This window comes from Salvelinus alpinus, chromosome 28, assembly GCF_045679555.1.
Source record: "Salvelinus alpinus chromosome 28, SLU_Salpinus.1, whole genome shotgun sequence".
NCBI classification, from domain to species: Eukaryota; Metazoa; Chordata; class Actinopteri; order Salmoniformes; family Salmonidae; genus Salvelinus; species Salvelinus alpinus.
The window spans coordinates 34,788,333-34,932,511 of record NC_092113.1 but is presented as its reverse complement, the minus strand read 5'-3'; the positions used below and the strand labels follow the sequence as shown (position 1 = coordinate 34,932,511).

Genomic DNA, 144,179 nt, shown 5'->3' with positions numbered 1-144,179 from the left:
TAGGGTGGCCGCGGCCACGCGGTGTGGAGCGTTTGTATGGTCTGTGCAGAGAGGAGAGAACAGGGATAGACAGACACATAGTTGACAGGCTACAGAAGAGACTACGCTAATGCAAAGGAGATTGGAGTGGCAAGTGGACTACGCGTCTCGAATGTTCAGAAAGTTAAGCTTACGTAGCAAGAATCTTATTGACTAAAATGATTAAGATGATACAGTACTGCTGAAGTAGGCTAGCTGGCAGTGGCTGCGTTGTTGACTTTGTAGGCTAGCTGGCAGTGGCTGCGTTGTTGACACTACACTAATCAAGTCGTTCCGTTGAGTGTAATAGTTTCTACAGTGCTGCTATTCGGGGGCTAGCTGGCTAGCTAGCAGTGTTGATTACGTTACGTTGCGTTAAAAGAACGACAATAGCTGGCTAGCTAACCTAGAAAATCGCTCTAGACTACACAATTATCTTTGATACAAAGACGGCTATGTAGCTAGCTATGTAGCTAGCTACGATCAAACAAATCAAACCGTTGTACTGTAATGAAATGAAATGAAAATGTGATACTACCTGTGGAGCGAAGCGGAATGCGACCGGGTTGTTGAGTGCGGAAGTTCTATTCGGTAGACGTTGGCTAGCTGTTGGCTAGCTAGCAGTGTCTCCTACGTTAAGGACGACAAATAGCTGGCTAGCTAACCTCTGTAAATTAAGATAATCACTCTAAAACGACACACTCTAAACTACACAATTATCTTGGATACGAAGACAGCAAAGACAACTATGTAGCTAGCTAACACTACACTAATCAAGTCGTTCAGTTGAGTGTAATAGTTGCTACAGTGCTGTCTAAATGCCATCACATTTAGACAGCATGTGGTTACAGTCCTATGCCATCACATTTAGACAGCATGTGGTTACAGTCCTATGCCATCACATTTAGACAGCATGTGGTTACAGTCCTATGCCATCACATTTAGACGGCATGTGGTTACAGTCCTATGCCATCAGTTAGACAGCATGTGGTTACAGTCCTATGCCATCAGTTAGACAGCATGTGGTTACAGTCCTATGCCATCACATTTAGACAGCATGTGGTTACAGTCCTATGCCATCAGTTAGACAGCATGTGGTTACAGTCCTATGCCATCAGTTAGACAGCATGTGGTTACAGTCCTATGCCATCACATTTAGACAGCATGTGGTTACAGTCCTATGCCATCAGTTAGACAGCATGTGGTTACAGTCCTATGCCATCACAGTTAGACAGCATGTGGTTACAGTCCTATGCCATCACAGTTAGACAGCATGTGGTTACAGTCCTATGCCATCACATTTAGACAGCATGTGGTTACAGTCCTATGCCATCACATTTAGACAGCATGTGGTTACAGTCCTATGCCATCACATTTAGACAGCATGTGGTTACAGTCCTATGCCATCACATTTAGACAGCATGTGGTTACAGTCCTATGCCATCACATTTAGACGGCATGTGGTTACAGTCCTATGCCATCACAGTTAGACAGCATGTGGTTACAGTCCTATGCCATCACATTTAGACAGCATGTGGTTACAGTCCTATGCCATCACAGTTAGACAGCATGTGGTTACAGTCCTATGAACACACCCCTGCTCTCTGTCAGTTCCCTAGAGATGCTGTTCTAATGCTGTGTTCATAACATCTTGTAAATCCGTAAATACAAGCATACGACCGGGAAAAAATCACTTGAATGCCCCTCTAACCTGTGGAAAATACGTCTATCATGCCTGAACTCAGATTTCTCCCACATGCTGAACTCTGACGTCACATACAGTACTAAGGAAATGACCTCGAACAGCTTTTTCGGCAATAAACAACAACAAAACATTATAAAAATGGATCTATTAATATGGTTTTTGAACACTATAATTTGTTTACGAGCATGATAGCTGTACTTTTAGTTTATGTTTGTCGCTAGAGGTCGACCGATTAATCGGAATGGCCGATTAATTAGGGCCGGTTTCAAGTTTTCATAACAATCGGAAATCGGTAATTTTGGACGCCGAATTTTGCCGATTTTATTATTATAATTTTTTTTTACACCTTTATTTAACTAGGCAAGTCAGTTAAGAACAAATTCTTATTTTCAATGACGGCCTAGGAACGGTGGGTTAACTGCCTTGTTCAGGAGCAGAACGGCAGATGTTTACCTTGTCCGCTCAGGGATTCAATCTTGCAACCTTACGGTTAACTAGTCCAACGCTCTAGCCACCTGCCTCACGAGGAGCCCACCTGTTACGCGAATGCAGTAAGAAGCCAAGGTAAGTTGCTAGCTAGCATTAAACTTATCTTATAAAAAACAATCAATCAATCATAATCACTAGTTATAACTACACATGGTTGATGATATTACTAGTTTATCTAGCGTGTCCTGCGTTGCATATAATCGATGCAGTGCGCATTCGCGAAAGAGGACTGTCGTTGCTCCAACGTGTACCTAACCATAAACATCAATGCCTTTCTTAAAATCAATACACAGAAGTATATATTTTTAAACCTGCATATTTAGCTAAAAGAAATCCAGGTTAGCAGGCAATATTAACCAGGTGAAATTGTGTCACTTCTCTTGCGTGAATTTTACGTAATTATAGCATAACATTGAAGGTTGTGCAATGCAACAGGAATATTTAGACTTATGGATGCCACCCGTTAGATAAAATACGGAACGGTTCCGTATTTCACTGAAAGAATAAACGTTTTGTTTTCGAGATGATAGTTTCTGGATTCGACCATATTAATGACCTAAGGCTCGTATTTCTGTGTGTTATTATGTTATAATTAAGTCTATGATTTGATAGAGCAGTCTGACTGAGCGATGGTAGGCAGCAGCACGCTCGTAAGCATTCATTCAAACAGCACTTTCGTGCGTTTTGCCCACAGCTCTTCGCAATGCTTCAAGCATTGCGATGTTTATGACTTCAAGCCTATCAACTCCCGAGATTAGGCTGGTGTAACCGATGTGAAATGGCTAGCTAGTTAGCGGGGTGCGCTCTAATAGCGTTTCAAAGGTCACTCGCTCTGAGACTTGGAGTAGTTGTTCCCTTTGCTCTGCATGGGTAACGCTGCTTCGAGGGTGGCTGTTGTCGATGTGTTCCTGGTTCGAGCCCAGGTAGCGGCGAGGAGAGGGATGGAAGCTGAACTGTTACACTGGCAATACTAAAGTGCCTATAAGAACATCCAAAAGTCAAAGGTATATGAAATACAAACCGTATAGAGAGAAATAGTCCTATAATTCCTATAATAACTACAACCTAAAACTTCTTACCTGGGAATATTGAAGACTCATGTTAAAAGGAACCACCAGCTTTCATATGTTCTCATGTTCTGAGCAAGGAACTTAAACGTTAGCTTTCTTACATGGCACATATTGCACTTTTACTTTCTTCTCCAACACTTTGTTTTTGCATTATTTACACCAAATTGAACATGTTTCATTATTTGAGGCTAAATTTATTTTATTGATTTTTATATTAAGTTAAAATAAGTGTTCATTCAGTATTGTTGTAATTGTCATTATTACAAATAAAAAGAAAGAAATGGCCGATTAATCGGTATCGGCTTTTTGGCCCTCCAATAATCGGTATCGGTATCGGCGTTGAAAAATCATAATCGGTCGACCTCTAGTTGACGCAGCTTGATTGCCGTTTCGCCAATAGGCGTTTTCAACGAGTTCAAAGCATGTGAACGCACATTCCCATTTTACAAGTAGTATTTTGTGTTTCCCACTTTGTTATGAACGCAGCATTAACCTCCTGTCATTAACCCCCATGCTCCAGACCACCTGAAGAAAATAATTTAATATCAGGTATGTGTTTCCTTCTTCCAACCAGAGCACCTGGGGACTCGGCTGGATGAGTATGTGAAACAGCTGAATATAGTGAAGGTGGTGAGACAGCAGGAGAGGAAGGGCCTGATCACAGCCAGGCTCCTGGGGGCCAGGGGGGCACTGGGACAAACACTCACCTTCCTGGACGCACACTGTGAGTAGTGATGGTTGGATGAATGAATGAATGCTGGGGGGCCCATTGAGAGAGACTCACCTTCCTGGACGCACACTGTGAGTAGTGATGGTTGGATGAATGAATGAATGCTGGGGGGCCCATTGAGAGAGACTCACCTTCCTGGACGCACACTGTGAGTAGTGATGGTTGGATGAATGAATGAATGCTGGGGGGCCCATTGAGAGAGACTCACCTTCCTGGACGCACACTATGATTAGTGATGGATGAATGAATGAATGAATGCTGGGAGGCCCAGGGACAGACACTCTCCTTCCTGGATGCACACTGTGACTAGCTACTGTATATGCAAGAGTTGGCATGGTTTCAAATCGAGCCACGACCTCCTCATCCTACCTAGGTAGAGGGGGTAAAATGGAAGGATAGATGGAGGGGTTAAAATGGAAGGATAGGTGGAGGGGGTAAAATGGAAGGATAGGTGGAGGGGGTAAAATGGAAGGATAGATGTAGGGGGTAAAATGGAAGGATGGGTGGAAGGGGTAAAATGGAAGGATAAGTGGAGGGGGTAAAATGGAAGGATAGATGTAGGGGGTAAAATGGAAGGATAGGTGGAGGGGGTAAAATGGTACCCATTAGATCAATCCATTTACGACCATTGTACTAGATCTAGGTATTTGTTTAAATGTTTAGTACAGATAAACTACCTATAATCTAATAACTGAGTTTATAAACTACTTTTAAACCCTATATAAATCATGTTATGTATATATTATTGTAAAGTGTTAAAGGTATGTGGTAGATTTTCTAATGTGTTAATGTTTGTACCAAGAAGTTGCCCCGCTGTCTGCCTGTGATATTTATATTGAGTTCTTTAAAGCAGTGTTTCCCAGTCCTGGTCCTGGGAACTCAAAGGGGTGCACATTATAGTTGTTGACCTCGCAACTAATACACCTGATTGAGATCATCAAATTGATGCCTGATGACTTGATTAGTGTCATGAAGTGTGTTAGCACTAGGGCAAAACCAGAAATGTTGGGAAAAAGACCCAATGCAGAAGTTTTTATATCAAATAATTTGGGTAACAATGAATTACCTTACTGTAAAAGATTTCCATTAAAATAGGCAAAAATAGCTTTTTAGCAAAAACGTGGTCTGAGTGGAAGGGGGAAAAACTAGCTGTTATTGGCTGAGAGGTTTGGTAGTCTTTTTATTGGCAGAGAGGTTTGGTAGTCTTTTTATTATTGGTCTATTAACCAATTTACTGCAAAGTGATGTCACTATGGAAAGTTGAACCTCCCGACCACACAAACCTTCTGATTTAAAAGTTCCTGTGTAGATGAGTATTTTCAACCAGAAACTATCAGGAAAGAACACTGATTTAAAAAAAATAGTGGTTAGTGGCCTTAGGTCACGACTAGTCGGTTTGTCTCAGTTAGATGTCCGTTGTAGATTGGGGTTCTCTTAGTAGTCAACAGTTGAAACCTGTTCTTCAGGTTACCCTGCTAGAACCTAGATGTGCGACACCATTCCACACACATATACTTAGAGAGATGTAAAGTGGAGTGATGAAGGGCTATAAATTCAGATACAAGGTGATAAAGGCATTGCATGGATATATATACAGTATATATATATACACTGTGGCCAGTTCATTAGGTAGTACCAGGTCAGACCCCCTAGCCTGAATACTTCGGTGCATGAAACATTGCTCAATTGGTATCAAGGGACCTAACGTGTGCCAGGAAAACATTCCCCACACCAGTACACCACTGCCACCAGGCTGTACCGTTGACACCAGGCAGGATTGGGGAATGAACTCATGCTGATTACACCAAATCCTGACTCTGCCATCAGCATGACGCAACAGGAACCGGGATTCTTTGGACCAGGCAAACTTTTTCCACTCCTCAATTGTCCAGTGTTGGTGATTGCGTGCCCACTGGAGCTGCTGCTTCTTGTTTTTGGTAGCAGTGGAACCCAGTGTGGTCGTCTGCTGCAATAGCCCATCCATGACAAGGAACAACAAGTTGTGCATTCCGGGATGCCGTTCTGCACACCACTGTTTGTGGCCTGCTTGTTAGCTTGCACGATTCTTGGTATTCTCCTTTGACATCTCATCAACGAGCTGTTTTCGCCCACAGGACTGCCGCTGACTGCATGTTTTGTTTGTCGCACCAGTCTTGGAGACGCAGCCCGTGATTGGAGAGCAGAAGACAAGGGACACATTGGAGGATAGAATAGGTATTGTTTTGCCCTGCGTGAAAAGCCCAGGAGGCCGGCTGTTTCTGAGATACTGGAACCGGCGAGCCTGGCACTGACGATCATACAGTACCATGCTCAAAGTTGCTTAGGTCACTTGTTGTGCCCATTCTAAAGTTCAATCGAATAGTAACTGAATGGCCCGACGCCTGTCTGGCTGCTATATATAGCAAGTCGTGGTCACGTGACTCACTGTCTGTAGGAGCGAAACATTTTTGTAAACGTGTACATAATAAAGTGGCCACTGAATTTATGAAACGTATACAAATACATACACAAATACTGTGAATTATCAGGGTCATCCTGTAAAGGGGTCTGAGGCCAGAGGGGTATCCTACGAAGCAGGTTTGAGAAGTTAGCAAGGTAACTTGTAGCCTAGCGGTTAGCCTAGCGGTTAGAGCTTTTTGCCAGTAACCGAAAGGTGGCTAATTTGAATCACCGAGCCGACAAGGTGAAAAATCTGTCTGTGCCCTTGAGCAAGGCACTTAATCCTAATTTCTCTGGATAAGAGCATCTGCTAAATGACTAACATGTATAAATGTAAAAAATTGGTCAACTTGGGATAACTGGTCATACGAAAGTGGCTCAGCTTTTAGCCAGGTAACTTTCTATGGCAACGAATCCTTCACAACTAACCTGCTCCGGGGCAGGCTAACTCACGGCTAAACTTCCCTGAATTAAATTAATGAGCCTGTAACGCCCTGACCATAGAGAGCTGTTTATTCTCTATGTTGGTTAGGTCGGGGTGTGATTTAAGGGTGGGTTATCTAGGGGAATTGGTATGTCTATGTTGGCCTGGTGTGGTTTCCAATCAGAGGCAGCTGTTTATCGTTGTCTCTGATTGGGGATCATATTTAGGTAGCCATTTCCCTATTGTACTTTGTGGGATCTTGTCTAGGTATAGTTGCCTGTGAGCACTACTCTGAGCTTCACGTTTCGTTTGTTCGTTTTATTGTTTTTTTGTTCTTTAAGTTTCTCTTCCAAATAAAGAGGATGGAAACATACCACGCTGCATCTTGGTCCACTCCTTATAACGATCATGACAGAGCCATGTATTGAGGACCAATGAAATCAGATTCCCTCCCTCTTGCAAAGATTGCATCATCATCCCCTTCATTTGAGGAAGACTGCAGATTTAAAATATTTTATAAATGACATGTTTTTTGTTGTTGTTGTGATAAAACATTTTAATATATCACAATACACATTTAGTAATGACCGGATGTATTTTAAACTTCACACAATGTAACACTTTTGTATGACTTAATAAAAAATGATTGACGAGAGTGGGGGAGAAAAGGTGGTTTTACATTGAAAAGCACACCAAAGACTGCATTAACCATATGTAAATTAACCATATGTAATCAAATAAAGAGGGCACTTCTAAAAGCCTGTTTCACACCAAGGCCTGCTGAGTTTGCCCGAAAACTGTCATTTCATTTTGATTTCGGCACAAATGAAAATGTAGCACTGACTCGCCCAATGGATTGATGCTTCAGCGTTGTCTCAATGACGAGTTCTGCATTAGACTAACCATGTACAACATGCACATGCAACGTTACACAACATTCAAATAGAAAAGTAGTGTGTCAAGAGTGTATATGATGTTCTGTCATGTAGAATTGGAAATGGAGTCAGCTTCATTCATAACATCTCTATCTGCAATGTTCCACAGCGTTTGTCAGCTGAACCTCCTTTTTGTACTTTGTTTGTTGTAAAAAAAATAAAAAAAATAAAAAAATCTAGTTACTGAACACTACCCTCCTCTCACCCTCCTCTCCCCTCCTCTCACCCTCCTCTCACCTCCTCTGACCCTCCTCTCACCCTCATCTCCCCTTTCTCACCCTCCTCTCACCCTCCCCTCCCCTCCTCTCACCCTCCTCTCACCCTCCTCTCACCTCCTCTCACCCTCCTCTCCCCTCCCAGGTGAGTGTTTCCATGGCTGGCTGGAGCCCCTGCTTGCTCGTATCGTAGAGGAGCCCACGGCCGTGGTCAGCCCAGAGATCACCACCATCAACCTGAATAACTTTGCCTTCAAAAAGCCTGTAGCCACCGCTAAGGCCCAGAACAGAGGGAACTTTGACTGGAGCCTCACCTTCGGCTGGGAGGGCATCCCCGAGCAGGAGAGGAACAGACGCAAAGACGAGACCTACCCCGTCAAGTAAGGGCTAGGGACCCACCAAACATAATTTACATCATTTATTTAATTGACCCTTTATTTAACCACCTGCATAGTGATGTTAATGAAAAGCTCACAATTCAGCATGTATAGTAACTTCAATATTACAGTAACATATTACACAACATTATCTCATGCTTTCAAACAGCGTTAATAAAGTGGAATATATCAAATATTTAGTCTAAAACAGCCATGTACATGGAGTGTACAAAACATTATGAACACCTGCTCTTTCCATGACATAGAATGACCAAGTGAAGCCAGATGAAAGCTATGGTCACTTGTTAAATCCACTTCAATCGGTGTAGGTGAAAGGGAGAAGATGGGTTAAATCAATATTTTTAAGCCTAGAGACAATTGAGACATGGATTGTGTATTTGTGCCATTCAGACGGTGAATGGGCAAGACAAAAGATATAAGTTCCTTTTGAACTGGGTATTGTAGTTGGTGAGAGGCACACTGGGGGGGGGGGGGGGGGGACTGCAATGCTGCTGAGTTTGTATCAAGAATGGTCCAGCACCCAAAAGACATCCAGCAAACTTGACACAACTGTGGGAAGCATTGGAGTCAACATGGGCAGGCATCCCTGTGGAATGCTTTCAACACCTTGTAGAGTCCATGCCCTGATGAATTGAGGCTGTTCTGAGGGCAAAAGAGGGGGGGTGCAACTCAATATTAGGAAGGCGTTCTTAATGTTTTGTACACTCGGTGTAATACAATATTATCTCATGCTTTTGCATTGCATTGACACCATTTGTCACCTCTACGGGTCTGTTCCTTCAGAACTCCAACGTTTGCCGGTGGGCTCTTCTCCATCTCCAAGAAGTATTTTGAACACATTGGGACGTACGATGACAAGATGGAGATCTGGGGGGGTGAGAATGTGGAGATGTCCTTTAGGGTTAGTTTCCCCTCTGCCCTTTCCTCTAACAGCGTTAATGAAGTGGAATTTATCAAGAACTTCAGCAAGTCTAAAACACTGCGATATATATATATAGAGAGTTTAGTCATTATGCTTTCTTAACGACATTCTGTTTCTGTTTATTATTACCTCAATTTAATTGGTTGAATGGTGTCATGTGACCTCAATGTTGTATATGGCTCTGGTCTGAAATAATCTCCCTTGTTTCTACAAATCTCCCACCTTAATTGCACATGTTGGAGTGATTGAAATGACATGTACTGTAATGTGTAAATGGTGTGAGCATGTGTATCTGCAATGGGAAATTCCAGGTGAAGGAAAAATGACATCAGTCATAGGTAGTCAATCAATGTGGTTTATTACAAGTTGCAACCGGGAGACACCACCCAGCACAGAAGCAAAGGAAATGTCTAACTGGCCTCTTGGAGACAGGCACTTAATATCCTAATCAGACATACAGCACCAAATGTTCTGTAAACACCAGCCCCAGAGGCTTCTGGGAAGTCAAAACAGAAAGACAGTGGCTGCATTCCAAACACTTAACAGACATACCCTCTCCCCTTAGCCCTCAAATTAAGTGGACACTTCTGATGATGTATCCTGACGTCTGACGAGTATATACTTGCATGGCGAGGGAGGAAGGAATGAATTTTAAATGGACCGCCCTTGCCCAGAAATTCGTCCCTCGTTCGTCCTGCGACAATTGTGTTTTCAGCTACTGGTAGCATGTGGGTGCTTTATATGCGCTACAGTCAATTATGATTGCATGTCTACTTATATTAACTATATAATTATTGATATATGCCTACTGTATGATAGCTAGCAAATTAATTAGATAACTAACGTTAGCCTGCCTAGTTACTTCTGAAGAAGGAAAATGTTTTATTTCTACAAGTTCCAAAAGCTAACCAAACAAAAACATAATTACTTTTACGAGATGTGTTTGTGCATTAGTAGCCCAATTTCTAACTTATTTACATTTGTTTTTACTTACACTTGTATGTTGACTCCATATTGACATTGAAGTTTTAAGTTTTGGCTGACTTTTCTTAGCGGATGTATAGTTATGGGGTGTTTCAGGCCCTGAAGTGAACATAATTGTACACTCGCAAACTCCATTAAAAACAAGGGCTGAGGGGCTTACTTTGCTCCCTTGCTTGGCTAATCATTTGGACCGACAACAAATATGGCCGCGGGGATTCCCCCAAGGGCATAAGGCGAGGGTAAGTGGGCGAGGGTGTGTCTTTTTATGAATTTGAAACGCAGCCAGTGACCTTGTCAGCTGCTACAGGATCAGTGTCGTCATCAATACAATTAGCAAATAATCGGTGTGTCCTTGGTCATTGTACCTCCAGTGACAAGGCAGGTCACTAAGTTATTCAGCTAACTGTTATCAACTTTCTGACACCACTCCCCTCCCGCAGGTGTGGCAGTGTGGGGGCCAGCTGGAGATCATTCCGTGTTCTGTGGTTGGTCACGTGTTCCGTACCAAGTCCCCCCACACCTTCCCTAAAGGCACTGAGGTCATCACACGGAACCAGGTACGATTAGCCGAGGTCTGGATGGACGACTACAAACGCATCTACTACCGACGCAACAGCAACGCTGCCAAGATGGCCAAAGAGGTATGTGCTCAGTCAACTGCAAGAGTCCTACACTGTACTGCTAGATGTAGTTAAGTACATGGCATGTTTTCAATTACTCCCAAGTTTCATAATACTATTAGATAATCTTGTTTTGACAGATTTGGTCATCTCACATTCGCTCGACACAAAAGGAAGCTCTTAATCAAGGCTCACTGTAAGCCAACACACTACTGTGCATAATGTGTGTCTGCACATACCGGAATCTGTTTATAAGATATTAATATGCAAATTGCATCTGGAGCAGGCTGAAATACAAGTTCTTATGAGTGGCTATATATGATATATGGGGTTAAAGTTAACTATCAGTGCACAGGATTGAAGTTTTTCTCACTCATTTCCACTCCTCTGTCTGTTACAGAATGGGTTTGGTGACATCTCAGAGCATGTGAATCTTTGTTTTACAGAAAGGGTTTGGTGACATCTCAGAGCATGTGCATCTTTGTTTTACAGAAAGGGTTTGGTGACATCTCAGAGCATGTGAATCTTTGTTTTACAGAAAGGGTTTGGTGACATCTCAGAGCATGTGAATGTTTGTTTTACAGAAAGGGTTTGGTGACATCTCAGAGCATGTGAATCTTTGTTTTACAGAAAGGGTTTGGTGACATCTCAGAGCATGTGCATCTTTGTTTTACAGAAAGGGTTTGGTGACATCTCAGAGCATGTGCATCTTTGTTTTACAGAAAGGGTTTGGTGACATCTCAGAGCGTGTGAATCTTTGTTTTACAGAAAGGGTTTGGTGACATCTCAGAGCGTGTGAATCTGAGGGAGAGCCTGCATTGTAAGAACTTCACCTGGTATTTGAATAATATCTACCCCGAGATGTTCGTACCAGACCTCACCCCAACCAAGTTTGGAGCGGTAAGTCTCGTTCCCAAATCCCTTCAGGTGTACACAAACACACTCACTCACAGTAGTCGTTTTCCGTTGTGCCTTAGGGACAGCAGTGCATGTTTATTTGCTGTGTTGATATCGTGTGTGTGTGCAGATTAAGAACTCTGGCACTCAGAGCTGTCTGGATGTAGGAGAAAACAACCAAGGAGGAAAGCCACTGATCATGTACACCTGCCACAACATGGGGGGCAATCAGGTACTGTACTGTGGTTGTGTGGTAGATGCTGACTCAGTATTGACTCTCATTGAATTGGATGATGTCTCTTTTGGAACAAGTAGGCTTAATGTATTCAAGGCTTAATGTACCCTTATCATAAAGACTTTATACATTCTCTGTAAGCCTTCAGATGGTTTAAAAAGGACCCAGTGTTATAAGGAAAGTTCCTCAGTCTTTGTATCTCTTCTCTGTCACCCCAGTACTTTGAGTATACATCCCATAAGGAGCTGCGTCACAACATAGGGAAGCAGCTGTGTCTGCAGGCCAACCCCCAGCCAGACCAGGTTAAGATAGAGCTCTGTACACTGAAGGGTCACGGGACCAGCGTGGCGCCACAACAGGAGTGGGTCTTTACAGAGGTAAGGAAAATGACGTGGACAAGCATGCATACACGCACACTCACACACAGTGCCTTCAAAGTATTATACTTTTCTACTAAAAGGGCATTATCATCATTTTCACATTCACAGTACTATTCCAATCTCATAGTGTGAAAATATATACACAGTGCCTTCAGAAAGTATTCACACCCCTTGACTTTTTCTGCATTTTGTTGTTACAGCCTGAATTTTACATTTGAGATTTTGTCACTGGCCTACACACAACACCTCATAACATTATTCAACCACAAGATTTGGTTTTTCCAAGATTTAAAAATAATAATAATTTAAACAGACATTGGATGTCCCTTTGAGCATGGTGAAGTTATTAATGACACTTTGGATGGTGTATCAATACACCCAGTCACTACAAAGTTACAGGCGTCCTTCCTAACTCAGTTGTCAGAGAGGAAGGAAACCACTCAGGGATTTCACCATGAAGCCAATAGTGACTTTAAAACAGTTACAGAGTTTAATGACTGTGATATGAGAACTGAGGATGGATCATAACATTGTAGTTACTCAACAATACTAACCTTGAAAAGGAAGCCTGTACAGAAATAAAATTTTACAAAACACGCATCTTATTTGCAGCAAGGCACTAAAGTAATGTATACACACACACACACACACACACACACACACACACACACACACACACACACACACACACACACACACACACACACACACACACACACACACACACACACACACACACACACACACACACACAGAGTGCCTTCAGAAACTATTCATACGGCTTGACTTATTCCACATTTTGTTGTGTTACAGCTTGAATTCTCACCCATCCACACACAAATCTCCATAATGATAAAGTAAAACATGTTTTTAGAAATGTTAGCAAATGTATTGAAAAGGAAATGCAGAAATTTAATATACGTAAGTACTCATACCCGAGTCAATACTTTGTAGAAGCACCTTTGGCAGTGATTACAGCTGTGAGTCTTTCTAAGTAAATCTCTAAGAGCTTTCCACAACTGGATTGTTCAATATTTGCCCAATATTCTTTTCAAAATTCTTCACGCTCTGTCAAATCGGTTGTTGATCATCGCTGGACAACCATGTTCAGGTATTACCATAGATTTTCAGGACAGTACCAGTCAAAAGTTTGGATAATAGAATAAAAGTGAAGACATCAAAACTATGAAATAACATATGGAATCATGTAAACTCAGCAAAAGAAGAAACGTTCTCTCACTGTCAACTGCGTTTATCTTCAGCAAACTTAACATGTGTAAATATTTGTATGAACATAACAAGATTCAACAACTGAAACATAAACTGAACAAGTTCCACAGACATGTGACTAACAGAAATGGAATAATGTGTCCCTGAACAAAGGGGCGGTCAAAATCAAAAGTAACAGTCAGTATCTGGTGTGGCCACCAGCTGCATTAAGTACTGCAGGGCATCTCCTCCTCATAGACTGCACCAGATTTGCCAGTTCTTGCTGTGAGATGTTACCCCACTTTTCCACCAAGGCACCTGCAAGTTCCCGGACATTTCTGGGGGGAATGGCCCTAGCCCTCACCCTCCGATCCAACAGGTCCCAGACGTGCTCAATAGGATTGAGATCCGGGCTCTTTGCTGGCCATGGCAGAACACTGACATTCCCATCTTGCAGGAAATCACACACAGAACGAGCAGTGTGCCTGGTGGCATTGTCATGCTGGAGGGTCATGTCAGGATGAGCCTGCAGGAAGGGTACCACATGAGGGAGGAGGATGTCTTCCCTGTAACGCACAACTTTGAGATTGCCTTCAATAACAACAAGCTCAGTCCGATGATGCTGTGACACACTGCCCCAAACCATGATGGACCCTCCACCTCCAAATCAATCCCGCTCCAGAGTACAGGCCTCGGTGTAACGCTCATTCCTCAATCTGACCATCACCCCTGGTGAGACAAAACCGTGACTCGTCAGTGAAGAGCACTTTTTGCCAGTCCTGTCTGGTCCAACGATGGTGGGTTTGTGCCCATAGGTGACGTTGTTGCCAGTGATGTCTGGTGAGGACCTACCTTACAACAGGCTTACAAGCCCTCAGTGCTGTCTCTCTCAGCCAATTGTGGACAGTCTGAGCACTGATGGAAGGATTGTGCGTTCCTGGTGTAACTCAGGCAGTTGTTGTTGCCATCCTGTACCTGTCCCGCAGGTGTGATGTTCGGATGTACCGATCCTGTGCAGGTGTTGTTACACGTGGTTTGCCACTGCGAGGACGATCAGCTGTCCACCCTGTAGCGCTGTCTTAGGCGTCTCACAGTACAGACATTGCAATTTATTGCTCTGGCCACATCTGCAGTCCTCCTGCCTCCTTGCAGCATGCCTAAGGCACGTTCACGCAGATGAGCAGGGACCCTGGGCATCTTTCTTTTGGTGTTTTTCAGAGTCAGTAGAAAGGTCTCTTTCGTGTCCTAAGTTTTCATAACTGTGACCTTAATTGCCTACTTGTAAGCTTAATTGTAAGCTGTTAGTGTCCTAACGACCATTCCACAGGTGCATTCATTAATTGTTTATGTTTCATTGAACATGCATGGGAAACAGTGTTTAAACCCTTTAAATCAAATCAAATCAAATCAAATTTTATTAGTCACATACACATGGTTAGCAGATGTTAATGCGAGTGTAGCGAAATGCTTGTGCTTCTAGTTCCGACAATGCAGTAATAACCAACAAGTAATCTAACCTAACAATTCCACAACTACTACCTTATACACACACACAAGTGTAAAGGGATAAAGAATATGTACATAAAGATATATGAATGAGTGGTGGTACAGAACGGCATGGCAAGATGCAGTAGATGGTATAGAGTACGGTATATACATATGAGATGAGTACTGTAGGGTATGTAAACATAAAGTGGCATAGTTTAAAGTGGCTAGTGGTACATGTATTACATAAAGATGGCAAGATGCAGTAGATGATATAGAGTACAGTATATACATATGAGATGGGTAATGTAGGGTATGTAAACATTATATTAAGTGGCATTGTTTAAAGTGGCTAGTGGTACATTTTTACATAATTTCCATCAATTCCCATTTTTAAAGTGGCTGGAGTTGAGTCAGTATGTTGGCAGCGGCCGCTAAATGTTAGTGGTGGCTGTTTAACAGTCTGATGGCCTTGAGATAGAAGCTGTTTTTCAGTCTCTCGGTCCCTGCTTTGATGCACCTGTACTGACCTCGCCTTCTGGATGATAGCGGGGTGAACAGGCAGTGGCTTGGGTGGTTGTTGTCCTTGATGATCTTTATGGCCTTCCTGTGACATCGGGTGGTGTAGGTGTCCTGGAGGGCAGGTAGTTTGCCCCCGGTGGTGCGTTCTGCAGACCTCACTACCCTCTGGAGAGCCTTACGGTTGTGGGCGGAGCAGTTGCCGTACCAGGCGGTGATACAGCCCGACAGGATGCTCTCGATTGTGCATCTGTAGAAGTTTGTGAGTGCTTTTGGTGACAAGCCGAATTTCTTCAGCCTCCTGAGGTTGAAGAGGCGCTGCTGCGCCTTCTTCACAACGCTGTCTGTGTGGGTGGACCAATTCAGTTTGTCCGTGATGTGTACACCGAGGAACTTAAAACTTTCCACCTTCTCCACTACTGACCCGTCGATGTGGATAGGGGGGTGCTCCCTCTGCTGTTTCCTGAAGTCCACAATCATCTCCTTTGTTTTGTTGACGTTGAGTGTGAGGTTATTTTCCTGACACCACACTCCGAGGGCCCTCACCTCCTCCCTGTAGGCCGTCTCGTCGTTGTTGGTAATCAAGCCTACCACTGTAGTGTCGTCCGCAAACTTGATGATTGAGTTGGAGGCGTGCATGGCCACGCAGTCGTGGGTGAACAGGGAGTACAGGAGAGGGCTCAGAACGCACCCTTGTGGGGCCCCAGTGTTGAGGATCAGCGGGGTGGAGATGTTGTTACCTACCCTCACCACCTGGGGGCGGCCCGTCAGGAAGTCCAGGACCCAGTTGCACAGGGCGGGGTCGAGACCCAGGGTCTCAAGCTTGATGACGAGTTTGGAGGGTACTATGGTGTTAAATGCTGAGCTGTAATCGATGAACAGCATTCTCACATGGGTATTCCTCTTGTCCAGATGGGTTAGGGCAGTGTGCAGTGTGGTTGCGATTGCGTCGTCTGTGGACCTATTGGGTCGGTAAGCAAATTGGAGTGGGTCTAGGGTGTCCGGTAGGGTGGAGGTGATATGGTCCTTGACTAGTCTCTCAAAGCACTTCATGATGACGGAAGTGAGTGCTACGGGGCGGTAGTCGTTTAGCTCAGTTACCTTAGCTTTCTTGGGAACAGGAACAATGGTGGCCCTCTTGAAGCATGTGGGAACAGCAGACTGGGATAAGGATTGATTGAATATGTCCGTAAACACACCAGCCAGCTGGTCTGCGCATGCTCTGAGGACGCGGCTGGGAATGCCGTCTGGGCCTGCAGCCTTGCGAGGGTTAACACGTTTAAATGTTTTACTCACCTCGGCTGCAGTGAAGGAGAGCCCGCAGGTTTTGGTAGGGGGCCGTGTCAGTGGCACTGTATTGTCCTCAAAGCGGGCAAAAAAGTTGTTTAGCCTGTCTGGGAGCAAGACATCCTGGTCCGCGACGGGGCTGGTTTTCTTTTTGTAATCCGTGATTGACTGTAGACCCTGCCACATTCCTCTTGTGTCTGAGCTGTTGAATTGCGACTCGATTTTGTCTCTGTACTGGGACTTAGCCTGTTTGATTGCCTTGCGGAGAGAATAGCTACACTGTTTGTATTCGGTCATGCTTCCGGTCACCTTGCCCTGGTTAAAAGCAGTGGTTCGCGCTTTCAGTTTCACGCGAATGCTGCCGTCAATCCACGGTTTCTGGTTTGGGAATGTTTTAATCGTTGCTGTGGGTACGACATCGTCAATGCACTTCCTAATGAACTCGCTCACCGAATCAGCATATTCGTCAATATTGTTGTTGGACGCAATGCGGAACATATTCCAATCCGCGTGATCGAAGCAGTCTTGAAGCGTGGATTCAGATTGGTCGGACCAGCGTTGAACAGACCTGAGCGCGGGAGCTTGTTGTTTTAGTTTCTGTTTGTAGGCTGGAATCAACAAAATGGAGTCGTGGTCAGCTTTTCCGAAAGGGGGGCGGGGGAGGGCCTTATATGCGTCGCGGAAATTAGTATAACAATGATCTAGGGTTTTTCCAGCCCTGGTAGCACAATCGATATGCTGATAGAATTTAGGGAGTTTTGTTTTTAGATTAGCCTTGTTAAAATCCCCAGCTACGATGAATGCAGCCTCAGGGTGTGTGGTTTCCAGTTTACAAAGAGTCAGATAAAGTTCGTTCAGGGCCATCGATGTGTCTGCTTGGGGGGGAATATATACGGCTGTGATTATGATTGAAGAGAATTCCCTTGGTAGATAATGCGGTCGACATTTGATTGTGAGGAGTTCTAGATCAGGTGAACAGAATGACTTGAGTTCCTGTGTGTTGTTATGATGATCACACCATGTCTCGTTAATCATAAGGCATACCCCCCCGCCCCTCTTCTTACCAGAAAGATGTTTGTTTCTGTCGGCGCGATGCATGAAGAAACCAGCTGGCTGCACCGACTCCGTTAGCGTCTCTTGAGTTAGCCATGTTTCCGTGAAGCAGAGCACGTTGCAATCCCTGATGTCTCTCTGGAATGCTACCCGTGCTCGGATTTCATCAACCTTATTGTCAAGAGACTGGACATTGGCGAGTAGTATGCTAGGGAGTGGAGCGCGATGTGCCCGTCTCCGAAGCCTGACCACGAGACCGCCTCGTTTGCCCCTTTTACGGCGTCGCACAGGGTCGCCGGCTGGGATCAGATCCATTGTATTGGGTGGAAGGCAAAACACTGGATCCGTTTCGGGAAAGTCATATTCCTGGTAGGAACGATGATGAGTTGACGTTAATCGTATATTCAGTAGTTCCTCCCGACTGTATGTAATGAAACCTAAGATTACCTGGGGTACCGATGTAAGAAATAACACATAAAAAAACAAAATACTGCATATTTTCCAAGGAACTCGAAGCGAGGCGGCCATCTCTTTTCGGCGCCGGAAGCTTTACAATGAAGATCTGTGAAGTTATTTTGATTTTACGAATTATCTTTGAAAGACAGGGTTCTGAAAAAGTGACGTTTCTTTTTTTGCTGAGTTTAGTAACCCAAAAAAGTGTTAAACAAATAAAAATGTTTTATATTTGAGATTCTTCAAAGTAGCCACCCTTTGCCTTGATGACAGCTTTGCACACTTTTGGCATTCTCTCAACCACCTTCACCTGGAATGCTTTTCCAACAGTCTTCCCACATATGCTGAGCACTTGTTGGCTGCTTGTCCTTCACTATGCGGTCCAACTCATCCCAAACTATCTCAATTGGGTTGAGGTCAGGTGATTGTGGAGGCCAGGTCATCTGATGCAGCACTCCATCACTCTCCTTCTTGGTAAAATAGCCCTTACACTGCCTGGAGGTGTGTTGGGTCATTGTCTTGTTGAAAAACAAATGATAGTCCCACTAGGCGCAAATCAGATGGGATGGCGTATCGCTGCAGAAAGCTGTGGTAGCCATAAAGGTTAGGTTTACCTTGAATTCTAAATAAATAACCGACAGTGTCACAGCAAAGCACCCCCACACCATCACACCAACTCCATGCTTCACGGTGTGAACCACACCTGTGGAGATCATCCGTTCACCTACTCTGCGTCTCACAAAGACATGGCGGTTGGAACCAAAACTCTGGGTCTTCCTTTCCTGTGGCAGTCCTCATGAGAGACAGTTTCATCATAGCGCTTGTTGGTTTTTGTGACTGCACTTGAAGAAACTTTCAAAGTTCTTGAAAAATTCCATATTGACTGACTTTCATGTCTTAAAGTAATGATGGACTGTCGTTTCTCTTTGCTTATTCGAGCTGTTCTTGACATAATATGGACTTGGTCTTTTACCAAATAGGGCTATCTTCTGTATACCACCCCTACCTTGTCACAACACAACTGATTGGCTCAAACGTATTAAGAATGATCTCCTGTTAATTGAAATGCATTCCAGGTGACAACCTCAAGAAGCTGGTTGAGAGAATGCCAAGAGTGTGAAAAGCTGTCATCACGGCAAAGGGTGGCTACTTTGAAGAATCTAAAATATATTTTTATTTGTTTATCACTTTTTTTTGGTTACTACATGATTCCATATGTTACTTAATAGTTTTGATGTCTTCACTATTATTCTACAATGTAGAAAATAGTCAAAGTAAAGTAGAACCCTAAAATGAGTAGGTGTGTCCAAACTTTTGACTGGTTCTGTATCTGCCCATAGCTGCAGTACATGGTCTGACTCTGTAGTGTTAACCCTCTGCCCTCTCCAGGAGAATCTCCTCCAGAACCCAGCCAGTGGAAAATGCTTACTCCTGATAGGGAGCCAGATAGTGATGTACTACTGCAACACTGCTGATCTCAACCAGCACTGGACATTCAGTTGACCTCCCTGAACTTTAACCCCTGACCTTAACCATAATTAAAGCTTGTACTGGACCTTGACCCCTATACCAGCCCATCCACCCATAGACTCAGGGTCAAGAAGGAAGGGCCAGTGCCAGCTGAGGACAACAGGACAGGAACATATGCCACTGAGAACACAACATTGCTGACTTGAGAGGAATGAACTGGTAGAACATAGAGTACTGCCTACCTATGTGAATGAGCTCAGGATTTAACCTCTGACTGTTTGAACTATATTTATGATGGAGCCTCAGGAATGAAGGTTGAAGGGGGTCTGGTTCCTTCTCGTGGTGGGGGGGAACTGAACACTGCAGCCTGGGTTGTGTTCAGTAGGGGGAAATATTTTGAAGCAGAGTGAAACTGGGATCTCCACTCCTACCTGAACTTGTCCAATGAGAACACAGATTGACATTTTTGTTGCAAAACCTTTTGCTACGGTATACCCTACTAAACATGACCCTGAACTGGCAGGCAGCGATATGCTCTACCCAGCTAATATGGTAGGAAGATGTCCATCACTGACCACTAGGATCTTAACACCGAAGTTCCTTTTCTTTATACTCCAGATTTTAAATAATTGTTTTGTTTGTCTAATCTACACTATGTTTGTCAGGATATTAATGTAGACATTGTGAATGTTGTTGCTGTGACAATGCAAATATCTGCCAAAGGGAGAGGTGTAAAAAAAAAAAAAAAGTTTTATTTTATTTGTCATAGTAAACTGACATACTGTATGTTCCTTACAGGATATACCAGAGGTAAAGGGATATTCAAAATCATGACAAATATTCCTATTAACATATGAAGGATTGGAATGGAAATTGAATGAGTACTTTTGGGGGGTTTTAATTTAGGTTAATTCTTGATTTATTAACATGCCTTTAATAAGACTTGTGATATCAACTTTACCCATCTTTTGGCCACATTAGATGAATAAAAACAAGAAGATTGTGTATTACAGCCAGCATTTGATAACATGTCTTTCCAGCAGCGTCTACCAATGTGATACTTGGTTGGTTTCTACCAGACTGTCTCTAGCTCGTTGTGTTTTTTGTTCCTGGTTATGTACTACTTTACATATGGCACGAACTGAAAGTACTGTGTGTTCAAAATACAATACTATTAGGCAAATTATCTGGCAAGGGAACTAAGGGATGCTGAATATCATACTCTTGTGTGTGTCTGTTCCTATGTGACTTTCATACTTTTTGATTCCAGACCAACTTTTATTACGCTGGAGATATGGGCCCTGTTCTTATCAGAACCCACAAGCTGATAATACGAGACTTTTCTTTTTGTCCCAAATGGTACACCGTTCCCTATAGTGCACTACTTTTGACGAGGGCCCGTAGGGATCTGGTCAAAAGTTGTGCACTATGTAGGGAGTAGTGTGGTATTTGGAACTTATGAATTCCTACAATAATAAACCTTGTTCCGGGTGAGCTGTTGAATAGGCTAGTTAATGATAAATATATCTTTCTCTCACAATTTGCATTGCACAATATTGTTTATGCAAGGAGTGGTTTCGGACTCTTAAGGTTGTTCCTTCAATGAATTATAACTTATACAAGTTCTAAGTTAATGACCACTATGAACGTGTGTTAGACGGACTAATCTTAAGAAAGACATGTCATTTATTTGTATTTGGAAATGAAAGTTGAGTGTAGTCTAGCCTCGGCTTCAGGCTTCACAAACGAGGTGAAAGACTGTGGCTGAGGGTTGTCAAACCAGGGCCCGGTTTACCGATAGCGATGGATATTAGGCTTACGAGTGTTTTTAACGATGCATCTTTCCTACAACAGCCAAAGATGTGACATGCGTTTCCCAAAACACCACGTAGAGAGAAGGGTCACTAAGTGCGTTGTTGACGCTGGTGTTGATACTGATTGGATCGTAGGGGGTGCTGCTCTCGGGTCAGCTTTCGCCATTCAATTCTTACCTTTGAATGATATTGAAGTCAATTTCATGTTCATTTAATTGCTTTATTTTGCAATTTGTCTACAACCAAATGTTTTGCCTCAATATACACAGTTTGCAAAACATTAAAAACACCTAATTGAGTTGGCTCCCGTGTGCCCTCTAAACCGCCTCAACTCGTTGGGGGCATGGACTCTAAAAGGTGTCGAAAGCGTTCCACAGGGATACTGGCCCATGTTGACTCCCATGCTTCCCACAGTTGTTGAGTTGGCTGGATGTCCTTTGGGTGGTGAATCATTCCTGATACACATGGGAAACTGTTAAACCTGGAAAAACCCAGTAGCTTTGCAGTTCTTGACACAAACCGGTGCGCCTGGCACCTACTACCATACCCGTTCAAAGGCACTTAAATATTTTGTCTTGCCCATTTACCCTTAGAATGGCACACACACACAATCCTTGTCTCAATGCTTAAAAATCCTTCTTTAATCTGTCTTCTCCCCTTCATCTCTACACTGATTTGAAGTGGATTGAACAAGTGACATCATTAAGGGATCATAGCTTCCACCTGGTCAGTCTGTCATGGAAAGATTAGGTATCTATGTTGCGTATACTCAATATTTCATGTGTAGCCTAATGTGTGCAATGTTTAGCCAAATCTTGATTTAGTGCATTATTGTAGGGTGAGCATTAGAATAAAACGCCTCTTTTTGCAGCCATGGGTGATATCTTTCTAGGAGCTGATCCGTCGTCAGTATTGTGGCATAATTCTAATGTTAAGGTCAGATTAGAATGGAGAAAGCTGATCCGAGAGCAGTGATGCCTTTGGATCCTATCAGTATTGACATCTGCCTTGACAACGATGCACTTAGCGAACATTCTCTCTCCGTGGTGTTTTGGGAAACGCATGTTACATCTTCGGGCCTTTTGTAAGAAAGCTGCATCGTTAAAACACTCGTAAGCCTAAATCCGATCGCTATGGGTAAATCAGGCCCTGGTCTGTTGGAATGTGGAGAGGCAGCTAATGTGGGGCGTTGTCTTTCATGCCTTGCCCATGTCACATACCTTGTATCTACCCTTTTATTTTTGCACTGACAATGCACACTCACAGGGCTCTATACACACTCACAGGGCTCTACACACTCATAGGGCTCTACACACTCACAGGGCTCTACACACTCACAGGGCTCTATACACACTCACAGGGCTCTACACACTCATAGGGCTTTACACACTCACAGGGCTCTACACACTCACAGGGCTCTACACACTCATAGGACTCTACACACTCACAGGACTCTACACACTCACAGGACTCTACACACTCACAGGACTCTACACACTCACAGGACTCTACACACTCACAGGGCTCTACACATTCACAGGGCTCTACACACTCAGAGGGCTCTACACACTCAGAGGGCTCTACACACTCACAGGGCTATACACACTCACAGGGCTCTACACATTCACAGGACTCTACACACTCAGAGGGCTCTACACACTCACAGGGCTCTACACACTCACAGGACTCTACACATTCACAGGGCTCTACACACTCACAGGGCTCTACACACTCAGAGGGCTATACACACTCACAGGGCTCTACACACTCACTCACATTGACACTCCAACTCACACTCACTTTATTTGTTCACACTCGTATACAATCATCATACTCTGTTTATCATATATCCTGATGCCTAATCACCGTACCCCTATCCATATCACATTGAGACATTCTTCCTTTGCAACAATAGGTGGCAGCATTGCCTTGGTGAATATTTCTGCTATGCAACGATGACAGTTACAATTTGAACCTACCTCACACACACACACTCCACTGTTCTGTTACTGACTGAGCCAGGAGATAGCTGGACCTAGACCCTTTGTGAGTGAATGAGACAACACGACACAGAGAGTAAGATCACACACAAAGACTGACTCCAACATCTTCCTGTCGCTATTGTTGTATGTCTCTTGCTGTCTTTCAGCAGCAGAGAGGGAACTAAGCTTGACATACAGTACAGAGACAACACACCAGATGGAGAAGAGTGGTGTTCCTGAGTGTCTCACCCACTCTGAGATATTGGGTCAGCTGAGAAGTGAGCTGTCCCATTCATCTGACTTACATATCTTCATCATACTGGGAGCCTCAGTGAGTACTCTAGTAGTTACCCTGTTTGTGCTCTTCCTTTCATGTTTGGCATGACATTGAGTGACAAGGAGTTGGTATGATAGCATAAACAGACTGGCACTCAGGCTAAGTAGTAGTTGTCCCTCTATGCATGGGTTTATTTGATGGTAACAGTGAACCTTTTCCCTGTGGTATGTTCTGTTCAGTTCTGTTCTACAAGGGCAGAGACATGGGCTACATAGAGTACAGTCCAATGTTCATACTAGATTACCACGTGTCAGACTTTATGCTACCAGAATACTGCTTCAATGCTGGAAGTGTTCTAGTGTGAATGTTGGAACACAGCCAATTGCCATAGTTCCACAGTATTTAAAAGGAAGTTACTGACTTGTTGCACTGCTTCCACTGTGGGATAAGAGTGGGTTCCTTTTGAGATTTGCTTTAAGATCAACCACAGGACCTAACGACTCAGTAGTTATGCTACTGATTAGGCTGCTGTGTGAGTTGTTACGAAAACGTGGAGTCTTGCTTGTTAAAATTACCCAGCTAGTATATGACTCTCTATATCTAGAGTTCCATCTGGTTTGAAGTCCAAACATGGGGTCAACTAAGTAAGTGTGTGTGTGTGTGTGTGTGTGTGTGTGTGTGTGTGTGTGTGTGTGTGTGTGTGTGTGTGTGTGTGTGTGTGTGTGTGTGTGTGTGTGTGTGTGTGTGTGTGTGTGTGTGTGTGTGTGTGACTGGGGGAAGAGAGGAGAGGGGTCACACGCTGACTGAAATGTGCTGCATCTGGCTTTTCTTTATCTAGCGCTGAAAGAGAGAGATGAGTTTAGGACTTAAAATGTTTGTTCACTTCCGTGAGTTAACCATCTGTCTATCACAAATAACTACCCCCCTTCGCTACATTTGAGTGTGTTAAAAAGTTACTTTTCAGAATGGCTGTGCTGCAATGTTTGTCTTCCTGTTATGCAGTGTTGTGTTTAAATATGTATGCTACTCACACCATGCCCCACGTTGACTGGGTCAATTAAAAGTTTTGCTGCGAAGGCAGCAGCTACTCTTCCTGGGGTCTGGCAAAATGAAGGCAGTTATACCATTTTTTTTTTTTTACATTACAAAACATTCATAACAGATTTCACAACACACTAAGTGTGTGCCCTCGGGCCCCTACTCCACTACCACATATCTACAACACAAAATCCATGTGTGAGTGCATAGTACGTATGTTATCGTGTGTGTGTATAGTGCATAGGTTATCGTGTGTGTATGCATGTGTCTGTGCCTATGTTTGTGTTGCTTAACAGTCCCTGCTGATCCATATGGTGTGTTTTATTTTTTATTTTTTAATCTGTTTTTTTATATCTGATTCTATTGCTTGCATCAGTTACCTGATGTGGAATAGAGTTCCATGTAGTCATGGCTCTATGTGGTACTGTGCGCTTTGCATAGTCTGTTCTGGACTTGGGGACAGTAGATCGGTACTGTGAAGGTTGGACGTTGAACTGCCCTGTACTGTACCATGTGTTCATAGAAACAGGAAACAAATATAAACAAGAGTAATCAACCATAAAGTTCTAGGCACATTTTAGTCTCTCAAATACTTTATTTAACTTTGTATCTATCCATTCAGGGAGATCTTGCCAATAAGAAGATCTATCCTACTCTATGGTGAGTGAGTTTCCTGTTTTCTGTTGCTGGATCATGTGTCTGTCTATCTCCACAGTCCCTGAATCATCAGAATGACTGTCCGTAAATGCTGTTCAAGGTTCAGTGTTGTCATCTCAAGTTTCTACTAGTTATGCTAGGAGTTTAGGGGGGGGGGGGGTCTGCTCCTTGACCAGTGTTCTAGGTCATCATGTCTCCAGGGAGCTGACTGAGTGTCCTGTCTTTGTCTCTGTCCCTTTTTATACTGCATCTCATTGTTCAGTCCTCCTCTTATAGGTGGCTGTTCAGAGATGAGCTTCTCCCAGAAGAGACCCACTTTGTGGGCTTCGCTCGCTCCGAGCTGACCATGGAGGACATCAGGACAGCATGTCTGCCACATATGAAGGTAAGGAGTCTTAGTGTAGGCTGAGTGCAGGCAACTTGGTTCTGCTAACTTTTTTTGATCAAAGTCATTTAGCTTTTGGTAGCTTCACCTTTGAAAGTCCATCTGAATCTGCCTTGACTGGATTCCCTCTATTGTGACAGTGGTTTGTCAGTGAGGTTATTGGGGGATGTACATAGGGTGACCACATTTAAAATCGAGCACACAGCCATGCAATCTCCGCTGACCAACATTGTCAGTAGAATGACCCTACTGAAGAGTTCAGTGACTTTCAACGGGGCACCTTTCCAACAAGTCAGTTCATCAAATTTCAGACTTGCTAGAGCTACCCCGGGCATCTGTATGTGCTGTTATTGTGAAGTGGAAACATCTAGGAGCAACAGCGGCTCAGCTGAGAACTGGTAGGTCACACAAGCTGACAAACATGGACTGCCAAGTGCTGAAGCACGAAGAGCGTAAAAATCACTTTTCCTTGGTTGCTACACTTACTACCGAGTTCCAAACTGCCTTTGGAAGCAACATCAGCACGATAACTGTTTGTGGGAGCTTCATGAAATGGGTTTCCAAGCAGCTGCACACAAGCCTGAGATCACCATGTGCAATGTCAAGCGTCGGCTGGAGTGGTGTAAAGCTTGCCGCCATTGGACTCTGGAGCAGTGGAAACGGGTTCTCTGGAGTGATGAATCACGCTTCACCATCTGGCAGTACGACAGACTAATCTGGGTTTGGCGGATTCCAGGAGAATGCTACCTGCCCGAATGCTTAGTGCCAACTGTAAAGTTTGGTGTAGGAGGAATAATGGCCTGGGGCTGTATTTCATGGTTTGGGCAAGGCCCCTTTGTTCCAGTGAAGGGAAATCTTAACGCTACAGCATACAATGACATTCTAGACAATACTGTGCTTCGAACTTTGTGGTAACATTTTGGAGAAGGCCTTTTCTTGTTTCAGCATGACATGCCCCCTGTGCACTAAGCGAGGTCCATACAGAAACGGTTTGTTGAGATTGGTGGACTTGACTGGCCTACACAGAGCCCTGACCTCAACCCCATCAAACACCTTTGGGATGAATTGGAACACCGACTGCGAGCCAGGCCTAATCGCCCAACATCAGTGCCCAACCTCGCTGAATGGAAGCAAGTCCCTGCAGCAATGTTCCAACATCTAGTGGAAAGCTTTCCCAGAAGAGTGGAGGCTGTTATGGCAGCAAAGGGCGGACCAACTCCATATTAATGCCGATGATTTTGGAATGAGATGTTTGACGAACAGGTGTCCACATACTTTTGGTCATGTAGTGTATACATGCATTCTGAAGAGAGACTCACCATATCTTTTCCACACACAATGACGGGTAGGTCGTCATTGTAAAAAAGAATTTGTTCTTAACTGACTTGCCTAGTTAAATAAAGGTTAAATAAAAAAAATTATACTCAAGACACTATCTTAACACATTTCAATGCTTTTCACTGACTGCTGCAACTCCATCAGCTAGACCTATTACCAGGTGCACTACCCAAATGGGCTTAGGCCTACACACTTCTGATTGAAAACAATCCATAGCTATTTATTTTTTTTAAAGAAAGAAAAAGCTAATGGTCCTCTGTGGCTATGTAAAGTATTTTGAATTATTTGATTTAGACAGGAGTAATTATATATAATTTTGGCAAAACATCAATTTACTTTAGGGCAATAGAGCATCCTAACAGTGAACTGTGCACCCCACAACTTTCCTTCCTAATACGCGAGGAAACCAGAGATCTGTATATAATGAGATGCTCATGACTCCGCCCTAACAATGGGAGTCTTTGTCCCAAAGGCAGGAAGGCAGGCGACAAGCTTAGGTCTGCATATTATTCCCATAGAATCGTATTGGGCTTATTCTGGGCAGATTTTGGCGAGAGTGTGCCCTCTCGCTTCGCGTCTTTCTCTCTGCTGAAACTATATCACTGGAGAAAGCATCCGGCTGAGCGAAACGGCGCCCCTCTATATGTAACCCCTGTTTCTGATGCTGTCTGGACAGAAATAGTATGACATTACATAGTCTTTTGGTCCAGACAACATCAGATACATGGTCTACACCTATTGAGACAGAGGGGGCGCTGTTTCACTGTCCAGACACATGGTCTACACCTGAGACAGAGGGGCACTGTTTTTCTGCAAGAGACAGATTGGAATGTCTGACTGAAATCAAAAAAATTTTCCTAAATTAGTGGTGCTTGAATTTGTTGATAAAATGCAGGACATGATTGTTTCTTTGTGGGAAGGGTGACACAGGGGCAAAATGCAATCCAGGACATGTGGTTGACCTAGATGTACATGTTTATACTCATTACAATTAGAAGACTGTGGATAGGTATTCTGTTGTAATCATTCATGTGTGTACATGTGTGTTTTCTCAGGTAGGTGATGGGGAGAGTGAGCGCCTCGCTGCGTTCTTCAGTAGGAACTCTTACCTGAGCGGCAGGTATGATGAGGAGGACTCCTTCTCTGAGCTGAATGCCCACCTGAGCTCCCTGACCACCAGCAAGGGGGCTGACCATGCTAACTGTGTCTTCTACCTGGCACTGCCCCCCAGCGTCTACCATCATGTTAGCAAGAACATCAGAGCCCACTGCATGTGCCGCAAGTCAGTGTCTCAAACACACTTGTCAGATCACTCAAGCATATGCATGCATGAACACACATACATTTTGTTTTTCTATCATTTTACTATTTTCCCTAAACCTTAACCGAACCCCAATCCCATAACCCTAACACCTAACTGTAATTCTAACCCTAAACCTAACCCCTAAGCCTAAAATCAGAGGTGCCACTTTGCTTTTAGAAGTGGGGGGGACATAACCTGACGAGGGGTCTGGTTTAGCCATCGAATGCGAATTTCCTGCATTTTTATCAAATCCAATATGTCACCTCTATTTAGAACAAAAAGTAAGCAAAAATACCCACAGTCATCAAGCTAGGTAAGAGATTATTATTAAATATGTTTAAGTGTTTAATAAGACTGAACTAGATCAAAGGTAATTCAATAATAAATATTGTGTTGCTCAGGGCAGTTCTTTCCAAGGAAATATACTTCCTAAATAGGCCTATGATTAGGCTATAGTTTACTACATTGCCTACAAAGGCCTAAATATTGATCACCCATGTTTCTGTCTGAAAATCCTTCCACTCCCAAACGTAGGCTATAAAAATGGTGCAAGAGAAAGTACAAGTCTCTCCAACTTGGCTCTCTTCAATCTACATCCAGCATATTGGCTGATATAGCCCAGTAATACACATAGTCTAACATAAGGGCCATGTCAGAATCTCTGGTAATTTAACCTATTTCTAAAGTTATTTTTGCACATTTGATATTGCCTATAGTGCTCAACATTTCTGGGACCATGGCTGGCAAGTGAGCTGCGTCACATACGCCTAAAAAAACTTTGCGGAACTGTGGTTGGGTTTGGGACCAGTTCTTGTGGGAGTCAGACAGCAAGCCAGCAGGTGCGGTATGAAAAGGTGCAGGCAGGAGTGGGATGAAGAAATCGGTCCTGTACAGACCTCTACTGTGCACAATGACAGTGACGCCTGTAATGTTAGTGCTGTTTATTACTGTGTCAGTGTGAAAAGTATGGAATTAGCTGGAGAAACTGACAAATCAATAACATTACATTGCATTACTGGCTAATAAAAACTCACATTGCACTGAAAAAACATCACAATATCAATCTTCAATCGTTTGGCCGATGGTTTCATCGTTTGATTCAGGTCTAGTGTGATTGAGGCAAAAATAATAGCTATCGTTGGCCAACTTTTGGCCAGCTGTCTTGCCAACTGTACATCAACTGGCGAAAGCTACCAAAGTTAATTTACTTCTGTTGAAATGGGACAAAACAAAGGCTACTAAAGGTGTCCATACAAACAACTGCTGTCAGATAGTGATATGAGGTGGCTATTAGTACTATCTGACAGATAACTAGAGACTAGAGCTGAACTGACTGTGGTAGCTCCTCACTAGCGTAGCTTATTCATTCACCTCAGTCGAGAGGGGATAAAACATTAGCTAAAGTTAACATGTCAGTTACAATACTAGCTCAGCACTGCGAATAAATACTCGCCCCCCTCGGTTAAGTTAAACAGCAGTTACCTTGCCAACTACATCAGTCTACTAAAGAGTAGCCTGTTTCTGTTCTGCTTTCTTTTACAACTCGGTGAAAGAACACAACATGTACACACTGAACTATGCTCAACTCTCCCGTGCTGTTCCAGCCAGCCTTCCAGAACCTTTGCCTTCACACAGGAGTACAATTTCAGAATGCCCCCCAGTCCCCAGTGAAAGTTGCGCCCCTGCCTAAAATAGCCTTCTTCCTTGTGGGGAATGGCGTAATGTTCCCACTAGTCTGAATTTCTGGTCCCCGCAAGGATAGAAAACCCATAAACACACATGCACAAACACACTCACACATCCCTGTACCACACTGTAAAGTGCTCTCTTGGTCTCTGTCTCTGTGTGTTAGAGGTTGGAGCAGGGTGATAGTGGAGAAGCCATTTGGTCGTGACTTGCAGAGTTCTCAGGAGCTGTCGTCCCACTTCTCCTCCCTGTTCAGAGAAGACCAGATCTACCGCATAGACCACTACCTGGGCAAGGAGATGGTGCAGAACCTCATGGTCCTCAGGTACAGAGATGGTGTTAGAACCTCATGGTCCTCAGGTACAGAGATGGTGTTAGAACCTCATAGTCCTCAGGTACAGAGATGGTGTTAGAACCTCATGGTCCTCAGGTACAGAGATGGTGTTAGAACCTCATAGTTTTCAGGTACAGAGATGGTATTAGAACCTCATGGTCCTCAGGTACAGAGATGGTATTAGAACCTCATCGTCCTCAGGTACAGAGATGGTGTTAACCTCATCGTCCTCAGGTACAGAGATGGTGTTAGAACCTCATAGTCCTCAGGTACAGAGATGGTGTTAGAACCTCATGGTCCTCAGGTACAGAGATGGTATTAGAACCTCATCGTCCTCAGGTACAGAGATGGTGTTAGAACCTCATGGTCCTCAGGTACAGAGATGGTATTAGAACCTCATGGTCCTCAGGTACAGAGATGGTATTAGAACCTCATCGTCCTCAGGTACAGAGATGGTATTAGAACCTCATCGTCCGCAGGTACAGAGATGGTATTAGAACCTCATCGTCCTCAGGTACAGAGATGGTATTAGAACCTCATCGTCCTCAGGTACAGAGATGGTGTTAACCTCATCATCCTCAGGTACAGAGATGGTATTAGAACCTCATCGTCCTCAGGTACAGAGATGGTGTTAGAACCTTATCGTCCTCAGGTACAGAGATGGTATTAGAACCTCGTCGTCCTCAGGTACAAAGATGGTGTTAGAACCTCATAGTCCTCAGGTACAGAGATGGTGTTAGAACCTCATGGTCCTCAGGTACAGAGATGGTGTTAGAACCTCATAGTTTTCAGGTACAGAGATGGTATTAGAACCTCATGGTCCTCAGGTACAGAGATGGTATTAGAACCTCATCGTCCTCAGGTACAGAGATGGTGTTAACCTCATCGTCCTCAGGTACAGAGATGGTGTTAGAACCTCATAGTCCTCAGGTACAGAGATGGTGTTAGAACCTCATGGTCCTCAGGTACAGAGATGGTATTAGAACCTCATCGTCCTCAGGTACAGAGATGGTGTTAGAACCTCATGGTCCTCAGGTACAGAGATGGTATTAGAACCTCATCGTCCTCAGGTACAGAGATGGTGTTAACCTCATCGTCCTCAGGTACAGAGATGGTGTTAGAACCTCATAGTCCTCAGGTACAGAGATGGTGTTAGAACCTCATGGTCCTCAGGTACAAAGATGGTATTAGAACCTCATCGTCCTCAGGTACAGAGATGGTGTTAGAACCTCATGGTCCTCAGGTACAGAGATGGTATTAGAACCTCATCGTCCTCAGGTACAGAGATGGTATTAGAACCTCATCGTCCGCAGGTACAGAGATGGTATTAGAACCTCATCGTCCTCAGGTACAGAGATGGTATTAGAACCTCATCGTCCTCAGGTACAGAGATGGTGTTAACCTCATCGTCCTCAGGTACAGAGATGGTATTAGAACCTCATCGTCCTCAGGTACAGAGATGGTGTTAGAACCTTATCGTCCTCAGGTACAGAGATGGTATTAGAACCTCGTCGTCCTCAGGTACAGAGATGGTGTTAGAACCTCATAGTCCTCAGGTACAGAGATGGTGTTAGAACCTCATGGTCCTCAGGTACAGAGATGGTGTTAGAACCTCATAGTTTTCAGGTACAGAGATGGTATTAGAACCTCATGGTCCTCAGGTACAGAGATGGTATTAGAACCTCATGGTCCTCAGGTACAGAGATGGTGTTAACCTCATCGTCCTCAGGTACAGAGATGGTGTTAGAACCTCATAGTCCTCAGGTACAGAGATGGTGTTAGAACCTCATGGTCCTCAGGTACAGAGATGGTATTAGAACCTCATCGTCCTCAGGTACAGAGATGGTGTTAGAACCTCATGGTCCTCAGGTACAGAGATGGTATTAGAACCTCATCGTCCTCAGGTACAGAGATGGTATTAGAACCTCATCGTCCGCAGGTACAGAGATGGTATTAGAACCTCATCGTCCTCAGGTACAGAGATGGTATTAGAACCTCATCGTCCTCAGGTACAGAGATGGTATTAGAACCTCATCGTCCTCAGGTACAGAGATGGTGTTAACCTCATCGTCCTCAGGTACAGAGATGGTATTAGAACCTCATCGTCCTCAGGTACAGAGATGGTGTTAGAACCTTATCGTCCTCAGGTACAGAGATGGTATTAGAACCTCGTCGTCCTCAGGTACAGAGATAGTGTTAACCTCATCGTCCTCAGGTACAGAGATGGTGTTAACCTCATGGTCCTCAGGTACAGAGATGGTATTAGAACCTCATCGTCCTCAGGTACAGAGATGGTATTAGAACCTCATCGTCCTCAGGTACAGAGATGGTATTAGAACCTCATGGTCCTCAGGTACAGAGATGGTGTTAGAACCTCATGGTCCTCAGGTACAGAGATGGTGTTAACCTCATCGTCCTCAGGTACAGAGATGGTGTTAACCTCATCGTCCTCAGGTACAGCTTGAGTCCTGATCCCAGGAGACAGTACATTTACAGATTTGAAATCTTCCTTGTTCATGAAGTACTGTACAGTGTTCATCACAATGAAGCAGATGCTTTTGTCCAAAGCGATTGACAATGAAGTGTGTTCATACAGGTTTGGTATGTGTGTGTGATCCCTGTGGGAACTGAAAGAACCTTGGCGTGCTATGTTTTTACCAACACAGAAACTGTTTACCATTGTGTTTTGATCCTGTCCTCTGTCTGTCCATCAGGTTTGGGAACCGTATCTTTGGTCCTATCTGGAACAGGAACAGCGTGGCCTGTGTGGTTCTAACCTTTAAAGAACCATTCGGTACACAGGGACGTGGAGGATACTTTGATGACTTTGGCATCATCCGGTGAGGAGGAGCGGCATTTGCAACAGCCTGTCATGCCATGCCAAAGTATAAATCACTGGAAAACTTTGATCAACTGTTTTCAGATTTTCATGTGGTTCTCTTATTCTATGGCAATGTAGTGGAATATAGCTTTTTCTATTATTTATCTTTCTTGTTGCATTGTGGGAAGGGCCCATAAGTAAGAATTGTATTCTAAGTCTACACCTGTTATTTGCAAAGCATGTGACAAATAATTGACTTGTTCAGTTCCATGGGTTTGTGATATTTCCTGCTTTAGTGATGTCATGCAGAACCACCTCCTCCAGATGCTCTCTCTGGTTGCCATGGAGAAGCCTGCCTCCACCAGCCCTGATGATGTGAGAGATGAGAAGGTAGCATCACCAACCAGTGTTCCACTATGATCAGTATTCCACTTAGGGTCAGGAGTTTTCCCATGGACATGCTGACCAGGACAAACTCTGGGAACACTTTTTACACAGGTGACATAAAGCTATATGACCATTCCCTCTGTCTTCTAAACGTGTGTGTGTGAACACTAGGTGAAGGTGTTGAAGTGCATCGCCCCAGTGCCTCGGTCTGATGTGGTGCTGGGTCAGTACATAGGGGACCCTGAGGGGAAAGGCCATGCCAGACTGGGTTACCTAGACGACCCCACCGTGCCCAACGGCTCCCGGACGCCTACCTTCGCCACCTCTGTGCTCTACGTACAGAATGAGAGATGGGATGGTGAGGACCGACAGCCATCTTGGATTCTAGCAAACTCTTTTCCTATTTTCCTCCTATGTCCCTTATCTAGACATGTTGACAGATTTCGACATATCTTCCAGACTCATCCGCTCATATTGTCAGCCTCATACTCTGCATTCCTCACAATCCTGAACTCTCCCTCTCTTATCTAGTTATTCTGTTACTAGACATCCCAACTCCTCTTGTTTGACTCCACCTGCACAGGAACGTCGATCATAACTCCCAAACACACTCTCTTTCTCTCCTCCCTTCATCTACTCTCACTCTATTCTTTGTCGCTCTCCCATCCACCCACCCATCCCTCTCTCCCCTCATCCACCCACCCATCCCTCTCTCCCCTCATCCACCCACCCATCCCTCTCTCCCCTCATCCATCCGCCCATCCCTCTCTCCCCTCATCCATCCGCCCATCCCTCTCTCCCCTCATCCATCCGCCCATCCCTCTCTCCCCTCATCCACCCGCCCATCCCTCTCTCCCCTCATCCACCCACCCATCCCTCTCTCCCCTCATCCACCCACCCATCCCTCTCTCCCCTCATCCACCCACCCATCCCTCTCTCCCCTCATCCACCCACCCATCCCTCTCTCCCCTCATCCACCCGCCCATCCCTCTCTCCCCTCATCCACCCACCCATCCCTCTCTCCCCTCATCCACCCGCCCATCCCTCTCTCCCCTCATCCACCCGCCCATCCCTCTCTCCCCTCATCCACCCGCCCATCCCTCTCTCCCCTCATCCACCCACCCATCCCTCTCTCCCCTCATCCACCCACCCATCCCTCTCTCCCCTCATCCACCCGCCCATCCCTCTCTCCCCTCATCCACCCGCCCATCCCTCTCTCCCCTCATCCACCCGCCCATCCCTCTCTCCCCTCATCCACCCGCCCATCCCTCTCTCCCCTCATCCACCCGCCCATCCCTCTCTCCCCTCATCCACCCACCCATCCCTCTCTCCCCTCATCCACCCACCCATCCCTCTCTCCCCTCATCCACCCGCCCATCCCTCTCTCCCCTCATCCACCCTCCCATCCCTCTCTCCCCTCATCCACCCGCCCATCCCTCTCTCCCCTCATCCACCCACCCATCCCTCTCTCCCCTCATCCACCCGCCCATCCCTCTCTCCCCTCATCCACCCACCCATCCCTCTCTCCCCTCATCCACCCGCCCATCCCTCTCTCCCCTCATCCACCCACCCATCCCTCTCTCCCCTCATCCACCCGCCCATCCCTCTCTCCCCTCATCCACCCGCCCATCCCTCTCTCCCCTCATCCACCCACCCATCCCTCTCTCCCCTCATCCACCCACCCATCCCTCTCTCCCCTCATCCACCCGCCCATCCCTCTCTCCCCTCATCCATCCATCCACCCACCCATCCCTCTCTCCCCTCATCCACCCACCCATCCCTCTCTCCCCTCATCCACCCACCCATCCCTCTCTCCCCTCATCCACCCACCCATCCCTCTCTCCCCTCATCCACCCACCCATCCCTCTCTCCCCTCATCCCCTCATCCACCCATCCCTCTCTCCCCTCATCCATCCATCCACCCACCCATCCCTCTCTCCCCTCATCCACCCACCCATCCCTCTCTCCCCTCATCCACCCACCCATCCCTCTCTCCCCTCATCCACCCGCCCATCCCTCTCTCCCCTCATCCACCCACCCATCCCTCTCTCCCCTCATCCACCCGCCCATCCCTCTCTCCCCTCATCCACCCGCCCATCCCTCTCTCCCCTCATCCACCCACCCATCCCTCTCTCCCCTCATCCACCCGCCCATCCCTCTCTCCCCTCATCCACCCGCCCATCCCTCTCTCCCCTCATCCACCCGCCCATCCCTCTCTCCCCTCATCCACCCACCCATCCCTCTCTCCCCTCATCCACCCGCCCATCCCTCTCTCCCCTCATCCACCCACCCATCCCTCTCTCCCCTCATCCACCCACCCATCCCTCTCTCCCCTCATCCACCCACCCATCCCTCTCTCCCCTCATCCACCCACCCATCCCTCTCTCCCCTCATCCACCCGCCCATCCCTCTCTCCCCTCATCCACCCGCCCATCCCTCTCTCCCCTCATCCACCCACCCATCCCTCTCTCCCCTCATCCATCCATCCACCCGCCCATCCCTCTCTCCCCTCATCCACCCGCCCATCCCTCTCTCCCCTCATCCACCCGCCCATCCCTCTCTCCCCTCATCCACCCGCCCATCCCTCTCTCCCCTCATCCATCCATCCACCCACCCATCCCTCTCTCCCCTCATCCACCCACCCATCCCTCTCTCCCCTCATCCACCCGCCCATCCCTCTCTCCCCTCATCCACCCGCCCATCCCTCTCTCCCCTCATCCACCCACCCATCCCTCTCTCCCCTCATCCACCCACCCATCCCTCTCTCCCCTCATCCACCCGCCCATCCCTCTCTCCCCTCATCCACCCGCCCATCCCTCTCTCCCCTCATCCACCCGCCCATCCCTCTCTCCCCTCATCCACCCACCCATCCCTCTCTCCCCTCATCCACCCACCCATCCCTCTCTCCCCTCATCCACCCGCCCATCCCTCTCTCCCCTCATCCACCCGCCCATCCCTCTCTCCCCTCATCCACCCACCCATCCCTCTCTCCCCTCATCCACCCACCCATCCCTCTCTCCCCTCATCCACCCACCCATCCCTCTCTCCCCTCATCCACCCACCCATCCCTCTCTCCCCTCATCCACCCACCCATCCCTCTCTCCCCTCATCCACCCACCCATCCCTCTCTCCCCTCATCCACCCGCCCATCCCTCTCTCCCCTCATCCACCCGCCCATCCCTCTCTCCCACCCGCCCATCCCTCTCTCCCCTCATCCACCCGCCCATCCCTCTCTCCCCTCATCCACCCGCCCATCCCTCTCTCCCCTCATCCACCCACCCATCCCTCTCTCCCCTCATCCATCCATCCACCCGCCCATCCCTCTCTCCCCTCATCCACCCGCCCATCCCTCTCTCCCCTCATCCACCCACCCATCCCTCTCTCCCCTCATCCACCCGCCCATCCCTCTCTCCCCTCATCCACCCGCCCATCCCTCTCTCCCCTCATCCACCCGCCCATCCCTCTCTCCCCTCATCCACCCACCCATCCCTCTCTCCCCTCATCCACCCGCCCATCCCTCTCTCCCCTCATCCACCCACCCATCCCTCTCTCCCCTCATCCACCCACCCATCCCTCTCTCCCCTCATCCACCCGCCCATCCCTCTCTCCCCTCATCCACCCACCCATCCCTCTCTCCCCTCATCCACCCGCCCATCCCTCTCTCCCCTCATCCACCCACCCATCCCTCTCTCCCCTCATCCACCCACCCATCCCTCTCTCCCCTCATCCACCCGCCCATCCCTCACCCCCTAGGTGTTCCGTTCGTCCTGCGTTGTGGTAAGGCACTCAACGAGCGTAAGGCGGAAGTGCGTCTCCAGTTCACGGATGTTCCAGGGGACATCTTTAATGAGCAGTGCCAGAGGAATGAGCTGGTGGTGAGGGTACAGCCTGATGAGGCCATCTACCTCAAGATGATGACCAAGAAGCCTGGAGCCTACTTCAGCCCTGAGGAGACTGAACTGGACCTTACCTACAGGAGCAGATACAAGGTAAGATACATATATATATATATATATATATATATGTATGTATGTATGTATGTATGTATGTATGTATGTATGTATGTATGTGTGTACACTACCGTTCAAAAGTTTGGGGTCACTTAGAAATGTCCTTGTTTTTGAAAGAAAAGCACTTTTTTTTGTCCATTAAAATAACATCAAATTGATCAGAAATACAGTTAGACATTGTTAATGTTGTAAATGACTATTGTAGCTGGAAACGGCTGATTTTTAATGGACTATCTACATAGGCGTACAGAGACCCATTATCAGCAACCATCACTCCTGTGTTCCAATGTCACGTTGTGTTAGCTAATCAAAGTTTATCATTTTAAAAGGCTAATTGATCATTAGAAAACCCTTTTGCAATTATGTTAGCACAGCTGAAAACTGTTGTTCTGATTAAAGAAGCAATAAAACTGGCCTTCTTTAGACTAGTTGAATATCTGGAGCATCAGCATTTGTGGGTTTGATTACAGGCTCAAAACGTGTGTGTGTGTGTGTGTGTGTGTGTGTGTGTGTGTGTGTGTGTGTGTAGAATAGATAACTCGTCTCGTGTTCTCTCGACAGGACGTGAAGCTCCCTGATGCATATGAACGTCTGATTCTGGATGTGTTCTGTGGGAATCCGATGCACTTTGTCCGCAGGTCTGTCTCTGACTGCCACTATCTCACCCGCTTAAATTTATACATTTCAAATGTAATTTTCATATCAGCAGTTGTCACAAAGTGCTTATGCAGGAACCCAGCCTAAAACCCCAAGCAGTGCAGATGTAGAAGCATGTTGGCTAGGCAGGAACCTAGGAAGAAACCTAGAGAGGAACCAGGCTCCGAGGGGTGGCGATGTGCCCACTGACATGTCTGTCTCTTACCCTGTCTCAGTCACCACACTATCTCTGACCCGAGAAACCCTATGTAATCTACACTGATAATCTCTCATGTATGGAAGGAACATTTCTATTAGACCTGATTTATGTGACAATATATAAGGGATAAAGTCCCAGTTCATTTTTCCAAGGTAAATGTACACAACGGAGGCGTTCACACCACAGTTGCCAAAGAAAACAATACTAAAGCACACATTTTAATGACCATTCTAGAATGCCCTTCTAGCCAATCAGAAACAAATCTTCACCAACGCTGTGGTTTAAATCATATCATTGCTCCTGTTTCCTGGTCCTTTTCCTCTCCCAGTGATGAGCTGCGAGAAGCCTGGAGGATCTTCACTCCCCTCCTCCATCACATAGAGGGAGAGAAAACACCTCCTATCCCTTACACCTATGGAAGGTAAGTAATACTACTAATCCTACCTTACTTTCATCACATCGCATGTCCATCTAACCCTCCTCCACCCTCTCTCTGTCCCTGTTCCTCCTCCACCCTCTATCTGTCCCTGTTCCTCCTCCACCCTCTACCTGTCCCTGTTCCTCCTCCACCACTCTATCTGTCCCTGTTCCTCCTCCACCCTCTATCTGTCCCTGTTGTTCCTCCACCCTCTACCTGTCCCTGTTCCTCCTCCACCACTCTATCTGTCCCTGTTCCTCCTCCACCCTCTATCTGTCCCTGTTCCTCCTCCACCCTCTATCTGTCCCTGTTGTTCCTCCACCCTCTACCTGTTCCTCCTCTACCCTCTATCTGTCCCTGTTGTTCCTCCACCCTCTATCTGTCCCTGTTCCTCCTCCACCCTCTATCTGTCCCTGTTCCTCCTCCACCCTCTATCTGTCCCTGTTCCTCCTCCACCCTCTATCTGTCCCTGTTCCTCCTCCACCCTCTGTCCCTGTTCCTCCTCCACCCTCTCTCTGTCCTTGTTCCTCCTCCACCCTCTCTCTGTCCCTGTTCCTCCTCCACCCTCTATCTGTCCCTGGTCCTGCTCCACCCTCTATCTGTTCCTCCTCCACCCTCTATCTGTTCCTCCTCCACCCTCTATCTGTCCCTGTTCCTCCTCCACCCACTCTGTCCCTGTTCCTCCTCCACCCTCTCCCTGTCCCTGTTCCTCCTCCACCCTCTATCTGTCACTGTTCCTCCTCCACCCTCTATCTGTCCCTGTTCCTCCTCCACCCTCTCTCTGTCCCTGTTCCTCCTCCACCCTCTATCTGTCCCTGTTCCTCCTCCACCCTCTACCTGTTCCTCCTCCACCCTCTCTCTGTCCCTGTTCCTCCTCCACCCTCTCTCTGTCCCTGTTCCTCCTCCACCCTCTACCTGTTCCTCCTCCACCCTCTCTCTGTCCCTGTTCCTCCTCCACCCTCTCTCTGTCTCTGTTCCTCCTCCACCCTCTCTCTGTCCCTGTTCCTCCTCCACCCTCTACCTGTTCCTCCTCCACCCTCTCTCTGTCCCTGTTCCTCCTCCACCCTCTACCTGTTCCTCCTCCACCCTCTCTCTGTCCCTGTTCCTCCTCCACCCTCTCTCTGTCCCTGTTCCTCCTCCACCCTCTACCTGTTCCTCCTCCACCCTCTATCTGTCCCTGTTGTTCCTCCACCCTCTATCTGTCCCTGTTCCTCCTCCACCCTCTATCTGTCCCTGTTGTTCCTCCACCCTCTATCTGTCCCTGTTCCTCAGTCGTGGACCAAATGAAGCGGATGAGCTCGTGAGGAGGGTGGGATTCCGCTACGAGGGAACATACAAGTGGGTCAACCCCCACACTGCATGACACAAGAAACACACACCAATTACACTGTGTGAAAGTTCCCTTGTGTTTGCTACTCTCGACTCTTTTGAGGTGCTTATTTAACTCATACTGCATGAAAGAAACGTTATATTCTGCATTTCTCACAATCCTGATATTCCCTCGTCTCTCCTATTTGAGTTGGCATGGTATCATACTGTACTGTATGTGCCGTAGCCAACTTGTCATTTGGGCACATGTTTGGCATGACAATGAAGGAACACAGTGGAGTTGGTTAAAACACAAACCGATCTGAACCACCAGGCGACAAATCAGTATTATGAACAACACGCCTGAACCTGATTAATGCACGGTTTGATTACAGCATCACTATCCAGATTGATTGTGACAAAATAAATCATGATCATTTATTGACTTCACTCTTTGATTGTTTGATTGACGATGTAAATTCCTGTGAGACTGTCATCTAGAAGGCATTGAGCACCCTGAAGGGAGGAGGTAAGGTAAGAAGCTCTTTACTATCTTCTTAAATCTAAGCTCGTGAAAATCACTGACTTACAAAATAAATTATCCTATTGGGATAATCAACTAAAAACCTCCAAAATATTATAAACTTTCTCAACCTGACTAATTATATTTCCATCCACATCAGCACATTCCTGTGTATCGCCTGGTCTGGTCTGGTCTGGGCCTAATTTAAGTTGCTCCGCTAGACTGGCTGTTGACTGATGTTTCCTGTTTCTTTCCCTCCAGGTATATGGCCCAGTTCTGAGCCTGCTGTCACTCCATAGCCCACAGACTGTTACTGCTGGGAGGAAGCAGAATGAATGAAAGACCAAAAATGTGTCATTATATACATTGGGTGCACTCGTTTTACATCGCCTGGTTCCCCAGGTGGGTGAAAATGTCACTAGGACAAATGGAATCGTCTAAAATGTACAACGGGTGACGCAAAACAAATGTGCCCAATGACAATAGCTGATTCATAAAATTCCACTGTATGCAATGTATGCTTGGATCAACTCTGTCACTGGGGTTTTGAGAAGAGTTTGAGAATGGTCTCAATGTTCAAGAACAACAGGTTTGTCCTACTCTTCTATACTCACGAGATAAAAGTGTGTCTCTTGCTCTCTGGGAGTAAACGTCAGTTCTGTCATAAACAATAAATGATATGTAAGCTCAAAATTCTGCATAATAATAAGGTGTCTGTTTATTATGTGCAACATTTTCATAAATGCAAATCAGTAGCTGAAATAAACATACACATTTATAGGTGAAAATACCATAAGCTAGTGGCATCAAGTCATATCAAGCTGTATCATTGTTTGTAGAAAATATGATATATTGGGTGTAAAACAAAACATTAAGAACACCTTCCTAATATTGAGTTGCGCACCCCCCCCCCCCCCCCCTTTTCCCTCAGAACAGCCTCAATTGGTCAGGGCATGGACTCTTCAAGGTGGCTAAAGTGTTCCACAGGGATGCTGGCCCATGTTGACTCCAATGCTTCCCACAGTTGTGTGAAGTTGGCTGGATGTCCTTTGGGTGGTGGACCATTCTTTATACACTCGGGAAACTGCGTGAAAAACTCAGCAGCGTTGCCGTTCTTGACACAAACTAGGACCTACTACCATACCCTGTTCAAAGGCACTTACATCTTTTGTCTTGCCCATTCACCCTCTGAATGGCACACACACAATCCATGTCTCATTTGTCTCAAGGCTTAAAAGTCCTTCTTTAACCTAACCTTCACCTACACTGATTTTAAGTGGATTTAACAAGTGACATCAATAAGGGATCATATCTTTCACCTGGATTCACCTGTCATGAAAAGTGCAGGTGTTCTTAATGTTTTGAACACTCAGTGTACATTCCTTGAATTACCTCAAACCTGCATCTAAAGACTTGTCAAAATATTCAGGAATGATTTGGTTAAGAGAGAAAGCAGATGAAGTGAAATGGAAGGCTCTTTTGGGTATTGTTACGTTCAGTCACACCTACTTCCAAAGTCAGACATCATTCATGACCATTGTCCCACTAACTTGTATGATGACCCTACTGTTAGTTACAGTAGCCATTAAATCAGGTATGTAAAATGTAAGGCTCTGTTGGTTATTCTGTTGATAGTCACAGGTCAGAAAAATAAGTATTTCCACAGACATCCCACTAACTGATACGTTGTCATTGAGCCGACATGAGGTTCGTACAGTAATACAGCCTTCTTCAGTTGTGATACATCTCAGTATCACAGTAAGGCTCCGTTCACTCTATAAAAAAACTACACCAGAGAGAGAGCCATTTCATTGGTCCTAGCTGGCAGAATTATTGATTAGAATCATGTTTTCTTTTCTGGCATTATTTTTCTCTGGAAGTAGTGTGAACGGACCCTACCACGGCCTCCCTCAGTCAGTAGTGTGAACGGACCCTACCACGGCCTCCCTCAGTCAGTAGTGTGAACGGGACCCTACCACGGCCACCCTCAGTCAGTAGTGAGAACCCACGGCCTCCCTCAGTCAGTAGTGTGAACGGACCCTACCACGGCCTCCCTCAGTCAGTAGTGTGAACGGACCCTACCACAGCCACCCTCAGTCAGTAGTGTGAACGGACCCTACCACGGCCTCCCTCAGTCAGTAGTGTGAACGGACCCTACCACGGCCACCCTCAGTCAGTAGTGTGAACGGACCCTACCACGGCCACCCTCAGTCAGTAGTGTGAACGGACCCTACCACGGCCACCCTCAGTCAGTAGTGTGAACGGACCCTACCACGGCCACCCTCAGTCAGTAGTGTGAACGGACCCTACCACGGCCTCCCTCAGTCAGTAGTGTGAACGGACCCTAACACAGTTCACTTCCTGGTGGGCGTGGCTGATCCGTCCTCCATGCCCCGGGCATACAAACGCACCAGCTGACCATGAACCCTGGGAGGGAGGGAGGGAGGGAGGGAGGGAGGGAGGGAGGGAGGGAAGAATGGAGTGAGGGACAGGACAACAAGGCAGATGAGGACAGAGTAGGAAAATGCAGCATTGACACATCATACTATCATGCTAAGTTTAAGTCTATTTCTCCTTTCCAGTACAATTTCAGCAAATGATGGTGAATGCGTAACTAGGCTAGAGCAGTACAGCTTGGCTCAGCTCAGTAGTATGAAAAGATTACTAGAGGCTTCAGGTTGGGCCTGAAGCAGAGCACTAAATGTACACTGAAACTCTGTCAGGAAAGTATTGATTTCCATCATGTGATAAGATGTCTCTTACCTGCAGAGGATCTCAGTGTGAGGAAGTATTTCTCCGTCACAGTTCCACACAGACACTGAAGGAGGCTTACTGCAGCACAGGCCACACAAGTCTTTCTTCCTGTCATTCGCCATCCCTCGCTCCTCTCCTCTTTCTACCAGGTGATGTTGGGAACCGCTCTGGCTTGTTCTCTCCCCCTCTTCCGCCATCCCTCCACCATTTACTGTCTCCCTCTCTTCATCCTCAGCCCCCTTTTCTCCGGGTGGGAGAGAGAAACGTACTGCCTTCACACGGTGGACATCCACGAAGGGCAGGTCAAACTTAGAAGGGAAGATGCATTAAGTGACCATCAAAAAACTATCAATCAAATACAGTAGCAACTTTTTCCTTTCATCACAATATGTTTATTTTAGGCCTTTTAGTGCTGCAGCTAGATGTTACTCCATCAGCAATTGTTCCTGTCTTTCTCGGACCACAGATATTTCCATACTGTTATACTTGGAACGTGGCATGCCAGTCCACATGATATGATAGCGATCTAACAAGCAATATGGCTTCAGAATTTGGCCTATTATCCAGGCTACAGTACTTGTGGAGGTTGTACCTACATAGTCCTAGGTTCAGGTTGGTTAGAATTAAAATGATCTGGCACCAGGTTAGAGTTACCTGGCACTGGGTTAGTTTACCTGGCACCGGGTTAGTTAACTGGCAAGGGGTTAGTTACCTCACACCGGGTTAGTTACCTGGCACCGGGTTAGTTACCTGGCACTGGGTTAGTTACCTGGCACCGGGTTAGAGTTACCTGGCACTGGGTTAGTTACCTGGAACCGGGTTAGAGTTACCTGGCACTGGGTTAGAGTTACCTGGCACCGGGTTAGAGTTACCTGGCACCAGGTTAGAGTTACCTGGCACCGGGTTAGAGTTACCTGGCACCGGGTTAGAGTTACCTGGCACCGGGTTAGAGTTACCTGGCACCGGGTTAGTTAACTGGCACCGGGTTAGTTACCTGGCACTGGGTTAGAGTTACCTGGCACTGGGTTAGTTACCTGGCACTGGGTTAGTTACCTGGCACTGGGTTAGAGTTACCTGGCACTGGGTTAGTTACCTGGCACCGGGTTAGTTACCTGGCACTGGTTTAGTTACCTGGCACCAGGTTAGAGTTACCTGGCACCAGGTTAGAGTTACCTGGCACTGGGTTAGAGTTACCTGGCACTGGGTTAGTTACCTGGCACCAGTTAGAGTTACCTGGCACCGGGTTAGTTACCTGGCACCGGGTTAGAGTTACCTGGCACCGGGTTAGTTACCTGGCACTGGGTTAGTTACCTGGCACTGGGTCAGAGTTACCTGGCACTGGGTTAGGGTCAGAGTTACCTGGCACTGGGTCAGAGTTACCTGGCACTGGGTTAGTTACCTGGCACCGGGTTAGAGTTACCTGGCACTGGGTTAGGGTTAGAGTTACCTGGCACTGGGTTAGTTACCTGGCACTGGGTTAGGGTTAGAGTTACCTGGTCCTGTGTGCTGGTGTGTCTGTGTAGGAAGGTGAGGAACCCTAGGGGGTGTGTGTCCCGTACAATGATGAGGTCACCTGTCCCATCGGCCAGGTGTGCTGAGGGGGACAGCCCCAGGGGACTGCGAGGACAGGAGCTGGACATACAGGTGAGGGACACAGCCTTGAACCGGCCGTCTACACTCACCCAATCACCTGCAGCACGAGGCAGAGAGAGCAGAGGAAGTTCTGTGACCGACCAGGGTTTGAGCCCTGCTGTCCTGCATGCCACAATAGTTAGCCCACTGAGCTAAAGCCCAGGCATTAACTCTAGGAGCTAACATAAGTCTTCCAGTCTCAGGCAAAGTTACTCATCACCCAAGCGTGGTTCATGGAATTGCGTTACATAGGATGTGTGTAGACTGTAGAGTCTGTGTAGACTTTTGCATAGACTGCGTGTTTTTATAGACTTACCCTCTGAGTCGCTGCTGAACTGACTGTAGTGGGAGATGTAGTTGGAACTAGCATCTGGAGAGTGGGGGAACAGTCTCTCTGTGCTCTTAGAACACACACTGCACCTGGAACACCGCACACACACACATTACAAACGATTGCTCTTTTTTTACACGTGACACATACAGATACATTCCAGTGGTGTAACAACAGCACCTGTTCCTGATAGCCATGCATTCCATTCATATGTGTATCGTCATGTTACCCTCCCTCACAGACCCTTGGGCTGGCTATCAATCACAGACTAAAGACAGGTACAGTCTTTCAAAGATACCAGCGTCCTTTTATATGTAGCATCTCCCAGTTCCTTACCCTCCCTTACAGACCGCGGGGCAGTTCTTAGTCATTTCAGACAAAATAGATTGGGTACAGTCTTTCACCCAGGTAGGCTTACAGTCTGCTTTCACAGACCAGGAGGTGCTGTCTCTCCTTTCGTCCAGATCAGGTTGCCCTAGGTTGGCATGGAATCCGCTCTCCTTAAGGTACAGGAGTACACACGACACCTGGCTCTCTGTTGCAGGAGGAATTGACTGAGGCTGAGGTTCTTCCCCAGGGGAAATTGAGGTCATGTCGCTATAGCCTTCTGATGACCTAAAGTAGCCAGAACACTTTCTCCCAATGGAACGGTTGAGGTGATGATATCTAGGGCAACTGTTCCTATCAGGACCTTACATTTGAGACAGGTAATGGTATCAGAAGTCCCTCTGTTAGCTTCAGTGAGTTGTTAATGCTAAGCTTATCATTATGTGGTTAAGAACACACTGTCAATCACAACATTTAGAGGAGCATGTGCTAGTACGTATGTATTAGTTCCTCTCTGTAACAAGGAAAGAGGAGGACCATCCTTCTTTTCTTCCCTGGATGAGCCTTGTTTTGGATCAGTGTACCAGGCAGTGAGTGAGTGTTTTTAATCTCTGAGAAATATAGTTAGTTGCTACCCAGAGAGGCAGCGTGTGTTGTCCCTGGGGTTGGAGAGCTGGGGGTCTGCTGGTAGGTACTGAACTAGGCCTGCATAGCTCCTGTTACTCAGGTACACCATAGCACCTGGGGGAAGAGAGGGCGGGAGAGGGTTAGCAACCATCCTACAGATGTATGTACTTCGAGCCAATTTGCTTCACCAGGAAAATAATCCTGCAGCAACAGGAAATGTGAATTATTATGTGGATTATAATTAATTGACATTTTTGTAGGGGTTGATACATTTTTCAGAAGGGAAAATAAAATCATGAAATGTCAAAGTGGAAATAACAAACTTCAGAAGCTACAAGTTTAAAGTTCTCCTGCAACAGGGTGTACAAATTAAGATTCTACATCTGTATGGCTCTGACTCATACTGTAAACACAGAGAAGCTCTATCCTCACTACCTCTCACTCTAACTGGTATGCAACACTATATTTGAATGTTCTGTCATGATGCATGTTGTCATTATAGACATGATTTACTTCTTAGAGCTTGTGATATGTAGTGAGTGACACACAACGGTCCCCCCCCCCCCCCCCTTTCTATTAAGGCAAGTCATCCAGGTCCTGAGGCAGCAAAGCCTCCCCACACCATCATACTACCATGCTGACCATTGGTATGGGGTTCTTACTGTGGAATGTAGTGTTTGGTTTTCGCCAGACATAATGGGACCCATTTCGTCCAGCAAGTTGACTCAAGTTTGCCAAAAATCACCTGGATGATCATCAAGACTCCTGGAAGAATGTTCTATGGACAGATGAGTCAAAAGTATAACTTTTTGGACTACATGGATCCGATTATGCCTGGCGAAAACCAAACACTGCATTCCACAGTAAGACCCTTATACCAACGGTCAAGCATGGTGGTGGTGGTAGTGTGATGGGGATGCTTTTCAGCCTCAGTCAGGACCTGGATGACTGAGAGGGGGCAAATACCTTTTCACAGATCTGTAGATATATATGTAGCTATATACAGTACCAGTCAAAAGTTTGGACACACCTACTCATTCAAGGGTTTTCTTTATTTTTACTAATTTTAGAGGAGCATGTGCTAGTACGTATGTATTAGTTCCTCTCTGTAACAAGTAAAGACGAGGATTTTATACATAGTAGAATAATAGTGAAGACATCAAAACTATGAAATAACACATGGCATCATGTAGTAACCAAAAAAGTGTTAAACAAATCAAAATATATTTTAGATTTTAGATTCTTCAAAGTAGCCAACCTATGCCTTGATGACAGCTTTGCACACTCTTGGCATTCTCTCAACCAGCTTCACCTGGAATGTTTTTCCAACAGTCTTGAAGGAGTTCCCACATACGCTGACCACTTGTTGGCTGCTTTTCCTTCAATCTACGGTCCAACTCATCCCAAACCATCTCAATTGGGTTGAGGTCAGGTCATCTGATGCAGCACTCCATGACTCTCCTTATTGGTCAAATAGAGCTTACACAGCCTGGAGGTGTGTTGGGTCATTGTGCTGTTGAAAAACAACTGATAGTCCCACTAAGTGTAAACCAGATAGGATTGTGTATTGCTGCAGAATGCTGTGGTAGCCATGCTGGTTAATTGAGCCTTGAATTCTAAATAAATCACCAACAGTGTCACCAGCAAAGCAACTTCACACCACCTCCTCCATGCTTCACGGTGGGAACCACACTGGCGGAGATCATCCGTTCACCTACTCTGCGTCTCACAAAGACAAGGCGATTGGAACCAAAAATCTCAAATTTGGACCGGTCTAATGTACATTGCTCGTGTTTCTTGGCCCAAACAAGCCTCCTTATTGGTGTCCTTTAGTAGTGGTTTCTTTGTATCAATACGACCATGAAGGACTGATTCACACAGTCTCCTCTGAACAGTTGATGTTGAGATGTGTCTGTTACTTGAACTCTGAAGCATTTATTTGGGCTGCAATTTGGGCTGGTAACTAATGAACTTATCCTCTGCAGCAGAGGTAACTCTGGGTCTTCCTTTCCTATGGCGGTCCTCATGAGAGACAGTTTCATCATAGAGCTAGATGGTTTTTGCGACTGCACTTGAAGAAACTTTCAAAGTTCTTGAAATGTTCAGGATTGACTGACCTCCATGTCTTGAAGTAATGATGGACTTGTTTCTCTTTGCTTTTTGAACTGTTCTTGCCATAATTTGGATTTGGTCTTTTACCAAATAGGGCTATCTTCTGTATACCACCCCTACCATGTCACAACACAACTGATTGGCTCAAACGCATTAAGAAGAAAATTAATTCCACAAATTCACTTTTAACTAGGCACACCTGTTAATTGAAATTCCAGGTGACTACCTCATGAAGCTACTACATGATTCCATATGTGTTATTTCATAGCTTTGATGTCTTCACTATTATTCTACAATGTAGAAAATAATAAAAAAAAATAAAAAAATGGAATGAGTAGGTTTGTCCAAACTTTTGATTGGTACTGTACATATACAGTGCATTCAGAACCGCTGACTTACGTTACAAGCCTTATTCTAAAATGGATTAAATTGTTTTTTCCCCTCATCGATCTACACATAATCCCTCATAATGACAAAGCAAAAAAAACTTCAATATCACATTTACAAAAGTATTCAGACCCTTTACTCAGTACTTTGTTGAAGGACCTTTGGCAATGATTACAAGTCTTCTTGGGTATGACGCTGCAATCTTGGCACACCTGTATTTGGGGAGTTTCTCCCATTCTTCTCTGCAGATCCACTCAAGCTCTGTCATGTTGGATGGGGAGCGTCGCTGCACAGCTATTTTCAGGTCTCTCCAGAGATGTTCGATCGAGTTCAAGTCCGGGCTCTGGCTGGCCGACTCAAGGACATTCAGAGACTTGTCAGGAAGCCATTCATGTGTTGTCTTGGCTGTGTGCTTAGGATTGTCGTCCTGTTGGAAGGTGAACCTTCTCCCCAGTCTGAGGTCCTGAGCGCTTTGGAGCAGGTTTTCATCAAGGATCTCTCCGTACTTTGTTCAGTTCATATTTCCCTTGATCCTGACTAGTCTCCCAGTCCCTGCCGCTGAAAAACATCCCCACAGCTTGATGCTGCCACCACCATCCTTCACCGTTGGGATGGTACCAGGTTTCCTCCAGAAGTGATGCTTGGCATTCAGGCTAAAGAGTTATATCTTGGTTTCATCACAACAGAGAATCTTGTTTCTCATGGTCTGCGAGTCCTTTAGGTGCCTTTTGGCAAACTCCAAGCGGGCTGTCATGTGCCTTTTATTGATGAGTGGCTTCCGTTTGGCCACTCTACCAAAAAGGCCTGATTGATGGAGTACTGCAGAGATGGTTGTCCTTCTGGAAAGTTCTCCCATCTCCAAGACAATCCTGTCTTGGAGCTCTGTGGACAATTCCTTCAACCTCATGGCTTGGTTTTTGCTCTGACATGCACTGGTGTGTGCCTTTCCAAATCATGTTCAATCAATTGAATTTACCACAGGTGGACTCCAATCAAGTTGTAGAAACATCTCAATGGAAACAGGATGCACCTGAGCTCAATTTCAAGTCTCATAGCAAAGGGTCAAAATACTTATGTAAATAAGGTATTTCTGATTTTTCTATATTTCTAAAAACCGGTTTTCACTTTGTCATTAGGAGTATTGTGTGTAGATTGATGAGGAAAAATATATAATTTAATCCATTTCAGAATAAGGCTGTAATGTAACAAAATGTTTAAAAGGGAAGGGGTCTGAACTTTCTGAATGCACTGTAAATATAGATATATAGATATCATACATTGTGGCCATCCTATTAAATTAGTTGTATTGTCACGCCCTGACCTTAGAGAGCCTTTTTATTTCTCTATTTGGTTAGGTCAGGGTGTGATTTGGGTGGGCATTCTAGTTTTCTATTTCTTTGTTGGCCGGGTATGGTTCCCAATCAGAGGCAGCTGTCTATCATTATCTCTGATTGGGAATCATACTTAGGCAGCCTGTTTTTCCACCCTAGTTTGTGGGATGTTGTTTTTGCACAGTTGCTGTATAGCCCTGCAGAACTTTACGTTTGTTTTTTCCTTTGTTGTTTTGGTGTTCATTCTAATAAAGTACGATGAACACTTTCCACGCTGCGCTTTGGTCTCAATCCGACGACGGACGTAACATGTATTCTCATTTCTAAATTAAATTAGCTGTCTCTTTTCTAATTCTAGCGTTATCCTCTGACCTTCACCTTGGTCTAGCAGACAGTGTTTAAGAAATATTGTAATAATGTAATAGCCTCTGCTTTAGGACATGAGGCATTTCATATACAGTATACCTGAGTAGTCATAATCTGAGAGGCCCCGTCTATGACATACAGTACTAGTCAAAAGTTTGGACACCTACTCATTCCAGGGTTTTTCTTTATTTTTTACTAGTGAAGACATCAAAACTATGAAATAACACATATGGAATCATGTAGTAACCAAAAAAGTGTTTAACAAATAAAAATATATTTTATATTTGAGATGCTCAGCTTTGTATACTCTTGGTATTCTCTCAACCAGGCTATATCACATCTCGGTGTGATTGGGAGTCCCATAGGGAGGCGCACAATTGGCCCAGGTTTGGCCGGGGTAGGCTGTCATTGTAAATAAGAATTTGTTCTTAACTGACCTGCCTAGTTAAAATGTTTAAATAATAATAAATTAAACCAGCTTCATGATGTAGTCACCTGCAATTAATTTCAATTGACAGGTGTGCCTTGTTAAAAGTTAATTTGTGGAATTTCTTTCCTTCTTAATGCGTTTGAGCCAATCAGTTGTGTTGTGCCAAGGTAGGGGTGGTATACAGAAGATAGCCCTATTTGGTAAAAGACCAAGTCCATATTATGGCAAGAACAGCTCGAATAAGCAAAGAGAAACGACAGTCCATCATTACTTTGACTGACCTTCATATCTTAATCCGGAACATTTCAAGAAGTTTGAAGTTTCTTCAAGTGCAGTTGCAAAAACCATTGTGGCTGATTTGCTGCAAAGAAACCACTACTAAAGGACACCAATAAGAAGACGAGACTTGCTTGGGCCAAGAAACACGAGCAATGGACATTAGACCGGTGGAAATCTGTCCTTTGGTCTGATATATAAAAATGGCACCGGAAGAAATGGCAGCAGTTTTACGGGCGCCCAACCAATTGTGCTATTATGTGGTTTTTTTCATGTTATTTGTAACTTATTTTGTACATAATGTTTCTGCAACCATATCTTACGGCAAAAAAGAGCTTCTGGATATCAGGACAGCGATCACTCACCTTGGATTAGACAAAGATTTTTCTTCAACAAGCTGGACTGTGTTCTGTGTTCTTCAACACACAGTCAGTCAGGAAAGCAAAGGCTAGCTTTTTCAAACAGAAATTTGCATCCTGTAGCTCTAACTCCAAAAAGTTTTGGGACACTGTAAAGTCCATGGAGAACAAGAGCACCTCCTCCCAGCTGCCCACTGCACTGAGGCTAGGCGACACGGTCACCACCGATAAATCCATGATAATTGAACATTTCAATAGGCATTTCTCTACTGCTGGCTATGCTTTCCTCCTGGCTACCCCGGCCAACAGCTACTTGCCCGAGCCTTCCCAGCTTCTCCTTCACCCAAATCCAGATCGCAGATGTTCTGAAAGAGCTGCAAAACCTGGACCCCTACAAATCAGCTGGGCTAGACAAATCTGGACCCTCTCTTTCTAAAATTATCCGCCGCCATTGTTGCAACCCCTATTACCAGTCTGTTCAACCTCTCTTTCATTTCGTCTGAGATCCCTAAGGTTGGAAAGCTGCAGCGGTCATCCCCCTCTTCAAAGGGGGTGACACTCTAGACCCAAACTGTTACAGACCTATATCCATCCTGCCCTGCCTTTCTAAAGTCTTTGAAAGCCAAGTTAATAAACAGATCACTGACCATTTCGAATCCCACCGTACCTTCTCCGCTGTGCAATCCGGTTTCCGAGCTGGTCACGGGTGCACCTCAGCCACGCTCAAGGTACTAAACAATATCATAACCGCCATCGATAAAAGACAATACTGTGCAGCCGTCTTCATCGACCTGGCCAAGGCTTTCGACTCTGTCAATCACCGTATTCTTATTGGCAGACTCAATAGCCTTGATTTCTCAAATGACTGCCTCGCCTGGTTCACCAACTACTTCGCAGATAGAGTTCAGTGTGTAAAATCGGAGAGCCTGTTGTCCAGACCTCTGGCAGTCTCTATGGGGGTACCACAGGGTTCAATTCTCGGGCTGACTCTTTTCTCTGTATATATCAACGATGTCGCTCTTGCTGCGGGTGATTCCCTGATCCACCTCTATGCAGACGACACCATTCTGTATACATCTGGCCCTTCTTTGGACACTGTGTTAACTAACATCCAAACGAGCTTCAATGCCATACAACACTCCTTCCGTGGCCTCCAACTGTTCTTAAACGCTAGCAAAACCAAATGCATGCTTTTCAATCGTTCGCTGTCCACACCCGCCCGCCCGACTAGCATCACTACTCTGGACGGTTCTGACCTAGAATACGTGGACAACTACAAATACCTAGGTGTCTGGCGAGACTGTAAACTCTCCTTCCAGACTCATATCAAACATCTCCAATCTAAAATCAAATCTAGAATCGGCTTTCTATTTCGCAACAAAGCCTCCTTCACTCACGCCGCCCAACGTACCCTAGTAAAACTGACTATCCTACCGATCCTCGACTTCGGCGATGTCATCTACAAAATAGCTTCCAATACTCTATTCAGCGAATTGGATGCAGTCTATCACAGTGCCATCCGTTTTGTTACCAAAGCGCCTTATGCTGCGACCTGTATGCTCTAGTCGGCTGGCCCTCGCTACATATTAGTCGCCAGACCCACTGGCTCCAGGTCATCTACAAGTCTATGCTAGGTAAAGCTCCGCCTTATCTCAGCTCACCGATCACGATAACAACACCCACCCGTAGCATGCGCTCCAGCAGGTATATCTCACTGGTCATCCCCAAAGCCAACACCTCCTTTGGCCGCCTTTCCTTCCAGTTCTCTGCTGCCAGTGACTGGAACGAATTGCAAAAATCGCTGAAGCTGGAGACAGTCTGTGCATATTTGTAAACGGCGGTCTGTGCATATTTGTAAACAACAGCTGGTGCACGAAATCTAAGGAAGTCTCTAGATTTTGCTCGCCTGAAGTAGAGTATATTGTGATAAATTGCAGGCCACACTACTTGCCTAGAGAGTTTTCAGCTATACTTTTCGTGGCTGTTTATTTACCACCACAGACAGATGCTGGCACTAAGACCGCACTCAGTCAGCTGTATAAGGAAATAAGCAAACAGGAAACCAATCACCCAGAGGCGGCGCTCCTAGTGGCCGGAGTCTTTAATGCAGGGAAACTTAAATCAGTTCTACCAAATTTCTATCAACATGTTAAATGTGCAACCTGAGGGGGAAAAATTCTAGAGCACCTGTACTCCGCACACAGAGACGCGTACAGAGCTCTCCCTCGCCCTCCATTTGGTAAATCCGACCACAACTTGGTCCTCCTAAATCCTGCTTACAAGCGGAAATTAAAGCAGGAAGCACCAGTGACTCGGTCTATAAAAAAGTGGTCAGATGAAGCAGATGCTAAACTACAGGACTGTTTTGCTATCACAGACTGGGACATGTTCTGGGATTCTTCTGATAACATTGAGGAATTCACCACATCAATCACTGGCTTTATCAATAAGTTCTTCAAGGACGTCGTCCCCACGGTGACTGTATGTACATACCCCAACCGGAAGCCATGGATTACAGGCAACATTCGCACTGAGCTAAAGGGTAGAGCTGCCGCTTTCAAGGTGCGGGACTCTAACCCGGAAGCTTACAAGAAATCCTGCTACAAGAGATGCTTGTTCTAGGTCCCAAGAAACAAAGAGATCTTCTGTTGAATCTGACAATTAATCTTGATGGTTGTAAAGTCGTCTCAAACGAAACTGTGAAGGACCTCGGCGTTACTCTGGACCCTGATTTCTCTTTTGACGAACATATCAAGACTGTTTCAAGGACAGCTTTTTTCCATCTATGTAACATTGCAAAAATCAGAAATTTTCCATCCAAAACTGATGCAGAAAAATGTATCCATGATTTTGTTACTTCTAGGTTAGACTACTGCAATGCTCTACTTTCCGGCTACCCGGATAAAGCACTAAATAAACTTCAGTTAGTGCTAAATACGGCTGCTAGAATCCTGACTAGAACCCAAAAAATTGATCATATTACTCAAGTGCTAGCCTCCTTACACTGGCTTCCTGTTAAGGCAAGGGCTGATTTCAAGGTTTTATTGTTAACCTACAAAGCGTTACATGGGCTTGCTCCTACCTATCTTTCCGAGTTGGTCCTGCCGTACATACCTACACGTACGCTACGGTCACAAGACGCAGGCCTCCTAATTGTCCCTAGAATTTCTAAGCAAACAGCTGGAGGCAGGGCTTTCTCCTATAGATCTCAATTTTTATGGAATGGTCTGCCTACCCATGTGAGAGATGCAGACTCGGTCTCAACCTTTAAGTCTTTACTGAAGACTCATCTCTTCAGTAGGTCACATGATTGAGTGTAGTCTGGCCCAGGAGTGTGAAGGTGAACGGAAAGGCTCTGGAGCAACGAACCGCCCTTGCTGTCTCTGCCTGGCCGGTTCCCCTCTCTCCACTGGGATTCTCTGCCTCTAACCCTATTACAGGGGCTGAGTCACTGGCTTACTGGTGCTCTTTCATGCCGTCACTTGAGTGGGTTGAGTCACTGACGTGATCTTCCTGTCTGGGTTGGCGCCCCCCCTTGGGTTGTGCCGTGGCGGAGATCTTTGTGGGCTATACCCGGCCTTGTCTGAGGATGGTAAGTTGGTGGTTGAAGATATCCCTCTAGTGGTGTGGGGGCTGTGCTTTGGCAAAGTGGGTGGGGTTATATCCTTCCTGTTTGGCCCTGTCCGGGGGTATCATCGGATGGGGCCACAGTGTCTCCTGACCCCTCCTGTCTCAGCCTCCAGTATTTATGCTGCAGTAGTTTATGTGTCGGGGGGCTAGGGTCAGTTTGTTATATCTGGAGTACTTCTCCTGTCTTATCCGGTGTCCTGTGTGAATTTAAATATGCTCTCTCTAATTCTCTCTCTCTTTCTCTCTCTCGGAGGACCTGAGCCCTAGGACCATGCGTCAGGACTACCTGGCATGATGACTCCTTGCTGTCCCCAGTCCACCTGGCCGTGCTGCTGCTCCAGTTTCAACTGTTTTGCCTGCGGCTATGGAACCCTGACCTGTTCACCGGACGTGCTACCTGTCCCAGACCTGCTGTTTTCAACTCCCTAGAGACCACAGGAGTGGTAGAGATACTCTTAATGATCGGCTATGAAAATCCAACTGACATTTACTCCTGAGGTGCTGACTTGCTGCACCCTCGATAACTACTGTGATTATTATTATTTGATCATGCTGGTCATTTATGAACATTTGAACATCTTGGCCATGTTCTGTTATAATCTCCACCCGGCACAGCCAGAAGAGGACTGGCCACCCCTCATAGCCTGGTTCCTCTCTAGGTTTCTTCCTAGGTTTTGGCCTTTCTAGGGAGTTTTTCCTAGCCACCGTGCTTCTACACCTGCATTGCTTGCTGTTTGGGGTTTTAGGCTGGGTTTCTGTACAGCACTTTGAGATATCAGCTGATGTACGAAGGGCTATATAAATACATTTAATTTGATATGCCCTGCGACTAACCATCAAACAGGCAAAGCGTCAATACAGGGCTAAGATTGAATCATACTACACCGGCTCCGACGCTCGTCTTATGTGGCAGGGCCTGCAAACCATTACAGACTACAAAGGGAAGCACAGCCGCGAGCTGCCCAGTGACACAAGCCTACCAGACGAGCTAAATCACTTCTATGCTCGCTTCAAGGCAAGCAACACTGAGGCATGCATGAGAGCATCAGCTGTTCTGGACGACTGTGTGATCACGCTCTCTGTAGCCAATGTGAGTAAGACCTTTAAACAGGTCCACATACACAAGGCTGCGGGGCCAGACAGATTACCAGGAAGTGTGCTCCGGGCATGTGCTGACCAACTGGCAAGTGTCTTCACTGACATTTTCAACATGTCCCTGATTGAGTCTGTAATACCAACATGTTTCAAGCAGACCACCATAGTCCCTGTGCCCAAGAACACAAAGGCCACCTGCCTAAATGACTACAGACCTGTAGCACTCACGTCCGTAGCCATGAAGTGCTTTGAAAGGCTGGTAATGGCTCACATCAACACCATTATCCCAGAAACCCTAGACCCACTCCAATTTGCAAACCGCCCAAACAGATCCACAGATGATGCAATCTTTATTGCACTCCACACTGCCCTTTCCCACCTGGACAAAAGGAACACTTATGTGAGAATGCTATTCATTGACAACAGCTCAGCGTTCAACACCATAGTACCCTCAAAGCTCATCACTAAGCTAAGGATCCTAGGACTAAACAGCTCCCTCTACAACTGGATCCTGGACTTCCTGACAGGCCGCTCCCAGGCGGTGAGGGTAGGTAGCAACACATCTGCCACGCTGATCCTCAACACTGGAGCCCCCCAGGGGTGCGTGCTCAGTCCCCTCCTGTACTCCCTGTTCACCCACGACTGCATGGCCAGGCACAACTCCAACACCATCATTAAGTTTGCAGACGACACAACAGTGGTAACCCTGATCACCGACAACGACGAGACAGGGACGAGACAGGGAGGAGGTCAGAGACCTGGCCGGGTTGTGCCAGAATAACAACCTATCCCTCAACGTAACCAAGACTAAGAAGATGATTGTGGACTACAGGAAAAGGAGAACCGAGCACGCCCCCATTCTCATCAACGGGGCTGTAGTGGAGCAGGTTGAGAGCTTCATGTTCCTTGGTGTCCACATCACCAACAAACTAGAATGGTCCAAACACACTAATACAGTCGTGTAGAGGGCACGACAAAGCCTCTTACCCCCCAAGAAACTAAAAAGATTTGGCATGGGTCTTGAGATCCTCAAAAGGTTATACAGCTGCAACATCGAGAGCATCCTGACTGGTTGCATCACTGCCTGGTACGGCAATTGCTCGGCCTCCGACCGCAAGGCACTACAGAGGGTAGTGCGTACGGCCCAGTACATCACTGGGGCTAAGCTGCCTGCCATCCAGGACCTCTACACCAGGCGGTGTCAGAGGAAGGCCCTAAAAATTGTCAAAGACCCCAGCCACCCCAGTCATAGACTGTTCTCTCTACTACCACATGGCAAGCGGTACCGGAGTGCCAAGTCTAGGACCAAAAGGCTTCTCAACCGTTTTTACCCCCAAGCCATAAGACTCCTGAACAGGTAATCAAATGGCTACCCGGACTATTTGCATTGTGTGCCCCCCCCCCCCCCAGCCCCTCTTTTACGCTGCTGCTACCCTCTGTTTATGCATCATATATGCATAGTCACTTTAACTATACATTCATGTACATATGTACATACTACCTCAATTGGCCCGACCAACCAGTGCTCCCACACATTGGCTAACCAGGCTATCTGCATTGTGTCCTGCCACCCACCACCCACCAACCCCTCTTTACGCTACTGCTACTGTTCATCATATATGCATAGTCACTTTAACCATATCTACATGTACATACTACCTCAATCAGCCTGACTAACTGGTGTCTGTATGTAGCCTCGCTACTTTTATAGCCTCGCTACTATTTTTCACTGTCTTTTTACTGTTTTTATTTCTTTACTTACCTATTGTTCACCTAATACCTTTTTGCACTATTGGTTAGAGCCTGTAAGTAAGCATTTCATTGCACGTGACAAATAAACTTTGATTTGATTAATCCAAATTTGAGATTTTTGGTTCCAACCGCCGTGTCTTTGTGAGATGCAGAGTAGGTGAATGAATGATCTTCGCATGTGTGGTTCCCACCGTGAAGCATGGAGGAGGTGTGATGGTGTGGGGGTGCTTTGCTGGTGACACTGTCAGTGATTTATTTAGAATTGAAGGCACATGTAACCAGCATGGCTACCACAGCATGGGCTACCGCAGCTATACGCCGTCCCATCTGGTTTGCGCTTAGTGGGACTGTCATTTCTTTTTCAACAGGACAATGACCCAACACACACAGCCTGGAGGTAAGGGCTATTTGACCAAGAAGGAGAGTGATGAAGTGCTGCATCAGATGACCTGGCCTCCACAATCACCAGACCTAAACCCGATTTAAGATGGTTTTGGATGAGTTGGACAGCAGAGTGAAGGAAAAGCAGCCAACAAGTGCTGAGCATATATGGTAACTCCTTCAAGACTGTTGGAAAAGCATGCCAGGTGAAGCTGGTTGAGAGAATGCCAAGAGTGTGCAAAATTGTGATCAAGGCAAAGGGTGGCTACTTTGAAGAATCTCAAATCTCAAATATATTTTTATTTGTTTAACACATTTTTGGTTACTACATGATTCCATATGTGTTATTTCATAGTTTTGATGTCTTCACTATTATTCTACAATATAGTAAATATAGTCATATTTTTATTTATTTAAACCCTTGAATGATTATGTGTGTCCAAACTTTTGACTGGTACTGTATGTCTGCAATATTAGACCATGTGAAGCTGATGGTACTCAGCATCGCCTCATACATAGTGACTGCATCACATTATGCCAATAATCACAATAATGCACACCTTCTCGTCTATTATTGCTTGAATTTTTCGTTCCATACCTGAATAGTCATATCTGAGAGGCCCCATCCAGCGATGTCTCTCACTTTCAGCCAGCACGTCTCCATAGAACCCGTATCCTACCAGAGACACAGAGTAACGCACCAGAGACGAGTGGTGGTGGACAGAACACACGTCCAGAGGCTGAGAGTCTCCTGCAATGGGTTGTCAGAATGTGGAGGACAAGGAAGGTTTAGATCATGATTTTTAATATTGACATTAACTTCACAATTCTGCCCTTGTGAAATAATGATGCTGCTTATGACTAAAGTTGCTGCTTGTGGCTCCTGTAAAGTGATGCTTTTTACAATTTAGCAGACGCTCTTATGCAGAGCGAGTAACAGGAGCAATTAAGGTTAAGTGCCTTGATTAAGGGCACATCGATAGATTTTTCAACTAGTCTGCTCAGGGATTCGAACCGGCAACCTTCCGGTTACTGGCTCAATGCTTAACCGCTAGGCTACCTGCTTCCTCAGTGGCTAAAGATATTGGCTAAATATTTAAGTTTAAGCTACACCAGATAACAAAATCAAGTACAATGTAATCTAAAATGTATTATTTGTTATTAAATGTGTTTTTAATTTATGATCATATCTCACCAATGATAATGTGCAGAGCAGAGGTCACTGGGTCGTTGACTCCCACAGTGGCAAAACACACGCAGTCTGTGGAGCCTGAGGAGAGAACACACAGACTCATATCAGTTTCATATCAGATGCAACTATATAGTCAGGGTGAATCTTTAAGTCTTTTCTCGAATCCTTGTGTCCTCCCTCCTCAAAATTTCAGAAGGGCCACGAAGAGAACATCAGGGAACGTTCACTTTCTTTGCGGAAGGACTTCTGAGATCAACCAAATGCATTTAATTCTTTATCAATGATATGTCTCACCTGCAGGAATGATGCCAATGTGAAGGTCACATGACTGTAGGGAGGGGTCATGCTCCGATAGCCCCGCCTCCTGCTGTGTTCGGCCAATCACACCGTGCAGCAGCTCACTGAACATTCCATCCCCGCCCACACATACCACACTGAGGTAGGGACAAACATAAACAAACAGTGATGTCGTGAAACCCAATCCCAGGCTAAACCTGAAATGTAGTGCACTACTCAATACTCCCTATATAGTGCACTTCTTTTGAACAGAGTCCTATGGGCCTTACTACTTTTGACCAGAGCCCTCAAAAGGGGTGAATAGGGTAGCATTTCGTAATTGGCTGCCATAGTGTTGCTGTTAACATGACAACATTGAAATGTCTGACATACCCATCGAAACCAGTCAGGTCTTTCTTCAGTATGTGGTCTCTCGCCTGGTTGGCCCGCTCTGTCACTGAATGACAAAAACAAAGCAGAATTTGTTTTACTATTAGAATTACAGCAATAGACCATGTCATAATACAGCAATAGACCATGTCATAATACAGCAACAGACCATGTCATAATACAGCTCTGTCACTGAATGACAAAAACAAAACAGAATTTGTTTTACTGTTAGAATTACAGCAATAGACCATGTCATAATACAGCAATAGACCATGTCATAATACAGCAACAGACCATGTCATAATACAGCAACAGACCATGTCATAGTACAGCAACAGACCATGTTATAATACAGCAACAGACCATGTTATAATACAGTAATAGACCTTGTTATAATATAGCAACAGACCATGTTATAATACAGCAACATACCATGTTATAATACAGCAATAGACCATGTCATAATACAGCAACAGACCATGTCATAATACAGCAACAGACTATGTCATAATACAGCAACAGACTATGTCATAATACAGCAACAGACCATGTCATAATACAGCAACAGACCATGTCATAATACAGCAACAGACCATGTCATAATACAGCAACAGACCATGTTATAATACAGCAACAGACCATGTTATAATACAGCAACAGACCATGTTATAATACAGCAACAGACCATGTTATAATACAGCAACAGACCATGTTATAATACAGCAATAGACCATGTTATAATACAGCAACATACCATGTTATTATATAGCAATAGACCATGTAATTATGAGCATAATCACGTGTCACGCCAATATCACCACACAATGTTAATTAGCCTGCTACTGACAAGCCCCGAAACAAACTTAACTACCAGTTCTATAGGTTTGTCAATACGTCACAGGATTTTCTGCATCACTATTGTTTCACACGGGTCTCACCTACAACATGAGAGCTGACCCCTGCCAGCTCAAACAGTGGGGCCACTAGAGAGTGATAGATCTGCCTCCCTTGTTTCTTTCCTCCGAACGGGTTGATGAACACCAACAACCTGTGAGGACGAGAGGGGCCTGAGAGAGGAGAGGAGGATAGACTGATCAAAAGAGCATATCAAAAGAAGAGTGGAGACAGAGTGGATCCATGGAAAACAACAGATGGGGGGGGGGTTGGAATTGCACTACTTTTGTGATTAAAAATAAATAAATCTAAAAACAATACTGGAGGATGTGTTCTTGCATTGCCTTTTGACCCTAAGGGAATAAATACATTTAAATATAATTGACATCTTATCTCAGGACAAGTGAAGTTATCCTTACTGTGTGTTTTGAGGGCAATCCTCAGCTGGGTCATCCACTGGTCTCTGACGTCTCTGCTGGGACAGCTGAACTGGGTCCTGCCCAGGCGCCATAGCAACCCATAGGAACTACCGCTGCTGCTACGCTTCACATAGAACACTGCAGAACAGGACACAGGGAGGGAGGGAGGGAGCGAGGGGGGGGGGGGGGGGGGGGAGGAGACACCAGGAAATGGCTTTTGTTTGATTTGGTGTTGTGTCTAATCTCGGCTCCCAGAACTAAATCCCTCGCTGTGTCTGTTACCAGAGACTGTGTGCCTGACCTTAGGGCAGTAACATAACTCACCTGTGAAGTCTCTGTCTGTGTCTTCAGAAACTGACCTCTGGGGTAGAACCTCCACATGCCCCTCCTCCACAGCAACAACCTCCGACACTGGTACTGAAACTAGGATCCCACAGGCACAGTATGACATTGAAACTTGTATTACATAAGCCCTGTTTATACCTGGTGATAACATGCGTCCTTTGTCCTGATCGTGTCCACATTCTGATTGTGCTCACATTTTTAAACAGATGTAGATGATTAAAAGACACATTGTGATCTGATTGTGATCAGATCTTCTTTACCACCTCCAGAGGTAGTCAGGCACACATCGTGTCTGGATATCAATCAACACATTGCATACAGGGAGGAACCATCTAATATGGTCACAATGAGGACACAGTGGACACGTAAGAGACACATTAATAATACAATGTGTAGATGTGACAAGCCTTGGTCAGATAGTGATTGGGCCAAATTGATCAGCTCACCAAACTCACATGTTATAGCAAGGTGTTAACGAGGCTACACAGACACACACACACAAACTGGTAAATAGTTTGCTTATATTGAGCTCATTAATTAAAGGGCACATCGGATAGGGTGTGTGTGTGTGTGTGTGTGTGTGTGTGTGTGTGTGTGTGTGTGTGTGTGTGTGTGTGTGTGTGTGTGTGTGTGTGTGTGTGTGTGTGTGTGTGTGTGTGTGTGTGTGTGTGTGTGTGTGTGTTTTCTAGTGTTTCATGTTAGTGCTGTATAACTTGTTATTCACCTTTAGAGGAAAAGGGACATTCTTCAGTGTACCTATAATAATTTGTATTTTTATACCAATTTCTCTGAAACACACACTACTTACTAGCCTACTAACTTTACAGAATGGATAAAATGTCATTTAATAATTGTTGAAATAAGTCTTCACATTTTACCACTAGCATGTAGCCTATTTACATCAGTTTCCACTTACATGCTGTCTGCAAGACAGGTTTGGTGACATTCTATTAGTGGTACATAGCACACATTCACTCTACTTAAAACAACATGCATGCTGTGTGATGCCAGTGTGATTGAATGACTACCATATGAGGCTAGTCAAGTCTTCTTTTTATTTACTTTATTCTAAGAGTGAATGAGATTGTTATGCAGTTATTACTAGGCAACCTAAGATAAAATCCTATCTAAATCCTATATGAGCCTACATGAAAGTGTATTTAAAAGTAATGTATATAATGAAATGTCTACAATTAGAAAGAGAGGGGGTCAACAGATGCCATGCACGACGAAAGTGATGGATAAAATTATAAAAGGGACTCACCGGTCTTATCACGGTTCTTCTTATCGAGCTCAGTCCAGTTGAGGTGCCAGTCGGTAAGGGCTGCCCGGTAACGTTTCTTACCAACCCATAGACTGGACTCCAAATGGACTAGATCTACATCCATACTATATGTATCTCTACAAACGTCTATAGTATAGATAGACAGGATTGTAGTTCTCTATCTCACTATCACAGAAGAATGTAGGCAACCGAAGAACAATTTATTCTAGAAATGATTCCAATAATTCAATATTGCCGCATATTAAAATGATAAACTCTCCAGATACAAGCTTCACTCTGAAAACAATATCTCAAAGTGTTGTTCAAATACCATAAAGGTCTGATAAGATTAATGAGAAACTTTTTTTGTATCTGTTAAGTCCTTGTCTTTAGGTTAACCCGCATGTCAGTGACAGGTAGGCTTCATCTCTAAAAATATTTTGGTTTCCTTATATCCCTCTCGCACCTGTCTTTAACATTTGCATGCTGCTCTCTGATTGGCTGCTACTACCCGCGTTGCAGGTAATTAGCATAAAATCATGTCATGCCAAAGTATTGGATTCCTTTGACTCTTTGAACTGCTCTGTATGAAATATCCTACATTTCAAAAGCCTGTTTAATTTTTTTGCCAACTCTAGTCTTTATAGACTAAACTGTCTGAATTTGACTTGAACTGAGAAGTTGCCTAATCATGTTGACTTAAATTACCATTAAAAAAATATCGACGTAATACTGTGTGGACTATAGGTGCACTTGATTTATGGTAGCTCATCCCGCGTGTGCCAGGTAACACAGTTTTCACTGCTGTCCCGGCGCACCGGGCAAACTAATCATGTGTCCCTTCTCTGATATGTCCGTCAAAATGCTTTCCTGTCCACATTGGGTGTTGGAGGTTCTATTTCATTATTTCTGCAGTAGTCAGTCCAATCCCACGCAACTAGAGGCGGGACTCACCTCTGAACCTCTTCCGGTTTATCGCATGCTCCCCCTTCAATTTAGCTAGCTAACATATCTGAAACATAATATATAGACCAACGTTCGAAGTTCATAAAACACTTTGGTTCCATAATTTATACATTTCATCATCTGAAATTGTGACGGTCGAAGAAAACATGAATATTCGCAACGCGAGGGTAAGTGAGCCGCCCATGCAACACTGTTAGCTTGCTAACAAACGTTAGCTAGCTACCTAACCACCCATCCCTAATAATAACAATGCAAGGCTTTGTGATAGCTCCACGTTTGCTTGTCAAGTCAAACTGCTGCTAGCTTATTTAACTACTACGTAAATTGATTGCTACTATGGTAGCTAGCTGGATACACAGTGAACAATAGTAGCTAGTTCAACGTCAAGTGTAGTTACGTTAGCTAGCTAATAAAGTTAGTGACATTTGGATTGAATCAGTGTCTAGACATGACATCTCTTCTGGTTGTACCTTTTCTCACGTGTAGTAGTGCCATTGTTTCAATCAGTGTCCAAACCATTGACATGTCTTGTTCTGTTTTCTCAGCCGGAGGACCTTATGAACATGCAGCACTGCAACCTGCTGTGTCTCCCAGAGAACTACCAGATGAAATACTACTTCTACCATGGACTGTCCTGGCCACAGGTTAATATGGCTTCCTCTTCATCATCAGACATCTCCATCGCCACTTCATTCATATCACTTGAGTCAAGTCATTGTTCTTGCATTCAATGTCAAAAATGTAATCTAACTCATCAAGAGTAATGAGAAACATTTGATTTAGGTCTAGCTAGTTGTTACTAGATGTCTGTGCATCTAACATCACCTCTTTGTTCGTCTTTCAGCTCTCCTACATCGCTGAGGATGAGAATGGCAAAATAGTGGGATATGTTTTGGCCAAGATGTGAGTATAGCTGAACTACAGAGCTTATCTCATGCCATTGTTTGTCAGTGTCTATCAAGCTCTCACTCTTTGTGTGGCATGCAGGGAGGAGGATCCAGATGATGTCCCCCATGGTCACATCACATCCCTGGTGAGTCTTAGTTCTGTACTGTTCATTGTAGTGCTTCATAGCTTCAACATGCGATAGGCAGTAGGCTATGGAGGAGCTTGGAGAAGGAGGAGGGGACCTCTCATCTGCGGCACTTGTCAGGTTGTTTAGTTGTGGTTGTTGAGTGACAGGAAGGATTGTTAACAAATGTTTGGATTGTGTCTGTCTGTCTCTCAGGCTGTCAAGCGCTCTCACAGACGTCTGGGTCTGGCTCAGAAGCTGATGGACCAAGCCAGCCGAGCTATGATTGAAAACTTCAACGCCAAATATGTCTCACTTCATGTCCGGAAAAGGTAGTGCAGTGTGCTGGATGTCTGTGTTGGACTTCAATAAGATGGTTCCATTTCTAGTCATTTGTATATTGCTCTTCGATAAGAATTTCCAGATTAGTTGTTGTAATGGAATGCTAAATACGTATCACTCTCCTGTTGTCTAGAGAAGTATAGACGAAAGAATTTGAATACAGTGAGAATGTTCAGACCATTCTTAATGTGACTTGTATGGGTTTATCCTGTTGATCTGTATCTGTAGTTTTTTGGTTCACAAAGCACTTGAATTGCATCCATTTCATGTTCTCCTACTGCAGTAACCGAGCGGCCTTGCACCTGTACTCCAACACACTGAAATTCCAGTAAGTAACATGGCGCTCCTCCTAACTTGTTTAAACGAACCCTCCTAAAGCAAGTGCTTATGTAAAGGTAGACATTGCTTGTCAGCCTCCTAGTCAAAGTGAGGTTGTCTCGGGAACTGTGGAGTCATATTCCCTACTGATACATCCAAATGATGGTCTCTGCTGCTGAATTCAAATGTATCCAGAGGTTATTTATTTTATTTATTTTCCCCTTATTTAACCAGGGGTTGTTTGCAGTGCTACAATCACAATCAATGACCATGTATAATGTGTTGATCCTATTCCCCACTCACATTCTAATCATTTTCATTAATCTCCATAGGATTAGTGAAATAGAGCCCAAGTACTATGCAGATGGGGAGGATGCCTATGCCATGAAGAGAGACCTAGCTCACATGGCTGATGAGGTGAGTTTTAACTCCTATCCTTCTTTCCAGCAGCATGGCTTAATAGTGTTTTGTATACAGTGGCTCCTCTCTGCCGTGAGGGTAAGGTCAACCTTTCACCAAACCATTAAGAGAGACACCTCCACACACTGCAGTCTTTTCTGTCTATAGGTCCCACAGTTGAGGAAGCCAGGAGTGAAGGCACTGGGTCAGGAGACCCTTACTGCTACGACCACACCCGGTGACCAGGAGAAAGAGGGAGAGAGAGACAGTGGCGGAGACAGCAAAGAACTCAGTGAAGTTAGCGAAGCAACAGAGAGCACAGACGTCAAAGATTCATCCTCCGATTCACAATGACTCTGACATCTTTAGTAGGCATTTTTAAATTTCACCATGAAAGTTACTTACTACACTTTTTATCTCTTTCCAAATAGGAATACACAGATTTGGCTTCAGTCTTTACCCAGTGTTCGTCTTCAACTATTCACCTCAGTTACTTTGTATATTTTACCTTTACAACATACACTGTACAGTAATATATATTTTACCTTTACACCGTACAGTAACATTTGACCTTTACAGCATATACCGTACAGTAACATATTTTACCTTTACACCGTACAGTAACATATTTTACCTTTACACCGTACAGTAACATATTTTACCTTTACACCGTGCAGTAACATATTTTACCTTCAGTGTACACAGTAGAGTAATATATTATACCTTTACAGCGTACACCATACATAGTATATTTTACTATTACTGCGTTCAAAATACAGTAATATATGTGACCTTTACAGTGTACACCCTACAGTAATATTTTATCTTTACAGTGTACACCGCACAGTAATATATATTTTACTTTACACTGTACAGTAATATATTTGACCTTTACAGTGTACACCCTACAGTAATATTTTATCTTTACAGTGTACACCGCACAGTAATATATATTTTACTTTACACTGTTACTTTACACTGTACAGTAATATATTTGACCTTTACAGTGTACACCCTACAGTAATATATTATCTTTACAGTGTACACCGCACAGTAATGTATATTTTACTTTACACCCTACAGTAATATATTTGACCTTTAGAGTGTACACTGTACAGTAATATATTTGACCTTTTAGAGCGTACACCGTACAGTAATAGTTTTTTCCCCCATAACTTTCTCTGTTGTCATTAGTGACAAAAAAAAGAAAATTGAGAATTGGTTGAAAGGAATGTTTTTGGAACTGGAATGAAAGTGGATTTTGAGCTAAAATTCACGACTGGTTCCATACGTTTTTTAAATTATATTTGATGTTGTCACTAGTACTTCATCGTCGGCCACCCATGATATCTACACATTTTGAAAACATAACCAGTGTTTTTGGATGTCTAAATCAGGTCTGTTAAGTATTCTTCAAAATAAAAGTTTCAAGTAATACATTTTGTAGTGTAATTCTTGGTGTACTAGATGGCCAGTAAAATGTAACAAAATATTTTGAGAAATTCTTTGTGACCAATAGGTAATAGCGTTTTTGCAACCAGCACTCATAAACGAGTCTTACATTTTGATTGCTGCCGGTAGAAATGTAATGAATAGAGCTGACAAAGTCCATATTTTACTTGACTGAGAAGCATGTGTTGCACAGAACAAACTAAGCATGCAGGTCTGTTCCTTTCTTCATTAGAACTGACCAGACAGACAGAGATACAATAGGAACAAACCCAGAGCATCTATCACCTTCACACACGTGTATTTAGCCTGCCTTATGGCGCTATCTTTCTCACACACATTTTAACCTCTCTAGGCTAGATGGGACGCTACCGTCCCACCTGACCAACATCTGGTGAAATGGCAGAGCGCCAAATTCAAATTAAATTACTATAAATATTAAACTTTCATGAAATCACACATGCAATACACCAAATTAAATCTACACTTGTTGTTTATCCAGCCAACGTGTCAGATTTCAAAAAGGCTTTACGGCGAAAGCAAACCTGCTATTATCTGAGGATAGCACCCCATCAAACACAATCATATTTCAACCCACCAGGCGCGACACGAAACTCAGAAATAAAGATATAATTCATGCCTTACCTTTGACGAGTTTCTTCTGTTGGCACTCCAATATGTCCCATAGACATCACAAATGGTCCTTTTGTTCGATTAATTCTGTCGTTATATATCCAAAATGTCCATTTATTTGGCGCGTTTGATCCAGAAAAACACCGGTTCCAAGTTACCTGTAATCTTTGTCCAAACATTTCAAACAACTTTCCTAACACAACTTTAGGTATTTTTTAATGTAAATAATCGATAAAATTTAAGACGGGATAAACTGTTCAATACAGGAGGAAAGCAAAGTGAAGCGTGCTTTCAGGTCACGCGCCTCTAACAAACAGCACACTTCACTCGACCCTCGTTCTGAACAGGGCTACGTCTTCATTTCTCAAAGGAAAAACATCAACCAATTTCTAAAGACTGTTGACATCTAGTGGAAGCGATAGGAACTGCAAGCAAGTGCCTTAGAATTCTAGATTCCCATTGAAACCTCATTGAAAAGAGTGCCCTCAACAACAACAAAATCCTGAATGGTTTGTCCTTGGGGTTTCACCTGCCAAATAAGTTCTGTTATACTCACCGACATCATTCTGAAGTTTCTAAAACTGATTGAGTGTTTTCTATCCAAATCTACTAATAATATGCATATCCTAGCTTCTGGGCCTGAGTAGCAGGCAGTTTACTTTGGGCATGCTTTTCATCCGGATGTGAAAATACTGCCCCCTATCCCAAATAATTTTTAAGAGGTGTTGAAGTACATATAATACTGTCTTTAGCAGGACATCCAGATTTAAAACGGAACATTTTATTTTCTCTTAAATGATCGAAGTATAAGAATGAGACCTCCCCTCTCAAATAAAATGCATTTACTGATTGTTAGAGCTTATGGTGTCAGAATTAAACAAAAATGGAAGCACTTCTTCAGAATCTTGAAGAAACAAACTATGACATTTATCTAAACCATCAGTTAAAAAGTCAAACGCTAAGGACCTTACAGAATACAAGACAAGCCTTTATCAAGTAACTTTATGAAATTAGTTTGCATTTTATTTACAGTGTCAATAGGGCTCACATGCATGCTTTCAACACCAGTTGAGTAAATCAGTCAGTCACTGTCTTTTATGATATAGATCAGTTAAGCCACTAAACTTTAGGTTTAGAGTCAGTTATTTAAGGTCCTTCAGATGGAGAGGAAGGAAACAGGGGGAAGTGAGACAAGTGTTTTTGAGAGTTTGCTGGTATTGCAAAGAGGAATGGAAATATATTTTTAGAAAGTGGAAATCTGTTAGCCTGAAGCAGTGCTGTTTTCACAACTTCTCTGGCTTTACAACTTGCAAGGGCATGATAACACTCACTTCACTCACAGTATTCTACACCAATGTTTCTGGTAAACAACATTAGCAAACAAACTACTGCTCTCTAGTCATGCATAGTAACAGGATTATGTTATATTATCTATTTTGTCATGACTTGTTCTGAATTTTGTCATTTTTTATTTTTTGGGGGGGTGGATCAGCTTAATATTGCGGAAAGATTGTTTCTTCCATCAATGTAATTGTCTGCATCATTACCAATCCCCCGTATTTCTGGGGGTAAATATCAATATCCATATACATACACGTACATACCCATATGCATACATAAACATTCATACATATACACATATATACATACAGTTGAAGTCGGAAGTTTACAAACACTTAGGTTGGAGTCATTAATTAAAACTCGTTTTTCAACCACTCCACAAATTTCTTGTTAACAAACTATAGTTTTGGCAAGTCGGTTAGGACATTACTTTGTGCATGACACAAGTAATTTTTCCAACAATTGTTTACAGACAGATTATTTCACTTATCATTCACTGTATCACAATTCCAGTGGGTCAGAAGTTTACATACACTAAATCGGCTGTGCCTTTTTAACAGCTTGGAAAATTCCAGAAAATGATGTCATGGCTTTAGAAGCTTCTGATAGGCTAATTGACATCATTTGAGTCAATTGGAGGTGTACCTGTGGATGTATTTCAAGGCCTACCTTCAAACTCAGTGCCTCTTTGCTTGACATCATGGGAAAATCAAAAGAAATCAGCCAAGACCTCAGAAAAACATTTGAGAATTATTTATTTCAGCTTTTAATTATTTCATCACATTCCCAGTGGGTCAGAAGTTTACATACACTCAATTAGTATTTGGTAGCATTGCCTTTAAATTGTTTAACTTGGGTCAAATGTTTCGGGTAGCCTTCCACAAGCTTCCCACAATAAATTGGGTGAATTTTGGCCATTCCTTGTGGAGTGGTTGAAAAACGAGTTTTAATGACTCCAACCTTAGTGTATGTATACTTCCGACTTCAACTGTACGTACATACCTATATAGATATACATACTTTTAAAAATAATATACCTTTATTATTACCCGCAAACCCTACCGCCCTTCCCCCAATTGGAGTAAACTAATAAACAATAACACTTAGGCTTCCACCCTCAGTTTATACATATTATACACATTTTACAGACACAATCTACTTTACAATTGTAATATTTTGTTTGATTTTAGTCCTTCCTCAATTTCTGATGTCCATCCAGTTTGATTTATATTTGTAACTGTGCAATTTCACACAATTTCTGAATCTACATACATTTTACAGTATGTTTTACATTGGTTATCTTTTTATTAGTCCCACCCTTCAGCTCCATTCAACCCCTCCCATCTATCTCTTAACACCATCCATTTTGGATTTCTATTTGCCATATATTTTTCAACTGTGCTGTGATACTTCACAAAAGTACTGAACCTTTCTATTCTCATAGCTTCTACAGAATGACTTGTTCTGATTAATGTCATGACTTGTTCCGATTAATGTCATGACTTTTGGGTGTGTTACACAAGTGCAATGCTCCCATAATATCTATTCGTTACTCAATAAGTTTATTACAGATGCAGATAGCCCTTACTCGGCTTTAGTGTTACTACACACATTAAGTCATAGGGGAGAGAGCGATGAGGAGGGCGGATGAGGAGGAGGGGGTGTGTCTTGAATTAGAAGAATGACTCCACCACTCTTGCACAACCCGGCACTGGGTGTTTTAGAATGTGTGTCAGGGAGCGACAGAACAGAGAGGGAGCGAGACGGGTTGTGACATTCACCCAGGTTTATGTGTTTAATGTAAAAAGGAGGAAGGGAGAAGTCATCTTTGGGAGATAAACGTTATTCAGTGTGGAAAGAAGACGATTGTTTTTAATCTCAATCAGGTATGAATCTGATTTTCGTAACAGAATAACTAGGACATTAATTTCACAATATTTAAGAATGTTGTGTGGCATGTCATGTCTTGTTTGAATTAGACAATGTCTGTTGTGTGTTGCTGTACATGTGTAGGAGTACTGTAATTACCTGGATGTTAGACAAGGGTTCTGCTTTCTCTACTTGCTGTGAATGTAGTTTATCTGCTGCTTGACAGCAATAACTACAGTATATCTTAATGTGTATCTCAGACTCACCCCACTGTGAAGTATGTGGTTGTGGCTGGACGATAAACCGAAATACACCACATTAGTACAGCTGTATAGGAAAGACATGTACAGTATCTTATACCAGTTCAAAATGACCAGTGGATATCAGTTGAGATATACTGGTAGTGCCCTGTATCCTGATGATGATGGCAAGAAACTCCAATTCCTGTTGCATGATTCAATGATGATCACGCAGTGAAGGAATGGAGAAGGGGAGATGGAAAGGATGACGAATCGTGTAAAAACAAGATGCTGTACAACAGCTACGTTCTACAAGGCATATTATAAAGTTACGTGAGATTTGTTACACATTTCAAAGGGAAATGCAATGGATATAAACGTAAACTATAGGCAGATATACAGATTTACCTATACGTATACCTATCTATAGATGGATAGACGAAATCACGGAACGTTTATCTTTTGAAAAATAAATTAAAGGAACTGAAATTGGGAACAGTTTAAAACAGCTGTGTGAAATTGAGTTTTGATGAGTGAAGTTTGGTTTTTGAAAAGAAAAGAGGAAGTTAGTTGGCAGTGAAGAGTGAGAGAGAGATGGAGAAAGAGGGGAGGAGGCGAAGGAAGGAAAGTGAGTTCGTGACTCATGGTTAGTGAGTCCTGCTTTGCTCTTCAGTGCCTGTGTATGTGTGTGCGTGCTTAAGTGTTTGGGCGTGTGTGTGTGTGTGCGTGAATGCATGAGTGTGTGTGTTTGTGATGCGCGAGTTGACTCATTATAACCCGCCGAACCGCGGGGAAGGCGGGGTTAGGGTCATTAAATATTGTCTGGATGAAGGGCGGGCGGGTTGAATAAAGATAAAACAATACCTTAGGCTGGTTTATACTTTGTCTATCGACATGTCTGTAGACAATTATAATGCTACAAGTGTAGCTGGTCAAAACGACATTTAAATTATATTCCGGTGGAATGTCTGTAGACCTTCGCTGCAACTGTCTGTTTCCTTATCTCAGAGGGATGAAAAAAGTTCAACTTTGACCCTGTCGCTGCGTCCGTTGTCATGGTTACCCGACTGAGCTTGCAATGAAAGTTCTAAATTTCTCTGGTATAATGCACTGCTTTTATTTCGTCACACTCACAACCGTAAGCTATTATCTGTAATTAGCTCACCATTAACTTGTAAATAATGATATTGTTGTGATTTTATTTTCCTGTAATAATGAATAAAAAGTATCTAAAGTTAAGACAGTGTCAGCTATGAACATTATTTGAACTGGCTAGCCAGCTAACGTTAGCTAGGGTTATTAAGGTTTGGTATACTCAAGGTGTATAGAAGGGGGGTTGCGGATGGGTTACTAGCAATTGCAGCTAGCTAACATAGCATCCCTCTGTTTGAGGCGGAGCGGCAGGTAGCCTAGTGGTTAGCGCGTTGGACTAGTTACTGAAAGGTTGCAAGATTGAATCCCTGAGCTGACAAGGTAAAACATCTGTTGTTCAGCCTCTGGACAAGGCAGTTAACCCACTGTTCCTAGGCTGTCATTGAAAATAAGAATTTGTTCATAACTGACTTTCCTAGTTAAATAAAGGTAAAATAAAATAATTGAGCCGGTGTTTGAGTAGGCTAAACTAGCTAGCTAGCTACATTTGCTAGCTAGTAAGTGAAAATGAAACAGAATGTATCTCTTGCTTTTTTCTTTTTGAATAAATATATTTGTTCAAAACTGTTCAACTATTGTCTTTCTCTCTCTTTGAGTCAACTACTCGCCACATGTTATGCACTGCGGTGCTAGCTAGCTGTAGCTTATGCTTTCAGGACTAGATTCATTATCTGATCCTTTGATTGGGTGGACAACATATCAGTTCATGCTGCAAGAGCTCTGATAGGTTGGAGGACTTCCTCCTGAAGTTGTCATAACTACTGTGTAAGTCTATGGAAGGAGATGAGAACCATGAGCCTCCTAGGTTTTGTATTGAAGTCAATGTACCCAGAGGAGGACAGAAGCTAGCTGTCCTCCAGCTACATCATGGTGCTACCCTTATAGAGTGCTGTTGAGGCTACTGTAGACCTTCAATATTAGGAAGGGGTTACTAAGGTTTGGTATACCTAGTGTATAGTCAGGTGGTTGCTGATGGGTTACTAGCAATTGCAGGCGGGTACGGTTGTAGGTGTACCACTAGTGTGTGCCCTCGCCCCCGACACAGGAAGCACCACACCTGTCTTCCTCTTTTTAAAGATCACTAGAGGTCTCTGTGGGAGGATTAGTGACAGCATAGAAAGAGAGAGACGCCAATAATATGAACTACTAATTTCATGAAAGGCAATTCAAATGCAGTTCAGAACCAACATCTCAGGCACTAATCCTAGAGTGACTGCTTGAGCTCTCAGTTAATAAATAAGGGTATGAATAAAGCTTTGTGATATTGTATTGTTAAATGCCAACAGAGAAGGAGGAAAGACAGTAATTCTAACTGCACAAGAATAAAGGAGTTAAACTGCATTTAAATGGTCAAGGAGGTTATCAACCCCTCAGGCCTTTAGCAGTCAGTATCTAAGGAAAATTATAAACTGGGTGGTTCGAGCCCTGAATGCTGATTGGCTGACAGCCGTGGTATATCAGACTGTATACCACAGGTATGACAAAACATTTATTTTTAGTGTTCTATTTACGTTGATAACCAGTTTATAATAGCAATAAGGCACCTCAGGGGTTTGTGGTATATGGCTAATATACCACAGCTAAGGGCTGTATCCAGGCACTCTACATTTGGCCAATATACCACAGTTAAGGGCTGTATCCAGGCACTCTGCATTGCGTCGTGAATAAGAACAGCCCTTAGCCATGGTATATTGGCCATATACCACACCCCCTCGTGCCTTGTTGCTTAAACAGACAACATCAATGCAGCAAATCCATAAAGACATATTTTCTCTCATTTATATGGCATGTTAACCACTCCAGATTCAACCTAGAGAGAGGAAGAAAGAGACATGATGTCCCATCACCATATTGTGCTCAACTAAACCAGGCCTAGGCTATTGAAAAAAATAAAAATACTGACTGGCTTGCTCAGTCATAACCAATATATTCAAACTTCTGATTTAAGTTGAGTTTAGTTTCTATTAATCAATATAATCTACAAAACATGTAAACTACAATTGAAGGATTGTGTGAGCTGTCAGTACTGTTGATTCTCTCCCAACACATACATAAGTTACATATTGTCATGCAAAGTTACTCTATTAGTGAGCGTGTAACACAAACATTCGCTCTGTGACAGTGCTGTGTGCCTTGTGGCGGTGGTACAGTACTATTTATAAGGCAGCTGAAATGTTGCTGCTGCTATTTCTGCATGGTACAGGTGTGCAGCAGCACGAGCAGAGTGGTGTGTTACATACCAGCTGACTTTCTCAGAGGCCGCAGAGGCAGGCTGGGTTGAACTAGGAAATGTGTTACAGACAATACTGTTTTCAGTCTATCAATAAAATGTATTTATAAAGCCATTTTCACATCAGCCGATGTCACAAAGTGCTGTACAGAAACCCAGCCTAAAATCTCAAACAGCAAGCAATGCAGATGTAGAAGCACGGTGGCTAGGAAAAACTCCCTAGAAAAGCCAGAACCTAGGAAGAAACCTAGAGAGGAACCAGGCTCTGAGGGGTGGCCAGTCCTCTTCTGGCTGTGCCGGGTGGAGAGTATAACAGAACATGGCCAAGATGTTCAAACGTTCATAGAAGACCAGCAGGGTCAGATAATAATAATCACAGTGGTTGAAGAGGGTGCAACAGGTCAGCACCTCAGGAGTAAATGTCAGTTGGCTTTTCATAGCCGATCATTCAGAGTTAGAGACAGCAGGTGTGGATCACAGACTGTATCTGATACTATGGATAGGAGTGCAGTAGTGAATGCAGGGAGAGTGTCACAGAGCGAGGGAAGTAGTGAGTGTCATAGAGCGTTGTTGACAAAGTCATTGGAGGACCAGCAAGTGTAGCATACAGTACATGACAGATTGGTTTGCAAGTGTTAGAAATCAATTGAACTTGGACCTCGATGTAGGGTCATTAACTTCACACACTTAGACTATACTCCAATAAGCATGGGTAGAGAGAGTAAGGATTCACGTAGACAAGGGGTCTCCAACCTTTTCTAGCATGAGAGCTACTTTTAAAAAATGTAACATGTCGCAAGCTACTATTTTTCTTCTAGTTTTCAAATAGCACATTATTCTCTTCCCCTCTACCCTGCATCTCTTTCCCGGGTCCTTAGTGTACAAGAGAAAGTAGTGCACTATGTGTTCTGTGAATATACCTGGTAAAATAATGGTTCATAAACTAAGAGGGCCCTATAACATCTGGGATTTTTCCCCCAAATTCTGTTTGATATTTTCCCAAATTATGTTCTCACTTATTTTTCACTCTTAAAATTAAAATTGTTCATGGAAAACAAGGAAATTGGATGTTTTGAGTCGATGTCAATACTTAAATCACATCAAAATACATGTTTTTTCAGGTCTGAAAAAACTGTGATTTTCTTTGTGTATTCCCCTTTAATTGTGCATCTGGCCCTTTAATTGTGCAGCTAGTGAGTGAGGAATGTACCATCTAATGTGCCGTACTAGCAATAGTTCTGTACTGCTGCTGCTCATTTCATGGCAAAGTGTGCAAATAATAGATACAAATTATATACTTACTCATGATATACTTCTGCCAGGTAAGACTACTTTACAGTTAACATTTAATTGAGAAGGTTTTGCGGAAAGTACTTCTGTCAACCCACAAGTTTGTTATCACATCAACTGGCTACACACGGAGTGATAAACAAACGCGCGCATCACAAAGACAGACGGGTATAATATTGTGCGATAATGTCAATGTTGTTGATTTGATAGTAGCTGGGAGTTTACGGTTTCTCAGAGTTGTGAGATTTGTGTATGACAGTTTGCGATGGAACAAGTGAAAATTGTACTCAGAATCGTTTGGCGAGCTACTCATAGGTGGGCTGCGAGCTCGCGATCAACCTGTTGGAGACCCCTGACTTAGACTATAACGTTACACTGTAAAACAAAACAAAATACTGTTTGATTCAATTTACAAAAGTGTATCACCAAGTTTCCTTAACATTTTTTTGTCAAATCCAATCCGGATTTCGTGTGGTTAATTTAATCTCAAATTACTTCAACCTAGTGAAGTAAATGGAACTCAAATCAAATTGTATTTGTCACATACACGTGTTTAGCAGATGTTATTGCGGGTGTAGCGAAATGCTTGTGCTTCTAGTTCTGACACTGCAGCAATATCTAACAAGTAATATCTAACAATTTCACAAATACCTAATACACACATCTAAGTAAAGGAATGGAATTAAGATGTAAATATATGGATGAGCAATTTCAGAGCAGCATAGACTGAGATACAGTAGATAGTATATACATATGAGATGAGTAATGCAAAATGTGTAAACATTATTAAAGTGACATTATTAAAGTCACTAGTGTTCCATTTATTAAAGTGGCCAATTATTTCAAGTCTGTCTATGTAGGCAACAGCCTCTGTGCTAGTGATTTAACAGTCTGATGGCCTTGAGATAGAAGCTGTTTTTCAGTCTCTCGGTACCAGCTTTGATGCACCTGTACGGACCTCACCTTCTGGATGATAGTGGGGTGAACAGGCAGTGGCTTGGGTGGTTGTTCTGATGATCTTTTTGGACTTCCTGTGACATCGGGTGCTGTAGGTGTCCTGGAAGGTAGGTAGTTTGCCCCTGATGTGTTGTGCAGACTGCACTACCCTCTGGAGAACCCTGTGGTTGTGGGCGGTGCAGTTGCCGTACCAGGCAGTGCAGTTGCCGTACCAGGCGGTGATACAGCCCGACAGGATGCTCTCAATTGTGCATCTGCAAAAGTTTGTGAGGGTTTTTGGTGACAAGCCAATTTTCTTCAGCCTCCTGAGGTTGAAGAGGCGCTGTTGCGCCTTCTTCACCACTCTGTCTGTGTGGGTGGACCATTTCAGTTTGTCTGTGATGTGTACGCCGAGGAACTTAAAACTTTCCACCTCCTCCACTGGTGTCCCATCGATGTAGATCAGGAGGGTGCTCCCTCTGCTGTTTCCTGAAGTCCACGATCATCTCTTTTGTTTTGTTGACATTGACTGAGAGGTTATTTTCCTGGCACCACACTCTCAGAGCCCTCACCTCCCCCCTGGAGGCTGACTCATCGCTGTTGGTAATCCAGCTTACTACTGTTGTGTCGTCTGCAAACTTTATGATCGAGTTGGAGGCGTGCATGGCCACGCAGTCATGGGTAAACAGGGAGTACAGGAGGGGACTGAGCACGCACCCTTGTGGGGCCCCAGTGTTGAGGATCAGCGAAGTGGAGATGTTGTTACCTACCTTCACCCCCTGGGGGCGGCCCGTCAGGAAGTCCAGGACCCAATTGCACAGGGCAGGATTTAGACCCAGGTCCTCAAGCTTAATGATGAGCTTGGAGGGTACTATGGTGTTGAATGCTGAGTTGTAGTCAATGAACAGCATTCTTACATAGGTATTTGTCTTGTCCAGATGGGATAGGGCAGTGTGGGTGCGATTGCATCGTCTGTGGACCTATTGGAGCGTGTAGCAAATTGTAGTGGGTCTTGGGTGACGGGTAGGGTGGAGGTGATATGAACCTTGACTAGTCTCTCAAAAGTACTTCATGATGACATAAGTGAGTGCTATGGGGCGATAGTCATTTAGTTCAGTTACCTTTGCATTCTTGGGAACAGGGACAGTGGTGGTCATCTTGAAGCATGTGGGGACAACAGACTGGGATAGGGAGAAATTGAATATGTCCATAAACACATCAGCCAGCTGGTCTGCGCATGCTCTGATGACGCAGCTAGGGATGCCATCTGGGCCGGCAGCCTAGCGAGTGTTAACACATATAAATGTCTTACTCACGTTGGCCACGGAGAAGGAGAGCCCACAGTCCTTGGTAGCTGGCCGCGTCGGTGGCACTGTGTTATCATCAAAGTGGGCAAAGAACATGTTTAGCTTGTCTGGGAACAAGGCGTCATGGCTGGTTTTCCTTTTGTAGTTCGTGATTGTCTGTAGACCCTGCCACATACATACTAATCTCAGCAAAAAAAGAAACGTCCTCTTACTGTCAACTGCGTTTATTTTCAACAAACTTAACGTGTAAATATTTGTATGAGCATAACAAGATTGACAAATGAGACCTAAACTGAACAAATTCCACAGACATGTGACTAACAGAAATTTAATAATGTGCCCCTGAACAAAAGGTGGTCAAAATCAAAATGAACAGTATCTAGTGTTGCCACCAGCTGCATTAAGTACTGCAGTGCATCTCCTCCTCATTGAGTGCACCAGATTTGTCAGTTCTTGCTGTGAGATGTTACCCCACTCTTCTACCAAGGCACCTGCTAGTTTCCGGATATTTCTGGGGGGAATGGCCCTAGCCCTCACTCTCCGATCCAACAGGTCCCAGACGTGCTCAATGGGATTTAGATCCGGGCTCTTCGCTGGCCATGGCAGAACACTGACATTCCTCACTTGCAGGAAATCACACACAGAACGAGCAGTACGGCTAGTGGCATTGTCATGCTGGAGGGTCATGTCAGGATGAGCCTGCAGGAAGGGTATCACATGAGGGAGGAGGGTGTCTCCCCTTTAACGCACAACGTTGAGATTGCCTGCAATGACAACAAGCTCTGTCCGATGATGCTGTGACACACCGCCCCAGACCATGACGGACCCTCCACCTCCAAATCAATCCCGCTCCAGAGTACAGGCCTCGGTGTAATGCTCATTCCTTCGACGATAAACGCAAATCCGACCATCACCCCTGGTGAGACAAAACTGCCACTCGTCAGTGAAGTGCACTTTTTGCCAGTCCTGTCTGCTCCAGCGACAATGGATTTGTGCCCATAGGCGAAGTTGTTGCCGGTGATGTCTGATAAGGACCTGCCTTACAACAGGCCTACAAACCCTCAGTCCAGCCTCTCTCAGCCTATTGCGAACAGTCTGAGCACTGAGCAGGAATTGTGCGTTCCTGGTGTAACTCGGGCAGTTGTTGTTGCCATCCTGTACCTGTCCTGCAGGTGTGATGTTCGGATGTACCGATCCTGTGCAGGTGTTGTTACACGTAGTCTGCCACTGCAGGGACAATCAGCTGTCTGTCCTGTCTCCCTGTAGCGCTGTCTTAGGTGTCTCACAGTACGGACATTGCAATTTATTTCCCTGGCCACATCTGCAGACCTCATGTCTCCTTGCAACATGCCTAAGGAACGTTCACGCAGATGAGCAGGGACCCTGGGCATCTTTTTTTGTTTATGGTTCATTGAACAAGCATGGGAAACAGTGTTTAAACCCTCTACAATGAAGATCTGTGAAGTTATTTGGATTTTTACGAATTAGCCTCCAAAGACAGGGTCCTGAAAAAGGGACATTTCTTTTTTTGCTGAGTTTACGTCTTGTGTCTGAGCTGTTTTGCGACTCCACTTTGTCTCTATACTGATGTTTCACCTGTTTGATTGTCTTACGGAGAGAATGACCACTCTGTTTGTATTCTGCCATATTCACAGTCACCTTGCCATGGTTAAATGTGGTAGTCCGCGCTTTCAGTTTAATGCGAATGTTGCCATCTATCCGCGGTTTCTGGTTAGGGTAGGTTTTAATAGTCACAGTGGGTACAGCATTTCCTATACACTTCTTGATGAACTCAGTAACCGTCTCGGTGTACACATCAATATTATTCTCTGAAGCTACCCGGAACACATCCCAGTCCGCGTGATCAAAACAATCTTGATGCGTGGATTGCGATTGGTCAGACCAGCGTTGAATATTCCTCAGCACGGGTACTTCCTGTTTGAGTTTATGCCGATAGGAAGGGAGGAGCAAAATGGAGTCGTGGTCAGATTTGCCGAAAGGAGGGCGGGAGAGGGCCTTACATGCATCCCGGAAATTTGAGTTGCAATGGTCGAGTGTTTTTCCAGCGCGAGTGCTACAGTCAATATGCTGATAGAATTTAGCTAGCCTTTTCCTCAAATTTGCTTTGTTAAAATTTAAATCAATGTGCTTAAAGTGATTGTTTTAGTTATGCTAACAAAGCTACTCAAGTTGTTTTGACAAGTTTTAAGTGGAGAGGACATATATTTGCTAGTCAGAAAAACAAAACTATTTGTTGTTTGAATTGAACAACGTTATACAGTTGAAACAACTACTTTGAAAATATCACATTTCAGAACTGACAAAGTTTTTGAAATTATAGAGATTTAAGTAGGGAACATTATGCTCCCATCTGTCTCTTGCTCTTGTGTGAGCTTTTTCGCCAGTTTCAAAACCGGCAGCGCACTCCGTAATTTCAACCCATTAACGGACCACTTTAGCTACAATGACATTCTCAGGCATGGTTACATAAGCTTTTTTCTTGTTACTTTTTACATGTAGTTGTTTATCGTCCTTCTTTAAATGCACTAGCTAAAGTCGCTCTGGATAAAAGTGTCTGACCAAAATGTAAATGTAAAAATTAACTGTTGCAAATACTGAGTATTGTTCTAATGAGCTCCACCCCCCCCAAAAATAAGTTGAAGTTATCTTGATATTTTCAGTTAACACTACTGTTATGTTGCTTCAGTTGATTTGACTTGAGTAAACACGTCGTTCTTAGCTGATTTAATTTCACAAGTTAAGACAATTTGATGCGTTGTAGTTATCTTAACTTGATATTTTTGTCAACACAACTGTTATGTTGGTTCAATTGATTTGACTTCATGGTTGTGAATTTCTAAGTTGAGTAAGCACATTGTTTTTGCTAACTCAATTTGAATGAATATCTTTTGAATTTTTGAGTGAGTTGAAGTCAACTCACGCATATAGGGAAGGACACTCAACAAGCACAGCACTTACACAAATGACTGATGATTGGCTGAGAGAAATTGATGATAAAATGATTGTGGGGGCTGTCTTGTTAGACTTCAGTGCAGCTTTTGACATTATCGATCATTGTCTGCTGCTGGAAAAATGTATGTGTTATGGCTTTACACCCCCTGCTATAATGTGGATAAAGAGTTACTTGTCTAACAGAACACAGAGGGTGTTATTTAATGGAAGCCTCAAACATAATCTAGGTAGAATCAGGAATTCCCCAGGGTAGCTGTTTAGGCCTCTTGCTATTTTCCATCTTTACTAACGACATGCCACTGATGGGGATCCCTAATAAATACAAAACGTAACATTTATTTAGCACATTTAGTTGACTTGACTAGATAAAGCAAGTAATTTTGACTGGATCTCAATATATATATTTTTACAGTGTACTCCAATAAGCATGGGTACAGTGAATAAGGCTTTTGTCAGGAACTAGGTGATAAGCTGCAGTAACGTTTCAGGTCAAACTATTGTAGAAAACCTTGTGTAATTATTGATATCTCTTCTTTGCAACAGAGTTTCACCCTGTCGGAGCAACAATGACATCACATGTGAAGCTGAGAAAAGAGAGAGTTGGAGCTGTGGACTATGACACACAAATCAAAGGTACGTTACTTTACTGCACAGTCAGCGAAGATTTTAGCATGTAAATCTTGGTGGGGCAAGCTCCCCAATTTTCTTTTGTTGATGCATGCCAGCAATGCCACTACACAACAGAACACTAAACAATACATTCATTTTACTTAAACAAATGTGGTTTCTACTGACAATTGAGTGAACGATAAGCGGATAAGAGGCATTCCGTAATTTCGATGAAGACATTAATGAGAGAGCTACGACGGACGTAGTCAATATAACTATGTGTTCAGCAGTTTTGAAATGCACAGCGACAGAATGCAGAACATGGGCTACTCTTACAGTATTTTCCCTGTACCCCAAGTCAGAACTGTAGAATAAATAAAGGGGGCTTATAAGCAGACAATGAAACCTCTTACAATATTAGATGATGACATTTCTCATAAACAGGTTATAGGCTACATTCCAAGATGGCGTAGCAGTAAGACGTCTTTGTCTTGTCTAGTCCCATGTATATATCTTTTATATCTTTTTCTTCGCATTCTTTTTAATATTTTTCCTAAACCTCAACTTCAAAATACTCTCCTGCAACCCGCCTCACCCAATGTGGTGTGGATCTGTTTTTTTTCTAAAGTATTTCTATTTACCTCCGTACTGGAATACCTCAACTGAAGCTAGCTAGCTAACTAGCTACCAGCTATCAGCTATCAGTCAGCAAACCTTTAGCTCGGAAAGCTCTCGCCAGTTCGTACAACGCGGTTCAAACCAGAGCATACTGGACCTATTTTTCTCTCCATATCCCCGGATTCCTACCGCAAACTCCGAACCCTTTCATCTGGATCATGGCAGCTAGCTAACCGCAACCCGGGTTGACTACTCCTGGCTAATGTTTCCATCCTGGAGCAAGCACCAACTAGCCTGGGGCTAGCCCATGCTAGACCCATCTCCCGGCTAGGGCTCCTGGGCTACTCCTGAAGCCCACTCCTCGGCTACATTATCCGAACCCCTTCTACTGCCGGTACGGGGCACGGAACCCCGCCGATCCTTCATGACTGGAATACCGACATAATCTGCCCGAGGATCCCAACAGGCCCCTCAGGCACGACGTCCCCTGAAGGCCCATTCTGCTAACCGCAGCCTGCTAGCTATCTATAGCATATTGGACAGTTAGCTGATCCTCCGGCCAGTTTCTTGGACCACTATACCCATTTTGCCAATTGGACTTGGACCCTTCTGCTACTTGGAACTCTACTAATTCCACGACTGACCTATCGACGTCACCGCACGAGGAGGCAAAAACGACGTAGTGTCCCCATGAGTGACAGAACACTGAGCCAATCATGGCGCAATGCTCCTATTTTTTGCTGGCTCGCACCACCACCACAGAAAACACTGAGCTAGGCTGAAACACCTGCATTTTGGAGCTGCCTTACTGTATGCAGCTTTATTAACTCAATGATATATATATATATTATTTTGTTTACATTGTTTGCAAACTGATATGTGACATGTATTAATGCCAAAATAACATGCAAAACAGGCAACCCCCCCCCCCCCCATTTTTATTTATTTATAAATATATATGTTGTCTTGGGTCTCTCTTTATGTAGTGTTGTGTTTTCTCTCTTGTCGTGATGTGTGTTTTTGTCCTATATATTTTTTTACATTTATTTTTAATCCCAGCCCCCGTCCCCGCAGGAGGCCTTTTGGTAGGCCGTCATTGTAAATAAACATTTTTTTAACTGACTTGCCTAGTTAAATAAAGGTTCAATTAAAAAATGAAATAAATTGAAAATATATATATACATTTTTTGGCTAAAAATGTGGGCCCCACCTGCCCTGAATGACGGGTTGCCACTGTGCACAGCTCATCTTTCATGTTCCCCTTCTCACCACCCGCTGGTTTCCTACAACATAGTTTTAGATCAACGCATGTTCATTAGTCACATCCCACTGGGCACAAACTGGTTGAATCAATGTTGTTTCAACATAATTTGTCAACGTATTGTGAACGTGGAATCTACGTGGAAAATACATCAGATTTGAAAAAAATAATATTGTTTTGAGGGTGAAATTTCAACCACAGAATTATGTCATCATGGTAACCAAAATCCACTTCAATCAGTGCAGATGAAGGAGAGAAGATGGGTTAAAGAAGGATTTTTAAACCTTAATACAATTGGGACATGGATTGTGTATGTGTGTCATTCAGAGAGTGAATTGGCAAGACAATATTTAAGTGCCTTTTGAACGGGGTATGGTAATAGGTGCCAGGCGCACTGGTTTGAGTGTGTCAAGAACTGCAACGAAGCTGGGTTTTTCACGCTCAACAGTTTGTTTGTGTTTATCAAGAATGGTCCACCACCCAAAGGACATCCAGCCAACTTGACACAACTGTGGGAAGCATTGGAATCAACATGGGCCAGCATCCATGTGAAACGCTTTCAACACCTTGTAGAGTCCATGCCATGTTTGCCTTCAGGCATATTTGAGGGCAAAATGGGTGCAACTCAATATTAGTAATGTGTTCCTCATGTTTTTTACGCTTAGTGTAGATCCAAGAAGAAACGCTGGAGTGGCTAGCGAAGAGTCAAGATCTGAACCACATCTAAAACCTATGGCAAGATCTGAAAACAAGAAGGCCCGTGTTAAAGCTCCCAATTCACCTCTTTATTGACAGCGTTTCCATCCCAAAAGGATCTTCGTCAGGTCGAACAAAAAAAGATCTGAAAACAGCAGTTGGTGGAGGGCACCTCTCAAACATTGAATAATTATAGTGGTTTGCTGCTGAAGAGTGGGCCAAAATTGCCAGCAGAAAGATGTAGCAAGCTCATTGATGGCTACAAGAATAGTTTATCTGCAGTTATCTTGGCCAAAGGCCGTGCAACCAAGTACTAGCTCTGGGGTTGCAATAATTTTGTCCATGGCATTTGTCTTTATTTTCTAATTTACTTATCAAATTGGTTCTGCGATGTTGAAAATCCAATAACAAGGTTATTTTTAACTTATATGAGAAGAAATAGTGAATGATTCACAAAGTGCAAGGGTGCCAATATATTTGGCTGCAACTGTATACATCTCTCTCCTTACCAATTTTTCTTTCCCTTTCTCTCTCTCTCCATCTCTCCCTCCCCCTCTCCCTCTCTTTCCTTCTCTCTCTCTTCCTCCCCCCTCTTTCCTTTCTCTCTCTCTTGCTCTCTCTCCCTCCACCTCTCTCGCTTTCTTCTCTCTCTCTCTCTCTCTCTCTCTCTCTCTCTCTCTGTCTGTATCTCTCTCTCCGCTCCCACCCCTAGAGGTGCGTTGTCAGTTGGTGGACCAGTTGAAGGTTTTGGATCTGCAGTTGGAGCAGAAATCTCAGCAGCTTCAGGATCTGACAGACTACCTGCGTAGACGCAGTGAGATAGAAGGAGAGTACGCACGCTCGCTGGACAAATTGGCCGAGAGGTTTACCTCCAAAATCAAAAGGTAAGTTGCTCACAGATATGTTTGTGCTATTTCTGTTACTGTTATTCCAACTCACTGAGTTCGCAGGACAGCACAAACAGATATAGGACCAGGCTAGAGTTGAGATGGCTTTGTGTCTCTGAATCTACTCTCATGCAGGCTACCAATTATATAGGGCTGGTTTCCCAGACACAGTTTAAGCCAATTCCTGAACTTTCTTTTTTACATTTCCCATTCTAGTATTTTCCATTCTAGTAACTAGAGTGGTTAATTTCTATGGTTAAAACATGTCCCTTCCCTGTGCCTCTATCTTTCAGGAAGGAGCCTGGCAGTGGTCAGTCTGTGGCGCAGTGTTGGCTGGTCCTGCTGGCTCAGACCAGACAGGAGAGCAAAGACCACAGTGGTGTGAGTGACAGCTGTAGCACCACCCTCACCCAGCCCCTCACACACTGTCTGGAGATCACACAGCGCCTGGCCAAGAGGGTACTGCTCTATCTTCATTTGATTAATTTAGCCAGGATAGTCCACTCAGTTACACTTGCAACTGTTTTCCAGTGAGTCCTGGGGAATCCTATCTATCTCTATTCTGTCTCTATTATCTCTATTCTGTATCAATGTCTCTTCTATCAATGTCTCTTCTATCTCTGTCTCTATTCTATCTGTCTCTATTACCTCTATTCTATCTATGTCTCTATTCTATCTCTCTCTTCTATCTACAGTTGACGTCGAAAGTTTACATACACCTTAACCAAATACATTTTGGTTTTTAGTTTTTCACAATTCCTGACATTTATTCCTAGTAAAAAATCCCTGTTTTAGGAGAGTTAGGATCACCACTTTATTTTAAGAATGTGAAATGTCAGAATAATAGTAGAGAGAATTATTTATTTCAGCTTATATTTCTTTCATCACATTCCCAGTGGGTCAGAAGTTTACATACACTCAATTAGTATTTGGTAGCATTGCCTTTAAATTGTTTAACTTGGGTCAAACGTTTTGGGTAGCCTTCCACAAGCTTCCCACAATAAGTTGGGTGAATTTTGGCCCATTCCTCCTGACAGAGCTGGTGTAACTGAGTCAGGTTTGTAGGCCTCTTTGCTCGCACACGCTTTTTCAGTTCTGCCCACAAATGTTCTATAGGATTGAGGTCAGGGCTTTGTGATGGCCATTCCAATACCTTGACTTTGTTGTCCTTAAGCCATTTTGCCACAACTTTGGAAGTATGCTTGGGGTTGTCCATTTGGAAGACCCATTTGCGACCAAGCTTTAACTTCCTGACTGATGTCTTGAGATGTTGCTTCAATTTATCCACATAATTTTCTTTTCTCATGACGCCATCTATTTTGTGAAGTGCACCAGTCCCTCCTGCAGCAAAGCACCCCCACAGCATGATGCTTCACGGTTGGGATGGTGTTCTTCGGCTTGCAAGCCTCCCCCTTTTTCCTCCAAACATAACGATGGTCATTATGGCCAAACAGTTCTATTTTTGTTTAATCAGACCAGAGGACATTTCCCCAAAAAGTACAATCTTTGTCCCCGTGTGCAGTTGAAAACCGTAGTCTGGCTTTTTTATGGTGGGTTTGGAGCAGTGGCTTCTTCCTTGCCGAGCGGCCTTTCAGGTTATGTCAATATAGGACTCGTTTTACTGTTTCCTCCAGCATCTTCACAAGGTCCTTTGCTGTTGTTCTGGGATTGATTTGCACCAGAGTACGTTCATCTCTAGGAGACAGAACGCGTCTCCTTCCTGAGCGGTATGACGGCTGTGTGGTCCCATGGTGTTTATACTTGCGTACTATTGTTTGTACAGATGAACGTGGTACCTTCAGGCATTTGGAAATTGCTCCCAAGAATGAACCATTTTTTTTCTGAATACTTTGCTGATTTCTTTTGATTTTCCCATGATGTCAAGCAAAGAGGCACTGAGTTTGAAGTTAGACCTTGAAATAGAACCACAGGTACACCTCCAATTAACTAAAATAATGTCAATTAGCCCATCAGAAGCTTCTAAAGCCATGGCATAATTTTCTGGAATTTTCCAAGCTGTTTAAAGGCACAGTCAACTTAGTGTATGTAAACTTCTGACCCACTGGAATTGTGATACAGTGATTTATAAGTGAAATAATCTGTCTGTCAACAATTGTTGGAAAAATGACTTGTGTCATGCACAAAGTAGATGTCCTAACTGACTTGCCAAGACTATAGTTTGAAATTTGTGTATGTAAACTTCTGACTTCAACTGTATGTCTCTTCTATCTATGCCTCTATTCCATCTCTGTCTCTATTCTGTCTCTATTCTATCTCTATCTCTTCTATCTATGCCTCTATACACTTATGCCTCTATTATCCTATGTCTCTATTCTATCTCTGTCTCTTCTTTCTATGTCTCTATTCTGTCTCTGTTTCTATTCTGTCTCTATTCTGTCTCTATTCTATCTCTGTCTCTTCTTTCTATGTCTCTATTCTGTCTCTGTTTCTATTCTGTCTCTATTCTATCTCTATTCTGTCTGTCTCTTCTATCTATGCCTCTATTATATCTATGCCTCTATTCTATCTATGTCTCTTCTCTCTGTCTCTATTCTATCTCTATTATCTCTATTATATCTCTGTCTCTATTATATATCGGTCTATGTCTCTATGGTCTCTATTCTCTCTGTCTCAATTCTCTATATGTCTATATTCTATCTGTCTCTATTCTGTCTCTGTTTTATCGCTGTTCTATCTCTATCTTTATTCTATCTCTGTCTCTATTCTCTCTGTCTCTCTTCTATTCTGTCTGTCTCTAATGTCTATTATTTCTCTGTTTCTATTATATGTCTGTCTATATTCTCCAGTCTATCGCTGTCTATATTCTATATTCTTTAACTGTCTCTACTGTCTCTATTCTATATCTATTGCCTCTATTCTGTCTCTTATGTCTCTGTTTGATCTCTGTTCTATCTGTGTCTCAATTCTGTCTCTATTCTATATCTATCTCTGTCTGTCTCTATTCGTCTCCATTCTATCTTTGTCTCTATTCTCTCTTTCTCGATTCTATATCTATTGTCTCTATTATATCTCTCTCTATTGTCTATTCTATATCTGTCTCTATTCTATGTCTCTATTATATATATATATGTCTCTATTCTATCTCTGTCTCTGTTCTATATCTATTGTCTCGATTCGCTGTATTTATTCTGTCTGTATTTTCTCTATTATATCCCTGTCTCTATTCTACAGCTGTCTCTATTCTGTATCTGTATCTATTCTATATCTGTATCTATTCTCTCTGTCTCTATTATATATTTGTTTCTTAACTTTATTCTATTTATGTTTCTATTCTCTCTGTCTCTGTTATATTTCTGTCTCTATTATATTTCTGTCTCAATTCTGTCTCTATTCTATCTCTGTCTCTTGTCTCTTATATATATGGCTCTATTCTGTCTCGGTCTCTATTCTGTCTGTCTCTATTATAGCTCTGTCTCTTGTCTCTATTCCATAGCTGCCTCTATTATGTATCTGTCTCTATTATATATTTGTCTCTATTAACTTTATTCTATTTATATCGCTATTCTATTTATCTCTATTCTATCTGTGTTTCTATTCAATCTCTGTCTCTATTCTATATCTATTGTTTCAACTCTGTCTAAATTTTTTCTATTCTGACTTCTGTACACATTGCCTCTTTTCTATCTCTCTTTTCTATCTGTCTCGATTCTGCCTCTATTCTATCTCTGTCTCTATTATATTTTTGTCTGTCTTTATTATGTCTCTATTCTATTTCTGTCTCTATTCTGTATCTATTGTCTCAATTCTCTATTTTCTCTATTCTGTCTCTATTATATATCTGTCTCTATTGTCTCTATTCTATTTCTGTCTTTTCTATTTCTCTCTATTCTATCTCTCTCTATTCTGTATCCATTGTCTCAATTCTCAATGTTATCTATTATGTCTCTATATCTGTCTCTATTGTCTCTATTCTATCTCTCTATTGTCTCTATTCTGTCTATTCTTTATATATATATTGCCTCTATCCTATCGGTCTCTACTCTATATCTGTCTCTTGTCGCTATTCTATCCCTGTCTCAATTCTGTATCTATCTCTATTTTATATCTGTTGTCGCTGTTCTGTCTCTATTGTCTCTATTATATCTAACTTATTGGTTAACTTATTATCTAACTTATTATCTCTGTATTTCCAGACTAAAGATGTCTGTAGCCAGTTACAGGATGGGCTGTTGAAGGTCACCACAGAGCTACAGACAGTAAGTCCGACATGTTTGACAAGTTCAGGAAACAGAAAAAAAGGGGAAAAAAGGATATGGTGGTATGTAAAATCGTTTTTTTTTTTTTTTTTTGTGTTTGCGTGATGTGGCGTGTTGATGGATGTTCTCTCTCTCTTTGTGTGTGTGTGTGTGTGTTTGTCTAAAGGCGTGGCGGACCTACTACCAGTACCACTCAGAGTATGAGTCTGCAGAGGGAAAGCTGAAGGAAGCAGAGAAACAGAAGCAAGGAGCTTCTAAAAAGATTGAGAAAGTAAACTCTTCTTCTCTGAAAAACACTCCTCGCATCCCTTTTTCTAGTCTAAATGAGTTCAAGTATGGAGATATGTGTTTACTGTATGTGTCCTACCTCATTCCTATGTGTTTACTGTATGTGTTTTACCTCATTCATAGTGTTTACTGTATGTGTCCTACCTCATTCCCATGTGTTTACTGTATGTGTCCTATCTCATTCCTATGTGTTTACTGTATGTGTCCTACCTCATTCCCATGTGTTTACTGTATGTGTCCTACCTCATTCCCATGTGTTTACTGTATGTGTCCTACCTCATTCCCATGTGTTTACTGTATGTGTCCTACCTCATTCCCATGTGTTTACTGTATGTGTCCTACCTCATTCCCATGTGTTTACTGTATGTGTCCTACCTCATTCCCATGTGTTTACTGTATGTGTCCTACCTCATTCCCATGTGTTTACAGAGACAGTGTAAAGTGCAGGAGATCCAGTTGAAGTGCACTAAGGCTCGTAATGACTACCTTCTCAATCTGGCTGCAGCCAACGCTTCCATGAACAAGTACTATCTCCAAGACCTCTCCTCACTCATGGACGTAAGTGCTGCTTCACAGCCACTGACTGTGTGTCAACTGGGTCTCTGTCTTTGGAAGTGTCTTAACACAGTCACCATTGTCTATTGTCTAAATAACCTTTCACTGCAGTGGGCTAAATCATGGTCACAGAGAGTGTTTCTTAAACAAAAGTATACACCTCACACACATGGTTATGGGCTTAAAAAAATGAACACACCTGCACCATGTCAGATATAGAGTTGAAATGTATTACATTTTAAGTTTGCATCCCATTATTACACTTTATATACACAGTAAATTTGGAAAGTATTCAGACCCCTTGACCTTTTTCCACATTTTGTTACGTTACAGCCTTTTTCTAAAATGGATTGAATTGGGTTTTTTCCTCATCAATCTACACACAATACCACATGATGACATCACAATACCACATGATGACAAAGCAAAAACATGTTTTTAGAAATTTTACAGAAATGAATTAAAAAACGGAAATATCACATTTACATAAGTATTCCGACCCTATACTCAGTACTTGGTTGAAGAACGTTTGGCAGCGATTACAGCCTTGTCTTCTTGGGTATGACACTACAAGCTTGGCACACCTGTATTTGGGGATTTTCTCCCGTTCTTCTCTGCAGATCTTCTCAAGCTCTGTCAGGTTGGATGAGGAGTGTCGCTGCACAGCTATGTTCAGGTCTCCAGAGATGTTCGATCAGGTTCAAGTCCGGGCTGGGCCACTCAAGGACATTTAGAGACTTGTCCTGAAGCCAATCCTGCATTGTCTTTGCTGTGTGCTTATGGTCGTTGTCCTGTTGGAAGGTGAAACTTCGCCCCAGTCTGAGGTCCTGAGCGCTCTGGAGCAGGGATCAAGGAACTCTCTGTACTTTGCTCCGTTCATCTTTCCATTGATCCTGACTAGTCTCCTAGTCCCTGCCACTGAAAAACATCCCCACTGCATGATGCAGCCACCACCATGCTTCACCGTAGGGATGGTGCCAGGTTTCTTCAAGACGTGAAGCTTGGCATTCAGGTCAAAGAGTTCAAACTTGGTTTCATCAGACCAGAGAATCTTGTTTCTCATGGTCAAGAGTCTTTAAGTGTCTTTTGGCAAACTCCAACGGGCTGTCACGTGCCTTTTTATTGAGGAGTGGCTTCCATCTGGACACTCTACCATAAAGGCCTGATTGGTGGAGTGCTGCAGAGATGGTTGTCCTTCTGGAAGGTTCTCCCATCTCACAGAGGAACTTTGGAGCTCTGTTAGAGTGACCATTGGATTCTTGGTGACGTCCCTGACGAGTACTACCCTGTGTAAATTGTCTATTGTCTTAACCTGTGTAACTGAACTTAACATTGGTAGAATAAAGAAGACACTTAAAACTAAAGACAAACATTTAATTACATGGAACTCACAACTATACACTGTAACGGAAAACTGTAAATTATACAGTAATTTGGAGTATTATCAATAGTAAAGTACAGTACCATTTTAATGCAGCATACTGTACATTTTGGTGCATTGTGGGAAATGGTTGTGGTCGGGGAAAGAATTTCTGTATTTAGAATGGTACTGTAATTCCACCCCACAGAATGCAGTACCGTACTTACTATATCTTTGTAGTGCCAATTCTGACTGCCTGAGTCAGAATGCTGTACCAATTTAAGTCCTATGTGGTTATAGAGCCCCATCAATTTAAAATGTATAGGGTGCAGATTGGAATGGCAACAAGTCTTAAACCTAATGGTTGAGCATTTTACCATGTTCTTTTGGTCTGTTTTGCCCTGTTGTCGCTGCCTGTGCTGAAGCCTTTGTTAAGCCCTCTAGAAGTGAAAGTGATATAAAACACCAAATATTCATTAATATGCTGTAATGTGGTAACATGTCACCTAGCAGCCAACCTGCTTGCACCAATCCCTTGTAATTACAGTAAAATACTGTGAAATACAAACCCCTCCCCCAAAATAAATGTTATTCATTCATCCAAATCTAATCAAATTTTATTGGTCACATACAGTGGGGAGAACAAGTATTTGATACACTGCCGATTTTGCAGGTTTTCCTACTTACAAAGCATGTAGATGTCTGTAATTTTTTATCATAGGTACACTTCAACTGTGGGAGACGGAATCTAAAACAAAAATCCAGAAAATCACATTGTATGATTTTTAAGTAATTATTTTGCATTTTATTGCATGACATAAGTATTTGATAACCTACCAACCAGTAAGAATTCCGGCTCTCACAGACCTGTTAGTTTTTCTTTAAGAAGCCCTCCTGTTCTCCACTCATTACCTGTATTAACTGCACCTGTTTGAACTCGTTACCTGTATAAAAGACACCTGTTCCACTCCTTAAAGTGGCCAGTGATTTCTAGTCTATGCCTATAGGCAGCAGCCTCTGTGCTAGTGGTGGCTGTTTAACAGTCTGATGGCCTTGAGATAGAAGCTGTTTTTCAGTCTCTCAGCTGGGACCGATTTCATTCCGATTATGGTAGCATTTACTTTTTTACAGTATAATACAGTACATTTTACAGTATTGTACTGTGTGATTATTTGACAGTACTTGCTTTGATACTGTATTTATATTACAGTAGTCTACCGTAATATGAAATACTGCCTTTTACTTGCCACAGCTGCATGTAAATGGCTGTCAAATTCATGGCAACATTACATTTGACATAGTCATTTAGCAGACGCTCTGATCCAGAGCGACTTACAGGAGCAATTAGGGTTGAGTGCCTTGCTCAAGGGCACATTGACAAATGTTTCACCTAGACTGCTCGGGGATTCAAACCAGCAACCTTTCAGTTACTGGCCCAACGCTCTTAACCGCCAGGCTACCTGTCGCCGGCAACCCCTTTACAGTGTTCACATAACATGGTTGGAACCGAATCAATACAGTACAACCAACCCCTTTACAGTGTTCACATAACATGGTTGGAACCTAATCAATACAGTACAACCCCTTTACAGTGTTCACATAACATGGTTGGAACCTAATCAATACAGTACAACACCTGCAACAGTTCCATCTCTCCCTCAGTGTTCAGACATTGGCTACCACCTTTCTCTGTCCCGTGTGCTACGCTCCTACCTGTCCAGCCGCTCCCGGGCCCAGCAGAACCTGAGTGGAGGGCTGCAGCAGCTCCACACTGCTGTGTCTGGACTGGACCAGATTCAGGACAGAGACAACCTGCTACAGACTCACACCAACACCTTCTGTCTACCCCTCCGCTTCCACTACCAGCCACACGAGGGAGACCAGGTAGACTGGGTGGGGTGGAGCGCTGTCATGTGGGGTGGGGAGTGTCTGTGTGCGTGTGCTTTTATTTTCTGTAACTATGTTTAAGAATGTGTGGGTTGTGTATCTGGATGTCATGTATCTTTGCTCCCACCTGTCTGATATCACCGGATTCTCATCTGTCCCTGTCCCTCTGCCTGTCCCTGTCTCTGTCACTGTGCCTGTCCCTGTTAGGTGTGTGAGGTGAGTGCAGAACAGGAGATTAGGTGTGAGATGGAGACCAGGTTCCAACAGCTGCAGTCAAAGCTCACCGGGTTCACTCAGGAAACAGAGGAGGTACAGTCCAGTCCAATCAATCAATAACATTTATAAAGCCTTTTATCATCAACAGTCATTTTATATTGGAACAAAATTGATTAGAATAAGTTGACACTTCATCCTCCCAGGCAGGTAAGAAGCTCCATGCGGCCCGCTCGGCCCTGCTAGAAGGTATCAGTGATGATGACCTGGATCCTCCACCCTCCAGCAACCAGACCCAGGGCTCCCAGGTCCATCTCCAGATCCCGTCTCAGAGCCAAGGTCAGGGGGGAAGCAGTGAGAGCCTGGCCAGCAGCAGTAGCAGACCCAGTCTGGCCAGACGGAGAGCCAACCTGCAGGAGACTGAGGCACTCTACTGTGCTGTGAGTCATTATTACACTGACCTACACAGGCCAACAGTAGTTCACTGTAATAGTGGTGGTTATGGTAACGATTGTGGTGATGATGATATTAATGATGAGATTGAAATACAAGTAGATGATGATGAACATTTTCATCATCATGAAGAGTTGTGTTTTATATCTTCCCTCAGAACGTGAAGGAGTATCTCTGTAAAAGCTCTCTGGTATCTAAACTACAGGCAAAACATGATCTGCTTAAAGTGGCGGTTGAGAAAGGTACAGCACAAACTACTTCTGTAATAAACACAACTGTTCAACATGACTTATAGCCCCATCAGGGCAGTACCCAGGCTTGGAGTTTTAGTAAGATCTGGAAGGGGGTAGATGTGCAGTCATTCTCTGAGACACTGTCAGCAGCGTGTCTAGTAGACTAGTTGAGTCCGGAGCCGACTCAGAGCTGGGTTAGTTGGTGTCACGTCTCAGGCCCTCATCCTGTGCACCGAGAGGGCGGAGATAGACGTTTGAGAGGGGGGTGAATGTGCTTCTAAAAAGGCAAGTCGAGGGGAGGCAGGCGAACATAACGAACAAACCACTGTTCATGATTCCACTCGTTCACAAAGAGGCAGGCTCGATTACAACCCAAATGTCATTGTGGCCATTTATTTTCTAAAATATAGCTGTTATTATCTTAATCATTGCTTTTTCTTCCCTGCCTAGCTGAACCAACCAATGGTCATCAGACCAGGTAGAGTTACATTCCTCTGTAAGGCCTTTATAACTGCCTCATAAGAGTGACATAACAGTTTAGTGCACTGTGCTATACTCAACTGACTAGAGGTGTCTCCACCCCTTCCAGGAAGTTATTGCGTGTGAGGAGCAAGAGTCAACCCAGCGTCCAGTACACCCACAAACTCTTCACCGGAGACATGCTCTCCTTCATACAGGCATCAGGACAGGAGATACCGGTAGTGGTGGAAAGCTGCATTCGCTTCATCAACCTTAACGGTGAGCCATTGAAACAGCCCAGCAGAACATACCTTATCATCTTAGCTTGATGCATATCCATCCTGATACTGTGTGGAACATGTTCCTGCCAGAACATGCACCTGGAACAAGACACTCTGCTATTGCACTGTAGTGTACATTACAAGCAACAAATTTACTGTGTTTTTGTCAATGTCTTCATGTCAATCCATCCCATACTGTAGGTCTCCACCATGAGGGTATCTTCAGAGTACCAGGGTCTCAGGGGAAGGTCAACAGTCTGAGAGATGCCTTTGAGCGAGGTAGGCCTGTCTGCTGTCTCCTGTTTGCTGTCCCAGTCTGCTGTCCCAATCTCCTGTCTTTTGTCCTGGTCTGCTGTCCCCATCTGCTGTCCCTGTCTGCTCTCCCTGTTTCCTGTCTGCTGTCTCCTGTCTGCTGTCCCTGTCTGCTCTCCCTGTTTCCTGTCTGCTGTCTCCTGTCAGTATCTTCTGTCCGTATCTCCTGTTTGCTTCTCCTGACTGCTGTCCCCATCTGCTGTCCCTGTCTGCTTTCCCTGTTTCCTGTCTGCTGTCCCAGTCTGCTGTCCCTGTCTTCTCTTTTTATCTCTGGTCTGCTGTCTCCATTCTCCTGTCTGCTGTCTCCATTCTCCTGTCTGCTGTCTCCTGTCTGCTGCTCTAGCTTCATCTAGTGCAGACCTGGGTTCAACAAGTCGCTCTTCTCTTTCAAATACTTTATTATATCATAATGTGTACATATTCTACCACAACCAGTTATTACTATGCATATTTTTTTTTGTACTGACTTATATTTTTGATTTGACGTTTGATTATTATTGATATAATACTGAACTGTTGAGAACTTGCAAGTAAGCATTTCTCTGCACCGTTTATACCTGCTGTGTCCTTTTTATGGGATGAATAAACTGGCACAATGGAACCTATGTTATAGTCCCAAAAATGCAAACCCAGGCAGGCTCAATTGAACACAAAAAGTATTTGAAGGAAAACAAATCAAGTACTATTTGAACCCAGGTCTGGTATTTATCTAGTGAAGCCATAATCCTGTGTTGTAGTGTTGATCATTAATAATGGTGGGCAGTGTGCCCTGGGCATTCCCTGTAGGAGAGGACCCTGTGGCAGACAGCAGGTGTGACTTGGACTCAGTAGCAGGCGTACTGAAACTCTATTTTAGAACCCTGGAGAACCCTCTCTTTCCCCAGGACAGCACCGCTCAGCTCCTGGAGTACGCACGTAAGTCTGTGCATGTGCATGTGTATATTGTGTAGGTTTGTATATGCTTTTCCTGTTCATCTCTTTCACTGTTGTACACTTCCAGAGATCGACAACGAGACGGAGAGAGCAGCTAAACTCAAATCAGTCATCTCCTCTTATCCTCCACCTGTCAGCACCGTCATGAGATACCTCTTTGCATTCCTCCATCAGTGAGTATCTCTGCTCAGTCACTTTGGTTTGGGGCACATATACTGCACTGTATGTCCAAGTCAAGTACTTTGTCCATGTCATTGTCAAGGGGAACTAACCATAAAGTTACCAGAAAGCAGTCTGTTCAGAGAAGAGGAAGTCAAGGAACGTCAGAGAGAACCAGATGTTTTTTTTCCCTAAAATAAAGTTAGGTTGTGTTTCAAATAGCACCCTGTTATCCGATATAGTGCACTACTTTTGACCAGGCCGTGTCTGAGTCCAGCAGTATGAACTTAAACTGTCAAATTTCAGCTCTGATTATTTAGTTTTTATTCTTCTCTCCCCCCAGTGTGTCTCAGTACAGCGATGAGAACATGATGCAGCCCTATAACCTGGCTGTGTGCTTCGGCCCCAGTCTGCTACGAGGGGCGCAGGATGATGATGTTGTTACCTTGCAGCCTCAGATCAACTCCCTGGTGAAGAGCATCATCTTGCAGCACGAGAGCATCTTCCCCAGCCTGGCCGAGCTACAGGGACCAGTGTATGAGAAATGCATGACGCTGCAGCAAGACGACTGGTGAGAGACAACACATGGATAGATGGACAGCGACCTAGACACACACACATGATGGTGATGGTCTGTGTTTATTTTGCAGTGAGGAGGGAGAAGGGGATTCAGAACACCACAGTAAAGAAGGTAAAAGGGGGACAGCTGTTATCTTCATCATTGTGTGTTTTGAGAATCAATCATTTGACTCTGAGATATTGTTTGTCCCATCTAAGCTTTATGAGAAAAATTTCTCAACTATGGATGGAAACTATCCAGCTGGCTAAATCTGACACATTTCCAGAAATGTTGATTGATGTGCATTGTCCCAGTCAAATAAATGTAAACTCTTGATCCAGAGTCCGAGTCAAAGGGGGAGCGATCTCGAGCCAACAGCAGCTGCAGTTCAAGACAGTCCCCAGGAGGGGGCACTGTGACCCCTGGAGGAAAGTTCACCTTACAGTTCCCCATAACCCCACAGGGATGGCCCCTCTCCCCCGGATACATAAGCAAAGAGTAAGTACCATCAAAGATACTTCAGTAACACTTCATTTTAAATGGTCCTTATTAAATAAGTAATTACACTGTAACAAGTATTGTAATTTAACGTAATAATTCATAGTACCCTGTACTAACAACATGAAACTGGTGGTAATTGTAACAACGAATTCTTCTTACCATGCTTGTTACAAATGTTAACGTTTCCGATAGCATCCCAACGCACCATTTATCAGCCTGCGCTAACCATGTTAGAAGTGGTAGCCAATTGAAAACCAACCACTTTGCTGTAAAGGGCTCTGGAGTCCGATGCCCAGGTCCAGCTTTTGTTTGAAATGCATGGAAGCTTATCAGCATCATGGCAAAAATAAGGGGTTTACATCCCAAATTTGTTTAAATTGTTAAAACATTTAACGGTGCATTTGACCTGGATAGCAACAGTAGCTAAGGACGACCGGGCTTGACAATGGGTGAATTACTTAATTAAGCATCAATCAAACATCTTTAAAACATGAATAAATAGGTAAGGCTAAAATTGTGAGATGGTCATTCAGTGCTTGGTTGAATAATGGTTTATAAATTCACTTAAAATGGTCAACCTCTTATTTCATCAAGTAACCTAGAAAGGGTTTTTTACGGTTGAAGAATATTGTCACTTTTGGATGGGATGCATTGGAGCACTTATTTATTTATTCTAGGAATTAAGGCATCACATCAAGATCTCCACTACGTGCTCGAAATAACGACCTTTTTTAATTTATTTTTAATTTAACCTTTATTTAACCAGGTAGGCTAGTTGAGAACAAGTTCTCATTTACAACTGCGACCTGGTCAAGATAAAGGAAAGCAGTGTGACACAGACAACAACACAGAGTTACACATGGAATAAACAATCAAGAAGCCAATAACACAATAAACAAGTCAATGACACAGTAGAAAAAAAAGAAAGTCTATATACAGTGTGTGCAAAAGGCATGAGGAGGTAGGCAATAAATAGGCCATAGGAGTGAAGTAATTACAATTTAGCAGATTAACGCTGGAGTGATAGACGAGCAGATGATGATGTCCAAGTAGAGATAGTGGTGTGCAAAAGAGCAAAAAAGTAAATAAAAACAATATGGGGATGTGGTAGGTAGATTGGGTGGGCTCTTTACAGATGGACTATGTACAGCTGCAGCGATTGATTAACTGCTCAGAGAGCTGATGTTTAAAGTTGGTGAGGGAAATAAAAGTCTCCAACTTCAGCGATTTTTGCAATTCGTTCCAGTCACTGGCAGCAGAGAACTGGAAGGAAAGGCGGCCAAATGAGGTGTTGGCTTTGGGGATTATCAGTGAGATATACCTGCTGGAGCGCGTGCTACGGGTGGGTGTTGTTATCGTGACCAGTGAACTGAAATAAGGCGGAGATTTACCTAGCATAGACTTAAAGATGACCTGGAGCCAGTGGATCTGGCGACGAATATGTAGCGAGGGCCAGCCGACTAGAGCATACAGGTCGCAGTGGTGGATGGTATAAGGTGATTTGGTAACAAAACGGATGGCACTGGGATAGACTGCATCCAATTTGCTGAGTAGAGTATTGGAAGCTATTTTGTAGATGACATCACCGAAGTCGAAGATCGGTAGGATAGTCAGTTTTACTAGGGTAAGTTTGGCAGCGTGAGTGAAGGAGGCTTTGTTTGTGAAATAGAAAGCCGATTCTAGATTTGATTTTGGATTGGTGATGTTTAATATGAGTCTGGAAGGAGAGTTTACAGTCTAACCAGACACCTAGGTATTTATAGTTGTCCACATATTCTAGGTCGGAACCGTCCAGGGTGGTGATGCTAGTCGGGCGGGCGGGTGCGGGCAGCGAACGGTTGAAAAGCATGCATTTGGTTTTACTAGCGTGTAAGAGCAGTTGGAGGCCACGGAAGGAGTGTTGTATGGCATTGAAGCTCGTTTGGAGGTTAGTTAGCACAGTGTCCAAGGAAGGGCCAGAAGTATACAGAATGGTGTCGTCTGCGTAGAGGTGGATCAGAGACTCACCAGCAGCAAGAACGACATCATTGATATATACAGAGAAAAGAGTCGGCCCGAGAATTGAACCCTGTGGTACCCCCATAGAGACTGCCAGAGGTCCGGACAACATGCCCTCCGATTTGACACACTGAACTCCGTCTGCAAAGTAGTTGGTGAACCAGGCGAGGCAGTCATTAGAAAAACCAAGGCTATTCAGTCTGCCGATAAGAATAAGGTGATTGACAGAGTCAAGCCTTGGCCAGGTCGATGAAGACGGCTGCATAGTATTGTCTTTTATCGATGGCGGTTATGATATCGTTCAGTACCTTGAGCGTGGCTGAGGTGCACCCGTGACCGGCTCGGAAACCGGATTGCACAGCGGAGAAGGTACAGTGGGATTCGAAATGGTCAGTGACCTCAAACTCATACTGACAGTGTGCAAAGAACCGGGATCCGGTTATGTGCAAAATCCAAACCATAAGATGATTGCCGCAAAAGAAACAAAGTGTTGTGGAGGAGACAAAAACGTCCACAGACTAGAGATAAGGTAGGTTTTCAATGCAATTTGTTTTGCTTTTTGGATATAGAAATTGTGCTGGACAATTTAGCATAGGTAGTTAGCTAGCTAGCCTATTGTTGGCTAGCTAGCTGGCAAACATTAGCTGCCATTTTTGGTAGGCCTACCAACTCGGGCGGCAGGTAGCCTAGTGGTTAGAGCGTTGGACTAGTAACCAAAAGGTTGCAAGATCGAATCCCCGAGCTGACAAGGTAAAAATCTGTCGTTCTGCCCCTGAACAAGGCAGTTAACCCACTGTTCCTAGGCCGTCATTGAAAATAAGAATTTGTTCTTAACTGACTTGCCTAGTTAAATAAAGGTAAAATAAAAAATGAATAAATAGGCTAGCTAGCTAACTTTATTAAAATACAGAATAGACTTTCCATGTCTTGACAGATAAAGTTATCCGCTGAGCTCAATGGTCTTCCCTGAACCTTGTTCTCAGGGTATCCGTACGGTACCCAAAGAAAGGGTATTAAGTGATACACACCCAGCATATTAACATTAGTTACTTGTGTCAACACACCTATTAGTAGCTTCTTTTCAATGTTAACACTAGCTTGCTAGCTTATTAGTGATCACCATTATTAGTATAATGCTAGCTGGATAACTAGGTAACCATGCCTACCTATAGCCTAAACCCTAATTGATAGAAACATGGTACTGATGACAGCAGAGATATTGGAGGAAGGTCTGTGATGATAGCTAGCTAGCTAGCAGGCTAATTGTACAGTGTCTTTGCTAAATTGTCATACATTCATACATTCTTCCTCTCTACTAGCAACAGATTGTAGGACCGCTAATGTGATATACAGTGCATTCGGAAAGTATTCAGACTTTTTCCAAATTTTGTTACTTTACAACTTTATTTTAAAATTAATTAAATAATTATTTCCCCCCATCAATCTATACACAATACCCCATAATGACAAAGCAAAAACAGGTTTTTAGAAATGTTTGTTAATTTATTACAAATTAAAAACGGATACCCTATTTACATAAGTATTCAGACCCTTTTTTATGAGACTGTAAATTGAGCTCCGGTGCATCCTGTTTCCATTGATCATCCTTGAGATGTTTCTACAACTTGATTGGAGTCCACCTGTGGTAAATTCAATTGATTGGACATGATGTGGAAAAGCACACACCTGTCTATATCAGGTCCCACAGTTGACAGTGCATGTCAGAGCTAAAACCAAGCCATGAGGTCGAAAGAATTGTCTGTAGAGCTCCGAGACAGGATTGTGTCAAGGCACAGATCTGGGGAATTGGTACCCAAACATTTCTGCAGCATTGATCAGGTCAGGGAGTTTACCAAGAACCCGATGGTCACTCTGACAGAGCTCCAGAGTTCCTCTGTTGAGATTGGAGAACCTTCCAGAAGGACAACCATCTCTTCAGCACTCCAACAATCAGGCCTTTATGGTAGAGTGGCTAGACGGAAGCCACTCCTCAGTAAAAGGCACATGACAGCCCGCTTGGAGTTTGCCAAAAGGCACCTAAAGGACTCTCAGACCATTAGAAACAAGATTCTCTAGTATGATGAAACCAAGTTTGAACTCTTTGGCTTGAATGCCAAGCGTCACGTCTGGAGGAAACCTGGCACCATCCCTACGGTGAAGCATGGTGGTGGCAGCGTCATGCTGTGGGGATGTTTTTCAGCTGCCGGGACTGGTAGACTAGTCAGGACTGAGGGAAAGATAAACGGAGCAAAGTACAGGGAGATCCTTGATGAAAACCTGCTCCAAGCACTCAGGACCTCAGACTGGGGCGAAGGTTCACCTTCCAACAGAACAACGACCCTAAGCACACATCCAAGACAATGCAGGAGTGGCTTTGGGACAAGTCTCTGAATGTCCTTGAGTGGCCCAGCGAGAGCCAGGACTCGAACCCTGTTGAACATCTCTGGAGAGACATGAAAATAGCTGTGTAGCGATGCTCCCCATCCAACCTGAAAAGACCTTGAGAGGATCTGCAGAGAAGAATGGGAGAAACTCCCCAATACAGGTGTGCTAAGCTTGTAGCGTCCTACCCAAGAAGACTCGAGGCTGAAATCGCTGCAAAAGTTTAATTTTTGCTTGTCAATATAGGGTATTGTTTGTAGATTGATGAGGGGGGGAACGATTTAATCAATTTAGAATAAAGCTGTAATGTAACAAATTTTGGAAAAGGTCAAGACGTCTAAATACTTTCCGGAATATGTTGGTGTCCATTACTGGGCGTTACAGGGAAGCCCCATACAAACCACCACCATAGATTTTTTTTCAACTAACCTGTTCTTGGTGATACTATCTTCATTCTTGATTCTGTGAACTAAGTTTTCTTAGAAATAATGATCTGTTTCCAGTTGCAGGTGGTTCTACAAAAAACATATATTCAGAAAGATAAATCCATGTTTTGTATCGAGTGAGATATGACTCTTGCATGTGTTTAGCTCTTTGGTTTGGTTGCACCGTGTGACTTCTACACCGCGTTGCATAGAAATGACTAGCTCCTACAAAGACGCTGGGAAATCCTAGATGTGCGGCAGCTAAGATGGCGAGGAACCTCCTCGTGTGGTACAAAACATGGATTTAATATGTTTCTGAGTTCTCGCTGTTGTTTGTAGAACCACCTGCGACTGGAACAAGACATTTCTAAGGCACTTTCTTCGTTCTCGATTTGGTGAAAAGAGGATCTCCAAGTACAGGTTAGTTGAAAAATCTTTTGTGGCGGTTTGTATGGGGCTTTCCTGTAATGCCCAGTAATGGACATCAAAAATCTATGTTTGCCTGATAATGTGATATAACCAATCTAGAGTTACTTCTCTGCTATAGATTCCCACAAGATCGCAGACTCCAGGATGGGAAAATACTCACAAGAAAGAATCAAGACATACACGTTGTCGATTTCCATTGTTACTTGTAATGTTAAAAAGGGAGAAAACGACAATCCTGTTCTCTCTGAATTAGCTAGCTACTGTAGCTAGGCTACTTACCATACAGATAATAGAGATTAGATTTAATTTATTGAGTAGGCCCATATCTTCGTTTACTTTAATTAATCATATTATTAATCCAACAATAAAAGTCCTTATTTTGTAAGAAATGTAAGGCATAAAGTTAACTAAAGTACAAGCCCATCTTTTGTTTGTTGGTAATGAGTTGAAAGTAAGTATATGGTAATGTACTATGTAGGTACATATTCATTACAAGTAAGTACCCCTCACTAGACACTTCATTTGAGTAACCCTCACTATACACTTCATTTGAGTAACCCTCACTATACACTTCATTTGAGTAACCCTCACTATACACTTCATTTGAGTACCCCTCACTATACACTCCATTTGAGTAACCCTCACTATACACTTCATTTGAGTAACCCTCACTATACACTTCATTTGAGTAACCCTCACTATACACTTCATTTGAGTACCCCTCACTGTACACTTCATTTGAGTAACCCTCACTATACACTTAATTTGGATGGTAAGGAGGTTCAGGTTGTCATAATAGGCAACATACACAGTCATTTTGAAGAGTGTGCATTCACAGGTAGGTAATTAGAGCCTATTGAGCCTCCAACCTTTCTAATCTCGTACACCCAGATTAGATCTGTCCAGGAGAGATTACAACCTTGTGACAGTTGTTACTGAATCGGATGAGAAGAAACAAAACACTAAATTGGTGCATTTAGTGGAAAACTTGCCCATTTCTAACAAGCGTGGTTACAAGCATTTGTTTCACCTCTGTAATTACAGACTGAAATTACCACCAGTTGCATGTTGTTATTACAGTTTAACCATGAGTTTTTACAGTAAACTACAATACTTGTTAGTGTAATTACACTGTAATAAGGACACATTTAACCTATTACTGAATTACCATGTACCACCGAGTCTTTAACCCATACTGTAACTGTAACTTAGATAGTAACATCTACTCTGCTATTCACAGGTTATATTGAGTTGTTATGCTAGTCGTTTTTTAGCATTCGTTGCCATAAATTGTAGTGATCTAAATAAACCAAAGCGTTTGACCTGAAATCTCTGTTTTTCACAGAGCCCAGGACCTGTCGTCCAGTGAAGATATAACAGTTCAGGTTGACGAGGTGTGACATGTTTTTCATTATGCTCATATTTAAATAATTTCTCTAATTTACCAGCAGCAGGTGTAGCAATTACTGTTCTCACTATTGAACTCACTAAGCGTACACTAATAAGATGTAAGCTGCCACGCTAGAGGGAGTCCACTCAAGAAAAACATCTCTGTCCTCTTCATCATTGTCCCCTTCTCCCTCTTCTCTTCCCTTCATCATTGTCCCCTTCTCCCTCTTCTCTTCCCTTCATCATTGTCCCCTTCTCCCTCTTCTCTTCCCTTCATCATTGTCCCCTTCTCCCTCTTCTCTTCCCTTCATCATTGTCCCCTTCTCCCTCTTCTCTTCCCTTCATCATTGTCCCCTTCTCCCTCTTCTCTTCCCTTCATCATTGTCCCCTTCTCCCTCTTCTCTTCCCTTCATCATTGTCCCCTTCTCCCTCTTCTCTTCCCTTCATCATTGTCCCCTTCTCCCTCTTCTCTTCCCTTCATCATTGTCCCCTTCTCCCTCTTCTCTTCCCTTCATCATTGTCCCCTTCTCCCTCTTCTCTTCCCTTCATCATTGTCCCCTTCTCCCTCTTCTCTTCCCTTCATCATTGTCCCCTCCCTCATTCCCTCTACTCTTCCCTTCATTGTTGTCCCCTCTTCCCTCATTCCCTCTACTCTTCCCTTCATCATTGTCCCCTCTTCCCTTATTCCCTCTACTCTTCCCTTCATCATTGTCCCCTCCCTCATTCCCTCTACTCTTCCCTTCATTGTTGTCCCCTCTTCCCTCATTCCCTCTACTCTTCATTGTTGTCCCCTCTTCCCTCATTCCCTCTACTCTTCATTGTTGTCCCCTCTTCCCTTATTCCCTCTACTCTTCCCTTCATCATTGTCCCCTCCCTCATTCCCTCTACTCTTCCCTTCATTGTTGTCCCCTCCCTCATTCCCTCTACTCTTCCCTTCATTGTTGTCCCCTCTTCCCTCATTCCCTCTACTCTTCCCTTCATTGTTGTCCCTTTTTCCCTTATTCCCTCTACTCTTCCCTTCATTGTTGTCCCCTCTTCCCTTATTCCCTCTACTCTTCCCTTCATTGTTGTCCCTTTTTCCCTTATTCCCTCTACTCTTCCCTTCATTGTTGTCCCCTCTTCCCTTATTCCCTCTACTCTTCCCTTCATTGTTGTCCCCTCTTCCCTTATTCCCTCTACTCTTCCCTTCATTGTTGTCCCCTCTTCCCTTATTCCCTCTACTCTTCCCTTCATTGTTGTCCCCTCTTCCCTTATTCCCTCTACTCTTCCCTTCATTGTTGTCCCCTCTTCCCTTATTCCCTCTACTCTTCCCTTCATTGTTGTCCCCTCTTCCCTTATTCCCTCTACTCTTCCCTTCATTGTTGTCCCTTTTTCCCTTATTCCCTCTACTCTTCCCTTCATTGTTGTCCCTTTTTCCCTTATTCTCTCTACTCTTCCCTTCATTGTTGTCCCCTCTTCCCTTATTCCCTCTACCCTTCCCTTCATCATTGTCCCCCTCCTGCCTCTATTCATTTCATAGGAGGTCTGCCGCCAGATGGACTCTGTCTTCAAGGAGCTTCTCTCTCGACAATCCCTCCCTCCCTCCTCGGTCACCTCATCCCCCTCTTCCCACCCTCCGCCACAGCAGAAGAAAGGAGGGATTGGGTGGAGAAGGGAAAAGCCTGTTTAGATCAGGCCAATTGGTCTGACAGAAAGTGAGAGGGGACCAGAATGGATGGATGAATTAATATATTAATGAGGAAATGAACGGGGGAGAGACGAGACTTGGATGAGAAAACACACAGAGGGGGGAGCTGGAGAGTGACTCGGGCTGATTGAATGATTGTAGGTGTGGGATGACAGTTTGCGACAGCAGCCGTAGTGTGATTACAGATGGCTGGATTAAATTAACCACAGTCAGTTCACTGTATTGTACGTGTCTGCTGTGCTGCTCAGACAGCAGCCTCCATTGTGGAGCCTGTGAATAGACAGTCACAGACAGACAAGGTTTGAATCGTACTGTGAAGCCTTTTGTTAGTGTGTTTGATACAACACAACCCTAACCCCCACTGATTTTTCACTCAATGGCTGTGTCCCTATTCTCCACATGCCCACCCATGAATTTAAAAGCGTTGGATTGTTGGAAGCGTTAGCTGGTGTGTGTACAAGGGCACAATTTAGGAAAAATGTTGAGAATCAGGACCCAGGACAATGTTAACTAATCAACAGCATGAGTAGATTTATCATAAGTTATTTATCCACAATAACTTGGAATGTGCACTGCTGTATCCTCATGCATGTGGATGGATAAACCATACTACTGTTATTTTTATAGAATAAGTGATGTACATCATATACTTGCCATAAATGTTGAACTTTCAAAAACCATGTGTCTGTCTATATTTATGGTCACATCCAAAAGCAAATTCTTTATTAACAGATGAAAAGCCCATTCTACCTGTGCCAGTGAGATGTCCCTGATTGAGTCTCTAAGAAACTGCTAATAATCAACTGTGAATTCTAACTCTGATTAGTTTCATTCTCTCAGGGATAAACCGTTTCGAGATAGTTCTATTACTATTATACTTTATATAGTTTTAAGGATCTGACCATTGTTTTAATAAACTTTTATTTAGAATTTGTTCAAAATGTCATGTTACTGTAGGAGTGTTGCAGTAAGACAGTGTCTCACTAGATGGCAGCATCAACACACAGGATGTTGTACGCGTGTCATATGTTCTTGGATAATGTATGTTCTAATGAGATAAACAAAGGGTGGTGGCTGATGTGTAAAACCGATATTTAATTTCTGAGTTGGTAAAAATGAGGTTATGGAAAGGGTTTTGGTAAACGTTAGGGAAGATTGTTTTTTTTTAGATTTGGGCTGGTCAGGCTGGCAATGGGATTCTGGTCAGAAAAGTCAGTTTAGTCTCCCGTTCTTGAAATGTCTCTAGTACACTGCTCTAACAACATATGCATCCCATTATTACCTCTTTGACCAGGAACATTACATAGTGTAATCACTGTGACTGTTATAATTAGCTGTTTGGGCTTAGGAAACGGAACAGGCTTGAAACGCTTTGAGGTGCAGAAAAAGTGTGAAAAGGAAGTCTTTGTGAAGACAAGGCATGGGGTAAACCAAACCTTATGAACATTATGTTCTAGTTCGCTAATCGTTCAGGATACACACACAAAGACATGCATGCGCGCACGTGCACACACACACACACACACAAAGACAAGCACGCACATGCACACACAAAGATACATACACGCATGTACACACACGCACACGAAGAAGCAGACAAGGCATTGATAAATGTTGCTGTGTCTCAAATCAACCCCTATCCCCTTCGCCCTATGCCCTTGTGGAGATCTGAGAGGATATGATAGGTATCAACATGACAATATGGATTTGTCTAGATTTGTCATGTCCTCTCAGACCAAATCAATCAAATTGTGTTCGTCACATTCTTCGTAAACAACAGGTGTAGACTAACAGTGAAATGTTTGCTTACGGATCCTTCCCAACAATGCAGAGAGAAAAACATAAATAATAGAAAAATGCATAGCACGTACTGTAGGGTCTAGGGGTCAACCGAAGGGCATAGGACGTACTGTAGGGTCTAGGGGTCAACCGAAGGGATAGGACGTACTGTAGGGTCTAGGGGTCAACCGAAGGGATAGGACGTACTGTAGGGTCTAGGGGTCAACCGAAGGGATAGCACGTACTGTAGGGTCTAGGGGTCAACCGAAGGGATAGCACGTACTGTAGGGTCTAGGGGTCAACCGAAGGGATAGGACGTACTGTAGGGTCTAGGGGTCAACCGAAGGGATAGCACGTACTGTAGGGTCTAGGGGTCAACCGAAGGGCATAGGACGTACTGTAGGGACTAGGGGTCAACCAAAGGGATAGGACGTACTGTAGGGTCTAGGGGTCAACCGAAGGGATAGGACGTACTGTAGGGTCTAGGGGTCAACCGAAGGGATAGGACGTACTGTAGGGTCTAGGGGTCAACCGAAGGGATAGCACGTACTGTAGGGTCTAGGGGTCAACCGAAGGGATAGCACGTACTGTAGGGTCTAGGGGTCAACCGAAGGGCATAGGACGTACTGTAGGGACTAGGGGTCAACCAAAGGGATAGGACGTACTGTAGGGTCTAGGGGTCAACCGAAGGGCATAGGACGTACTGTAGGGACTAGGGGTCAACCGAAGGGATAGGACGTACTGTAGGGTCTAGGGGTCAACCGAAGGGATAGCACGTACTGTAGGGTCTAGGGGTCAACCGAAGGGATAGGACGTACTGTAGGGTCTAGGGGTCAACCGAAGGGCATAGCACGTACTGTAGGGTCTAGGGGTCAACCAAAGGGCATAGGACGTACTGTAGGGTCTAGGGGTCAACCAAAGGGCATAGGACGTACTGTAGGGTCTAGGGGTCAACCGAAGGGATAGGACGTACTGTAGGGTCTAGGGGTCAACCGAAGGGATAGCACGTACTGTAGGGTCTAGGGGTCAACCAAAGGGCATAGGACGTACTATAGGGTCTAGGGGTCAACCGAAGGGATAGGACGTACTGTAGGGTCTGGGGGTCAACCGAAGGGATAGCACGTACTGTAGGGTCTAGGGGTCAACCAAAGGGCATAGGACGTACTGTAGGGTCTGGGGGTCAACCGAAGGGATAGGACGTACTGTAGGGTCTAGGGGTCAACCGAAGGGATAGGACGTACTGTAGGGTCTAGGGGTCAACCGAAGGGATAGGACGTACTGTAGGGTCTAGGGGTCAACCGAAGGGATAGGACGTACTGTAGGGTCTAGGGGTCAACCGAAGGGATAGGACGTACTGTAGGGTCTAGGGGTCAACCCGAAGGGATAGGACGTACTGTAGGGTCTAGGGGTCAACCGAAGGCATAGGACGTACTGTAGGGTCTAGGGGTCAACCGAAGGGATAGGACGTACTGTAGGTTCCAGGGGTCAACCGAAGGGATAGGACGTACTGTAGGGTCTAGTGGTCAACCGAGGGATAGGACGTACTGTAGGGTCTAGGGGTCAACCCAAGGGCATAGGTCAACGGGAGGATAAGGCATAGGGTCTAGGGGTCGACCCAAGTTCATAGGGTCTAGGGGTCGAATTGGGATTGGGAAACATGTAATAGACGTCACACTGCATCAGGGATTACAGATGACAGTTTTCAGGCTTGCTACATCTTGCACATTAACAGAAATATTGATCAATGTGCATTTCAAAGAAATGAAATCATAGTGACCCCTGACCCCTACACTAAGGTACTGTCTAAACCATCACGGTCACTCTGACCCTCTGGTTCCCTCATCTCCTCAGTACGAGAGGACTGATACCCCTAGCCAATATAACTTAGATTGTAAAACTGATGTACAACAAATTTGGCAACGGTTGTGATTCAACTAAGAGTTTTTCTGCACAAAAATTATTACAGAACTTTTTGCGCAGGCAAACTCTTCGTTGTATCACAAAAACATCAGCTGTATCACAACGGTTATGTGAAATGCGCTGTAGGCTACATCAGTTGTACAACCTGAGTGTGTACTGGGCCAGAGATACTGACCAAACCCTTTGGTTTTTCTATCCCCTACGGTCAGAACGGACAGAGACCCACTGACCTCTGCTGTCCATTTAATAATCACAATGTCACTGTTGGTTAATTCCCCAACTGTTTAGATTCTGTGGGAAAGTGATGAGTTGTTCCCTGTGATTTAAAATTTATATACTGAATATCAAACAATGTGTTTATAAAGAGATTTCATGTAAGACTTGAATGTACGTAGGGAGTGGAGCGACAAAGGAGCTCGATGAGTGATGTATGATGTGTGAAGAGTGCTGGGAATTACCCTCCAGTGTATTTTGGCTTCGGACTATTTTGGCTTTCTGTCTCTTCGACTCCCTCTGTCTCCATCAGTTGTTTGGTCCGCAGAGACCCTGAAGTTGGCGTGTACACATCTCTTTCTCTCTTTTGTTTATGTATTGTTTAAAATCAATGTTTCTGAGTACACCCTCTCTAGGCCAATTTGCTCAAACACTCTTTTACCACACTCAATTTGCTTATGTATGAGTGTGTGTATGTGTGCTCAATTTTCTCTCTCTCTCTCTCTCTCTCTCTCTCTCTCTCTCTCTCTCTCTCTCTCTCTCTCTCTCTCTCTCTCTCTCTCTCTCTCTCTCTCGCTCACCCCCTCTGACTGTTCACACCAACATGTTCCTCATGTTCTCCATCAAGCTCTTAATAAATGCCTTGTGCTTCCTGAGCTCTTTCCCCCGTCTCCTCTCTCCTTTCATCTCTCCTCCATCTTTCTCTCCTCCATACCTCTCTCATCATCTCCCCTAATGCTGGTCCGTGCTCCCTGCTCTAAGCTCTTTCCCCCGGCCCCCTCTTTCTCCCTCCCATACCTCCTCCACCTCTCCCTTCCATACCTCCACCACATCTCCCCTCCATCTCCCCCATACCTGCTGAGCTCTTTCCCCCGGTCCCCCATACCTCCTCCGCCTCTCTATCATACCTCCTCCATCTCCACCCCCCACCTCTCTCCATACCTCCTCCACCTCTCCTTTCCATATCTCCACCACATCTCCCCTCCATCTCCCCCATACCTCGCTGAGCTCTTTCCCCCGGTCCCCCATACCTCCTCCGCCTCTCCATCATACCTCCATCTCCTCCCCCCACCTCTCTCCATACCTCCTCCACGTCCTTCACCTCTCCTCCATACCTCACTTGTTCTCTTCCCTAATGCTGTTCCGTGCTCGCCGCGCTGAGCTCTTTTCCCCGGTCCCCTCTCTCACCTCTCTCTCCCCTATACCTCTCTCTCCCCATTACCTTCCTCTCTCCCCCATATCTCTCTCCCCCTAACACTCTCTCTCCCCCTAACCCTCTCTCCCCATATCTCTCTCCCCCTAACCCTCAGTCCCCCATATCTATCTCCCCCATATCTCTCTACCCCTAACCCTCTCTCTCCCCATATCTCTCTCCCTCTATCCTTCTGGGCCCCATATCTATCTCCCCCATATCTCTCTACCCCTAACCCTCTCTCTCCCCATATCTCTCTCCCCCTAACCCTCTGTCCCCCATATCTCTCTCCCCCATATCTCTCTACCCCTAACCCTCTCTCCCCATATCTCTCTCCCTCTAACCCTCTGAGCCTCATATCTCTCTCCCCCTAACCCTCTGTCCCCCGTTACTCTCTCCCCCGTTACTCTCTCCCTGTGGGTCAGCTGGAGCCAGTATGAGACTCATGGGGCGGGAACTCGATCACATACCGGCTGATCTGTGGAGAGAAAGAACCTTGATCACATATCATACTGGATTATCTGTGGAGAGAAAGAGCCTCGATCACATAACATACTGGATGATCTGTGGAGAGAAAAAGTCTCGATCACATAACATACTGGATTATCTGTGGAGAGAAAGAGTCTTGATCACATAACATACTGGATGATCTGTGGAGAGAAAGAGCCTCGATCACATAACATACTGGATTATCTGTGGAGAGAAAGAGCCTTGATCACATAACATACTGGATGATCCGTGGAGAGAAAGAGCCTCGATCACATAACATACTGGATTATCTGTGGAGAGAAAGAGCCTTGATCACATAACATACTGGATGATCTGTGGAGAGAAAGAGCTTTAAAAGAGAACATACACCTGATGGAAAGGTTGCGACCTCTCCATATTATTATGTGATCATCCAATAGGCCATCAGGGATTGGACCCATAACCCCTGTAGCATAGCCACTGGAGTTGCTTGGAAACCAAATCAAACAGGTTAGTGTGGATTTCATTTCAGCCATTTTATTAATCACACTTTACTCTTTCCCTCCTCTCCGTCTCTCCCTCTCTTTCTCTCTCATACTCTTACTCTCTCTTCTGTCGCTCTCTCACATTACTCATCTCCTTGGTCTGACCAGATGCCCAGATGTCCTTCGTTGTCCTCTCCCACCCCTGTGGCAACTGTATATCCTCTATCTATCTCTCCACAGGATGTTGGTGGCACCTTAATTGGGGAGGATGGGCTTGTGGTAATGGCTGGAGAGGAATAGGTGGAATGATATCAAATACATCAAACACATGGTTTCCACAACACAACACAATAGGTTTCCATGGTTTCCACAACACAATAGGTTTCCATGGTTTCCATGTGTTTGATGCCATTCCATTCGCTCCGTTCCAGCCATTATTATGAGCCGTCCTCCCTTCAGCAACCTCCACTGTCTCTATCTCTCTCCCTCTCGCTCTCCTCCTCACATCTCTCTCTCCCTCTCTCTCAGTCCTCTCTCCTCCTCATATCTCTCAATCCCGTCTTTTACGTCCTCCTGTGTTTGAAAACTGACTCCTTTCTACCATGAAGAATGGTAGGTTTTAGAGGTTGACCCTAACAGTGAGATATGGAAATGATATTCAACACAATAATGTGAGTTGCCATAACTCTTGCTTTCTTGTGGCTGCCTCTGGCTCAATTTCCTAATTTCTCTCTCCCCCACTATTTATTTCTCTCCAAGTTCTTATAAGTCATGTCCCTTTTATTCAGGCCATAAGTTAATGTGTGTGTGTGTGGTTGTGTGCTTGCGTGTGTGTGTCTTTGTGTGTGTGTGCACGTGCACGTGGCTGCTTGTGTGCATGCATGCGTGTGCATGTGTTCCTTCCCTTCCTGTGTGTATCTCCAAGTGATAGTAATCAATCAGGCTGTCTGAACAGGCCTCTGCCCACCACAGCTGGCTCCAATCACTCTGTTAGTAGGCCATTTCAGAGCCTCGTGGCTAAGCTACATTACAGTATGTCAGGGTACAGCTATTGCCTCCATCAATTAACTCAAAGTATCTTTTCTCAGTGCTACGAGATAGTTTTAGGTTTTCATTATATCCACTTCTACTCAACAGTGAGTGAGAAAGAGAGAGTGAATATCCAAGGCCTGAGGTCATCTGCCTTTGGCCTTTGGCCTAAAGAGCAGGAACCTGGATTTCAAAGAAATCAGAAATACTGACATTGTCATCCTACAAGAAACATTGTATAGAGGAGATGGACCCACTGTTGGCCCTCTAGGTTACAGAGAGCTGGTAGTCCCATCCACCAAACTACCATGTGTGAAACAGGGAAGAGAGTCAGGGGATATGCTAATTTGATAAAGAGCAGACCTAACTTACTCTATTAAATTAATGAAAACAGGAACAGTTTAAATTTGGCTAGAAATTCTAAAGGAAATGATCTCAACAGAGAAAATTGTCCTCCTGTGTGCTACCTATATCCCCCCACTGGAATCCCCAGACTTAAATGAAGACAGCTTCTCCATCCTGGAGGGGGAAATTAATCATTTCCAGACCCAGGGACATGTACTAGTCTGTGGCGACCTAAATGCCAAACACCTACCTGGAGGTGACAACATTCCCTCCCCCATATGCCCACCGAGGCACAACTACGATAACATAACAAACAAAAACGGGTCACAACTCCTGCAGCTCTGTCGCATGCTGGGTATGTACATAGTCTATGGTAGGCTTCGAGGGGACTCCTACGGTAGGTACACCTATAGCTCATCTCTTGGCAGTAGTACTGTAGACTACTTTATCACTGACCTCAACCCAGAGTCTCTCAGATCGTTCACAGTCAGCCCACTGACACCCCTATCAGATCACAGCAAAATCACAGTCTACTTGAACAGAGCAAAACTCAATCATGAGGCATCAAAGCCTTAGGAACTGCATAATATTAAGAAATGCTGTAGATGGAAGGAAAGTAGGGTGGAAACCTACCAAAAAAACTATTAGGAAATAGCAAATGCAATCCCTTTTAGACAACTTCCTGTAAAAAAAATTTCGCTGTAATAGTGAAGTTGTAAACTTGGTAGTAGAAAACCTAAACAGTATACAGTGGCTTGCGAAAGTATTCACCCCGTTGGCATTTTTCCTATTTTGTTGCCTTACAACCTGGAATTAAAATATATATATATTTTTTTAGCATTTGATTTACACAACATGCCTACCACTTTGAAGATGCAAAATGTTTTTCTTGTGAAACAAACAAGAAATAAGACATAAAAACTGAAAACTTGAGCGTGCATAACTATTCACCCCCCCAAAGTCAATACTTTGTAGTCACCGTTTGCAGCAATTACAGCCGCAAGTCTCTTGGGGTATGTCTCTATAAGCTTGGCACATCTTGCCACTGGGATTTTTGCCCATTCTTCAAGGCCAAACTGCTCCAGCTCCTTCAAGTTGGATGAGTTCTGCTGGTGTACAGCAATCTTTAAGTCATACCACAGATTCTCAATTGGATTGAGGTCTGGGCTTTGACTAGGCCATTCCAAGACATTTAAATGTTTCCCCTTAAACCACTCGAGTGTTGCTTTAGCAGTATGCTTAGGGTCATTGTCTTGCTGGAAGGTGAACCTCTGTCCCAGACTCAAATCTCTGGAAGACTGAAACAGGTTTCCCTCAATAATTTCCCTGTATTTAGATCCATCCATCATTCCTTCAATTCTGACCAGTTTCCCAGTCCCTGCCGATGAAAAACATTCCCATGTGGTGTTCTCGGGGTGATGAGGGGTGTTGGTTTTGGCTGCGTGTGGTTCTCAATCAGAGGCAGCTGTCTATCGTTGTCTCTGATTGAGAACCATACTTAGGTAGTTGTTTTCTGTTTTTGTGTCTTCACCAGACAGAACTGTTTCGTGTTGTTACATTTTGTTATTTTGTCTCAGTGTTCAGTTTTTAAAATAAATAATCATGAACACTTCCCACGCTGTGCTTTGGTCCACACCTTCTTCATACGACGGCTGTTACACCAATCCACAAAAGTGGAGACAAATTTGACCTCAATAACTACCGTGGGATATGCGTCAACAGCAACGTTGGGAAAATCCTCTGAATTATCATTAACAGCAGACTCATACATTTCCTCATTGAAAACAATGTACTGAGCAAATGTCAAATTGGCTTTTTTCCAAGTTACCGTACAACAGACCACGCATTCACTCTGTTTTGGTTTGTTTGTTTATCAATTATGGGGTCTTCTCATGCTTTGTTGATTTCAAAAAAGCTTTTGACTCAAATTGCTATGAGGGTCTGCTATACAAATTGATGGAAAGTGGTGTTGGGAGAAAAACATACGACATTCTAAAATCCGTGTACACAACAAGTGTGCAGTTAAAATTGGCAAAAAAAACACACATTTCTTCCCACAGAGCCGTGGGGTGAGACAGGGATGCAGCTTAAGCCCCACCCTCTTCAACATATATATCAACGAATTAGCGAGGGCACTAGAACAGTCTGCAGCACCCGTTTTCCCCCTACTAGAATCTGAAGTCAAATGTCTACTGTTTGCTGATGATCTGGTGCTTCTGTCCCCAACCAAGGAGGGCCTACAGCAGCACCTAGATCTTCTGCACAGATCTGTCAGACCTGGGCCCTGACTGTAAATCTCATTAAGACAAAAATAATGGTGTTACAAAAAAGGTCCAGTTGCCAGAACAACAAATACAAATTCCATCTAGACACTGTTGCCCTAGAGCACACAAAAAACTATACATACCTCGGTCTAAACATCAGCGCCACAGGTAACTTCCACAAGGCTGTGAACGATCTGAGAGACAAGGCAAGAAGGGCATTTTATGCTATCAAAAGGAACATAAAATTCGACATACCAATTAGGATCTGGCAAAAAATACTTGAATCAGTTATAGAACCCATTGCCCTTTATCGTTGTGAGGTCTGGGGTCCGCTCACTAACCAAGAATTCACAAAATGGGACAAACACCAAATTGAGAATTCTGCCAAAATATCCTCTGCATGCAGAGCAGAATTAGGCCGATACCCACTAATTATCAAAATTATTTAAAGAGCCATTCAATTCTACAACCACCTAAAAGGAAGCGATTCCCAAACCTTCTATAACAAAGCCATCACCTTCAGAGAGATGAACCTGGAGAAGGGTCCCCTAAGCAAGCTGGTCCTGGGGCTCTATTCACAAACACAAACAGACCCCACAGAGCCCCAGGACAGAAGCACAATTAGACCCAACCAAATCATGAGGATAAAAAGATAATTACTTGACACACTGGAAAGAATTAACAAAAGAACAGAGCAAACTATAATACTATTTGGCCCTAAACAGAGAGTACACAGTGGCAGAATACCTGACCACTGTGACTGACCCAAAATGAAAGAAAGAATTGACTATGTACAGACTCAGTGAGCATAGCCTTGCTATTGAGAAAGGCCGCCGTAGGCAGACATGGCTCTCAAGAGAAGACAGGCTATGTGCACACTGCCCACAAAATGAGGTGGAAACTGAGCTGCACTTCCTAACCTCCTGCCCAATGTATGACCATATTAGAGAGACATATTTCCCTCAGATTACACAGATCCACAAAGAATTCGAAAACAAATCCAATTTTGATAAACTCCCATATCTACTGGGTGAAATTCCACAGTGTGCCATCACAGCAGCAAGATTTGTGACCTGTTGCCACAAGAAAAGGGCAACCAGTGAAGAACAAACACCACTGTAAATACAACCCATATTTATGTTTATTTATTTTAACTTGTGTGCTTTAACCATTTGTACATTGTTACAACACTGCATATATATAATATGACATTTGTAATGTCTTTATTGTTTTGAAACTTCTGTATGTGTAATGTTTACTGTTCATTTTTATTGTTTATTTGACTTTTGTATATTACCTACCTCACTTGCTTTGGCAATGTTAACACATGTTTCCCATGCCAATAAAGCCCCTTGAATTGAATTGAGAGAGAGAGAGAGAGAGAGAGAGAGAGAGAGAGAGAGAGAGAGAGAGAGAGAGAGAGAGAGAGAGAGAGAGAGAGAGAGAGAGAGAGAGAGAGAGAGAGAGAGAGAGAGAGAGAGAGAGAGAGAGAGAGAGAGAGACCCCACCCAACCTCACTCATATCACACAGTATCAAAATACGCTCATTATCTACATGCCTATTGCGTGTGTCTATAGATTTGGGATCTTAATTTGAGCCAGTTTGCTACAGCAGGAAAATAATCCTGCAGCAACCAGAGGTTTTAATTATTAATGGACGTTTTTTGGTAGGGGTTGATCCATATTTCGTTAGGGTAAATCATTTTAAAGTGGAAATTACAAACTTTAAAATTGTATTTTAAATGTCGAAATCACTACAAGTTTACATATGGAAGAAGATACTCTGGTCAGATGCGACTAAAATTCTCAGTAACAAAATAGTGATCAAATTAAGATCCTACATTTGTACGTGTCCCCACATACTGTAATTTAAGCCCATCATGTCAGTGTCGTGATGACACTGACACACACACACACACACACACACACACACACACACACACACACACACACACACACACACACACACACACACACACACACACACACACACACACACACACACACACACACACACACACACACACACACACACACACACACACACACACACTGCATGATCACTTTCCTTTCGTGCATATTCAGCTTCCATCTGATCCTCTGGGATGTGGAGATTAGTCCCTAGGTTTTAAGTGTCCCCTGTCCTCAACCCCCTCAGCTCTCAGCCCGCAGCGGACACACACACACACACACACACACACACACTGTTCAAACACACACACGGAAATGGATCCCAAGTGTGTATATCTTACACCGAGGACTGCTATCTGACCTCTCTGACCCCGGCACTGGTATTCAGAGCTGTCAGAGGGCTTCTGTGACAATTTATAGTGTTGGGGGAACAGATTAAGCCAGCCAGTGGACGGCTGGGGCAGCTGGGGGCATTATTGCATCACATCCACAGAGAGTGCCACCCCCCTCCAAGTCAATGCTCTCACTCTGGGCTTTTAAGGCTGGCTGAAAGCCTCCTGGCGGGGCCCGGTTGGGAGGTTGGGAGACGGTGGGAGAGCTGCACTAGACGAACTACGTGCTATTTCTGTTTGGTTTTATGACAAATTGGTGGAGTTGTTTTCCTTAAGAAGGGAAAGACCACTGAGGACCACGGAACTATGCAGCTGCTCATCAGCCGGGGTCAAACTGAAACTGCTGTAATCATTGGCAGGATGTAGAGACAGAGTAAAGAGAGAGAGACGGGGGGAGGGAGATGGAAGGGGCAGACGGAGAGAGCGAGACGAGGATGGAGAGATGGAAGGGGCAGTGGGAGAGAGCGAGACGAGGATGGAGAGATGGAAGGGGCAGTGGGAGAGAGCGAGAGGAGGGGGGAGAGATGGAAGGGGCAGTGGGAGAGAGGGAGAGGAGGGGGGAGAGATGGAGAGAGAGAGAGAGAGAAGAGGGGGGAGAGATAGAGGAGAAGAAGAGAGATGAAAGGAAGCATGGGTGATTGATTGAATATTGATGGGATGTTCTTTCTATTTGGACCCGCTGTGCCATCTTCCCTAGTTTCCCTCTATCTCTCTCCCTCTTCTTCTCCCTCTCTTTTCCTCCACCCACCACTCCATCTCTCCCCCCTCCTCTCGCTCTAACCCTAACCCTAACCCCACGCTGAAGTGTTCTATCCCCTGAGTTCTTGGCTGTGTCCAGGGGGCAGTGCCAAAGCTGCATTACGTCTAGAAATGCACACAGAGATCATGACAACCTGTATAACAGGAGCGTGATGTCGTGGTGGCTTCCATTCCAACATAAGAACCCCAGCTTCAGCCTTTTTGCCATTAGTTTTACTTCCGAAACAACACGCCACATGTCCTGGGGAAGTTGATGAAATGCCTTATGATAAATGATAGTTCTTGTCTCCCGTCCACTACCAGGTGCATGGTAGCAGACATGGGTTCAAATACTGTGCTAAATCAAATCAAAATACTTTATTTGTGCTTGTTTGAGCTTGTCTGTTGAAAAAGTACCAAAAGTGCAAAAACACCAAAAGTAACTACGAAGATTTTGAATAGTGTTTAAACCCAGGTCTGCTACCTTCTGCTATGAGAGGTGTTTACGTACCTCAGCCTCCTCCACTTGTCAGACGGTTGTCCAAACTGCTATTAGAGAAGTAAATATGTCACACTAAAAGACCCATGCAATCCTTCTAAACCTCCCAATATCAGAGGTTGGACATTTAGACATTTTTCTCCAGGATCCAGACCTCTTTCCACCTCTCTTCCTGTCCTCTACTCCTCCTCTCCACATATCCTCCTGTCGTTCTTCCAACTGTATATAGCCATGTTATTTTCTACTCCCTGTATATAGCCATGTTATTTTCTACTCCCTGTATGTAGCCATGTTATTTTCTACTCCCTGTATATGGATATAACCGTGTTATTTTCTTCTCCCTGTATGTAGCCATGTTATTTTCTTCTCCCTGTATGTAGCCATGTTATTTTCTTCTCCCTGCATGTAGCCATGTTATTTTCTTCTCCCTGTATATGGATATAACCATGTTATTTTCTACTCCCTGTATGTAGCCATGTTATTTTCTTCTCCCTGTATGTAGCCATGTTATTTTCTACTCCCTGTATGTAGCCATGTTATTTTCTTCTCCCTGTATGTAGCCATGTTATTTTCTTCTCCCTGTATGTAGCCATGTTATTTTCTTCTCCCTGTATGTAGCCATGTTATTTTCTTCTCCCTGTATGTAGCCATGTTATTTTCTACTCCCTGTATGTAGCCATGTTATTTTCTACTCCCTGTATATGGATATAACCGTGTTATTTTCTTCTCCCTGTATGTAGCCATGTTATTTTCTTCTCCCTGTATGTAGCCATGTTATTTTCTTCTCCCTGTATGTAGCCATGTTATTTTCTTCTCCCTGTATGTAGCCATGTTATTTTCTACTCCCTGTATATGTATATAGCCATGTTATTTTCTTCTCCCTGTATATAGCCATGTTATTTTCTACTCCCTGTATATGGATATAACCGTGTTATTTTCTTCTCCCTGTATGTAGCCATGTTATTTTCTTCTCCCTGTATGTAGCCATGTTATTTTCTTCTCCCTGTCTATAGCCATGTTATTTTCTTCTCCCTGTATGTAGCCATGTTATTTTCTTCTCCCTGTATATAGCCATGTTATTTTCTTCTCCCTGTATGTAGCCATGTTATTTTCTTCTCCCTGTATGTAGCCATGTTATTTTCTTCTCCCTGTATGTAGCCATGTTATTTTCTTCTCCCTGTCTATAGCCATGTTATTTTCTTCTCCCTGTATGTAGCCATGTTATTTTCTTCTCCCTGTATATAGCCATGTTATTTTCTTCTCCCTGTATGTAGCCATGTTATTTTCTTCTCCCTGTCTATAGCCATGTTATTTTCTTCTCCCTGTCTATAGCCATGTTATTTTCTTCTCCCTGTATGTAGCCATGTTATTTTCTACTCCCTATATATGTATATAGCCATGTTATTTTTACTCTTTATTTTGATTCTTTATTCATTTATTCATATGTCTATTTTGTACTTTTAAAAGTATCTTATTTTAACTCTGCATTGTTGGAAAAGGACCCGCAAGTAAGCATTTCACTGTTAGTTTACACCTCTTGTCTACAAAGCATGCGACAAATAACATTTGATTTGAAGTCCTACACCCTATACACTTGTGGAGATGTGAGAGGATTTGACAGGTGTAAGCACTATGGAAGTAGTTCCACCTTGCCCTTTAACAGGCTAGGTAGAAGCTTCCCATATTGGTTCTACCAATAAAATCCTCTCACATCTCCACAAGTGCACAGGGTTTAGGGATCCATTTGTGATTGGATATCTTACATGTCTGCCCTCCCTCCTCCCTCCCTCATTCTCTTCAGGTGTACCGTTTCTAAAGTGCTTATGATGAAAACAATTTTCTCTGTAAATCCACCGGAAAATACAGCTTTGATTATTTTTCTCCTCGGTATGACTACAGGTTAAAGTTCTTTATCTCAGCTAGAGACTCTTCATATTGTCTCTCTAAAATATACAGTATAACACATTATAAACCAATATATACAGCATAACACATTATAAAGTGTTTTGGCTTCACTTTATAGGCAAGGATGGACCAAATGCCTGCAAGAAAAAACTAAAAAACTATTGTGGGCATAACTTGCACGCCACAATATGACATAGTTTCAACACATGGACTAGTGGTTCTGGGGGGGAGTTATTTGACATAGTTTCAACACATGGACTAGTGGTTCTGTGGGGTAGTTATTTGACATGGTTTCAACACATGGACTAGTGGTTCTGGGGGGGAGTTATTTGACATGGTTTCAACACATGGACTAGTGGTTCTGGGGGGGGAGTTATTTGACATGGTTTCAACAAATGGACTAGTGGTTCTGGGGGGGAGTTATTTGACATGGTTTCAACACATGGACTAGTGGTTCTGGGGGGGGGAGTTATTTGACATAGTTTCAACACATGGACTAGTGGTTCTGGGGGGGAGTTATTTGACATAGTTTCAACACATGGACTAGTGGTTCTGGGGGGGAGTTATTTGACATAGTTTCAATACATGGACTAGTGGTTCTGGGGGGGAGTTATTTGACATGGTTTCAACAAATGGACTAGTGGTTCTGGGGGGGGGAGTTATTTGACATAGTTTCAACACATGGACTAGTGGTTCTGGGGGGGGGGAGTTATTTGACATGGTTTCAACACATGGACTAGTGGTTCTGGGGGGGAGTTATTTGACATGGTTTCAACACATGGACTAGTGGTTCTGGGGGGGAGTTATTTGACATGGTTTCAACACATGGACTAGTGGTTCTGGGGGGGAGTTATTTGACATGGTTTCAACACATGGACTAGTGGTTCTGGGGGGGAGTTATTTGACATGGTTTCAACACATGGACTAGTGGTTCTGGGGGGGAGTTATTCGACATGGTTTCAACAAATGGACTAGTGGTTCTGGGGGGGAGTTATTTGACATGGTTTCAACACATGGACTAGTGGTTCTGGGGGGGGGAGTTATTTGACATAGTTCCAACAAATGGACTAGTGGTTCTGGGGGGGGGTTATTTGACATGGTTTCAACAAATGGACTAGTGGTTCTGGGGGGGGGGGAGTTATTTGACATGGTTTCAACAAATGGACTAGTGGTTCTGGGGGGAGGAGTTATTTGACATGGTTTCAACAAATGGACTAGTGGTTCTGGGGGGGAGTTATTTGACATGGTTTCAACACATGGACTAGTGGTTCTGGGGGGGGGTAGTTATTTGACATGGTTTCAACAAATGGACTAGTGGTTCTGGGGGGAGGAGTTATTTGACATGGTTTCAACAAATGGACTAGTGGTTCTGGGGGGGGGGGTTATTTGGCATAGTTTCAACACATGGACTAGTGGTTCTGGGGGGGGGAGTTATTTGACATGGTTTCAACACATGGACTAGTGGTTCTGGGGGGGGAGTTATTTGACATGGTTTCAACACATGGACTAGTGGTTCTGGGGGGGAGTTATTTGACATGGTTTCAACAAATGGACTAGTGGTTCTGGGGGGGGGAGTTATTTGACATGGTTTCAACACATGGACTAGTGGTTCTGGGGGGGAGTTATTTGACATGGTTTCAACAAATGGACTAGTGGTTCTGGGGGGTAGTTATTTGACATGGTTTCAACACATGGACTAGTGGTTCTGGGGGGGAGTTATTTGACATGGTTTCAACACATGGACTAGTGGTTCTGGGGGGGAGTTATTCGACATGGTTTCAACAAATGGACTAGTGGTTCTGGGGGGGAGTTATTTGACATGGTTTCAACACATGGACTAGTGGTTCTGGGGGGGGGAGTTATTTGACATAGTTTCAACAAATGGACTAGTGGTTCTGGGGGGGGGGGTTATTTGACATGGTTTCAACAAATGAACTAGTGGTTCTGGGGGGGGGGAGTTATTTGACATGGTTTCAACAAATGGACTAGTGGTTCTGGGGGGAGGAGTTATTTGACATGGTTTCAACAAATGGACTAGTGGTTCTGGGGGGGAGTTATTTGACATGGTTTCAACACATGGACTAGTGGTTCTGGGGGGGGGGGGTAGTTATTTGACATGGTTTCAACAAATGGACTAGTGGTTCTGGGGGGAGGAGTTATTTGACATGGTTTCAACAAATGGACTAGTGGTTCTGGGGGGGAGTTATTTGACATGGTTTCAACACATGGACTAGTGGTTCTGGGGGGGAGTTATTTGACATGGTTTCAACACATGGACTAGTGGTTCTGGGGGGGAGTTATTTGACATGGTTTCAACACATGGACTAGTGGTTCTGGGGGGGGGAGTTATTTGACATGGTTTCAACAAATGGACTAGTGGTTCTGGGGGGAGGGGTTATTTGACATGGTTTCAACAAATGGACTAGTGGTTCTGGGGGGGGGGGAGTTATTTGACATGGTTTCAACACATGGACTAGTGGTTTTGGGGGGGAGTTATTTGACATGGTTTCAACAAATGGACTAGTGGTTCTGGGGGGGGGAGTTATTTGACATGGTTTCAACAAATGGACTAGTGGTTCTGGGGGGGAGTTATTTGACATGGTTTCAACACATGGACTAGTGGTTCTGGGGGGGAGTTATTTGACATGGTTTCAACACATGGACTAGTGGTTATGGGGGGGAGTTATTTGACATGGTTTCAACACATGGACTAGTGGTTCTGGGGGGGAGTTATTTGACATGGTTTCAACACATGGACTAGTGGTTCTGGGGGGGAGTTATTCGACATGGTTTCAACAAATGGACTAGTGGTTCTGGGGGGGAGTTATTTGACATGGTTTCAACACATGGACTAGTGGTTCTGGGGGGGGGAGTTATTTGACATAGTTTCAACAAATGGACTAGTGGTTCTGGGGGGGGGTTATTTGACATGGTTTCAACAAATGGACTAGTGGTTCTGGGGGGGGGAGTTATTTGACATGGTTTCAACAAATGGACTAGTGGTTCTGGGGGGAGGAGTTATTTGACATGGTTTCAACAAATGGACTAGTGGTTCTGGGGGGGAGTTATTTGACATGGTTTCAACACATGGACTAGTGGTTCTGGGGGGGGGGTAGTTATTTGACATGGTTTCAACAAATGGACTAGTGGTTCTGGGGGGAGGAGTTATTTGACATGGTTTCAACAAATGGACTAGTGGTTCTGGGGGGGGAGTTATTTGACATAGTTTCAACACATGGACTAGTGGTTCTGGGGGGGGGAGTTATTTGACATGGTTTCAACACATGGACTAGTGGTTCTGGGGGGGGAGTTATTTGACATGGTTTCAACACATGGACTAGTGGTTCTGGGGGGGAGTTATTTGACATGGTTTCAACAAATGGACTAGTGGTTCTGGGGGGGGGGGAGTTATTTGACATGGTTTCAACATATGGACTAGTGGTTCTGGGGGGGAGTTATTTGACATGGTTTCAACAAATGGACTAGTGGTTCTGTGGGGTAGTTATTTGACATGGTTTCAACACATGGACTAGTGGTTCTGGGGGGGAGTTATTTGACATGGTTTCAACACATGGACTAGTGGTTCTGGGGGGGAGTTATTTGACATGGTTTCAACAAATGGACTAGTGGTTCTGGGGGAGGTATTTGACATGGTTTCAACAAATGGACTAGTGGTTCTGGGGGGGGGGGGGTTATTTGACATGGTTTCAACACATGGACTAGTGGTTTTGGGGGGGAGTTATTTGACATGGTTTCAACAAATGGACTAGTGGTTCTGGGGGGGGGAGTTATTTGACATGGTTTCAACAAATGGACTAGTGGTTCTGGGGGGGAGTTATTTGACATGGTTTCAACACATGGACTAGTGGTTCTGGGGGGGAGTTATTTGACATGGTTTCAACACATGGACTAGTGGTTATGGGGGGGAGTTATTTGACATGGTTTCAACACATGGACTAGTGGTTCTGGGGGGGAGTTATTTGACATGGTTTCAACACATGGACTAGTGGTTCTGGGGGGGAGTTATTCGACATGGTTTCAACAAATGGACTAGTGGTTCTGGGGGGGAGTTATTTGACATGGTTTCAACACATGGACTAGTGGTTCTGGGGGGGGGAGTTATTTGACATAGTTTCAACAAATGGACTAGTGGTTCTGGGGGGGGGTTATTTGACATGGTTTCAACAAATGGACTAGTGGTTCTGGGGGGGGGGAGTTATTTGACATGGTTTCAACAAATGGACTAGTGGTTCTGGGGGGAGGAGTTATTTGACATGGTTTCAACAAATGGACTAGTGGTTCTGGGGGGGAGTTATTTGACATGGTTTCAACACATGGACTAGTGGTTCTGGGGGGGGGTAGTTATTTGACATGGTTTCAACAAATGGACTAGTGGTTCTGGGGGGAGGAGTTATTTGACATGGTTTCAACAAATGGACTAGTGGTTCTGGGGGGGGGTAGTTATTTGACATGGTTTCAACAAATGGACTAGTGGTTCTGGGGGGAGGAGTTATTTGACATGGTTTCAACAAATGGACTAGTGGTTCTGGGGGGGGAGTTATTTGACATAGTTTCAACACATGGACTAGTGGTTCTGGGGGGGAGTTATTTGACATGGTTTCAACACATGGACTAGTGGTTCTGGGGGGGGAGTTATTTGACATGGTTTCAACACATGGACTAGTGGTTCTGGGGGGGAGTTATTTGACATGGTTTCAACAAATGGACTAGTGGTTCTGGGGGGGGGGAGTTATTTGACATGGTTTCAACATATGGACTAGTGGTTCTGGGGGGGAGTTATTTGACATGGTTTCAACAAATGGACTAGTGGTTCTGTGGGGTAGTTATTTGACATGGTTTCAACACATGGACTAGTGGTTCTGGGGGGGAGTTATTTGACATGGTTTCAACACATGGACTAGTGGTTCTGGGGGGGGAGTTATTTGACATGGTTTCAACACATGGACTAGTGGTTCTGGGGGGGAGTTATTCGACATGGTTTCAACAAATGGACTAGTGGTTCTGGGGGGGAGTTATTTGACATGGTTTCAACACATGGACTAGTGGTTCTGGGGGGGGGAGTTATTTGACATAGTTTCAACAAATGGACTAGTGGTTCTGGGGGGGGGGTTATTTGACATGGTTTCAACAAATGGACTAGTGGTTCTGGGGGGGGGGAGTTATTTGACATGGTTTCAACAAATGGACTAGTGGTTCTGGGGGGAGGAGTTATTTGACATGGTTTCAACAAATGGACTAGTGGTTCTGGGGGGGAGTTATTTGACATGGTTTCAACACATGGACTAGTGGTTTCTGGGGGGGGGGTAGTTATTTGACATGGTTTCAACAAATGGACTAGTGGTTCTGGGGGGAGGAGTTATTTGACATGGTTTCAACAAATGGACTAGTGGTTCTGGGGGGGAGTTATTTGACATGGTTTCAACACATGGACTAGTGGTTCTGGGGGGGAGTTATTTGACATGGTTTCAACACATGGACTAGTGGTTCTGGGGGGGAGTTATTTGACATGGTTTCAACACATGGACTAGTGGTTCTGGGGGGGGGGGAGTTATTTGACATGGTTTCAACAAATGGACTAGTGGTTCTGGGGGGGAGTTATTTGACATGGTTTCAACACATGGACTAGTGGTTCTGGGGGGGAGTTATTTGACATGGTTTCAACACATGGACTAGTGGTTCTGGGGGGGAGTTATTTGACATGGTTTCAACACATGGACTAGTGGTTCTGGGGGGGAGTTATTTGACATGGTTTCAACAAATGGACTAGTGGTTCTGGGGGAGGTATTTGACATGGTTTCAACAAATGGACTAGTGGTTCTGGGGGGGGGGGGTGGTTTGGCAGAGTGGTTTGGCAGAGTGGTTTGGCAGATAGCATGGGAGAGTTGTTTGGCAGATAGCATGGGAGAGTTGTTTGGCAGATAGCATGGGAGAGTTGTTTGGCAGATAGCATGGGAGAGTTGTTTGGCAGATAGCATGGGAGAGTTGGTTGAACACTCCAAAACTGTACAGGTCCAACATAGCTATCTAGTGTTATATAAAACATGAAACAGAATCATCACATTTTCATAACTTACAGTGCTGTACATTCCAGCTTTTCTTGTGATTTTTGTCCCAAATTACCCCCTATTCTTTATATAGTGGACATCATTGCACATCATTGCACATTATTCCTAATCATTGGACATCATTGCACATTATTCCTAATCATTGCACATCATTGGACATCATTACACATCATTGGACATCATTGGACATCATTACACATCATTGGACATCATTACACATCATTGGACATCATTACACATCATTGCACATCATTGCACATTATTCCTAATCATTGCACATCATTGGACATCATTACACATCATTGGACATCATTGGACATCATTACACATCATTGGACATCATTACACATCATTGGACATCATTACACATCATTACACATCATTGCACATCATTGCACATCATTGGACATCATTACACATCATTGCACATCATTGCACATCATTGCATGCGTGATAGTACATATTCTGCTGTTCTATGATTTTTTTTTTTACCACGATGCAGGATGCTCCTCTGCCCAGTTTCAAAAACCAAACCAAAACAATAACAAATGCACCTGGGGCAACCAGTGGGTCTGTTTCACCTTATACAGATCTCAGCTTTTAGGTTATCGGTCCTGCTACAGTACATAGCCCACATAGCTGTTGTTAAGGCTGTCTGTTTTACTACAGTACATAATGTACTACATATCTGCTGTGACCCAGCAGCACTAAGAGGAGCCAAGCCAGGTCAGGTCAGTACATTAGTGAGTGTGTAGTGTACACTACTTGTGACCTAGTTGACTTTGATCTTTATTTTCTAAAATGACTCCCTTTCCCCTATATAGTGCAGTACTTTTGCCCAGAGCTCTGTGGACTATATAGGGAATAGAGTGTCATTTCACATTGCCATGTGTCTCTGACTAGTTCACACAATCCTTCATAAATCCATTGGTATAAAAAGGTAAGCAGTGTAAGGAGCATTTCAAGTGATGTCTTGCCATTTGGGATTAGGTTGTGGTTGAGCCTGAAGAGAGGAGGTGTGACGCAATCAATGGAGGCTGGTGAGGGAAGGACAGCTCATAATAATGGCCGAAATGGAATTAATGGAACGGCATCAAATACATAGAAACCATGTGTTTAAATAATTCAATGTATTCATTTCCAGTCATTACAATGAGCCCTTCCTCCTCCTCCTAATTTAAAGTGCCACCAGCCAGCACTGAAAGCATTTCTTTATATTTACATTTACATTTAAGTCATTTAGCAGACGCTCTTATCCAGAGCGACTTACAAATTGGAAAGTTCATACATATTCATCCTGGTCCCCCCGTGGGGAATGAACCCACAACCCTGGCGTTGCAAGCGCCATGCTCTACCAACTGAGCCACAGGTAGATGTTGTCTTCCAAAATCCGAGGTGCTTTGCGACTAGTATCTGATGGAACCAAGGAGCAGCTAGGACATGGTTGTGAAGTTGATTTGTTAAAGTCTATTGAGGTATGCTACATCTGTCTACGTATCTGTCTTTTCATATGCTTGTTAAGCAGACAGGTACTACATTTCAAGCTTCTGGTCTCTCTGTGTGTGTGTGTGTGTGTGTGTTTTGTTTGTGACCTCTGACATTTTTCTCCCATTCTTCCATCGTTATTACCAAACTTCTCCTTCTGTCGAAACCCACTCATGTTCATATACAGTGGGGAGAACAAGTATTTAATACACTGCTGATTTTGCAGGTTTTCCTACTTACAAAGCATGTAGAGGTCTGTCATTTTTGTCATAGGTACACTTCAACTGTGAGAGACGGAATCTAAAACAAAAATCCAGAAAATCACATTGCAAAACCTGCAAAATCGTCAGTGTATCAAATACTTGTTCTCCCCACTGTACCTGCCAGCCCTTCCTCTCCCTCACTTCCCTCACCCTCACCTTCCTCACCTTCCACCACCAGAGATCAAAGCCTCTCCTCCATCGTTCGTCTTATCCATGGTTTCCTGCTATCTAAACCTCACTCACTCTAACCAGGTGCAGAGAAAAACAGAATATGATCTACTGTACATTGAACGGTAACACTTTATTTGGATAGTCCATCTGTAGATGCTATACTGATTATCAATAACATTTCAACTCTCTGCTAACCCTAACCCTAGCTCTAACCCCAACTTTAACCCTTACCCAGGCTCTAGTCAAAGCTCTAACCCCAACCTTAACCCTTATCCTAACCCATAAACTTAACCCTTACCCTAACCCTAGCCCAAACCCTAACCTTTACCCTTACTCTAACCCTAAACGCAACCTTAGCAAACAGGTGCTTATCAACAGATAGATTGTTGATAGTATGACCATCTGTAGAACATCTACAGATGGACTATGTCATGTTTTGTCTTTGATCATCATGTCTTGTCCCTGTGCTTCCCTCTGCTGGTCTTATTAGGTTCTTTCCCTCTTTCTCTCTCTCTCTCTCCTCCTCCCTCTCTCCCTCTCCCGCTCTCTCTCTCTATCGTTCCGTTCCTGCTCCCAGCTGTTTCTCATTCTCCTAACGACCTCATTTACTCTTTCACACCTGTCCCCTATTTTGCCCTCTGATTAGAGTCCCTATTTCTCCCTCTGTTTTCCGCTTCTGTCCTTGTCGGATTCTTGTTTGATGTTTGCTGTCCTGTGTCCTTGTTCCGCCCTGTCGTGTTTTTGCCTTCTTCAGATGCTGCGTGTGAGCAGGTGTCTATGTCAGCTACGGCCTGTGCCTTCCTGAAGCGACCTGCAGTCTGTGGTCGCGTCTCCAGTCGTTCCTCTCTACTGACGAGAGGATTTCAGTTTCCTGTTTTGGATTTACCTTTGATATATCCAGGAGAATCATTGTTTGTTTGATACTGGAATAAAGACTGTTTCTATTACGTCGCTTTTGGGTCCTCATTCATCAGCATAACAGACTATCCAAATAAAGTGTGACTCATTGAACTGTTCTGTCCTCTGTTCTCCTCTCTGTTCTTCTGTAATTCCTATTAATAATGCCCATCCCACCATACCAAACAAAACAGGAACATATAAGAGCTGAACTGAAGACCATGTTCATTTCACAGTTATGATATTTGATGGTGTAAATTCTCAGTCATGAAGTCAGTAGTGTTGATAGTGTGAAGTCATTAGTGTTGATAGTGTGAGTCAGTGGTGTTGATAGTGTGAAGTCACTAGTGTTGATAGTGTGAGTCAGTGGTGTTGATAGTGTGAAGTCACTAGTGTTGATAGTGTGAAGTCACTAGTGTTGATAGTGTGAAGTCAGCAGTGTTGATAGTGGGTTTATTTCCCAAAAATGTTTGGCATAATGGCTGTTTTATCCACCACATCTACCAGCTCAGTAAAGCAATGCTCTCTCTCTCTCTCTCTCTCTCTCTCTCTCTCTCTCTCTCTCTCTCTCTCTCTCTCTCTCTCTCTCGCCTCTCTGTGTGTGTGTCTGTCTGGTGATGGCACTGTGTGGTTTTGGTTCAAAATAACCATTTATGCCAATCACAGACAAACAGACCTTTCTTCGTCTCACTCCTCAGGGTGCTGATCAATTACTAAACTAAACCTAATGAACTTGAAACCATGGAAAGAACCCTCCATCCGACAAGTAGTGTGGGTCTTGAGATAAACAATGTTCTTGTTTGTGGAGAAAATGAGGGAAAATAACCAAACTGGCTTCCAGAAAACCAATAGGATTTACGGTCAAATTAAATACAACAGACAACCATCCAATTAATCTTCAACATGAATCTCTTGGAATGCCCTCATCCCATGACCCAACTATGGGGGAAGGGTAACAATGTTTTGATTCATCCTCACCACTGCACTTTCTCTCCTTTTAAACCTTCACTGCAATTTGTTCTATGCTATATTTTACATTCTGCAAAAAAAATCGCAAGCTTGCTTTTCTCCTTGAATATTTGTTGAGAATATTTATCTAATAATTGACTAACAAGCTAGGCCAACTGTTGGTTGGCAGAATTTCCAGGGCAATTGTTTTATTTGCTAGTGTCAAAAGAGGTCGAACCGATGAGACCATCAGATTCTCCCGGAAAATTTCAACCTATAGCCTCCTCAGACACTCAGACATGCTCCGAATTTGAATTAACATATAATTGAAGGTACTTAACGGTACTTAACTCTTCCGAATTGGCAAGATTTACATTCAACTTTAAGGACACTGGATAGGAGGTGGGTCTCTCCGAACCAAGATGGCCGCCATTCAACAATCATTGGCGGACACAACATAGGCTTTAGCACCTTCTGTTCTCTGTCAACTCTTCTCATCGTCTCTCCTCTGATCATCTCGTTTTCCATAAACATACAATACAGAAACCCACTAAACAGGTCGTAGCAAAAGACAAGGGCTTTGAAAACACAAAGACCCACCGTCACATTTCATATTTCATCCCCTCCTCCTCCTCTCATTTTCCTTCTCTGTCTCTAATATTAAGGCATAGCATTTAATACTATCCTGCCCTACCCTGTTGGGGTGCCTCAGACAAACACACACACATGCACATGCACGCACACACACGCACACACACCCATATGCACACACACACTCACATAAACTCACGCACACACACAAACTGGCTGCTAGGATGCCTTATGAAAAGCTAATGTCCTATCCACTTTGCAGGGTCCTAACCTCTGTTTCAATAGAATGTCTTCAGTTTGGAGCAATGCCTAGAAACAACAGTGACTAACATTCTATTTTTTTAAAGTGATTTACCCTTTATGAAGGTCACGCTGAGACCAAGGTGAGCACTGTAGATACAGGTTAACCCTGTAGATACAAAACTATACATATCTATACAATAAAAACACTTAATATACAACTAATCCGCACAATCATACACAATCATACATACAAAACAATCATAAAAACCAAATACATTGCTCAAAAAAATAAAGGGAACACTTAAACAACACAATGTAACTCCAAGTCAATCACACTTCTGTGAAATCAAACTGTCCACTTAGGAAGCAACACTGATTGACAATACATTTCACATGCTGTTGTGCAAATGGAATAGACAAAAGGTGGAAATTATAGGCAATTAGCAAGACACCCCCAATAAAGGAGTGGTTCTGCAGGTGGTGACCACAGACCACTTCTCAGTTCCTATGCTTCCTGGCTGATGTTTTGGTCACTTTTGAATGCTGGCGGTGCTCTCACTCTAATGGTAGCATGAGACGGAGTCTACAACCCACACAAGTGGCTCAGGTAGTGCAGCTCATCCAGGATGGCACATCAATGCGAGCTGTGGTAAGAAGGTTTGCTGTGTCTGTCAGCGTAGTGTCCAGAGCATGGAGGCGCTACCAGGAGACAGGCCAGTACATCAGGAGACGTGGAGGAGGCAGTAGGAGGGCAACAACCCAGCAGCAGGACCGCTACCTCCGCCTTTGTGCAAGGAGGAGCACTGCCAGAGCCCTGCAAAATGACCTCCAGCAGGCCACAAATGTGCATGTGTCAGCATATGGTCTCACAAGGGGTCTGAGGATCTCATCTCGGTACCTAATGGCAGTCAGGCTACCTCTGGCGAGCACATGGAGGGCTGTGCAGCCCCACAAAGAAATGCCACCCCACACCATGACTGACCCACCGCCAAACCGGTCATGCTGGAGGATGTTGCAGGCAGCAGAACGTTCTCCATGGCGTCTCTAGACTCTGTCACATCTGTCACATGTGCTCATGTGCTCAGTGTGAACCTGCTTTCATCTGTGAAGAGCACAGGGCGCCAGTGGCGAATTTGCCAATCTTGGTGTTCTCTGGCAAATGCCAAACGTCCTGCACGGTGTTGGGCTGTAAGCACAACCCCCACCTGTGGACGTCGGGCCCTCATACCATCCTCATGGAGTCTGTTTCTGACCGTTTGAGCAGACACATGCACATTTGTGGCCTGCTGGAGGTCATTTTGCAGGGCTCTGGCAGTGCTCCTCCTTGCACAAAGGCGGAGGTAGCGGTCCTGTTGCTGGGTTGTTGCCCTCCTACGGCCTCCTCCACATCTCCTGATGTACTGGCCTGTCTCCTGGTAGCGCCTCCATGCTCTGGACACTACGCTGACAGACACAGCAAACCTTCTTGCCACAGCTCGCATTGATGTGCCATCCTGGATGAGCTGCACTACCTGAGCCACTTGTGTGGGTTGTAGACTCCGTCTCATGCTACCACTAGAGTGAAAGCACCGCCAGCATTCAAAAGTGACCAAAACATCAGCCAGGAAGCATAGGAACTGAGAAGTGGTCTGTGGTCACCACCTGCAGAACCACTCCTTTATTGGGGGTGTCTTGCTAATTGCCTATAATTTCCACCTTTTGTCTATTCCATTTGCACAACAGCATGTGAAATGTATTGTCAATCAGTGTTGCTTCCTAAGTGGACAGTTTGATTTCACAGAAGTGTGATTGACTTGGAGTTACATTGTGTTGTTTAAGTGTTCCCTTTATTTTTTTGAGCAGTGTATATTCATCAATAAACAGGTCCTCTAACAGCCGTCTGACATGCCCTCGAGGCACCAATTCCTCAAATTTCAGGGTGTTTTGGAGATTGTTCCAGAAACACTAAAACCATTTCAATGGAGATCAAAGGGATCTCCAACATTAGCCATCCCTGAACCTGCATTTGATCCATGGCCTAATTCAACAAAAATAATTTGACCAGGCAAGTCAGTTAAGAGCAAATTCTTACTTACAATGACGGACTAGGAACAGTGGGTTAACTGCCTTGTTCAGGGGACTGGAGATAAACAACCCCGGCCAAACCCTCACGATGCTGGCCCATTTGTACGGCGCCCTACGGGACTCCCGATCACAGCTGGTTGTGATACAGCCCAGGATCAAACCAGGGTTCGAACCAGTGTCTGTAGTGACGCCTCTAGCACTGAGATGCAGTGCCTTAGACCACTGCGTCACTCGGGAGCCATTTGATCCTACATGGATCACTACAGAGTCAGCCTCATGCAACTGCTTCTGGAATGTGGGAAGCATCACTAAGATATACATCATTTTCACACCAGGAAAGCACAAGAATCTGGCATCTTCAACTGAAACTGGTCTTCCCATAGAGCTTCCCACAACAACCGATCTCCACTTGTGTAAAGTCAGCTTTAAATCGTACATGCCTGTCTGAACTGTCGTGTTACATGAATGCAGCAGGAAAGCGTTCGAACTGCTAATTGCTTATATGCTTGCCTTAGCATGACCCAATATTGTCACTACTAGACTGTTTCTATAGTGTAATGTGTGACTGTATGACTGACCTACTGTACCGTTGTTCTGAGGACCTTCTTCCAGTCACAGCCTATAGCAATACGGCCCTTGTTATTGTATCTGCTGTGCTGTGAAGTGAGCACGTCTGATCTACAGTGGGGAGAACAAGTATTTGATACACTGCCGATTTTGCAGGTTTTCCTACTTACAAAGCATGTAGAGGTCTGTAATTTTTATCATAGGTACACTTCAACTGTGAGAGACGGAATCTAAAACAAAAATCCAGAAAATCACATTGTATGATTTTTAAATAATTAATTTGCATTTTATTGCATGACATAAGTATTTGATCACCTACCAACCAGTAAGAATTCCAGCTCTCACAGACCTGTTAGTTTTTGTTTAAGAAGCCCTCCTGTTCTCCACTCATTACCTGTATTAACTGCACCTGTTTGAACTCGTTACCTGTATAAAATACACCTGTCCACACACTCAATCAAACAGATTCCAACCTCTCCACAATGGCCAAGACCAGAGAGCTGTGTAAGGACATCAGGGATAAAATTGTAGACCTGCACAAGGCTGGGATGGGCTACAGGACAATAGGCAAGCAGCTTGGTGAGAAGGAAACAACTGTTGGCGCAATTATTAGAAAATGGAAGAAGTTCAAGATGACGGTCAATCACCCTCGGTCTGGGGCTCCATGCAAGATTTCACCTCGTGGGGCATCAATGATCATGAGGAAGGTGAGGGATCAGCCCAGAACTACACGGCAGGACCTGGTCAATGACCTGAAGAGAGCTGGGACCACAGTCTCAAAGAAAACCATTAGTAACACACTACGCCGTCATGGATTAAAATCCTGCAGCGCACGCAAGGTCCCCCTGCTTAAGCCAGTGCATGTCCAGGCCTGTCTGAAGTTTGCCAATGACCATCTGGATGATCCAGAGGAGGAATGGGAGAAGGTCATGTGGTCTGATGAGACAAAAATAGAGCTTTTTGGTCTAACTCCACTCGCCGTGTTTGGAGGAAGAAGAAGTATGAGTACAACCCCAAGAACACCATCCCAACCGTGAAGCATGGAGGTGGAAACATCATTCTTTGGGGATGCTTTTCTGCAAAGGGGACAGGACGACTGCACCGTATTGAGGGGAGGATGGATGGGGCCATGTATCGCGAGATCTTGGCCAACAACCTCCTTCCCTCAGTAAGAGCATTGAAGATGGGTCGTAGCTGGGTCTTCCAGCATGACAACGACACGAAGCACACAGCCATGGCAACTAAGGAGTGGCTCCGTAAGAAGCATCTCAAGGTCCTGGAGTGGCCTAGCCAGTCTCCAGACCTGAACCCAATAGAAAATCTTTGGAGGGAGCTGAAACTCCGTATTGCCCAGCGACAGCCCCGAAACCTGAAGGATCTGGAGAAGATCTGTAGGGAGGAGTGGGCCAAAATCCCTGCTGCAGTGTGTGCAAACCTAGTCAAGAACTACAGGAAACGTATGATCTCTGTAATTGCAAACAAAGGTTTCTGTACCAAATATTAAGTTCTGCTTTTCTGATGTATCAAATACTTATGTCATGCAATAAAATGCAAATTAATTACTTAAAAATCATACAATGTGATTTTCTGGATTTTTGTTTTAGATTCCGTCTCTCATAGTTGAAGTGTACCTATGATAAAAATTACAGACCTCTACATGCTTTGTAAGTAGGAAAACCTGCAAAATCGGCAGTGTATCAAATACTTGTTCTCCCCACTGTATCTATCTATCTATCTATCTATCTATCTATCTATCTATTCTGTTCTGTTCTGTTCTGTTCTGTTCTGTTCTGTCTGTCTGTCTGTCTGTCTGTCTGTCTGTCTGTCTGTCTGTCTGTCTGTCTGTCTGTCTGTCTGTCTGTCTGTCTGTCTGTCTGTCTGTCTGTCTGTCTGTCTGTCTGTCTGTCTGTCTAATAATCACTAGTCAACTGCAGGTTTATGTAGAGCAGCTCAGTCCTGAGAGAGGAAGGAAGAACACTATGAAACAAACAGCAGTAGTTCCTATAGAAATACATGGTAGCAATTTATTTGGATAGTCCCAAGTAGACAGTTTGTAGATGGTTTGAAGGTGTTCAATAACTGTCAACAACATTTAAACTAACTATCCACTAACCCTAACTCTAACCCTGACCTTAACCCTTATTCTAACCCTAACCCTAACCCTTTACCCTTATTCTAACCCTAACCCTAACCCTAACCTTTACCCGAACCCTTATTCTAAACCTAACCCTAACCCTAACCTTTACCCGAAACCTTATTCTAAACCTAACCTTAACCCTTACCCGAACCCTTATTCTAAACCTAACCCTAACCTTAACCCTTACCCGAACCCTTATTCTAAACCTAACCCTAACCTTAAACTAAACCCTTACCCTAACCATTATTCTAAACCTAACCCTAACCCTTATCCTAACCCTAAACTAAAGCCTTACCCTAACCATTATTCTAAACCTAACCCTAACCTTAACCCTTATCCTAACCCTAAACTAAACCCTTACCCTAACCATTATTCTAAACCTAACCCTAACTTTAGCAAGCAGTTGATTATCAACAGAGAGTGTGTTGATAGTATGGTTGTCTGTAGATCAGTGTAACCAAAATGGATTTACTAGAAAGGACATCCTCATTCAATCCAATGTGCCATAATAGCATTGTCTAGTAGTTCCAGTGCTTCAGGTCCACACACATCAGGCAAAGAGAACAGCTAATCCAAGGTCAATAAGTCCCAGACCTAATTCAGTCAGTTAGTCCAGTATCAAACCCCTTTCACATCCTCATTGACTGTGTGTGTGGTGGTGAGCGGAACGCAGAATTGGACGTAAGCAGGTCTAGCTGTGTCTGTGTGTGTGTGTGTGTGTGTGTGTGTGTGTGTGTGTGTGTGTGTGTGTGTGTGTGTGTGTGTGTGTGTGTGTGTGTGTGTGTGTGTGTGTGTGTGTGTGTGTGTGTGTGTGTGTGTGTGTGTGTGTGTGTGTGTGTGTGTGTGTGTGTGTGTGTGTGTGTGTGTGTGTGTGCGCGTACGTGCGTACATGATGAATGGTATCTAGGATCAGACGTCAGCAGGTCTTAACTGTGGCTGTGAGCTCACTTTCCACTAACTCCCAGCTTACATGGTGCTGCATTACTTTTGACCAGACCACATAGGGAACAGGGTGCCATTTCAGACATGGCCTTAATCTTAGAGCAGTTTACCACCAGAGATTCCTCCAACGTCATGCACAGTTAGAAACAATTCACTGTTAGAATGGCCAGAGGACACAAAGCTTGGTCATAGCACAGACAGGCCAGGATGGGATCAGAACGTTATAAACCCATGGTCCTCTCTTTCATGGGAACACACAGGCTCTCGCATATACACACACACATCCTGGTCTGGGAACTACAGGGGTCATAACCACATTCATTTACAGATACTGAATGAATCCCTCCCTCAGATTGGCTGCTGCTCTCTGAAAGTAGATATGGATGACCAGATGAAAGAGAAAGAGAAACAGAGAGAGAGACGAACAGAGAGAGAGAAACAAAGAGAGAGAGAGAGAGAAACAGAGAGAGAGAGAAAGAAAGAGAGAGCGAGAGAGAGAGAGGCTATGTGCAAACTGCCCTCAAAATGAGGTGGAAACTTAGCTGCACTTCCTAACCTCCGGTGCCAAATGTATGACCATATTAGAGACACATATTTCCCTCAGATTACACAGATCCGCAAAGAATTTGAAAACAAACCCAATTTTGATAAACTCACATATCTTTAGTGAGAGGGAGAGGGAGAGAGAGAGAAAAAAACACAGGGTGTTACTTAACTAGATTTTCACCTAGAGAGACCTTATGTTCACACCTGACTTCAAATATAATTATACTTCTCTCAAATGCTTTGTGCTGTGCTTGATTTAGCTCGCCTGGTGCGATGGAATTGTCCCAAAAGTGCAAAATTCCCCCATCTCACCTGGTAATCAAACGCTTGAACCAATTGAAAGAAAACAAAATTCTATTTGAACCCAGGGCACAGTGTCTCAGAGTAGGAGTGCTGACCTAGTATTAGGTCGCGTCCATGTAATCGTATTATTCAGTAAAAGGCTAAACTGATCCTAGATCAGCAATCATACTCTAGATGCTTTATGAATCTCCCTCTTTTACTGCCTCTCTCTCTCTTCCTCACTTTTACTGCCTCTCTCGCTTTCTCTCCCTCTCTTTTACTGCCTCTCTCTCCCCTCTCCCTCTTTTACTGCCTCTCTCTCCCCTCTCCCTCTCTTTTACTGCCTCTCTCTCTCTCGTTCCCTCTCTTTTACTGCCCCTCTCTCTCTCTCTCCCTCTCTTTTACTGCCTCTCTCTCTTTCCCTCTCTTTTACTGCCTCTCTCTCTCTCTTTCCCTCTCTTTTACTGCCTCTCTCTCTCCCCTCTCTCTCTTTTACTGCCTCTCTCTCTCTCCCTCTCTTTTACTGCCCCTCTCTCTCTCTCTCCCTCTCTTTTCCTGCCTCTCTCTCTCTCCCTCTCTTTTACTGCCTCTCTCTCTCTCCCTCTCTTTTACTGCCCCTCTCTCTCTCCCTCTCTTTTACTGCCTCTCTCTATCCCTCTCTTTTACTGCCCCTCTCTCTCTCTCCCTCTCTTTTACTGCCTCTCTCTCTCTCCCTCTCTTTTACTGCCTCTCTCTCTCTCTCTCCCTCTCTTTTACTGCCTCTCTTTCTCTCCCTCTCTTTTACTGCCTCTCTCTCTTTCTCTCCCTCTCTTTTACTGCCTCTCTCTCTCTTCCTCTCTTTTACTGCCTCTCTCTCTCTCCCCCCTCTCCCTCTCTCTTTTACTGCCTCTCTCTCTCTCCCCCTCTCCCTCTCTTTTACTGCCTATTTCTCTCTCTTTCCCCTCTCCCTCTCTCTTTTACTGCCCTCCTCTCTCTCTCTCCCCTCTCCCTCTTTATTTTACTGCCTCTCTCTGTCTCCCCTTCCCTATGTATCTTCCCCATCTCTTACTCCGCCATCTTTCCCATATAACCTTGTATCACATAACAACTACTTTTCCAGGTAAAAACAAAAATATCTCACTGTCCATTCAGTGTTTTTTATGCTCTGTATAGCCACTTAGTCTCTATTGGCCTTCCTACTTCCTTCCCTTCCTCCCTCCTCCTTCGCTCCATCCCTCCTTTTCTCCCTCCTTCCTTCCCTCATCCCTCCTTCTCTCCCTCCCTCCTCTCCGTCCCTCCTTCCCTCCTTCCCTCATTCTCTTCCTCCCTCCTTTCCATCCCTCCTTCCCTCCTATATCTCCCTCCTCTCCATCCCTCCTTCCCTCCATCCCTCCTTCCCTTCATCCCTCCTTCCCTCCTTCTCTCCCTCCCTCCTTCTCTCCATCCCTCCTTCTCTCCCTCCCTCCATCTCTCCCTCCACCTCTTCCTCCCTCCCTCCATCTCTCCCTCCGCCTCTTCCTCTCTTCCTCCCTCCCTGTGACCTTCTCCTCCCCCTCTCCTCCCTGATATTGAATAATGAGAAACAGCTATTCCAGGACCTTAGACAAAAGAAACTCTCAAATCTGCTCTTATGACTAACATGATGTTGTTGCCACATTTTTAAACCTCACTTCAAAGCCACTAGATCTTTTTTTTTGCCTGATATAACATTTTTGCTGGTTATAGTATATGTACTGTATGTAGCCTATGCTATCTTTACATGATTGCAGTGCTATGAAATTATGATAAAATTGTGAATAATGGTAAATGTAATGGTTTAAAATCCCATTATTTTCTCTGAGATGCGTGTAAGGTAGAGCGTGTGGTGTAATTGCAGAGTCATCTCTGTTCTGCAAGTACGTTTAATTAATTTGTTGTATTTTTTTAACTTATGAATTTTTGAGGGCAAATCATTATAAAATTAACTTCTGGTTATTGTTGATGCCGTTGACATTATTGTTGTTGTAGACCTCTTTATTCTGATACCCCTTATTTTATTATTTTGAATGAAAAAAACACAGGGTGTTACTTAACTAGATTTTCACCTAGAGAGACCTTATGTTCACACCTGACTTCAAATATAATTATACTTCTCTCAAATGCTTTGTGCTGTGCTTGATTTAGCTCGCCTGGTGCGATGGAATTGTCCCAAAAGTGCAAAATTCCCCCATCTCACCTGGTAATCAAACGCTTGAACCAATTGAAAGAAAACAAAATTCTATTTGAACCCAGGGCACAGTGTCTCAGAGTAGGAGTGCTGACCTAGTATTAGGTCGCGTCCATGTAATCGTATTATTCAGTAAAAGGCTAAACTGATCCTAGATCAGCAATCATACTCTAGATGCTTTATGAATCTCCCTCTTTTACTGCCTCTCTCTCTCTTCCTCACTTTTACTGCCTCTCTCGCTTTCTCTCCCTCTCTTTTACTGCCTCTCTCTCCCCTCTCCCTCTTTTACTGCCTCTCTCTCTCTCCTCTCCCTCTCTTTTACTGCCTCTCTCTCCCTCTCTTTTACTGCCTCTCTCTCTTTCCCTCTCTTTTACTGCCTCTCTCTCTCTCTTTCCCTCTCTTTTACTGCCTCTCTCTCTCCCCTCTCTCTCTTTTACTGCCTCTCTCTCTCTCCCTCTCTTTTACTGCCCCTCTCTCTCTCTCTCCCTCTCTTTTACTGCCTCTCTCTCTCTCCCTCTCTTTTACTGCCTCTCTCTCTTTCCCTCTCTTTTACTGCCCCTCTCTCTCTCCCTCTCTTTTACTGCCTCTCTCTATCCCTCTCTTTTACTGCCCCTCTCTCTCTCTCCCTCTCTTTTACTGCCTCTCTCTCTCTCCCTCTCTTTTACTGCCTCTCTCTCTCTTTCTCTCCCTCTCTTTTACTGCCTCTCTCTCTTTCTCTCCCTCTCTTTTACTGCCTCTCTCTCTCTTCCTCTCTTTTACTGCCTCTCTCTCTCTCCCCCCTCTCCCTCTCTCTTTTACTGCCTCTCTCTCTCTCCCCCCCTCCCTCTCTTTTACTGCCTATTTCTCTCTCTTTCCCCTCTCCCTCTCTCTTTTACTGCCCTCCTCTCTCTCTCTCCCCTCTCCCTCTTTATTTTACTGCCTCTCTCTGTCTCCCCTTCCCTATGTATCTTCCCCATCTCTTACTCCGCCATCTTTCCCATATAACCTTGTATCACATAACAACTACTTTTCCAGGTAAAAACAAAAATATCTCACTGTCCATTCAGTGTTTTTTATGCTCTGTATAGCCACTTAGTCTCTATTGGCCTTCCTACTTCCTTCCCTTCCTCCCTCCTCCTTCGCTCCATCCCTCCTTTTCTCCCTCCTTCCTTCCCTCATCCCTCCTTCTCTCCCTCCCTCCTCTCCGTCCCTCCTTCCCTCCTTCCCTCATTCTCTTCCTCCCTCCTTTCCATCCCTCCTTCCCTCCTTCTATATCTCCCTCCTCTCCATCCCTCCTTCCCTCCATCCCTCCTTCCCTTCATCCCTCCTTCCCTCCTTCTCTCCCTCCCTCCTTCTCTCCATCCCTCCTTCTCTCCCTCCCTCCATCTCTCCCTCCACCTCTTCCTCCCTCCCTCCATCTCTCCCTCCGCCTCTTCCTCCCTCCCTGTGACCTTCTCCTCCCCCTCTCCTCCCTGATATTGAATAATGAGAAACAGCTATTCCAGGACCTTAGACAAAAGAAACTCTCAAATCTGCTCTTATGACTAACATGATGTTGTTGCCACATTTTTAAACCTCACTTCAAAGCCACTAGATCTTTTTTTTTGCCTGATATAAAATTTTTGCTGGTTATAGTATATGTACTGTATGTAGCCTATGCTATCTTTACATGATTGCAGTGCTATGAAATTATGATAAAATTGTGAATAATGGTAAATGTAATGGTTTAAAATCCCATTATTTTCTCTGAGATGCGTGTAAGGTAGAGCGTGTGGTGTAATTGCAGAGTCATCTCTGTTCTGCAAGTACGTTTAATTAATTTGTTGTATTTTTTTAACTTATGAATTTTTGAGGGCAAATCATTATAAAATGAACTTCTGGTTATTGTTGATGCCGTTGACATTATTGTTGTTGTAGACCTCTTTATTCTGATACCCCTTATTTTATTATTTTGAATGAAAGGTTGTTGTTAGCCTCTCTCTATTATGACCACACCTCAAGCCTTGTTTCTGCGCCCCAAATGGCTCCCTATTCCCAATATACAGTAGTGAGTGGGCTCCCTATTCCCAATATACAGTAGTGAGTGGGCTCCCTATTCCCAATAGGGCTCTGGTCAAAAGTAGTGCACTACATGGGGAATAGGTTGTCATTTGGGACACACATTAATATCTCAATCCAAAACACCACTGAGCTTATTTTACACCGTCAGAGGGATAGTCTTAGTACTGTGTGTAGCTCTGTCCTATAATAAATCAGAATAGTTGAAAAAACGCAGGACTGAGCCTTTAAACACACCTCAGCTTGTTATCATGGGCCAGACATCGCTAAAGACATCCATCGAATTATGAACTAAGAATTCAGCCATAACCAATCATAGCGTGACACTCAGAACATTAGGCGTAACGATTTGGAATACATTATACACGGCAGATGGGAATCCGGTAAATCAAGATATAAACACAACACAGGGACAGACTCACAGACACAGACTCAGACACAGACTCGCAGGCACAGACTAACAGGCACATACTCACAGACACAGACTCACAGGCACAGACTCACAGACACAGACTCACAGACACAGACTTAGACACAGACTCACACACACATACACACAGATATTATCAATCAGTCTTGGAACCACACTGACATGAGTCCTTCTCTTGTCTCCCTCTGCTCTAACAGAGTACTATTCACCCCACTACCTCTCTCTCCATCTCTCTCACACAGGCACAGGCACACACACAAACCTTGGCACCAGA

General features: G+C 44.1%; 5 protein-coding genes across 12 annotated transcripts in view; 4 read left to right on the top strand and 1 right to left on the bottom strand.

The window, feature by feature from the left end:
* LOC139558026 (polypeptide N-acetylgalactosaminyltransferase 6-like) overlaps positions 1-20,949 on the top strand; it is a 41,013-nt gene extending 20,064 nt beyond the window's left edge. For 2 of the 4 annotated variants that reach the window (XM_071373438.1, XM_071373437.1), the window contains exons 5-12: positions 3,857-4,006; positions 8,171-8,405; positions 9,207-9,324; positions 10,770-10,970; positions 11,718-11,849; positions 11,977-12,078; positions 12,300-12,458; positions 19,857-20,949. In XM_071373438.1, coding sequence (XP_071229539.1) covers positions 3,857-4,006; positions 8,171-8,405; positions 9,207-9,324; positions 10,770-10,970; positions 11,718-11,849; positions 11,977-12,078; positions 12,300-12,458; positions 19,857-19,970 — 1,211 coding nt within the window. In that variant the 3' untranslated portion in view covers positions 19,971-20,949. Of the gene's footprint in view, positions 1-3,856; positions 4,007-8,170; positions 8,406-9,206; positions 9,325-10,769; positions 10,971-11,349; positions 11,642-11,717; positions 11,850-11,976; positions 12,079-12,299; positions 12,459-19,856 lie in introns of those variants that run through there. The other 2 variants (XM_071373439.1, XM_071373440.1) reach the window with 2 other exon arrangements.
* A 2,775-nt stretch (positions 20,950-23,724) lies between these two features.
* On the top strand, positions 23,725-41,767 carry LOC139558024 (glucose-6-phosphate 1-dehydrogenase-like). Of its 2 annotated transcripts, XR_011671526.1 has the most exons (14): positions 23,725-23,797; positions 23,901-24,064; positions 25,671-25,708; positions 25,982-26,090; positions 28,484-28,710; positions 30,584-30,742; positions 33,466-33,591; positions 33,869-33,962; positions 34,131-34,317; positions 37,713-37,948; positions 38,531-38,607; positions 39,154-39,246; positions 40,516-41,085; positions 41,336-41,767. XR_011671526.1 is itself a non-coding variant. In XM_071373435.1 (13 exons), exons 1-13 carry the CDS (start codon positions 23,951-23,953, stop codon positions 41,352-41,354), a joined length of 1,545 nt encoding a protein of 514 aa, XP_071229536.1. In that variant the 5' UTR covers positions 23,754-23,950; the 3' UTR covers positions 41,355-41,767. The 2 variants fall into 2 exon arrangements, 1 of the variants encoding a protein (XP_071229536.1); XM_071373435.1 differs by having other exon boundaries at positions 23,754-24,064; positions 40,516-40,581.
* On the bottom strand, positions 41,768-64,470 carry LOC139558023 (ceramide kinase-like). The gene is made up of 13 exons (XM_071373433.1): positions 63,645-64,470; positions 62,360-62,458; positions 62,036-62,173; positions 61,661-61,789; positions 60,726-60,789; positions 60,351-60,490; positions 60,060-60,134; positions 59,463-59,615; positions 46,754-46,859; positions 45,777-45,880; positions 45,322-45,518; positions 43,838-44,136; positions 41,768-43,501 (listed from the first exon to the last, which is right to left on the bottom strand). The coding sequence occupies exons 1-13, from the start codon at positions 63,766-63,768 to the stop codon at positions 43,429-43,431; spliced, it is 1,701 nt and encodes a 566-aa protein (XP_071229534.1). The 5' UTR covers positions 63,769-64,470; the 3' UTR covers positions 41,768-43,428.
* A 67-nt stretch (positions 64,471-64,537) lies between these two features.
* LOC139558025 (N-alpha-acetyltransferase 10-like) lies at positions 64,538-68,118 on the top strand. Its single transcript, XM_071373436.1, has 8 exons — positions 64,538-64,777; positions 65,156-65,254; positions 65,455-65,513; positions 65,598-65,643; positions 65,839-65,954; positions 66,248-66,292; positions 66,615-66,699; positions 66,850-68,118. The coding sequence occupies exons 1-8, from the start codon at positions 64,757-64,759 to the stop codon at positions 67,033-67,035; spliced, it is 657 nt and encodes a 218-aa protein (XP_071229537.1). The 5' UTR covers positions 64,538-64,756; the 3' UTR covers positions 67,036-68,118.
* A 3,693-nt stretch (positions 68,119-71,811) lies between these two features.
* On the top strand, positions 71,812-107,568 carry LOC139557748 (rho GTPase-activating protein 4-like). Of its 4 annotated transcripts, none has more exons than XM_071372899.1 (21): positions 71,812-71,990; positions 82,644-82,733; positions 85,997-86,168; positions 86,465-86,630; positions 90,326-90,388; positions 90,555-90,659; positions 91,106-91,234; positions 94,254-94,475; positions 94,686-94,787; positions 94,898-95,131; positions 95,302-95,386; positions 95,828-95,855; positions 95,967-96,115; positions 96,319-96,396; positions 97,216-97,344; positions 97,430-97,535; positions 97,865-98,092; positions 98,172-98,212; positions 98,422-98,578; positions 105,161-105,209; positions 106,724-107,568. In XM_071372899.1, exons 2-21 carry the CDS (start codon positions 82,667-82,669, stop codon positions 106,871-106,873), a joined length of 2,460 nt encoding a protein of 819 aa, XP_071229000.1. In that variant the 5' UTR covers positions 71,812-71,990; positions 82,644-82,666; the 3' UTR covers positions 106,874-107,568. The 4 variants fall into 4 exon arrangements, with proteins under 4 accessions (XP_071229000.1, XP_071228999.1, XP_071228998.1 ...); XM_071372897.1 differs by lacking the exon at positions 71,812-71,990 and adding an exon at positions 76,781-76,916; XM_071372900.1 differs by lacking the exon at positions 71,812-71,990 and adding an exon at positions 76,997-77,052.
* The last annotated feature ends 36,611 nt before the right edge of the window (positions 107,569-144,179 follow it).

What these genes read in the sequence shown, in the direction of transcription:
- LOC139558024 (XM_071373435.1), top strand. Translation starts at nt 23,951, where the DNA reads ATGGAGAAGAGTGGTGTTCCTGAGTGTCTCACCCACTCTGAGATATTG. An exon ending in CATGTCTGCCACATATGAAG is followed by an intron (nt 26,091 to 28,483) that starts GTAAGGAGTCTT and finishes GTGTTTTCTCAG; the next exon opens with GTAGGTGATGGGGAGAGTGA. An exon ending in ATCCCTTACACCTATGGAAG is followed by an intron (nt 39,247 to 40,515) that starts GTAAGTAATACT and finishes CCTGTTCCTCAG; the next exon opens with TCGTGGACCAAATGAAGCGG.
- LOC139558023 (XM_071373433.1), bottom strand. Translation starts at nt 63,768, where the DNA reads ATGGATGTAGATCTAGTCCATTTGGAGTCCAGTCTATGGGTTGGTAAG. An exon ending in CATTGGCATCATTCCTGCAG is followed by an intron (nt 60,135 to 60,350) that starts GTGAGACATATC and finishes TTCTCTCCTCAG; the next exon opens with GCTCCACAGACTGCGTGTGT. An exon ending in TGCTCTGCACATTATCATTG is followed by an intron (nt 59,616 to 60,059) that starts GTGAGATATGAT and finishes AACCCATTGCAG; the next exon opens with GAGACTCTCAGCCTCTGGAC.
- LOC139558025 (XM_071373436.1), top strand. Translation starts at nt 64,757, where the DNA reads ATGAATATTCGCAACGCGAGG. An exon ending in GGATATGTTTTGGCCAAGAT is followed by an intron (nt 65,514 to 65,597) that starts GTGAGTATAGCT and finishes TGTGGCATGCAG; the next exon opens with GGAGGAGGATCCAGATGATG. An exon ending in TCCAACACACTGAAATTCCA is followed by an intron (nt 66,293 to 66,614) that starts GTAAGTAACATG and finishes TAATCTCCATAG; the next exon opens with GATTAGTGAAATAGAGCCCA.
- LOC139557748 (XM_071372897.1), top strand. Translation starts at nt 76,799, where the DNA reads ATGTACCATCTAATGTGCCGTACTAGCAATAGTTCTGTACTGCTGCTG. An exon ending in ACCTCTCCTCACTCATGGAC is followed by an intron (nt 91,235 to 94,253) that starts GTAAGTGCTGCT and finishes TCTCTCCCTCAG; the next exon opens with TGTTCAGACATTGGCTACCA. An exon ending in TAAAGTGGCGGTTGAGAAAG is followed by an intron (nt 95,387 to 95,827) that starts GTACAGCACAAA and finishes TTCCCTGCCTAG; the next exon opens with CTGAACCAACCAATGGTCAT.